General features: G+C 41.1%; 5 protein-coding genes and 1 long non-coding RNA gene across 11 annotated transcripts; 2 read left to right on the top strand and 4 right to left on the bottom strand.

The window, feature by feature from the left end:
- Positions 1-3,437: 3,437 nt before the first annotated feature.
- igf2bp1 (insulin-like growth factor 2 mRNA binding protein 1) lies at positions 3,438-55,747 on the bottom strand. Of its 2 annotated transcripts, none has more exons than XM_080904278.1 (15): positions 55,043-55,747; positions 53,845-53,905; positions 18,364-18,412; positions 16,651-16,702; positions 14,294-14,357; positions 13,130-13,423; positions 12,672-12,806; positions 12,434-12,556; positions 12,134-12,269; positions 11,777-11,893; positions 11,550-11,666; positions 11,280-11,354; positions 11,039-11,170; positions 10,811-10,924; positions 3,438-10,046 (listed from the first exon to the last, which is right to left on the bottom strand). In XM_080904278.1, the coding sequence occupies exons 1-15, from the start codon at positions 55,215-55,217 to the stop codon at positions 9,891-9,893; spliced, it is 1,800 nt and encodes a 599-aa protein (XP_080760404.1). In that variant the 5' UTR covers positions 55,218-55,747; the 3' UTR covers positions 3,438-9,890. The 2 variants fall into 2 exon arrangements, with proteins under 2 accessions (XP_080760404.1, XP_080760403.1); XM_080904277.1 differs by having other exon boundaries at positions 11,777-11,899; positions 55,043-55,742.
- On the top strand, positions 28,718-36,537 carry LOC308410717. 3 transcript variants are annotated; one of them, XR_013974230.1, is made up of 5 exons: positions 28,718-30,597; positions 30,719-31,328; positions 31,687-31,839; positions 32,206-32,296; positions 32,891-36,536. It is a non-coding gene; the product is annotated as an uncharacterized lncRNA (long non-coding RNA). The 3 variants fall into 3 exon arrangements; XR_013974231.1 differs by having other exon boundaries at positions 28,724-30,850; positions 31,265-31,328; positions 32,891-36,537; XR_013974232.1 differs by having other exon boundaries at positions 28,731-31,328; positions 32,891-36,537.
- A 10,015-nt stretch (positions 55,748-65,762) lies between the features above and the next one.
- Positions 65,763-79,041, bottom strand: LOC308411023 (uncharacterized protein). Of its 3 annotated transcripts, none has more exons than XM_080904718.1 (7): positions 78,801-79,041; positions 76,242-76,537; positions 75,901-76,147; positions 73,826-73,915; positions 71,034-71,240; positions 70,763-70,942; positions 65,763-67,399 (listed from the first exon to the last, which is right to left on the bottom strand). In XM_080904718.1, exons 1-7 carry the CDS (start codon positions 78,933-78,935, stop codon positions 67,232-67,234), a joined length of 1,323 nt encoding a protein of 440 aa, XP_080760844.1. In that variant the 5' UTR covers positions 78,936-79,041; the 3' UTR covers positions 65,763-67,231. The 3 variants fall into 3 exon arrangements, with proteins under 3 accessions (XP_080760844.1, XP_080760843.1, XP_080760845.1); XM_080904717.1 differs by having other exon boundaries at positions 70,763-70,945; XM_080904719.1 differs by lacking the exon at positions 73,826-73,915 and having other exon boundaries at positions 70,763-70,945; positions 78,801-79,038.
- Positions 79,042-79,970: 929 nt separating this feature from the next.
- Positions 79,971-97,780, bottom strand: rab11fip4a (RAB11 family interacting protein 4 (class II) a). Its single transcript, XM_080904814.1, has 15 exons — positions 97,408-97,780; positions 91,810-91,897; positions 91,269-91,357; positions 88,465-88,610; positions 88,194-88,355; positions 87,345-87,479; positions 86,424-86,459; positions 86,070-86,178; positions 85,633-85,736; positions 85,248-85,388; positions 84,479-84,560; positions 84,111-84,248; positions 83,835-83,981; positions 81,901-82,044; positions 79,971-81,820 (listed from the first exon to the last, which is right to left on the bottom strand). The coding sequence occupies exons 1-15, from the start codon at positions 97,558-97,560 to the stop codon at positions 81,704-81,706; spliced, it is 1,791 nt and encodes a 596-aa protein (XP_080760940.1). The 5' UTR covers positions 97,561-97,780; the 3' UTR covers positions 79,971-81,703.
- A 778-nt stretch (positions 97,781-98,558) lies between these two features.
- Positions 98,559-107,400, bottom strand: coil (coilin p80). The gene is made up of 8 exons (XM_080905060.1): positions 106,824-107,400; positions 105,946-106,265; positions 103,985-104,966; positions 103,799-103,888; positions 100,891-100,938; positions 100,686-100,755; positions 100,293-100,381; positions 98,559-98,932 (listed from the first exon to the last, which is right to left on the bottom strand). The coding sequence occupies exons 1-8, from the start codon at positions 106,848-106,850 to the stop codon at positions 98,885-98,887; spliced, it is 1,674 nt and encodes a 557-aa protein (XP_080761186.1). The 5' UTR covers positions 106,851-107,400; the 3' UTR covers positions 98,559-98,884.
- Positions 107,401-107,478: 78 nt separating this feature from the next.
- Positions 107,479-115,962, top strand: scpep1 (serine carboxypeptidase 1). Its single transcript, XM_080905187.1, has 13 exons — positions 107,479-107,615; positions 107,821-107,960; positions 109,125-109,214; positions 109,302-109,457; positions 109,594-109,668; positions 111,610-111,682; positions 111,860-111,897; positions 112,318-112,446; positions 113,149-113,233; positions 113,394-113,507; positions 113,623-113,760; positions 115,448-115,611; positions 115,721-115,962. Exons 1-13 carry the CDS (start codon positions 107,555-107,557, stop codon positions 115,781-115,783), a joined length of 1,326 nt encoding a protein of 441 aa, XP_080761313.1. The 5' UTR covers positions 107,479-107,554; the 3' UTR covers positions 115,784-115,962.
- Positions 115,963-128,496: the final 12,534 nt, after the last annotated feature.

A 128,496-nucleotide genomic window follows, 5' to 3' on the forward strand; every position in this document is an offset into this window, starting at 1 on the left:
AGAAGATGCAGCCGAGTAGTGAGGAAACAGAAGGAAAATTTTAATGTCATTGGTGCGATAAGTTGTGGTGAATAGCTAGCATGTTGAGCTTCACTCTCGACCAATTCTCCAAACTCATCGGGACATATTTCAGGTGTGATACACATGTATGAATGTTCTAGAATTGAGAAGAAACGTGACTGTCTGACAACTTTCTGGACACTGGACACCACGAGGCAGTTGTGTCCTTGCAATGAATTTGAATATGTCCTGATTTTTGTCCAATGTGTAGCAGTAAAGAATGCTTGTTTCATGTTTTCCTTTTTTCTTTGTAGATCTATAGTTTATCTGTTAAGCAATATAGTTTGTGTGTGATTTTTTTTGTTTTTGTTTCCTGGGCAGGGGGGTGTTGATAAAGCTCATTTAGCAGGAGTGTCTAAATAGTTCCAGTTTAAATCATGTTTCTTCATGTATTTTACTAAACCAGCAAACCTGGAGTAAGAACATTGAGCATGCTGAACAGACATTATTGAGGTGCTCACGGACACCCACACATTCGTTTCATCTCATTTGTTATCCAACAGAGGAACACATCCAACTCTGACTCAAGTATTGCCTTATCATTTTAGCTGGAGAAACACGCTTTTCCTAGAATCTCCCACTAGAGGGTGCCATTGTTTAACTCAAAATAGAATTTCACTGTTCAGCCGCTGCTCATCGTTGGTTTTCATGAGAACATTTGCCTGTTTAAAGGCATATAACAGGTGAGCCCTGCTGGTCTTTTTTTCTTCTTCTTTCTATTGTTCTATTTCAAGAAAGGCCAGCAACCCTGAAAGGTGTTGTGTCCACAAAAATAGAATAAAAAGGAGCTTGCAATTGACTTAAGAAGCTTGTTTCAGAAAAGTGCTCATTTCTTTTATAGCATCTACACTGCAAACATCGACTTTTAGTCTGTTCAGTAGTAGTGTTTAGTTTTAACTTTGTGTGATATTAAGATGGTATCCTTCAGTTCTTTATTCAGTTCAATTCTGCAACTGATTCGACTGTAATCACCTGATTTTGGTACTTGGCATTGCTATTATACATTTGTAATATAAATAATTGCTATATGAATAAAACCTGCAACTTTTAACCCCCAAATGATTTGCTTTTGTGGTGGGTAGTGCTATCAGCTGTGCAACTATTCATTTATTTATTTTTACAGAATCGTCCTCGACAGCTATTCAAAAAGTTATACAAAATGAAACGTCATAAAGAGTGTGACATTGTTTGATAAAATTATGCCCGCTAGTGGTTAAAGGCATAATAAACGGACCATTTGCATGTTTGGTTTTGCAGCAGTATAATGAATCCAGTGTTATAATTTGGCAGCATTTTAAAATCACAAGAAGAAGAAGAAGAAAAAGAAGTGTAAGGAAGGTCCTTCACTGCTGAAGGACACATGAGAGAGACTGAAGGCAAGAGAATGAGACGTGCAATTTAAAGTATTCAGATTGACTTGAAGAAGGTAGGACGAAAGACGACTGGACTACAGCAATAAAGCATCGAGTCTTACACGTAGGAAGTGATGTAAAGGTTTCGACTAGCAGTCGGACAGCTGGGAGAGCAGAGAGATGAGTGAATACAGAGCTTCCTTATTGACCTTATGCATAACCTTCATGTCTAGAAGAGTAAATTTGACATTTTTAGTTTAAACACCTTTAATATGTACACAGGAGGTCAGGTATAACAGTAAGTCTTTACAGATATTTAAATGTAGAAAATATTAAAATTAAACAAAGTTGTTGCACCTCATTCCTTTATCATTTGGTGAGGCTTGCAGCAGATTATTGAAACATGAGCAAACATGCATGCAGCTTGAAAAGGCAGCATGACCGTCTTTATTCTTCAGCACAGCCTGAACTCTCGTAGACGATCTTTGGTCTTGCTTTTAGTAGTTCTCCAGGGTTCTTGTAAGACGTTCTGAAGTTCTTCTTTGATTGCTGTCTGTTTTTTGTTTTGTTCACTGCCAAGACAATCCCACACTGCTTCAGTGATGGTGAGATCCGAACTCTGGGGAGGTCAGTGTGTCACTGATAGCGTTCCACTGTGTCTTTTTCAGCACAGCTATGCCTTCATTGCATTGACAGTAAGTTTGGGTTCATTATCATGCCGAAATTTAAAGGCAATCAGATGTTTTCAAGTGGATCAATATTTGTGCTCATAATTCCATCAATTATGACACGATCCCCACTCATGAGCATCTATAGACATCTGTTTTACATTTGTAGACACTGCTGTTCCCCTCTCCTTACCTCTGTGTGTTAAAGAGAATTTTAAACAAAAAATTCAGTTGGATTCATCGCTCTGATGTTCCCACTGATTTTCATTCCAGATTATGTGTAATAAGGCATACCTCAGCCTTTTGTGCCCATTTCCCTTCCTTAAAAGGTACTGTCAATTTTTAGGGTTATTTCATTAAAGGACGTAAAAATAATAATTTAGTCAAAAATACATTGTTGTTGAACGTAATTACATACCAAACTGAATCATTATCACAAACTTAATATCAATCCTAATCCAAAAATACATAGCTGCTTCCACAAACTCGTGCCCTCTGCATCAATACAGCAGAGACGGACACTGCTGCTATGACTAATTGTGTTTTATGTACATGGCTAGAAACCATGTACATATGTAGTACACAAGTCTACACCTCCAGACTCAATTTATGAAGGATCATAAATAATAATAAATCACATTATTTCAGCCATTCTAGCATTATTTTGTGGTAATTACCCAACATTGTAAAGACATTTGAAAATTTCAACTTTGATTTTTTTTCCAAAATAGTAGTAATAGCAGTAAAATACGTATATAATAAACATGTAAATATTGTAAACAAATAACTAAATGTAATAAAAGTTATTTATAAAGTTATTTACAACCTTATAAACAGTACACTTGCAGAATGACTAAAACTAGTCAACTGAATGAACAACAGGTTGTGAGGTCAAAGGTTCTCAAAGACACCGTTTACTGGGGAAACCTGCAGTCAGCTGAGACTGAAGAAGTCACTTGGAAGTCACTTTATTTTAGAAGTACCTAAAGATGCAACTTAAAATTGGTTCTTTGCCCATTTCTTATGCAGAGAAAATTTGGGTTAGGTGTCTTTTTTATACTTGAATAGTTCATAGGTTGGTGTTAAGTGGACTAGCAAACAAACCTCAATGTCCAATGAAAAAGCAAACAATTTTGAGAATGCCTTGAGAACTACAGCTGAAGACCACTTAAGAAAAAAAAAAAAAAAATCACAATGAAATATAAATTATATTTTTTAAATGGCTCAAGGCTTTTGCGCAGGTATGAACAGCTGTAAAAATCCTCAAAATCTCACCACATTAGACAAATCATTCATTGTCTTTGTATAATGTGTCAGATTTTGTGAAGGCCACACAAAAAGACAAAAAGCCAAGAAGGTCAGTTCTCTCGTCTTTTAATAACACATTCATATCTATGCTCTGTTTTGTTTACAAGGAGTTTAAAACAAGTGTTGATGACGACTAAAGGAATCAGGCAGGCAGAAGGTGAAAGTCCATATACTGTAAAGACCAACGGTGCCATCTGCTGGAAGGAGGGAAGACCTGACACTCCTGATGAGCAAGGAGTCGCCTCAGGCTGCGCAGTCAACAGTGAGATGGGTTTTTTTTATTAATTTGAGGTTAGGTCAAAATGTGATTATTCTAGATCCAGCTCAGTACAGAGGACCTCCCTCCTTCCAGCTACACCTACATTATCAGCTAAAACAACAGGTCCTTTTGCTTTTCATTGGAATTGAAAATAAATCATCAGTCGGCATAGAAGGTCCTTGCAGGGCACTAACTCATGTAGGCTTTTCACAGAGAGAAAGAAAATGCTAAATGCACCCAAACACAAGAGATTCAATCTGCTGTCATAAAGAAGAGAGAAAAATGTAAAGTCAACCAAAAGAATATTTTGAAGTTAAAGAAAGCTTAATGAAACAAACTACATAAAATGCAAATTGGATAAAGAAATCTCTTATGCTGGGTTGTTACAGAAGAAAATTAAAAATTGGTGGCAAGAGTTTCCATCTCCCAATTTCCTTAATATTCCATTTCAAATACAAGTCAGAATGCAGAAAGAAAACAAAATCATCTTTGGAAGAAGTACGTTTTTTTCCTTTAATAGACTATCCACTACAGTATATGGAGATGCCACTACCCAGTTATTTATTTACCTATATTTCTTTCAAATGACTTTTTTTGTTTGTTTTTTTTAGTTATTTTGTGTCCTTTTTCAAAAGTTTTTTTTACCATTTATCTATTTTTTCCTTTTCCTAAGAGGTAGATCAACAAAATAATTACATGGTTATAGGTGTTGTGCCCCTTGATTTGGGAGGTGAGCAGCAGGGCAGAGCCGAGGGAGGGTTACGAGTAATTTTAGTGTGTGGTCAGAGCGAGACGAGCAGAAGAACTGAAGTTTGTCTTAAGCTGTGATGTGAAGTAGGGTTAGTGAGTAGCATCGGTAGCTTTGAGCAGTTTAACTGAAACACCTTTCCCAGGTCAACAAGTTGACGCCCTGCTATGACTGGCTCACTTCCTCCCTACGCATGAAGAAAATCTTCATCCCGTCTGGCTCATGTCACCCTGCATCACAATGTGTCCATAGAGTGAGTGTGTGTGTGTGTGTGTTTTCTCTTTTTTATTCATGTATTTTTTATTTTATTTTATTATTTTTTTTGCATTTACTTTTACAGTCCCATCTCTAAGCTGAAGAGGCACAATTGCAAAAAGCTGAAAAATAAATTAATAAAGTCCAAGAATTGGGGGGGGGGGGGGTTGTACTAAAACACTGTCACTTTGTTGTCTGACTGCTCGCTCTTACTTTTTTCTTTGAACAAACCAACAAGAGACAATCTTCTAGCTGAGTTTGCTTGTGTTTTGAGGTAGCGTTCCTAGTTATGTGTCAAGAGGTTTGTTTGTTTGTTTGTTTGTTTGTTTGTTTGTGTTTCCTTCTTGGGAAAGGAGTCCCTCTGTCAGATTCTGTTTCTGAATTGTCAAAGCCCCATTCCTGCTGACGGACAGAGGGGTAAGAGGTGGGGAAGTGTTAGGGACACAACATGGAGGAGTTTGTGCTGTTTTAGAGCAAACTCTGCCCATCCTGGAGTCAGTATGTGTATGTGCGCGTGTGTGCGTGTGTGTGCGTCTTTTGTCTGTTTTTTGATCAGGTAAGATAAGTTTACTCAAGTCAGAATTTCCTTTCGGTCGGAAAGGGGCAATACCAGTCAGGATCTGTTTTGCCAGTTTACTGCGTGTGCTTCTCATCAGTGCTGACCATGTTCTAAAGCATGCCGGGTTTAAAGTACGACAGGCGTAACTCAAATAACTACGTGTGACACAGCCAAGACTCATCACCAGGAGCATTTTAGCTTCTTTCAGCTCACAGTTTTGCTTTTTTGGCCCACAGCATCAACTTTGTGATCGCGTAGCAACAAAAGCAAAATTCTGGCTCTGGTAAGTTGTGAAAATATGTGACTTTGGAACCAATATTAGGGCTGAATCTTTTATAGGTTACAAAATGACATCAGTGACTAATTCATACAAGCCACATGAGGTTTCACCATCTACTTGCTCAAGAGACGGGCAAAACAGCTAAACCTTCTCCCAGAAGTCATAACAAGAACAGGGACTGTTATGAATATTAGACTTATGAGAGGATGTTTTTGGATGCCCCAAATAACTGTTTGTCAGTAGGTTTGCCTTTCTTCTTGGAGCTCTATATCAAAGTGAAATGAAACCAATGGGGAAACGTTGTAGAAAATGGTCAGCCATAACAAGCACACAAGCAACAGGTAAACATGTCTGAAACACTGGTATGGTCCTTTAAACAATGTTAGAAACCGTGTCGGTTTTAACTCAAATGTTAGCGTGCTGGCAATGATACTGTTTTTATACCACGTGGCACCTCTCACTACCAAACTCTGTCCACTAGCTGATACAACTTATTGGCTCAATCACTCAAATTGCAATAAAAAAAAAACAGAACAGAGAGGAAAACCAGATGAAAATGAAGAAATAAATGATTTTTGTCTCTGTCTCCGGCTGCAATTTGTGTGAGCCATTCTTTCTACATTCTTACTTACAGAGCGGGCGTGGCGAGCGGCACGGGGGCGTGGCGAGCGGCACGGGCGCGCCTCAGTTTAAACTGTACTGTCGTCTCTCTATCGTAACGAGACAAGAAGGGTTCAGGTGAAACTTCACCTGAGTTCTAAAATACTTCAAGTCCTTCTCAGTGAGCTCATTTGCTTAACGTGGCTCTATACTGCATTTTGGACTCCGCCCCTTCCTGTTTGTTTGGCACAGTCACTGTGACATACTGAGCTACATGTTAGTACTTCGTCTCATTAAGTAGCTGTAGATTTCTGCATTAAAAAAAGCTAAACAATAAGATGAGGTGAAATTCAACTATTTTCCAATAAAGACTCAGAGTGTGGATTCTGGGAAAAATAAAGAAAAACGTTTTTGAACAGAAGCGAGCAAAACGAACACAATGGAGACCAGCGCAAGAGAGGGCAAGGGACCCTTACATTCCCGCCCACTCCAAAATCACTCTTCTACCAGAGGACAGAAGAGCAACGACAAAGCATGAAAACGTGGTGTGAAAGAGCAAGAAGGGAGAAAACTCTGACTCCTCACCATCCACTGTTTTTGTTTTTTTAGATTTGCATCAGATGTTCTCAGTTGTTTGCTGAAATATTTAATCGATTAGTGCAACAGTACGTCCCCAGATGTCACTTCCAAACAAAGCTTGCTGTACTAAATAAGAATGAAAAATAAAAAAAATGTCGTTCGAACCACTCCAAAAGCCCGCAGGCTGAGGGATGAATCCTGAATAGCATGTTGGTGGCTGTGAACGGAGCGCTGTGGTTTAGAAAGAGGTGGAAACTTAACAGAGTCGAGCTGTGACGTTAGCGCCTCTGGGCAAAAATACAAGCGCAGACGAGGTGGAATAGATTTTTCCCTGTTTGTTGATGAGCTGGTGGGGTAGCCGATTAAGCTTGTACCAAGCACAGGTAAGACATTAAAAAGACAGTTATTTGGCAGTGTCCTTCCGCAACTTGGCTAAGCGCAACCTTTCTGTCTGATGGTTCTTTCCCACTTTGATTTTTAAGGTTTTTTTCTCCAAAAGTACAAAAGGTTAGAGATCACATTTCGAACATGTTATGTACAGGTTAGAATATTATCCCAGCTGCGTTGCTGTAGCTCCCATCTTTTTCCTCTAAAAGATTTGTGGATTTTCTCCACTGGGTTCTCATCCTACTTTTATCTGCTTATTTTTTCCTCAACCACATCACCCAAACACATCCCCTGACTTTAAAAAAAGGAACATTTAAAACCAGCGAACACAGACGCGCCTGCATTCACACATACACACAACAAGCACACGTGTAGCCAACAGGGAGCATCTGAGGTGGCACGGTCAGTGCACAGGTAATAAATATTCACATTCAGAGAAGTCAGAGCTAGTTCCTGTGTGTAAGTAAAACACCTGACACAGTACAGCTACTCTGTAGGTGGACCGCTAATATTTAAAGTCCCAACCTCCAGGTGAGAAAGGTCGCATTTTCATATGCCAATATTGCAGGTCTGTAAAGCAGTCTCATAATGTTTGGCGCTTCGTGGCAATGTCGTCAAAATAAGACGAGGAGAGGAGGGTATTTCAGGGCACACGGCAGGCCAGAAGCCACAGGAACGGGGTATGACACAAAGGTTATCCGATTACCCCGGTGGCGAGCTTGGTCACCATGTGCACTTGAGGATCCTCTCTCGAGTTAAACATAACTCCCTTTTGGCCATTTCTCTGTTTCAGACTACAGAGGCTCCACTCACACGTCAGGAAGACCGAGCATGTTTCCCCCCAAAAGATGGAAAAATGGGACCCGTTTCTTCTCTACACCAGCAGACCGATCTCTCTCCACTTAGGAAAAAAGAAAACAGCATCTTTGTCATCCTGAACTCATTCAACCATCACACCAGAAAACACAAAAAAGGAAGAAAAAAAAAAACTACCAAAGCCATAACTCAATACCTAAAAAGAAAAAAAAAATAATTTTTCTTAAAAAAATAAAAAAATATTCAGGACTCTCAGCAATTTTTTTCCTATTATATAGAAGACCAGCAAGCAAAAAAAAGGAATACTGAGGTAACTTTACCCTGAGGTAGGTTTTTTCTTTTTCTTTTCTAATCTGTTCTAATCTTGGCGAGAGCGTCCAAGCATCGACCCCGCCCCTCATTATCATACGCAGGCAGGGTCTGGAGGCTCCGCCCACAGGCCTTCAGCAGACAGGGAGAGAGAACGAGGAAGCTGCTCCCTTCATAACGACATTACCATTGCTGAGCTCAAGGCAAGGAGCTTTGGAAGACTTTGCTTTTCGTGCTCGACCAAGATCAGCCTCGGACTGCCTTCATCACTGCAGACATTAAAGGCATTTTTATTTAAGAGAAAAAACGCAGGGATGGCTGAAGCACCCGACTCTCCGTCCGAGACTGACCTTGACTTTCTGCACAAACGTAATGAGCATAATGTCTGTCGCTGACACACTTACTCATACTTGTTAAGCAAAGCCGTCAATACATTCACACCAGGGGCCGGGCTAACTCACATATCATATATATATAATATATATAAAATATGCCGTTTGGGGTGCAGGTCGCTCGCCAGCGAGCACAGCTGCTGGCAGTTGTTTTTTTGTTTTTTTAATCTAACACGTGAGCTAAGCCGCTGCAATAGAACTGCAGGACCAGCTGCGACCTCCACTCCCGTTACTGTCTCTTGCCGCGCCTTCCGCCACATAGCTAAATATTGGAAGGGCATCTTCAGTGCCTCCCCAGCCCCGAGCCTTATTGTAGGCTAAATGATGCTACACAGTACAGGCAAGGGACTAAGAAAAATAGAGAAGACGTCCTCGTTTTTTTTTTTAAAGAGGAAAGGCAAGGCGGCCAGGCGCAGCTTTTTTTTTTTTTTTTTTTTTTACATTTACATGAAGATTATATATTTACAACCTCATATTTTCTCTTTTTTCCTTTTAATCTCTCTACTATCCTGAAAGGTTTTAAAAGAGCAGTGTTAACATCTGCGGCCCCTCTTCTACGCTCTCATTTGGCCAGTAGGTTAGGGGCGGGCGAGGCAGTGCCAGACCCCGCACCTATCCTCCTGTGCCACTACAGCAGTTCCCCTGTTCCTTCTCCCAGCTCCACCTCACTGCATTCTATTAATAATAGCTCTGAATAAAACATTTCTATACATATATCTCTATGTTAAAAAAAAACCACCTTTAAAATATAGGACTGACTGCAGATGGTTGGAGAGGTCTCTTGGAGGCGATAGGACAAGAAGGCACCTGCTAGTGTGCCTGGGAAACGCAGATCTGCTATAAATCGGAACCCACCATAGCGTTGCTTCATCCATACATGGAGAATAAAGTCGGCCATGTTGTTTCGACTTATCTGGGTGGGATCCCATAAAGTTAGAGCAGATGAGGAGCTGGCTGCAGCCATACCGAGGCACACTAGGAGGAAACTATACCCTCTCTCTCCATGTTCCTCCTTACCCTCATCCCACCATCCTCACTCAGTTTCTCTTCTGGCCTGGAATCTGATCTCTGTTCTGTTTCTTTTTTCTTAATCCTGTTTTTATTATTTGTTTCATCTTTTTGATTTCACTCGTCTTTGTTCTTTGTCTTTCTCTGTGATTATTGGGCGTACTCTCTCCCTCTTTATATCTCTCCCTGTCTCTCGCTGGGTCCGTGTGTCGCTCTCATGTATCCGTCCGTCTATCCGTTCGTGCATTTGTCTGTCTGTCCTTCTGTCAGGCAGGGGGCCCGCGGCATGTGAGAAGGGTGCGGGGACCCCTCACTTCCTGCGTGGCTGGTGGTCCTGAGTCAGTCCCTGCGTAGGTCTGCCCATCTCTGTGAAGCCCGGCGAGTGAGGGCCAGGGCCCATGCCAACTCCGCTTTTCTGTGTCTGTTTGACCTGGGTCAGAATGTCTCTGATCTTTCTCTGGGCCAGCTAGGAGACAGAGCAGAGTTGAGAAGATGAGCTGCATAAGTTACGCCTTTTTCCCCTGCTGCAGGGAGACAAAGTTAGCAACACATTAGATATAGCAGACAAAACTGCGACTTCAGAGTTTGGTCAATTTTAGGTTTTTAGAAGGCATCAAGAAAAAGTTCAAGTACACAAAAATGATATTTTAGACAATCAAGGATGACAAGAAGATGAACTTTCTGAGTATCAGCAGCATGAACATATGCACCATTAAAATGAATCAATGTTAGCACAGATACTTAACCTCATAAATGCAGGAAGACAATCACATGCCATTGGCTACTTATAAATGCTAACATCTTTTTGGTAGCTAAGCTAACATAGCTTAGCATAACGAGCATACAGTGCTGAATAAAATAAATATGACTAAGCCATGAATGTGTTATAATGTATGAGGTGTTAAATACGCAACAGGGCACTGAGTAACCATTAGCACCACCTAGATGTGAGTTCAAATTTCAACCAATCAGAGAGGTTTTTTCTTTTTTTTCCATCATTGCTAATTAGAAGTGGTCACTGAATTTGTCTCACACTCACACTTTTTGGATTATGAGAGTCAAAGAAAAATACCTGCAAACAAAAACTGAGACCTAATTATGTGTCAAAACAATTAAAATGACACATTACAAAGGTCATTGTAGCAGTAGTGATACTTCATAGTTCATAACCATAGAACAGTTTGTTGAGAACATGATATATGAGCACATTACAAAACAGTAAAGGTGTACCTGGCTAGCATAGAAATGCCCATTGATCTTGACGATGACCTGGTCGTTTTCATCAGGTGTCTGTTCTCTGGGAACCACCACCTCAGCTGCTGTCAGGTTTTGCAGCTCGTTCACCTGGAGACACGAGACTTGGTTAGTGCGGCAGCAACAGTCCTTACTTAAAGCACCCTGATGTGCAGAATATGTTACTACTGGAAGTACACCAACGTATACGGTTTTGTGGCTTACCGTCTTGCCTCCCTTTCCAATCACTCTTCCTGCAGCAGCAGCTGCCATCTTGATGTGAGTCTCAAGTTTGACTTCTTCCTTTGGCCCAAAGAAGTTCTCTTCCTTCAGTTTGCCATAGATTCTGCCCTGAGCCTGGAGGAGAGGGCAAACAAAAGAAGGTTAACACTTTTCAACAACCAGTTGTTCCACCAACCAGGGATATTATGTCAAACAAAAGAGGTAAATGACTATCAGTGATTACCTTAAACTGAGCCTCAGGGGGTCCTGTCACAATCACCATCCTCATTTTGGAGTCTGGAGATTCAGCTGGTGCGATCTGAAGGAGATACAAGAAATACATTATTCAAATCTCAGTGTTTGGTTTGAGAAGTGTAAATGCTCTGTAGTCCTCACCATCTAGCAGTATTTGGAAAAGGAAATATTAGTATTTTCAAAATACCTTTCTGCAGATGAAAACAAAGTATTTTTCCCCTGAAAAGTGTTTACAAGATGCATCTGTTTATCAACACACCTTAATGGAGGCTCCAGCAAAGCGGCTCAGCTGTTTGATGTGCTGTCCTTTCTTTCCAATGATTGCTCCCACCGCCTGTGCTGGGATGTAAACATGGACCGTCTCCTGTTCTGGAGCCTGAAAAAAAAAAACAAAGCCAAGAAAATCCCATTAAATAAATAGCAACAGTCTTTTAAAAAGAAAAAAGAAAGAAAACTATAATCAGCTGATCTCTCAGGTAATCTTACCCCAAAGCAGCCGTAGGGGGTGCCACCAACTGCATTTCCAGGTGGTGGTGGGGGCATATTGGAGGAAGAAGGGAAAAGGCCCAGAGCACCCAGGTTAAGGCCAGGGATCAGATGTGTCTGTTGCTGCAGAGAAGGACAGCGTAGGTAAGAAACCGCAATGACAGTTACAATAGGTGGGCTGGTTCTAGTGTTGAACCAACACAAAGAAAAAAAGCACATCTCTCGTACTTGTGCTGTACTACTGACATTATTTGAATACGATTCAAACAGCCTCGCCATCATATTGCTATCATAAGTTCACAGAGTTCAAAGTCCGTCGCTGGGCTCCCCTCCAGTTTTCTGTGAGCGTGCACTCACATTCATCGCTGCGATGTCGTTCTCGTAAGCCTCCCTGACCTTCTTCATGATCTCCACCTCAGCCTGACAGCAGGCTTCGATGGAGCCTTTAACTGTGATGGTTCTCTCTGGATTATACAGCGTCAGGTCCTGGAGACTGCACACAGAGACGGCACACGGCGAGGTGTTACTCACTGATGTGGCTCAACTAGAAATTTTATCCGCTCATGGGTGAGCTGCAGTGAGGCGTCTTTCTGTGCTTTAAATCAATAAATCATTCACCTCAGCTAATACACAACCACAAGTTGGTGTGTGTCTTACGGGGAAATGGTGATCTTGGTATCCGTGTCCTGCTCAATTTTCTTCAGGTTGCGTCCCTCTTTCCCAATCAGCCGCCCAACAAAGTTGTTGTGAGCCATGATCTTCAGAGGGACCTCATCAGCACTGCAAGTGGAACCCACTGTTATTTTCATGCTTGCTGCTATAGAGAACTCATCAGCTCCAGGATCAGTTTTACTGCATTAGGTTGTTACCGTGCTGGATCACTATGATAACTTACGTCTTAGTGTCTTTGGCCTCCTGGTGCATGATGTCCAGGATCATGCGACAGGCAGCTGAGCAGCCCTCAGGGGTAGAGTGAATGCTGATGGGCTTCTCAGCAGCACCCGCATTCTCCTTGCGGTGGACGTCAATCCTGCAGCAACAGAAAGAAATGCACACATGGAATTGTGTATGTCAATTCTGACACAGGGAAAAAAGCTCAAAAGCAGAGTTTTAAAATGTTAAAAAAAAGCATTTTTTTAACAAGAACCAGAGTGTCTCGATACAGTTATGAAAGCAGATTTTTCTTTCTAAGAGCAATAGATATCAAACTTTTAAATTTGAGCATTTAAAATCATACATTTAATCTGGAGTGTTTAGGAAAAGGTTTCATATCAGAATGCTCTCATCCATCCATCAAACTATCTTACAGATCATACATTAAGTGTGAAATAAACCCATCACGCTGTTACCCACTTGCTCTGTGTCTGCTTGGTGATGTTACGAATGGTGGCTCCTTCCTTGCCGATGATTGCGCCAACGTACTGTGTGGGCACCAGCAGTCTCAGAGGGATGTCGGCATGTGGAGGTTTGGAGGGCATCCCAGAATTTGGGGACCCACCGCGGGGTCCGCCCCGGGGCCCGTAGCCAGGTCGCCGGCCGTTATCAGGCCCCCGCTGGCCTCCCTCCAGTTCAGAGGTTTCATCGGGGATGTAGGAGACACGCAGGGCATTGTTTTCAAACTGGTATCCATTCAGCTTCTGGATGGCTCTGAGGACCCAGCACAGCAGCAGTAAGTCATATTTACTTTGATTATCGACACGGCACAGTTTTAAGAGGTCACCGCGACAAACATATATACACACACATATACATACATATATATATATATATATATATATATATATATATATATATATATATATATATATATATATATATATATATATATATACATATATATATACATATACATATATATATATATATATATATATATATATATATATATATATATATATATATATATATATATATATATATATATATACATACATATATATATATATATATATATATATATATATATATATATATATATATATATATATATATATATATATATATACATACATATATATATATATATATATATATATATATATATATATATATATATATATATATATATATATACATACATATATATATACATACATATATATATACATACATATATATATACATACATATATATATACATACATATATATATATATATATATATATATATATATATATATATATATATATATATATATATATATATATATATATATATATATATATATATACACACACACACACACATATATATATATATATATATATATATATATATATATATATATATATATATATATATATATATATATATATATATATATATATATACAATACATAATTAATTAGAGCATAACAACAGACTCTTTGCAGGTAGATTTTGCAACAAATGCTACACAAAGTCATGATTCAACTTTTCACACACACCTTAGCGGTTTGTTATACACAAAATGGACCAAAATTCAAAAGACTGTGGAAAGAACAAGAGATGGAAAAATATTAAGATGAGCAACTTACTGCCTGGCTTGTTCGCGGGTTGCATAGGTAACATTAACCACTGCGGTCTCACTATCTGTGTTGACTGAAAGAAAGAAAAGAGGAAGTCTGAATACATTGTAACTTGTTTCATTACCAGGTTAAACAGCATCCTCGCTGACTGACTGATGTGTGTGACACATTAGTGCACGTCTCTCAGAGCGTTCTAGAGTGCACGTGTGCTTTTGTCATCAAAAACTACTTTTTCATGTGTATTCAATGACATATTTATTCCTTTATCACTGGTGGACATGGGTGATTACAAGCTCCTAGGTCAACATGGATATTTATCATTGGCAGAACTATACTTTTTGCACTAGCCTAACTGCATTTAAACAGGTAAGTTTGGCCACTTACAGTGTGATTGCACAAAAAACATTACATAAAGGGGTGAAAACACACATGAATCAGTCATTTACAGTGGTCCTTCACTATATCGCGGGTTGCTTCAAACGTTCCTTTTTGCTAAAGCATATAGTTGGATCAGGTGACCCTGAATCCTCCCTTAGTTATGCTGCAACAGGTTTAGTATTAACACTATATGTTAATAGACCTCTCTGCACTGAATCACACTTGTTATTAATCTCTGGCTCTCTCTGGCCGCCCCTCCCTGAGCCTGGTTCTGCCGGAGGTTTCTTCCTGTTAAAAGGAAGTTTTTCCTTCCTACTGTCGCCAAAGCGCTTACTCAAAGGGGGCCATCTGATTGTTGGGTTTTTCTCATTATGCATTATTGTAGGGTCTACCTTACAATATAGGGCACCTTGAGACAACTGTTGTGGTGATTTGGTGCTGTATAATTAAATAAAACTGAACCGAATAGAACAAAGTATCCACTTCATGTACTAGCTCATGTAACACATAGAAAGAAAACCACCCCCTTAATCATCACGGTCATGCACCATCTCTGCTCATCTGACAGCTACAGGAAGGTTCTTTGTGTTTTGCTACTACATTTAAAAAGCACATCACAGAGAGTTACGGTTCTCTTTAAAAACAACTAAACACCAAAATGGTTTAGAAGACAGAAGCCTTTTTGTGTACTCTAACTGAATGACTCAATCCTAGATATGCTCTCTAAAGCATGAATATTGGCACCCGCAGTCATTTCTGAACTTTTGGAATAACTCGAGTATCTCATCTTAAATCGTGGAAATAACAAGCATCCAAAAAAAGTGTCTGCAGTGAGTACAGGTGTAACTGTGCATCACTAACACATAGGTTAATGTTTTCATAATATGGCTGTAACTATAAGGTACTGTAGGTGAAGATCAGAATATATGTTACCAGCAGCTAATGCAGAAAGAGTTGCTGTGCTTTTTCCATGCACCACATACTCTAAGGTTTATGGATCAATAGCATGCTGTCTGGTCCAGGCTCAAATTGAATCAGTGATTAATATCCACAGTTAGCCAGTCGGTTATATGATACTGCCAGCATTTTCTACTTCTGTCCCATGGAGTACCTCAACAGTGACATTCCTGCTAGATCTACTTGTTCTCACTAATGTTCAAGAACTGATATAATAATAATAATAATATATATATTGGTAGTGTGCTTGAGAATTCAAAAAGTGATGATGCAGGGGTTTAATCTGTGTGGAAAGTGTTAACTGGATTTCTACATCATCATCATTAAAAAAAGAAGCTTTTCTCTTTGCCCACTTTTTAAACAATTGAAGCAAAGACTTGATTAATTACAATAATCAAGAGATCATTAACAATAACCTACCACTTTGATCAAATCACTGGTTTTCACGCCACAACACTGAACGCTATCATGTAAAACGTGACAATCTGAATTAATCAAATATCTTTTGAGCATTGGATCATTGATAGGAACGCCCTGAGCTCTAGTAAAAATCTTTAAAAGATAATAGTAATTATTCATTTGAATAATTTATGGTGAAAATATAAAATAAATGGAACTGAACCAGTGGGTTTAAGATGAGGGCCAAGCGAAAGTATCTTGTGAATCCACGGTGCAGTTTTGAACACAGTCACCTTACATCATTGGTTGAGATTAGGAGCGACTGTAAAGTCTAAACTCTGATTTAACACCAGGTCAAAGAACTGTGCCAAATCAAACCTGCAAATACGCTGCAGAAACCTCTTTGCCAAAAGGTTTTTGGTGGTTCACTTTTCACCACAAACTTGCTCAGCTGAGCTGCAGTTACCAATGTGCTGCCACTAGGTGTCAGCAAAGCATTATGCTGTCCAACAATAGCGCAAAAGGAGAAGTTTAACTGCCAGATATTTTTATTTAATGACACATGTGGGAGATAAAAAACATAAGTAACAAGTACTAAAATAAAATGTGCTTCAAGTTTATTGAGATCTCACCTTGTTCACAGTTTTCTACGGTTCCACACTGGCCCAAGAGTCCATCCAGCACCTGATGGAGAGACGGAGAGAAGGGAACACTATAAAATCCCAGCACAAAACCATTTTAAGGAAATCCTAGACAATGTCATTCAATTCAAAACATCTTTTTGTTAGCACAAATGATTATTTCACAAACATATGTGTAGAGTAATATAAGACAGGCATTCACTTAAATAAGATATTTCATCATTTATGTGTTTGTTGACAGGTCTGCAAGCTCAGGAGCAAAAGACGCAATAAACGAAGAATAACACCACTCAGCTGGTCACTCTTTGACAACAAAATGACTTTGTTTTCATTTCTGTGAAAAATCAAGATAAATTTAGCAGAAAAAGATTGAGAGAGAAATAAAATGAGGCTGCTGGACAATCAGCTACAAATGTTAAACATGTAAATATAACCTGAGATCACACCAGTAATAACTGAGGAGATTTTAAAGGAAACGAGTCATCATGATTCCCCAACTCCACCCCAAAGACAGACGTTCACATATTTACACAAACTTAAAGCTCTAAATTTACCAGGATAAAGCTGAATTGTTTTTTTTCCCCTTTGAAATTTTTCAACTTAAATGTAACAGAAAACTATTAAACCCAACATACTTAATGAACTTTCATTATTTTACATTCATACATAGATGATGATGTCGTAAATGCCTGACCCCAAAAACTGTGATTCTAAGGTTAAATCATGCGCGCCTGTAAATTCTGGATGTTTATTAAGGTTGATTTCAAGCACGTTTCAGTCAACTTTGCATTGAGACGTTGCCCTCACGTGGACAAAGGCAGAAGTCTGGCTCGTATTCACGCACACATACGCACATGCACACATGGAGCCACTCCCACAGGCGCTCGCTTGCCAGAAGAGGCAGACGGGTGTGCCACGCCCTCACAAAAACAATGAAAGTGCACAGAGCTACACACCAAATGTAGGGAACAGTGATCCTTCCACTTTCCATTCTTCTGTAGTCAGTCATGTTTGATGAATCAACAGATTTAAAGCCTAACAGGGGAAGAAAAGTCTGTAGTTTTGCCCTAAAAGTGCCTTCTGCACTCTTCTTTCCATTCCATTTCTGTTTGCATTATATACACACATATATATGCTTCAAGTCTCTACCAGAGGTCTGGGAGCCTGAGGGTTCGGCACAGTATCTTAGCTGTTCCTACGACTGCGCTCTTCTGCACAGAGATCTTAGATGTTCTTCCTGGGCTCTCCAGGAGCCACTTGCCTAGCTCATCCTATTCATGTAGCATTCCAACAGTGCCCTATTTTTGTCTCTTTCCCACCGATTCCTTCTTGCTCCAGTAGCCCACTTCTCATCAGGGTCACCTGACACAGACATTGTTAATCCGGGCATGTCTGAGGTAGGCTTGGTTAGCATGGGGTTAGTCTAGCCTAGGAATCTTACTTCATACAGATGCCCCAGTCGGGACTCGAACCTACGACTCCTGTTTCAATTTTTTTTTTTTTTTGCCAGACAGACCTGGAAAACCCATCTTGGATGGGAGAGAAAGTAGTGGCCATTTTGCACACACTGTTTCCCTTTTACCTGGGCAACAGTTTACACATAAGCAAGCAACGTATTTGTAATGTGATGTGGCCATCTGAAGTGTCAGCCATAAAATTTGTACGTTATAACCTTAAAAAAAAATAAAGGAAATGGGAACTAACCTCCCACTGCAGGTGAGGTGGAATGTTTCTGATCTGGAGTTTCCTGGTTCTGTGGAGAGAAGAAGATTTAAGGAAATATTAACGCTTTGCAAACAGAAAGAAGCTTTTAAAAGTTTCAAGAGAATGAAATAATGCTTGTGTGTGTGTGTGTGTGTGTGTGTGTGTGTGTGTGTGTGTGTGTGTGTGTGTGTGTGTGTGTGTGTGTGTGTGAGAGAGAGAGAGAGAGAGAGAGAGACTCAGAGATACAAGAGAGTGACAGGAAGAAGCAGCTGCTGAATGAAGCCAGAACGTGTCCTGAGTGACAAACAGGTGATGAAAGCAAGATAGCCTTTGGTCCAACACTAAACCGAAACAGTGCACCAACCTTCTTTGCTATTATTAGTTCAGATGAAGACGTTTATATCACTTAGAAACAAGCCCTGTGAGCTACAGATCTAAAGATGCACATTTGCTGTTCTAGCAGCGAACAGTTAGGTTTCTCTACAACACTGTGGTGACCTACAACAGACTGGCGACCTGTCCAGGGTGTACCCTGCCTCCTGCCCTGCGACAGAGGGCATGGACCCTATTGCAAAAATGAGCCTAAACCAGCTGAGTGGTTAAGAAAATGGATGCAGGTGTGTACAGACTGACCGACAGTGTTCAGTTCACGACATCTGTGGCACCCAAAGTGGGGTAAAATGCACACACACACACACACACGCAGCTCTTAAATGAACCCAAGAACAGCGGAGAAACAAAGCCATTTCTAAGGCTGTGGGACTCCAGCGAACTATGATGACAGCTACTATCCACAAGTAGAGACAACTTGGAACAGTGGCGAACCTTCCCAGGAATAACAGACCAGCCAAAATGATTCCAAGTCTGCATCAATGTCTCATCCACACGTCAGTGGATGGAGCTTCACAATAAGACAAACCAAGTATTTTGAAACTACTGCCAACCATATTTTACAACAGTGGAAAATTAAACCAGAAGGAGACAGCATTGGTAAAACTAATTATGTGATTAAAGCAAGTTTGCAGCTAATTAACATGGCAATTTAACTGAAATACTAATTACAGTGAAGGTTTGAAATTCCATTCTGCAACAGTTTAGTTTTTCATCAATGACTCAATATTGACTCTGCCAAACTCACCTACATGCTATTTTCAAAACAAAGCTTTTTAAATCGTCTCTATCTGAACATGTCAGACTTGAGGTAGCCAGTTGGGAAATTCTCTGCATTTCTCATATAGATCTGTCCTATATCACCTCGACCTGAAGAGTAGCCACACCACCCACACACAATGAGAGAACCATAGTCCGACACATTTTCCCCTCGAATAAACCCATTTGTATCAGCTTTTTTAAAAATGTGTGAACAGATCTGGTTTTCCTGCCCACATCTCTTCTTTAACCAGTTCACCAGTGGATAGATTTCCACAGGCATGAACCTCTGTGATGGTTCCTCATTTTCATCCTTACTCAAGACTACTCTATCTGCTACATCTTTCACTTTTAATGAAGCCGTTTATATTAAAGAATCATGCTAGTGGCATCTTTTAATGTTAGAATGGTTATTTTATTTGGCTAAGTAACTCAAAAACCTTTAGCCAATCATTCTTCTATCTTTACCGTCTTTAAGAACCATGCACCCCACCCAACTGAGCATCAATAGCTTTAAACGGCCAACCCCCATACTAAACGCCAGCCTAACCCCCCAGGAGGCTGGAGCACAGATGAATAGCCTTTTGTACATATAGAATACCTGACATCCTCCATCCATACTCCATTCCCCCACCTCACCAAAAAAGAAAGAAAAAACCCTTTTGATCCTCGATGAGCGCTTGGCTATCAGCTACGTCACCATCTCCAGCCCAAATAAATACTTTTTTTTTTGGACAGACCTGTCCAAATGTTACATGTTTAAACACCACCGACTACACCAAAGTTCAACTTTATCAACACATTAGCCCCTCATTATCCTTCCCGTTGTCATTCCAACCCATCACCCCCACAGACAAATATATCCCAACCCCCCATCAGGCCACGGCCACTGAACCTGTTTGACCTCTGGCGTCACCACCTGCCAACCAACAGCCTACACCATTGGCTGAAACCATGGCAACAAGTTAAGAATGGGCGGGAAAAGAAGATGGATGGGTGGGCGGATGGACAGCACAACAAAATGCGTCACATTTACTTATGTGCTACATCGCTCATCTGTTATATCTTTTCAGTTTTAAGTATCACCTTTTTTACTTACATGTGGGTTTGCCTGCCTTTGACATATCTGTTCAGCTGCTTCACAAAATTAAGATGTTATTTTTATAATATATGTTTTGTCATTAGGCAAAGTAGTGAAAACAATAATGCTGAACTAGACTGTTGTTAGCTACAGATATATGCATTAAAAAAAACAAAGTAAAGGCAATTTTAAGTGCACAAGACTAATTTAAGTGTCAAACTGCACAGCTTAAAATAAACATAAATTAACAAAACAAGAAAGAAATCTGCTTTGAGACGTCCCGCCCCCCCGCCCCGAGTCCGCGTTGATGCGCAAAGATGGAAACCCATTGTCAATGCAGCTTGAAAATGCCCAAGGTTGAATATAAAACCTGAAGGTGATGAGGTTCCCTCAGCTGTGAAGGCATTAAATCCAAGCTCTGCTCCAGTCCCCAGCAGGACAATGGAGCAAAGAGAAAGACAAGAAGAAAGGAAAGAAGCCAAAAAAAAAAATGAAAAGTGAGGTCCTCAAGGAGGTGGTGGAGGAGAGGAGAGAGGAAAAGGTCTTTGCTCTAGAGGGGGGGGGGGTCAAAGGCCGAGGGTCAGAGCTCTTCAGATTAGCCTCCAATACCACAGTGAGGCAGGTCTGTGGGTGTAAACGTGACGTCCTACACTTTCACAGCAAAAAGTACAACAGGAACTCAATAACAATCCCGTTCTTGGATCCTTCTATGTCCCCCAAATGTCATCGTGTCCACCATCAAGGCAGCTATACACAAAATAGTTCCAACGCCTGTTCAGATCTTCACTGATGATGTGAGAAGTATGCTGCTGGTTACAAGGCTACAAAGGGCAAACTAGTCGTCACAAAAGTATCTTTACTACTGCTTTACTCACTAACTAGATTGGGACCTTCTTACCTTTCTGAACTCTTAACTGGCGTCCTGCTAATAGATCGTTACAGTCAGTTGATCAGATACTTCTGGTACCAAGAAGCAGACGACAGCAGAGGAGACTGGGCCTTCTCCCTCTTCGAACTAGGACCTCGCCAACATTTCACATCTCTAAAACCACATTTTTAGTCTCTGACGTATACATGTAGTATTTCTAGCATTACACTCATACTTCATGAGACACATGAAAATGTTTTAAGAGGCAAACGTTACTTAAACAAAAATGCATTTTTGTAATAATTCAGTCTACTTTTAGTTTGTTTTGCTTAGGGAGACGCTTGTGCCACAATGAAACATTCATTCATAGTTATAGTTTAATCGACAAATTTGGAAATGGGTATTTCAAAATTTCCATTTCAGAATATACAGGTTTGGTTTTTTTTATTTTACTTTTAATTTTAGCGTTAGATTTATCTTGCTGTTAGAAGTCAAAGGACAGTGTTCACCCAGCACTGTAGACCATGAGTTAACCACGAATAACTTTGACTGTTTTACCCTCTATGAATAAGGCAAAGCATTTCCTGTTAACATCAGAAATCATCCAAGTGGTTTTAGTTATGCTTAATGAACTTTAGAGACGCTGTGTGTAATGGCACTGCAAGCAGCAGTGTTTCCTTTCATTTCATTTATGAAAGAAAGAGGCTCAGAGCTGAAAAATCAATGAAAACTGTCCCCAGCAGTCGAGTAGCACAAAACGCACATACATGTAATAACACACACAATCTAACATGGCAGCATTCAAAGCCACAAAGTGTAAAGTCACCCACAGTCAGGGCTGTGATGTGTGCATGCATGTGTTTCAACAGTGTTTTACTGCTCCCAGTGGGACTTTTCAGTGACACAAAAACATGTTTGACAGGTTTCACTGCCAACTCTTCCAGCAGAGCAAATAAAACCCAGATGACAAATGCTACTATTTTTACTTACTGAATAAGCATTTATATTAATGAGACATATTTGGAGAGTCTTAAGTGTAAAAAGAAAGGATACATGGTCAAAGACAGAAGATTTTCAGCATGTGGGTTCAGAATGGTTTCTTGTCAAATCAAATCAAACAAAGTTTGGTTAAAGTCTGCAGATAACAAACCTTAGAATGAGTCCAATAAATATTAAGATGATGCAGCTGGACTGACCTCAGTCAAACAAATACTCCCAGTAATAGGAAAACTAAATGCATACAAATGGTGCCAATTACTCTACAAGTGCTCATCAATACATCTCAAAGTCTTTTATCTGCATTTTTATTATTGAGCATTAACTGCTTTCTGCAGAGTGACCTCACCTACAATCACTCTACTAAACCACTAAACCACAAATGAGCCGAACAGGCTCAATAAACAAATCAAAAGACGCGAGTATGGCTTAAAGAAGCTTCTAGCAAGCTATGAGCCCCTTTGTCCCACTGTCGCACTTTGGCAACAGTGGGAAGGAAAAACTCCCTTTTAACAGGAAGAAACCTGTTAAAAGAAGAAACCTCCAGCAGAGAGGTCTGTTAACACATAATGAGTGAGAAAGGTGACTGCATTAACACCTGTGGCCACACAGGCCACAAGTTTGACTTCACCACAAGAAATTTCCTAAACACTTTTCAATTGCAGCTCACAAACAACTTTAAATGTCTGTCATCTGGATGAGACATCAAACAGCCACAGTTCTCTTCTCTAGCACTAACACAACATACATTTTTAGGTTTAACAGCAGCCAACAATTCCACTTTTTCTTTTTGGGAATTTCCAAATGGAGATCGCAAGTGCCAAAAGTTCCCCTAAAAGAAATGCTTCTGAATCTTTCTATTCGCCATTTTAATTCACATTTTTAAAAATTGAAACCTTAAAACTCATGCATTCATGTATTTAATTTCAAGTCTAACTTAAAATGATAATCAAAAATCTTACAATTTCAAAAGTGTTAAAGGAAATGAATGTGAGAAATAGTCAGAAACGAAAACCTGGAAAATTATTATGGTTTAAAATAAAAACAGCTAAATTATACAAACTGGAACATCTTTGCACTTTATTTAGCCAATAACGACACTCACTGCTTTGTTTGTACCTTTCATTATTAGCGACCGCGGTGGCTAACTTTCACAGAACTGAACATTTATTTTTTTGTGGGTCTAAACAAGCGCGACTCTTTTTCCAGACAGAGATATGCTGTAATTAAGCTAACTAGCTGTAGCCTTATTGTACAAAATAAATCTCTTTAATATGTGACTGAATTTATTTTTTGGCTAGGTGTGTAACCACTGATTGGCAAAGCCCATGAACACAATTTGAGACCATTGTGTAGAGAGAAGTCATTACCTGCTTCCATTACAAAACCCTTACAACACTCAAATATCCCCTAGCAAGAAGCAAAGCTGGTTGCTGGCACAAGGGCACAGAAGTGCAGGGGGTTAATATTTTATAAGAGCTATCTGGCCGGCTTAAAATCGTGGATGAATATTTTATCGCTAACAGTGAGGAGTGAGAGGATGATGGCGACCAAACACCATGGCCCAATCTGCCCACCAACGTTGTCGACGGCCAAAGACCCATCGTCCAGTCCCACCTGTACATCCATCAGTTAGATGGAGACCATCCTTTCTCTGCCCGGTTACCCTTCAAAGACAGTGCTCCTCAAAGCGCTGAGCTGGCAGGTTAAATAGACGCGGAATGACCATCGATGGTCAGGTGAGATAAAGAAAAGGTGGATCGGCCTTTGAATTTAAAAATCTGGTTCATCATAAATTCACTTAAACACAATAACCTCACAGACTGCAATGAGAAAACAGTCACAGTGGGCTATTTTCAGTCTTTATTAAGCAAACAAGTGGTGCTTCCTTTTGAAGAGCCTTCATATTTTTCCAGAACTTTTCGAGCGATATGCCAAAGCCAGTAGAATGAAAATCTGCTCTCCGGTAAATCTCGTTTGCCTCACTGTGGGTGTGGAAAACCAGGCCCAGGTGTGTCTCATCCTTTTCTTCCATACGTATTCCCACTCCTTTCTACATCTCTGTATGTTTCCTCCTTCCTCCATGCCCTGGAGTTTTCCCCAGGGCTGCAGGCCGGAGTGACAGTTTCAGTAGAAGTAACTTTAGATGCATGAAAGCTTTAAATAGACAGTACAAACCTGAGGAGGAAGGAGGAAACTGAGCAAGAGGTGGTGGGAATAGGGGAGAGGGAGGAAAAGAACGGGTGGGTGGGGGGTGGTGCAATGTAAGGAGAATAAAGCCGTAGCCTGTCCGTGCTAGATAGAAGAGACAAGTGAAGCATATCAGTCAGTGGAAAGGATCGTCACCTACCAGCTGGAAATATGTGTTAATGCACAGGTGTGGAAAAGAACTGTAAAAGAAAAGAAGGGAACATCTCCTAAAGAGTAAATCCACGTGGAATTACAGAAGGCAGAAAACCGCATGCTCTCAATGGGTTCATGATGTCTGGCAATTTAACGGTGTGTAAACAATAAGTTAGTTACTGATTTTGTTTTCCAAATAAGTAAGCAAACCCACGATGAGTACCACTCCCCATCTTCAGCATATTTGGAAGCTGAATCCAGTCTGTTACATCTGTGAACTTCTCTTCTCTAAAATACCAAGTCAGCATTTTTTTCTAATAAATAAAAAACAAACAATATTGTGCAAAATTAAACACAGACCTGGAGAACTGTCCAGGTCTGAGAACATAACTGTCACCATTTCTGGATTTGCCTGGATTTATAGGGGAAAAGCTGTTTCCCTCACCGACAGCACTCTCATTGGTCCATCAACACCCAGTTCCACAACTTAAATCTAAGTCCAGCGCGAGCTTTGTGGAGGAAGCCGACGGTGCAACAGCTACATGCGAAGGTGCACAATATGTGTGTGTTACTCGTAAATATCCCCGACTTATAATAACAGAGTTATTAACTTTGGTTAATTAATATGCAAAAACTTTGCTGAAAACTGAAAATAACCTTTAACCAAAAAAAACCCCAAAACATTTATTTCTTACTTTTATTTCTTTATTCCCTTTTACACTTTTCACATACTCATGAGACAAGAACAGAATAAAAGAGAGAAAACTGAAAAACAACTGATTCACTGCCTGTGAGAACTTTGAATTTAACGTGTTGGCGAGAGAGGCCTCCGTTTGGGAATTCCTTTAGGTTAAAAAGGGGGGAGGGTGTAGCAGTAGGCTACGGGTCAAAGTTCAGGCTCTGTTCGCCACTTTGACCCCGCCCGCTGCTCGTGCGGTAGGTCTCCATTTTGGAGAGGCGAGGGTCTCCATTTTGAGAAGTTGAATTGCGCCTCGCTGTTTAGGTGGGCCGTTTGTATTTGAGGTCTATAGGCACAGCTTCCATCTCAGGGTTAGGCCTGTGACATTGTTACCGTGGACAAACTTACCAAATCAGACTTTTTAAATTATTTAATATTCAACGTGTGCCGTTTATATAGGTGTGATTCAGCCTCTGTGAAAACGAGTTAGCCCGTTACGCTTAAAATAATCCCTGCGTTTAACATTCGTCTAAACCTTGGTTTTGTATTTAAAATTATATTATTAATAATAATCACATGAGCTGTTGGCGTTTCAGCACCTCCACCAGCTCTCCCCTCTGCGCCTCCGCCCCTCCTCCTCTTCTCGCCATTTTGTGTTCCTATAGCCGTGTCATATAACCATTGTACCAGGCGGAGGAACTGCGGCCCCACAGCCAAGCAGTGGCGTTAACCTATAGTAGGAAATGCAGTCTGCGCAGTGATACAGGCGGGATCAGGGAGTAACCTCGCGTGTTACACTGTTGCACAGTTTATCAGAAAGCGGTCACCTATTGATAAACGGGAGACGAGGCCGGAGACGGAGGTGCTCCTCATGTTCAGATTGTAAGGTCACATGTCTGTGCGCCATTCCTGCTGATTGTAATAAAGTCTCCACGGATAACCCGCGACGTGGAGACAAAACACACGTTGGCGTTGTTGTCGAGTTAGAGAGCTTTACGGTCCGCCCTGAAATGGTATCCAGCATAAACACAGGTGTTAGAAAGCCAGGTTTGCGGCTTCAATAGAAAAGCATATTCCTTCCTTGTATTCCCCCCTCACACACAAACAATACTATAGACTACATACATGTGAGAACCAGTCATCGGCCATGTTGACCAGGCAACGCCCATTTACTACAATGAATGTGCAGTCACATGACAGCGGAGAGCACATACAGCACATGAGAGGAGGAGGGCGAGGAGCCCACATACGCCATTACATGAACATGGGATCATGCAGGCGATGTGTTGGGTTGTGGGCTTCTTCATACGTCTGTTTTATCTCTCAGCTACCACCATAACAGTTGATTCAGTCCTGTTATAAGCTGTACAGTTGAGTAATATTTAAAACACGGCTGTGGTGTGAGTACGGTTCACCCCTTTAACACATCCCTCCGCGAGGTGCCTTACTCTCAGTCTCCGCATACTGTCGGAGATAAGTCCGCCACGAAATGTTTACGGGAACTAATATGCAGGCCGGGAGTGCGTGCAGGCACCGATTTCGTCTTAATCACCTGAACATAGGGATTCACTGTGAGCGCGCGCGAACGCTCTGCTTCCCCTCCACGCGCAGCCTGTGTAGTGGGGAACGCGCATGTCCATTCACAAAGTGCTTAAAAACTACTCTGAAGTTACTCCAGCGGCGCGAGGGAGGAGGGGGCTAACAGCCTTCTATAGAATGTGTGCCACGAGTGCTCGCGGCTGATATAGCGGACACGTTTGGGGGTTGTTGTTCGGGTTTGTGTGGCCGCGAGGATTGGAGAAACAAAAAGTGTCGGATTCTGTTTGCTTTTTGCAGCCGACAGCAACGATTAAACTCCAACCTGAGTAAAGGTTGTAGAGGGTTTTTTTAAGGTCCCGAATGAACGCTTCGAGTTTAACACTTAAAAGAACGAGCCGCTGTATGACCGCATCTCTACATTTTTTTATTTTTTCGTAGCTCAACCGACAAAGTTGTGATGCGGCTGAAAACAGATTAATGTCACGTAGAGCCACGTTCTCGGGTTTAATTTGAACACGAGGAACAACTCAATAATATGACAATATTAAATTACTGTAACATGGCGAGTTTTCTCTGTTACTGTAGGGTCTTTACAATATAAAGCGCCTTGAGGTGACTGTAGTTGTGATATATGAGTGAACCGCCATGTTAACCTGATAACGGCAGGCTGTTGCTCATAACATGTATTTTAATGACAGGAGACGGTCGGGAAAATATTGAAAGATTTGAACAATAGTTCTTGGACCAATTAAAGACATTTAACTCCAACAAAAATCTTGGTTAAAGAATCAAGAAGAATGTTACCATCTAAATCCAATTACTACATTTTTCTGATTTTTGGTAGCTTTATTTCTTGAAAAAAAGTAACAGGCAAATATTTTTACTGTTTCCAGTTTCTTTACGTTTTATAACAAATGTGTTGCAAAACAGTCAGAAGGAAAAAGGAATAATTAAGATTCCCTGCAGACAAGAGAACAAAATGAGAGTAAAGGCCTGCCTATTTTTCACCTGCAAACAGCAAACAAACAGTTTTAATGTCAACTCACAAACTGGTTTTAAGTACAGTTTTTTTGTTCATGTTGGATCCCCTCACCTCTACAAAATAAACAACATGAGCTGATGATGTTACAAAGAAAGCCAAGTTTACATTATTTTAAAGGAAAAAAATAAAAGGTCTAAAACTAGGGCACACTTCTGTGAACCAGAGATAACAAATACCAAAATCGAATATTAGAATTTAAGGATTCACTTTGCTCTTCACATATTTATTTTAACTTGTCAAATGTTTATGATTTAAAAATAATAATAATAATAATAATAATAATAATAATAATAATAATTGAGCAATATTTAAGGTGGAATTTCAGGGAAAGCTGAAAATGGGACGCATGAATATGAAGGGAAAAAAATTAATACTTTGAGGAAAAATTGTGTTATAATCTTTTAGAAGAGTAGGTCTTAGTATTTTATAAACAGACAGATTCTTTCTTCATAACATGTCTCTCAACAAAAATACAGAGTCCAGCCCATTCATCCTGTCACAGTCAGCAGGGAACTAAAGAAAAAAGCCATCAGCTGATTTTTAACATTGCAGCTTTCTATACTGTGGAAACATACAGTCAAACATTGTGCAGAAAAAACGAGTGAAAGCGACACATGATTGTTTGATTTGTTACACTGGTTTCAGCTGTGAAGGTAAAGCACTGTTGAGCGAGAGCTTCGGGATTCGGTTTTTTTTCAACAGCATTAATCTTCTGTCATAAAATAATGAAACGAGAGTGCGTCTGCGCATTTAGGAACTTCAACAAGCTTCCAGATTTTACTCTCTCCACAGACTTTTATCGAGTCATTTGTGCAGCTGTGTCTGGGTAAGAACACAGAGCTTTTTCTTACTGTTCATTAAAGAATATTTGTCAGGACAATAATTCTGGTCCAGAACTGGAAGACTTCAAACACATAAAACACAAACACTCCACATATTCATTCCTTAAAGGCAACACAGCCATCATATGTCCAGAAAACGGACTCTTCTTATGTTAATATTTTAGAGACAGAAACAACAAGTTACCAAGTTTTGCATTTTTGTAAGGATTTATTTCGTGGACAGCAAACAGAAAGTGGACGAGGGCCCAGCTTCTGCCTCTCCCCGCTTCAAAAACAAAATGGGGGAGAAGGAGTAAGAAGGGAGGGGAGTTCCTGCTTTGTCTTGAGAGAGAGACAGCGAGTGAGAGAGAGAGAGTGATGTCAGCCTCTGCTTTGTTTTGAATCTGTGAGGAACAGGGTGGGGCCAAGAGTAGCCTATAGAAAAGCAGCAAGAAAAGGGGCCCGTCTGCTCACCGCCCACACACACACACAGACACTTTTTTTTTTTAATTTAAAAAAAAAATTGTGTATGTTATATACATATATATATTATATACACTAACACGAACTACACACTTCTCCTGTCTCACCGCCTTGGATTTCCTTCCTTGAGTTTCCAGCTTTGAACAGCAGAGGCCCGAGTGAGTCATCGAGCTCCTCACTGCTGTTCAGACCTCAGTGAAACAAGTTTCTATAGCATAGCCAGCAAAACACTGACAACGTGGAGTTGAGTTCATATTGAGATGAGAATTTTAGGTCTGTGGTCACTGCAATGAGCAGTTCAGGGAGAAAAAAGGAGAAAACTAATCAAGAATATCAACATAAATATATTACAACTGCAAACTGTACTGCAATAAACATAGTAATGACAAAACACATCGTTATCATACTTTCACAGGAATAAAATCCCTGGTTTTGCGTCCCCACACTGTTAACATTTGCATGCAGCACGGCTCACCCAGACGTGACTGTGGTGCTCAGCAGATTGTGTCTGACAAACATGACAGCAGTAAGAGTTCAGAGTGCAAACAAATCTTTCAAACTGTTTTCCCACAACATCAAAGCTCAGTCCTTAGACTCAACTTTATTTTTTAAACGTGACAGATAATTAACAACACTTTACATGTACTGAATTTAAATATTTAAATATTACCAAAGCTTTCAATTTAACTCCCTTGTTGTTTTAATAAAAATAATAATAATCATTATTATTATTATTATAACAAATAATAATAACACATAACAACATTATAATAACTGTTTTTAATGATATTTTGTTTTGAATTTTTGTTTTATCACAATTTTTAAGCCAAGTAAAGTTTAATATGAAAATAAAAGAGAAACTCTTCACCCAGTTTTAACAAAATAACCTCTCCCTTTGTGTGCAAATATTATCCAGGCTCAGATGTGTAATTAAGTTTCTCGTGTACAAACTAAGTCATGCTTCATAAATCCAGCTGTAAAACAGTAAAGTGTAAACAGAGCTTCAGCGAGCACAGTGGGAAAAAGGAAAAATTGCTGCACACACAATGTTTTGCAGAGTGACACCTAATCGTCACTATGAAACACTTTTTAAAATATTATTGTGAAACATGAGGGGAGCTTTCATTCCAACTTTATTTAAACCACTTGTCTTCATGTTGTATTTCATACAAACCTTATCTGGTAGCAAACAGCTACACTGAAAAAAAGGGACTGGCCATCTCTTGGATTTATGTAAGCATCTTGCATGCATTTAACACAATTGCCTCATGTTTTAAAGTTAAATGTAACTATATAGTGTAAAAACTACATGATATGCAGAAAGGGTGTATTAAATTGTTCATATCATGTTCAGGTGACGTAAGTCAATAAGATAGCAACGTTAAATCTCGTGAAACCACGCGTGATTTCATCTCGCGGGCTTTGGATCGTGGTTTAAAAAAGGCATCCATCTCAGTCAAGTCGAGCAGCCAACTCTACGTTTTTGGTATGTCTTGATTTTTTGAATTCATTTTTACCATAATTCAGCCAAATGTAGTTAAACGTCTAGAGTGTCGCCATGTAACATGCTAAAAAAGAGCCGTTAGCTTATTTGCTGTTTTATCTGTTGTCAAAGAATTGGCGCTTTTTCATTTGAATTTGTCTTTGGCACAAGAGCCGTAATATCACATTAAACCTAATTACGAGGCACTCATAACATAATTTGGTTTTCTGTGTGAATAGATTTGTCAACTGACTCTTCAGTTACATTGTGTATTTACTGCACCGTGGTGTTAGTGAGATTTTGGACATTGAACAGCTTTAGCTAATATCATCAGCGGCATTATGCTAGCTTACATCCCTACCCCTCCTGCCCTCACCTGCTGTCCTTTTGTTTTTGTTTTTTTTGCTGCACATTGAGAGATGACCTCTATTCTGCATTTCACCAGGAGTCAGCTGATGGATTGTGGGTTCAAGGTGTTATGGTAAGAAAGTATATTCTATTTTCGTTTCTGTAACTTAATTATAATAGGTTTTTTATAATTATTAGGTGCATGCATACTCACCCTATTAATACAACCGAGAGATCCAAAATCTGCCATACGTTTAACTTATACCTGTATGTATTGCCAGAAAGGTGATTACTGGACTCGCATTAATGCACACTTGAACTGAAATGAGGTTGTAACTTGTGGGTTCTTGGGTTGCAAATCAGAAACAAACATCTTTGGATTTTTTTTAATCCCATAAGATCTGGAAACACAGTTTTTATTCAACAAAACATTACTGATTAACCAAGCACAGTGCCTGCTGTTATTTCAAAATAATTTTATGTCATTTCAGATAAAATGCAGCATTCCAGTGCATCCCAACCATGCCTTTACAGTCAAGGTTTCTGACGGAGCTGAGTTTTTCTCTGACAGTCTGCTGAAAGTGTTTGCAAAGTGATCGGGGGAACAGGGCACAAAGCTAAAGGATGTAGCTGCCATAATGACAGTAAGAACTTTAAAATTCTTTAACTACAAAGTGTATATGTATTGCATTAGGTCAGTAAAAGATTTTTATGCTACATCCATTGAAACAGTCAACTATTACCTGTGAGTAATGATTCCACTAAAAGGATGCCATAATTTTCGTCATGCATTTACTGGCCCACTGAGAAAAAATTATCTTTTTTTAAAAATAAATGTTCTGGAAACTATATATCCATAAAGTTGATGTCAAACAGGAACTTTTGATATTGCTTTGTAGATGCTGGTGTTGCATGTTGACTGGTTTAAAAAGTCAAGAGTTTTTGTCTGGGATCATTTTCTTCTGTGCTACTGAAAAGTTCACAAATCTCTGTTTTCTTTGTTATAATAGTCAAGGATGACATTAATGCTCGGAGTCCCTCATCAAAGTGCTCCGCATCTGTGTGAAAGACAATTGCAACATCTTGGTGCAGGAGTTCATGGTGAGTGTTTTATGAGTAGATTGTGGCTTTGCAACATTTAAAAATGCATTTAGTTATCCACTTGATCCTCATTGGACTGGTTAGGACCAGTAGTCCTCTTTAATAATTTGAAGTTCACATGAGGCCTGGTAGTGAACTCGGCCGCCGGCCCTTGAGGCCCCATCCCCACCCCTGTATTAGGGGTCACATCAGTGTGAAAAAACTTTAAATTTGTCATTCTAATGAACAAAGGAAAATCCCACCAATATTTATATTAGCTTTTGTTTGAAAAAATGACCAACTGACCAACAGCTAACCAAATTGTGGGGCTGAAAGTCTAAATTCTAACATCTTCTGAGTGACATAACCTGGATTTCTGATGGGCCAGTGTCTTTCTAACAAAAACTAATGTAAAGCATTTGAAATTATTATGTTTTTCACCCTCTCTTAGAAACTCTGTTAGACCATGAATGGCAGCATGGCAGGCCACTCTTTGGCTATAGCTATTTACTATGTTGCTTGCATTGGTTTAAATTACTCTAACATTAGAACTGGTAGATTCAAAAGAGATGAGTTTAAAAAGGAATCTTAAAGAAATGTTTTGTGTTTAACCAGGACTTGACTGAGGCCACTGCACAGATTGAGAAAACCACAATGAACATCTGTCTCCAGAGGATGCGGCAGGCAATGACTTTTCTGATGTTGTTCTTCAAGATCTGGATAACGTGACCTTTGCAGTAGCCATGCTGTTTGGACCTTTTTTATTCCTTCAACATGAGTTACCCATCACAACTCTGCTACACTTTTGAGGTGATTCAATGGGTGGTAATGGAGTTGGATGCAACTCAGCTCTCAAGAAAAGCTCACAACTAAGACAAAACTGCTCCTGCAACGAAGCTCACTGTTATGCATGTGAGGTGACCAGCTCTAGGTGAGAGGACATTTAAATCTCACACTTGTTCTGCTGCATTTTTGAAGCTCAATTCCAGGAACGGATCGCAGGGTTCATTTTTATATACTCTGCAACTGCCATGAGGACGAGCCGTTTTTTGTTGTTGTTTGTTTTTCCTTTTGCTCTGTACAAGTTCTGTTTGTCTGTTTGGCAGCATTTTTAAATTTCTCTTTGTATTTTTTCTTTCTTTTACTAGTGAAGAGATGTAGCGTGAACAGTTATACAGTCTAAATATCCCATATGGGTCGTGTGAAATGGTATTTTCAGTTTCATTCAGTTGAAGTAAAGAACGTTGAATATTTCTAAGTGTGCTGTTTTGAACCAAGATGTCACAGTATGATCAGTGCTGTAATTTTTGACAGTCACTGTATCAATGTTATTTTTGCGTCTCTTGAATAAAGGTTTTGACCTGCAAGTGCTAATTTCTTTAGTTATTGGGGTAAAATGGGTAGTGTTAATAGGAAGGTGTTTGCCAATTCAGTAACCTAATTTAATGTTAATGGAAACTAACATTACCTCAAATTGTTTAGTCATAATTGTTGTTTAACTGAATCTTGACGTTAGAGGCCTTAAATAGAATGTTTTGTATTGTTCTTTCCCAACATTTTTCAAAAGAAACAGTCCAATTTCTTTGCTGTGATTGATTCCAGAGAACACGGAAGAACTGACATTATTTAACTGTTGATTTATATAGATTCAGTAGAGGAGTAATGTCAGTTTAATTCTTTACCTACTGTCAATGCAGTGAAATTAGACATTTTGTTTTGAAAGGTTACTGGTGGATGCCAGCAACCATCTTGGAAGAGAACAATACAATCTGTTATAAGGCCTCCATTTGAAAATTGTGTATTTGATACTAGAATATAATAGCAAAATGTAATTTGAAGATAACATGTAGTATTTAAGTGACCAAGTAGTATTGGGTAAAAGTTATTGAATCGTGTTGGGATAACGTGAGAAAATTGTGAAGGATTAAAATATTCCAAGAGCTCAAATTACTTCATCAAAACATGTTTAAGTCACATTTTATCAACACAAATTGCACAAGTTTATTGAACATGAATAAATTGTGTTAATTTAACTCAATTGTTTAAGTTGCTGCCAAAGCAAAACATCTGTGTGCAACAAATGTCCACCATTGAATTAAGTAAATCCAACAACATATTTTTTTCAGTGTACATCAGATTTAAGTGAATGAAAAGGATTTGTAAAAATACAAATTCATGCTGCAAATGTAACAAAACCCAGCTGCATTAATTAGGCAGTGTACTCAAAAATAAAATAAAATAAGAAAAGCAACATGTGAGATTTTTAAAACAATTTTAAAATGAATAAATATGCAGGAAAATACTAATGAAATAACTAACACAAATTAGAAAATGCATACACATCTTCTATAACATTATCACAGATTTCTTTCATTTAAAAATAATTTTAAGAGGAAAAAAACAAACAAACGTTTTTTCTCGTCTTAAAATGAAAGCCAGTCCAGTCAAGAACAAAGACATGAAGATGGTAAACATTCATCATCATAACACTGTAAAGTTTATGGCAGGAGCCTGGCAGTGGCTGTCGTCACATCACTTAGTCTGAGTCTGCCAGCCGTTTCCCTGCTAACTCATTACCAACACAATGAAGATCATCTCTCATACACCTCGCCTGAGACTCCCTAAGCTTTACCATCACATGCTGCTGAAATGCAGAGCCAATAAATACGCTCTCGTAGTGCCCATGAACATGGCAACTCTCCATCACCCTGACAGAAGAACTGAGGCCTGCTTGATTTAGTTTCAGAATAACAGACGACACTGTGCAGCGACTCTGACCTGTGCAGACCCCTCAAACTCTCACAGTATCTTCTCGAAGGTTCTCACCCAACATCACAGCATACAACCGTGGCACCTCCTTCCACATACACACATGCCTCAGCACCACGTGAGCTAGTGCAGTGGATGTGATATGGCACACCCCCAGACTTGCACACACCCACTTCAGTGAAGGGAGGAGGGAGAGAGGCATAGCACACTTTTATTGCTGGGGGAGGGGTTTCCTCTTTCTTTCTCTATCAGTCCTTCTTCTTCCCTCTGCAGCTCATGTGTGTGCGAGTGTGCATATGCATGTGCGCGGCCACACCGCATGCCTGTCTGTCAGACATGTGACCAGCAGGCATAGCTTCTATTTTAACTCTGAGAACGGCAGATTGAAAGGAGAAAGAAGAGCAAAGTTGACAGAAAGCAATCAAAATCTATAATGTGGCTCAGGAAAAAGCTTTATGTATTTCAGTTCATTTAACGTTCATTCAGAGGCAATGCATTTAAAACTGAACTAACATTTATACTCAAGTTCCCACAAAGTGATGTCCAGAAACCCTCAGGGTTAAGAGTTCACCCAGATTTATGTGTCCACAGCAGGGATCAAGCCACAGGATGATTCGATAAATCACAGTGTTGACACATCAAAAGCGAGATGATCACAAATCCCCACAGTCATCCTTTGGACAATGAAGCCTGGACTACTACTACTACTAAATCCCTCTTCCCCTGACTGTCAGCCACGAGTTGCTGCTGCAGTTTGGAGCAATACTGCAGAAAACACTAGTGGATTTGACCAAATGTTGGCTTCTCCGAGTTCCTAAGCCCAGTGGTCCCCAACCCCCGGGCCTCGGACCGGCACTGGGCCGCGAGAGTTGAGGCTCAGGTGTGAAATGTATGGTTTTCAGGGTTTTTATCGGTTTTCAGCGTTATTTTGTTATCGTTATGATAACTGTGATAGTGATATTTTATTCCTTTTGCAGTCATTTATTCCTGTTTGTGGCAGGGACAAATGTCATAGTAACAGTGTGTCAAGCACAAAAGGTTTTCAGCTCTTCATCATGTCTTTAACCATTTATTTATGCACATTATTGGCCAAAAGATTGGTTAGTGTCATCCCATTTGATGATATTAGTCAACAAAAAAGTTGCTGATACAGAATTTCTGCACTGATGCTGATTGGTGGATACCTAGGATAAATTTATAGGTCGTAAACCTCGACACAGAATCACGATTTACACACACAAAAATAAAAAAATAAAAAAAATTAAAAAACCAATCCTTCTCCCAAGGACAATGGCTTTTGCTTTTGCCTGCTCTTTATTCCTTTCACTCTGAATGCGATGAACCCAGCACTCGTGCAGATTCTCAGCAGTGGAAACTCAAGTCGCAGACAGACAGACATAGTGAAGCCATGTTGGACACAGTCAGTGAGTCACATTAAAAGGTTGCTAGTTTAGCTCAGTGGGTAACATATGTCGCATTGATAGACAGAGTAGGCCCAGGTTCGAGTCCCACCCACCCCTTTGCTGCACATCTTCCCTCCCCCTCTCTGTTTTCCTGTCTATCCACACTGTCTCTATCCAATAAAGGCTAAAAGGCAAAAAAAAAAAAAAAAACCTTAAAAAAACAAAACAAAACACTGAAATTTAAAAACCATTGTTCTGAGTCTAAATATAGACCGAGCAGCCCGTCAACGCATTTTGCTGATCAAAGGCAAAAGAGTTGCCTGCAACGCATTTATGTGGCACGAACATTCATCCGAAGAGAGCATTTCAAGAACTTTTGCAAATTATGCTCAATTTCACACAGAAATTAATCAAGTGAAGAAGCAGAAAGAGTGAAACGTTTTAACATCTTACAACATTCCAGGAATTAGTCAAATTGCATGGCCCCTGACAAGCAAACACTTAGTGACAGTGGAGAAGAAGAACTATGGGCAGAAATCTGTGCCATCAGAAACTGAATTTGAAAAAGTTAAATTTGAATTTTAATGGCTCGGATTGAATCTGAATTGTAACTTGAATAAATGCTTTTAAAAACTGAATATGAATTAGCCTAATTTGAAATTCAATTTATTGGTTTGAAAATGAATTTATTTGCTTTGAAACTGTATTTTATCCTTTAAAAGTTTAGCTCTCGAATAATCTCAGATTCACTTCACACCATTCAGTTTCAGTTCTACAATTCAGTTTTTTGGGACTTACACCCGGTTCCGGTTCAAGAGTAATGAGCGCAGATTAATAGAACTACGTTTTACTAGCGGACCGAAAGTGTTACTGACGGGAATCTACAGCATCTTGAGCTGAATTAAGACTTCAGAAGTCATTCGTCATGTCGAATGACCAGCGGATAAACTCTCAGGTTGGTAATAAATGTATTACATGTACATGTATTACTGTAGCTGCCTCCACCAGTGTGTGAATGTGAGAGTGAATGAATAGTGGCATTGTAAAGCACTTTGGGTGCCTTGAAAAGTGCTATATAAATCCAATCCATTATAAGAACAAGCGGCACGTTAACAAATGATAGCCGTACGGTAACTTTTATGCTTCTTGTAGCTGTTAGCTAAAGACGCCAATTTAGCCTAGTTTGCCCTGAATTCAGCTTTGACAAACAAATATGATCGACTGCCCAAACCTTTGTATTTTAGCTTTATTTATGTCTTACACAGCATCCCAACTCTTTAGCTAACTTAATAACTTTAGCTAAAGTGAATAGTTAGTCTAATTCATTAGTGCAGCATTACTGGATCACCTCTGAAGTGATATGATATACAACTATCACTGAAACAGCAAACTTTGTAAATAAACAAACAACACTTCTCATTCTCTAAACGTTTGGCCACAGCTGTAGATTACACTATCAGTGCTTGTTCACTCTTGACAATAATTACATTTCTTTTTTTTCCCTCTCTTTTATTTTTTTCTTATCTGTGTGAGCACCTGTGTGTACACCTGTGAGCATGAGCGCGCTTGTATTTAAAAGGTTCCTTCATGTAATGATCTGCTAGAGGGTGTGGGGGAGCCACAGCCCCGTCCTCCAGGGCATGAAGCAGGTATGGAGGAGATCAAAACTCCAGACATCCAGAGGCCCTCAGAACACAAGAGACCAAGATGTTAAAAGATGTCCCCAGAGAGGTGGCGTCTGATACCCAACCTGACATATGGACACAGACATACAGGCACACACAGATACAGACATCCATTCCCACCCTCATGCTCTCATATGCAATTACTCCACACTCAACCAACGTGGAGACAGACATAGAGAGACACTGTACACACGATCACACTCCCCAAGCGTACTCTAAGAACTGGGTCTAGGTACCCTTGCCCCCGGAGGGGGAAACTGCACCCAGACCCAGGGGGTGTTACCCTTTTCCCTGGGGTGGGGAGAAGCAGACCGCCTCGACTCCGCAGCAGCAGGGAGGCCCCACACTCCAGACCCCAGACAATAATTACATTTCTAAATTCTCTTTGTGCATTTACAGGTAAACAATATCTAATATTTTATCTAAATGACTGCTTTGTCTTTGAAAAGGTGAAGAGCCTGCGGCCGGTGATGGTCCAGTTCTACTTTAAGTACATCCTTACGGTGGCTCACAGGACAAGGTTACATTCCTGTCCTGCCAGAAGAGAAGAGAAACTTCAGAGTCTTCATGCAGTTCAACCACACCTGTCATATTCGAGGGCCGGTGTCATGCAACTTTTCCATGCGTCCCTGGTGCAACACACCTGAATACAATTAGTAGGTCATTAGCAAGAGTATAGCACTTGACTGCATGCTGAGGTGGCAACCCCTAACCCTACTCAAGTAAATTTAAGTAAATGTATGTATTTGGAAACATATACTTCTAAAATACTTTTATTGCACCATGTTCATTCACTCATGAGCTGCTGTAACATGAATCAAATGGCTGAAAACTATTCACTTTAGCTAACTTAATAACTTTAGCTAAAGAGTTGGGATGCTGTGTAAGACATAAATAAAGCTAAAATACAAAGGTTTGGACACCGTTTTGCATGTTTCCCTACTGTAGGGGTCTCTGCAAGCATACAGGGCTCTGACAGGGTACAAGATGACAACTTTGCAATTCTACTAGAAACAGTCGATCATATTTGTTTGTCAAAGCTGAATTCAGGGCAAACTAGGCTAAATTGGCGTCTTTAGCTAACAGCTACAAGAAGCATAAAAGTTACCGTACGGCTATCATTTGTTAACGTGACGCTTGTTCTTATAATGGATTGGATTTATATAGCACTTTTCAAGGCACCCAAAGTGCTTTACAATGCCACTATTCATTCACTCTCACATTCACACACTGGTGGAGGCAGCTACAGTAATACATGTACATGTAATACATTTATTACCAACCTGAGAGTTTATCCGCTGGTCATTCGACATGACGAATGACTTCTGAAGTCTTAATTCAGCTCAAGATGCTGTAGATTCCCGTCAGTAACACTTTCGGTCCGCTAGTAAAACGTAGTTCTATTAATCTGCGCTCATTACTCTTGAACCGGAACCGGGTGTAAGTCCCAAAAAACTGAATTGTAGAACTGAAACTGAATGGTGTGAAGTGAATCTGAGATTATTCGAGAGCTAAACTTTTAAAAGGATAAAATACAGTTTCAAAGCAAATAAATTCATTTTCAAACCAATAAATTGAATTTCAAATTAGGCTAATTCATATTCAGTTTTTAAAAGCATTTATTCAAGTTACAATTCAGATTCAATCCGAGCCATTAAAATTCAAATTTTACTTTTTCAAATTCAGTTTCTGATGGCACAGATTTCTGCCCATAAAAAACTCCCTTTTAACAGGAAAAGGCCCCTCTCAGAACGAGGCACAGGACAGGACACCCACTTACTGCGGCTGGTTGGTGGCAAGAGGAAATACAAGAAAGTGGAGTGCAGAAAAAACACTTTCAAATTAATGTTCAATTTTAAAAAGTTAAGAATCCTTAAATTAGTTACAGATGAAGGGGGAGACCAATGGGAGCTCAGTGCTTCCGTGGTGCTCAGTGGGTGAGCAGGCAGCTATACTGCACATGGCTGGAGTTGTTCAAGTACGACCTGTGGCCCTTTGCTGCCTGTATTCCACATCTTCACTGCTCTACTATCAAATAAAGGCCAAAATGTCCAAAGAATATTTAAAAAGAAGAAGAAGGAGAGGAAAAAAAAAAAAAAAACAGAGCAGACCACACATCAAGTTTAGTCTTCTATCAAAGGTTGAAAAAAAAAAAAATAGAAAACCCAAAATCACATAATTCCTGAATTATGGAGCTCACGAGTTTCATTATGGAAAAGTGGTGTAAATGTTCTGATTGGTTCCCCCACCGACACCACCAAGGGAAACCCCATCACTACAAGACACTGAGAAGTGTTTAACACTTCGCAACAATCTTATTAAATTAATAATCAGAGGACTGGGGACAAATGCGTGTATTTGTCCCAGTCCTCTGATTATTAATCAGTAGATCTTCACTTTCTTGACATTTTAAATTCTCATTTTAATATTTATACACTGAATTTCTTGAGGGTCTGCAGACACAAGACTCTAAACTACTCACTCTCATGTGTGTTCTTACAGATATGTTTATTAAATAGGCAAGGCCCATTTTACATAATGATTATTTGACATGCCGCTACTAGTACTACTAGCCCGTGAAAACAGCAGTGAAATGTCTTCTGTGACCTCTTAATGACAACTCTGTTCAGCTGCATTATGGGAATTGCAGGATCTAACAGATGTATTGCTTAAATGATGAATTGTGGAAATTGTGATACTTAAAAGAAAATCTGCAATTTAACTGAATGTTTTATATCATTAGCATGTTTTTTAAAAATTAGTTTCTACATCACTATTTTGCTTTCCAAAACACTGTGGCTGCAAACTTTTCTAGACAAATTAGACTAAAAATAAATGAAATTAAACCCTTTCAGCATGAGCAGGGTTCCAATTAAAACACACCAGGTCTAATTTACTGTTTCAGTCTTTCTAATACAGTTATTTGCATCACATAGGAAAGGCTATCATATCATTCAAAATAGTACCGGTATACAGTGGGGCAAAAAAGTATTTAGTCAGCCACCGATTGTGCAAGTTCCCCCACTTAAAATGATGACAGAGGTCAGTAATTTGCACCAGAGGTACACTTCAACTGTGAGAGACAGAATGTGGGAAAAAAAAATCCATGAATCCACATGGTAGGATTTGTAAAGAATTTATTCGTAAATCAGGGTGGAAAATAAGTATTTGGTCACCTCAAACAAGGAAAATCTCTGGCTCTCACAGACCTGTAACGTCTTCTGTAAGAAGCTTTTCTGTCCCCCACTCGTTACCTGTATGAATGGCACCTGTTTGAACTCATCATCTGTATAAAAGACACCTGTCCACAGCCTCAAACAGTCAGACTCCAAACTCCGCCATGGCCAAGACCAAAGAGCTTTCGAAGGACACCAGGAAAAGTATTGTAGACCTGCACCAGACTGGGAAGAGTGAATCTACAATAGGCAAGCAGCTTGGTGTGAAAAAAATCAACTGTGGGAGCAATCATCAGAAAATGAACTTTTTGGTATAAACTCAACTCGTCGTGTTTGGAGGAAGAAGAACACCGAGTTGCATCCCAAGAACACCATACCTACTGTGAAGCATGGGGGTGGAAACATCATGCTATGGGGCTGTTTTTCTGCCAAGGGGACAGGACGACTGATCCGTGTTAAGGACAGAATGAATGGGGCCATGTATCGTGAGATTTTGAGCCAAAACCTCCTTCCATCAGTGAGAACTTTGAAGATGAAACGAGGCTGGGTCTTCCGACATGACAATGATCCAAAACACACCGCCCGGGCAACAAAGGAGTGGCTCCGTAAGAAGCATTTGAAAGTCCTGGAGTGGCCTAGCCAGTCTCCAGACCTCAACCCCATAGAAAATCTGTGGCGGGAGTTGAAAGTCCGTGTTGCTCGGCGACAGCCCCAAAACATCACTGCTCTCGAGAAGATCTGCATGGAGGAATGGGCCAAAATACCAGCTACTGTGTGTGCAAACCTGGTAAAGACCTATAGTAAACGTTTGACCTCTGTTATTGCCAACAAAGGTTATGTTACAAAGTATTGAGTTGTATTTTTGTTATTGACCAAATACTTATTTTCCACCCTGATTTACGAATAAATTCTTTACAAATCCTACCATGTGGATTCATGGATTTTTTTTTTCACATTCTGTCTCTCACAGTTGAAGTGTACCTCTGGTGCAAATTACTGACCTCTGTCATCATTTTAGGTGGGGGAACTTGCACAATCGGTGGCTGACTAAATACTTTTTTGCCCCACTGTACATTTTTTCATGATATAAAAGTGTGATAGTGATATTGCTGCTATAGCAACAGCGTGCTTTTATGCTCCCTAGTGCAGATCAGCGAGAAAAGCCTGGGCATGTCTGAAAGCTTCATGTCAGCCACTGACGATTTAGTACCTAAAAGGGAGCTACTTCAAACACCTCCCAGGAAGCACTGCATTTTGCAAAATGTGTAGGAAAACTGATCCTAAAGATGGAAGCAACAAGCACGTTTCATCAGAGGCAGAAACACATTAAAGTACAACCCGGCTACAAAGGAGGAGATGCTAGTAGGTGGTGATGTACGACCCAAATGTAAATAAATGACTCCACCGAGCGCTGCTGGAGCACTTGCTAGTTACACTGAACGTGATGGTTCTCTTATGTTGTGTCACTGGATATAATGCTGTGTTGTGATAATGTTTGAGACTATTTGCCCAATTCTAAAGAAATAAAATGCCCCCTACAAAAAAAGCAAAAGATAAAGACAAATTGCATCAAGGCTGATGCCTCCTGTCCACAAACGTGTGTCCTGTCGGACAAAAATTTCAAGAATTCAGATCTAGCGGGCAACGGCGTTGGGCCCCAGCTCCCTCGGCTCCATCTGACAGACACGCACGCAAACACAGACACGTTTTCATCCCCTTCAGGAACGGGGGTTTTGTCGCCTGTTGGTGAGGAGCTCAAGTTTGTAAAAGGCCATAAAAAGCTATTAAAAATTCATTAACTTAAAAAAATTAATAAGTTAAGGAAATAGTAAGAAAGATTCAGTTTGATTCAGATTAGGTCACCATTCTCAACACCTCATTTTACAGCAGCTGGGTAATTGTTTAAAATTTTTACTTGAAGGAGGGGTTTGTTTTTTTTAAGTTTAGTTTTTTTCCTCGTAGAGGTTTGATGTACGTATTCTATAAAACTAAAAGCATCCAAACTGTGCTGTAAAGTTATGGATTTCTACTCGTTGGTTTACGTAAAATCCACTTTGGTCGGGAGATTAAGTGAAGCTTTGTGCTCTTTGTCTGACTGTTTATACAAGAGGCCTGTTGTTCTCGGAAAACAGAAGCGGAAGTGGAGGAGCTGAAGGAAAATGTCTGCAATCAATGCAGTTCAGTTTCCTTGCATAAGCACGAAGGAAGACCTCCATTTCTGACCTGTTAGAAATACATGAAAGTGTCATTCGCCTTTGCAGATAACTGATCTCATGCTACGGCTCCCCTTGAAATCACAGTTCCTATTTAAAATGAATGTGGCTCCGATTGTTTTATGCAAAAAATTATAAAATTAAACCAGTTTTTGTATTTAAATGTTATAAATCAATTCCAACGTGTAGGATTTTTTGCAATTTTACAGCATTTTTGAACTGTGTTCTCTGTGGTGTTGTATTTTTATTTGTGTAACTGTCTGCTGTCAGGGTTAATGCTGACTGAGCTTTGTAACACCCTGAAATGATTGGGGTGAAAACACCAGCTCAAAATACATGACAGTGACTTACATCCTGTAAAACATTATTTTAGTGCTTCCACATTCAACCAAAAGCTGAGAAACACCAAGAAACACAGATTACCACTTGATGTATAGAACAAATGCTTTAGCAACCTGGCTAGCCAATATTTGCAGGGAAGCTTCTGCTTTGCTAAAGAAACGCGTTATCTGTAATAAAAGCATGTTTGGTTAGCACTGGTTTTGTGGCTTGTTTTTACTAGTTGGTAAAGTTTTAGCTTAGCTTTAGCTTTTCAGCCTAAGCAGTCAGCTTCTAAATATATATATGTCATATAAGAAATAAAAATGAAAAAAGGTTAAAAAACACATTGACAATATTGTCAGTCAATAACGGGCCATAGTACAATTTAAGCAATTCTTTACAGTGCTGTAAAAATCCTTTAAAGAGAATAAATACAACATTTTTAACAACTACAGACTAGATGTACCAATCTTGTGGCAGAATTGCATTCTCTCTATTTAACTTGACTTTTCTGTTTTAGTTTTCAGTTTGATTTTATTGCAGACAATTATTTCTAAATCTTTGTGAAATGGTTTAAATAGTTTACTCTTTTCTTCCTTTATTTTATAAATAGAGCACAATTGTAATCATATGCAATATACAGCACTAACATATTGGAGGAATAATAGGTGCAGTTCATACAACTTCAGTACCCGTTCGACCAAAGTGTGGGCTTAAATGTGCACGTTTTAGTTTTTTAGAAAAACTGAAAAAAGCAAGTGACTAAGAATGGGGGGGAAAAAAAATCTGTCCTATTTAATGGCATTACTGTGTGCAAGTGAGGCAGGACTCAGGTACATGCACGCACGCACACACACACACACACACACACACACACACACACACACACACACACGTAAACATGAGGGGCCCCATCCACCATGCACACCCGACCCCTGGCCCCAACAACCCTCCTCCCTTTCCTACTTTCGTTGTCTTCTTTTCTTGATCACTCCTTCTTCCCCCCACCCCTTGAATGTGTGTGCACCAACTAATGTAGGGAGAGGACAGATGGTTTGAACCAGACAGAAGAAACAATCAGAAAGATGGGGTGGAGGGGGTAGGTGGGGGTCTTCTTAAAGAGACAGATCTCATTTACCCCTTCACCTACATTACACGCGTGCCTCCACTGTCCTCATCCCTTCATTTTTACACCCTCTCCTCACCTTATTTTGGCTTGGACCTTTGTAATTACATTCTACATTAATATTGTTCTTTAAGTTTTAATGTCTTTTCTCTCTTTTATAGACTTAGAAATGAAGAACCAGTGGTTAGCTAAGTTTCTTTGTTTTTGCCTTTCAAAATAAGAAAGTAGAGGAAAATGCATTCTTACATCTTTAAATTTCACTTAAGCTCACATGTAACCATTTCTATTGCCCAGGCTGCTCAGATAACACTGCTAATGCTGCTTCTTTCCTTTTGTTACATTTGGATTTAGAAACAAACAGCAAAAATCTGACAATGCTCCACAGAAGATTTTAAGCAGTCATGGGCCAGGAAACAGACCAGTTCATATCACAGACTTGTGCCTGTAGAAATTAACCTTTTAATAGTTGGATCAGTACAGTTTGTTTTTACAGAGTAAAATATTTGAAATCGAAATACTTTGCACAAAACACCATTTCTACATGTATGCTGACAGAAATAATAACTAAACGGGATAAAACCATTAAATAGTTCCGGCAACACAAACACCCATTTGAAACAAAGCTTTCACACAGATAGGAAGACTCAGCATGAATATATACGACACCAGTTTGGTCCAAAAATGTAGACCAAGTGAAACCAGTTACTGCAAGAACTCAAATATCACAGTCATATCACACACTGCAAAATGATTTTACGTTGTCTGATTGGATCATTTATGCACTAATTCAAGTTAAAATAAAGCACATTTTTATTCATGGTTAGCTTTCATAATAAGTGGTTAGATTTTCACAAAAACAAAAACAGATCAGTTTAATTCCATTACTTTATAGGAAACTGACTTCACTGTAGTTCCTATTATTTCAATGCAGTGAGCAAAACCTAAACTTAATGAGCATCACCAAAACATTTTTACCTGAAAGAAAAACAAAGAGCAGCTCTTTGTGTGCTTCTGTGCGACTACAGTGACCCTCAATGACTAAATACCTTCATTAATGTTTTGCTATTCTCACTGCAAAACTAATGAAATACAGAACACAGCCGAAAATAAACTTCCACAATACACCCAGTCTGGATGCTGGAATACTTTTCATAGAAGAGTACAGACTGCACTAGACGCACACAACAGCAGCTCTGTGAAATTACATCCGACTTAATCAGCAAACGGAAAATTGTTTATACTGCAAGCTTCCATTTGAGTAAGACGGCAAATTACTAGTAGTAGTATAGTGGTAGGAATTGTAGTACTGATGTACGTTAAGACTGTTGCTGCCAAGCGGAATGTTTTGTTTTTGTTTTTTTAACTGTAGCTTCAATAATTTGCATTTCAGGAGCAGATTGTCTCTATTGCAGGAAAAAATGAATTACACAAGTATGTGGGACATTATCTCCCTGCAGTAGAACAGAAGTATAAAACTGCTTTCACGTAGCTGCAGTTGAGTTGAGGAATCTGTTCATGCCGTCTCAAAATTATCCACAGCTATTCTTTTAGTTTGAATGCACGGTTTACCTCTCAGTGCATCAACCACTGCAGAGCAGCAGCCTGTCTAATCAGATTACAACTGAGCTATCCCTCAAAACTGTTTGTCCAACATCCCCGAGCAATGCAGTTCAGCTGACATCAAAATTTAAACCACATTCATCCTCCTTCCTGTGACTCTCTCTGGATCCTTTTGGTTTGTCTGTCTGCTCCTCGTTCCCTTACCCGGTCTCAGCTCTTGTGCAGACGGGGCTGAAATGGTTCGGGGATCACGGCAAAAAACAAGAGGGCGAAACGAGCACACTGTACCAGAGAGTAACCAAAACAGCACAATGAGACCATGAACACGCTGAGCAGAGAGCGAGCAGAGAGAGCAGAGAGCGAGGATAAAGTATAAAGTCAGAGCATGCATGTGGGTGAGCGAGGCACAGTGCTGCTACCAGACGATTGGTCGCACCCCTCTTGCTCCCTCCGCCCACTTGTCCCCTCCTCCTTTGCCAGCCATGAGAGAGGAGGAAATAAAACCATAGCTCGCCTCTCTCCTTCAGCTCTGTGTACTGCTGTGTGAAAGTGCTAGCCACACACATCCAGCTCCTCACATGCATGATCGTTTGGGTGCATTTAAAGCTGCGGCACACTTTACATGGGGGAAAAGGCACACAGCTTCAGCAAGGGAAATTACACAGAGGTGAAAAACAGAGCAAAGATTTACACACACTGCATACATTTCATAGCTAAGAAAAAACAAAGAAATCTGCTAAAAAACTTGAATGTTTCGATAGCATAGTGTTCACTGATAAACAAGATCTTTATTCCAACAAAGCTTTGTCAGCAGATATTCAGGCATCTGATATTTTAAACACTGCTTTTTATGAACAGAGTTTAACTGTGGTACAAAACCTACAGCCTCATCACGTATACAGGATTTTCTGGGCTTACCGGTAGTTTACAAACTCATAACACACATTTTTGGATGCTAATGGAGTTATAAAATGTCACTAATTGATTCCTTCTCTGTACTCCATTCACTGCCCATACAATTTTGTTACAATCATGTAGAAAATATAACATTTGCATTCATGTACCTTATTGATCCAAATGCTGGACAAACCATTCGTTTATTTAAGGAGAAGAGAATACTGGCTGGTTTAGCAAATTTACCTACGAGGCTACAAATGACCAGAGATTAAACACTGTGGAGGAAACTGGTAAACTTGGGCCATCCAGACATTCTGAATAATTTTGGGAGAATAAAATTGAGATGTTTTACACAGTCATCACCTCTCGATGGGGAAAGGCCTGCTTAAGATTTATTCAGACTACTGGAAATACAACTTGTTAAATTTAGGAACTGCTTAAATAGAACCTGTCTGGCAGGTGAAGTAGGCTAAGAAATGTCAAAAAGTGTCCTGTTACTTCTGGCATAAAACCAATACAGCACTTCATACAAACGTAACAGTCAAACATGGTGGTGGAAGCATGAAGACTATGACTGTTTTGCTGCTTTCAGGAGCTGGATGACTTGTAGTAATTGATGGAACCATGAATTCTGCTCTCTATCAGAAAATCCTAAAGGAGAACATCCAGAAGTCAGATTGTGCACAGAAGCTCAAATCCGCTTCAGTTATGCAGCAGAGCAGTGATCTGCAACATACCAAAAATTCCAGCTTTGGCGAAAGCTTTTTCACACCACTACATGTTAGCTTCACCAAGAGATTCAAACTTTAGAAGCAGGTGGGACAAAGTCTGAGGCCATGGTTCTGAGCCAGAAAAGGATAGATTGTGCGCTCTGGGTTCAGAACAACTTGCTTCCTCGAGGTCGAGCTTGGGTATCTCAGGGTCGTGTTCATGAGTGGGGAAAGAGTAAGACAGAAAATTGATGGACAGACTGGTGTCTGCAGGAGAGGCTGTACCAGTCTGTTGTGGTGAAGACACCAGCGTCATGGAGAAACTGTGGATTATGGCCACAGGCTGTGGGTAGTCACCAAGATAATGCATACAATGGCAAAAATTAACTTCCTCCAAGGGAAGTCCAGATTCATCCTAATGAGCCCACAACGCTCACTGGACTGGTCGTGTTGCACGCAAACGGTGACGTCACCATAGCTCCATAACATTTATACCAGTGCTGAGGGCATGAGTACTAGTCCTGCAGTATTTTCCAAACAGATGTCAACACTCAGACAAAAAAGTTTTTCCACAGAAAATCGCCTCTTTTCAAACTGTTGCAACATTTCCCCCTAAAATGATGGTCACATGATCAACCACTCATGTCTTCAAAAAAACTGAGGACTGCACAACCAGCCAACATGATGCCAAAATGCAGCGAGCACTACCGGATGTGACATCACTTTTAGCGTGCAGCAAAACTTGAGTGAAATGGGCCCATTAGAGATTGTTATGAGTGCTGTCACTTGGGAGGGGCTCATAGTAGAGCGATTGCTCATCCACAGCAGAAAGAGCCAGTTAAGGTAGTTCAGGCATCTAATTACGGTGGCTTGAACGTTAGATGTCTGGGGCAGACTCAGGACATTCTGACTTTGGTCTTAACATCTCCCCAGAAGACCTGACACAGTGGCCAGGGAGGGGGACGTTTAAACGTTACAAGCCAGGGAGTTTGGGATTCACTAATGCGATGAAGACAACATCACCTAATGATGCACAAACTTTGACAGACCTCTTAGACTCGTCAGAAGTAGAAGGGCAGTTTTGATCATGGAAACTGTTTTGTCCACCTCAGAGAAAAAAAACAACAACTCAAGTGGGAAAGTGTTAAGATTTTTTTTTGTTTGTTTGTTTGTTTTTTGGGTTGGGGGGGGGTCAAATCTAAAACCACTTCCTCGTCTTCTGACTTGGACACTGCATGCTAAACAGTGCCCCATTAAACCAGATAGCAGGTTTATTACAAAAGCATTTACAGCCAAGCTTGTTGTGGAGATGATTTTATATACGTCAAACTCAATTACAAGAATGGACAAACAAATGGTGCCTAAAATATCTAGAATATAGCTGTTGCATCCATTAAAGGGAAAAAAAGTGGGGGGACACAACATGTACAGTAACTTCACTCAGCTGCTAAAAAGAAAAAAAAGCCAATACAAACTGTGTAACACCATTACAGAAAGGGAGGAAATGACATTTAGCTTTTGAAGCCACTTTCATAAGAAAAATGGAAGGATATCAGTATTTCAGAGGATGTTCCCAGCCATTTAACTGCTAACACTGTGATGTTATTTGGACGTGATCTATCAGTCAGTCTATGAGTCGCAGGAATCTTTTTCTCTTTTAGAGGTTTTCAGTGAAAATTAATAATTATATTATTTAAAAAAAAGATTCCTAAACAGTGAAACAATGACAGCAGATATGCTGGCATGCTTCACGTGCAGCAGTATTTTCAGGATTCCATGCATTTTTTTCCTTTTGAAGGAAATGCAAACAGGAAGCTGTAACACATGAAGACTAATGCATGAAGAAAGTAGAACAGGTTGCAGCCTCCAATGCAATTTCTCCTGTTTTGAAAGGAGCCAACATCATCATTTCCTTTTTGGATACAAATGGAAAAATGAGTCGAGACTCAAAGGAGACTGGAATTAATTCCCACAATTATGAAATTACAAAATTTTGGTGTGCTGTGCATAATAGCCTCATGTCGCGGTGAAGGCGGGGTGCAAATCCTAGCACACTGAACGCTAAAGATAACATTTTGGTGCCAAAGGTCACAGCATACCAGAATCAGACACTAAACCCTGCCTCTAGAAGCAAGGACATACAAAGATACTACAAAGTGGGAATAATAATTATTATTATAATGGTTTTTAGCCACACACTAATTATGGGTGAATTATGTTTATTCAAAATTCCAACTTTTTTTCTTTTTGCTTTGTTTGTTGTTTATAGTTTTAGTGCAAGGAAGAAAAAGTCTTCAGTGGAAAATAAATAAATAATCGATCTGTTTTAAAGTACAATTGTTTGCATAATACTGACCCAACAACTAAGTATTGGCCAATGGCGTCTGTAAATACCATTATATTTCCTGATGTCAGACAGCGGGGCTAATACCAGTTGATACTGATATTCTGCAAGTTGCCCGTGCGAATGTTTAGAGGGAGTGTAATAAAAAATGTGAACTTTGCAGGAATGCACCTAAAATCAAAGGCTAATTTTAATATTTTGTTTGACTACATCTCTTGTAGAATCAGTGTAAGACAATTATTACAAGACTTCAAAGACTTTAAAAAACGCAAAAGAAACACAATAAATAAGCTAGCCTATAATCTGTAGCAGCTCTCGTTTTACCTGTGACATCCAACAAGACTTTTTTTTTTTAAGTGCCAGGTTGCTGCAACAGAATTTTGCAGAGCATGGGTAACAGATGGAAAAAAACACACACACACACCTACCCATGCCATTTATATTTCAACTGGGTTTAACGGGATTTTTGGTGGGCGTCACCACTGATTTTCTTCACGCCAACAGCAAGCGTTCTATACATTTCCCCTCTCCAAAGAGGGAGGCTTGTTCTCTCTGAGAACCCACACACACACAAAAACTCCCCTCCCTTCTCTCCCCTCTCCTCTTCCTGTAGCTATTACAACCCCAGCTTTCCACCTTGCCAAACCCTCTGCAGCCTTACACAGTAACCAAACAGCTCTCTCTGAAACTTATAACTCGTCCATCTTTAACGTCCATACATACAAACGCAAAAGGTACCGTTCAAAACACGGTCAGAGGTCAGGACAGGCAGGGCCAGCGCCCCCTGCACTGAGACTTGTGCAATATAAAGAAGGAATTGAACCTTCATTCTTTTAGTTAAGGGACTGACACCCCCACCCCACCTCCTTCAAATAGCCCAAAGGGCTTGTTCCTTCAGAACAGCCGCCACTCCCACACAAACACACACACACCCTCCTTGAGGTTCAGAAGCAACTGCAGGAGAGCAGTTTTAAGACGTTTAAACGTATGTACTCTGGCAACTTTCTTTTAAACACGTGTAGAAACGCGAGCACCCCCGAAACCTTTTACTTCCACGTTAGAATCACAATAAATGAGAAACATTCAAAACAAGCAGCTTATTGAGTGAAAGTAGATAAAAATAAAATATATGCTGGAATCTATTATTTTGAGTGTTTTTGCCCAAATGCGCACGTCGCCAGAAAACGCCTGATTCGTTGCCCCACAGTCTTTGTTTGACAACTGGAGGATTTTAAACATTTACAAAATAATTTCGTAAAATCAGCGTTTGCTCAAACAGCTCGCACACGCTTGTATGCTGGAGATGAGCAGATGTTTTGCATAAATATTTAAACGCGATCATTTTGCGACATAATTTGGATAATTTAGCTCTGGCTGACGGACTACACGAACAGCCATTTTAAGAAAGGGCTTCCACAAATTTCACAGTTTTCCGTCATGTTAATATTTTTCTAATTTTTTAAAATTTACTTAAATTTAAAAGAAAAGCACACACACACACTGGAACACGTGATGTAGGCCACGGGGCGACCCGGGCGCTGACGAGACCCAAAGTGACACACTGTGGAAAAAAAAGAATAAGGAGCAATCTGTACAGTGGCTGCTTCATTCAAGGCTTCGCCATTTTGCCCTCCATGCCTGACGTGGTGCAACTCCTCTTTGCGTGGACGCACCACGTGTTGTGAAACCACGAAGGGCCACAAGCTCGTCCCACGGTACCCCCGCACCCACCCACTCACAAATCACCTTTATTATGGCTCTTTAAGGTGATCACAGTCAAGATCTGGGACTCTTCACGCACCCGCTAAGACACCTGAAGGCATTACAGCCATGTTAGCTCCGTGTGTAAGGCGAGTTTGGCAATAAGTGACCACACTCGGCCCCACTCATCCACACAAAGACCACGCTGCTGGGATGTGTGTGCCACAGCCATGTTGCAACGTTTTTACTCTGCTTTCGTGGCGCAGGGCGGGCGCCCCAAAAGCCAGCTCAGTTTGAAATATTCGGCCTTTTTCATACAAAATCCCACGAAGAGTGATTACGCCAAATCGTAGCATTTATTAAAAGGCAACAAGTGTGGAAATGGGGTGGAATCTTCTACATTTCCTGGCCATTTTGGCTCATGGTGAATACGCACACACATATACATACGCACACATGTGGCCAAATGGCGGAACATGGAGAACTGTGCTCAACTCGTATCTGTGCCAAAGGTTACGGGCATAAATGATGGGCTATAAGAGAATTGCATAGTGCTGTTTGAATGAAGCAGGTCAAATGAGCACAATGGACACCAGTTAGAGCTACTACTGAACCGCAGAAATTTCATTGACACTCACCCAATTACAAAGAAGCCACAGGTACACTATCAGGCTGCCACATAAATGTGTCCGAGTTGGCGTGAAGCAAAAGGTATTTAAATGTGAAATATTCACACCCAGCACCTATTCTGGGTTAAAACGAGCATTATATATTTAAAAGAAATACTACAATTACTAAACAGCACAGCTGTGTTTTAATTGGAAAGACGTGTTATTAATTTAACTAAAAAAATAAAATAACAGCTCCATTAAATCACAATTTCCTCGTCAAATACATTCTAAAAGAAACCTATAAACGAAATAAAATAATCAACACACCGCATTTCCGTCACAACTCACAGCATCATTAAAAACTGATTTGTTTTCAGAGTGTGAACGTTAAACCGAAGAGTTTTAATAAAAGCAAAAAGCGAATATTATCCATGCACACGTTAAAGCACTGAAAGGTTGTCCAACACGTGAAACCACACCACTATACATTTATAAAATACATATGTGCCAGTGCATTTTTAAAATCGTGTTAAAGAAATTGTGTAGTGGCTGTAGTGTAAGGAAAGAGTAATTACATAAAAGGCTGGGCCTAGAGCATATAGTAAACCACAGGACGTGCTCACATCAACACTGCGACTTTACGAAGAACCTATATCTACGTGCTTGTTGAGCTCACTCTAAAAACACAGCAGCATTTTAAAAGGACGAGTAAAAATCCAACCACACTGCACAGAACGGCAGGCACCTAGCTAAAGCTGTCACAGTTCAGCTCCACAGCAATGGCCGACAAAGTTGAGGGTCCACGCTACACTGCCACACCAACAAACACAGCCAAGCTAGCCACTGCTAGCCTCACAATGGCTTCTAACGTCAAGTGGGCGCAAGGGCCGAAATCTGTGTCCCACTAATAGCAAATCATTCAGTGAAGTCGTTGTTTTCACTTATTACCCCATGAGAGAAAGACCCACATAAGGTGATGCAACACATGAAAGGTTTTTTCCCCTTTTCTTTTTGAGAAAGGAGGGGGAGGGGTGATACAAGTGCTCAATGTACCTTTGCTTCTTGGGGACGGAGTGTTCGACCTCAATACGTTTCCCATGAAGTTCCACTTTACCTGAAAAAAGGAAAACTGGTTCAGAACAAAGTGTGGCTAAATGCTAACTGTGTACTAGCTGCAAAGGCCTACGAAGGGAATCTACTGTATTCAGGGAACACAGTGTGGGTTGCCTTGCGGTTCACTTATTTCCAATTAAACCTGGTGATCTTCCAAGCACTCGTGAAAAGTACTAAGAAGCAGTTATGTTGAAAGTGCTCAAAACATGCCCTAAAGTCGGGGAGCAAGTGAATAGTGTACATCACGTCACTTTCCGTCTGCTTGAATCCCTCAGAAATGCCAAGCGATAACTATACGTTTATCAGTTTAACTCTGAGTGGCAGTTAAAAGGTTTCAAGCCCACATGGTTGTAGTGTGAGAGGGTTGTTTGGAGAGTTTGGTGAGGGTTCAGGAAGGATCAGAGGGAGCTGACTGGCATGGCGACCTTGCCTCCTCACGTTACATGTGTAGGGAACCATGAGAAATGGGCCACAGAGCTGTCGCCACGCAGGAAAGCGAGCTGTACCATAGCAGGGTAGGTTTGTGTAAATTCTGGGTTGGTCTGAGGCCAGGTTTGGTAAGGGCTAATTTATTTGTTTCTGCCTTTGTCATAGTGGACTCCCGGCTTAAAGGGGGAGGGGAAGCAGCAAGGCTTCATCCTATATCACAAGAGAGTAGGCTACTCTATCCAGTGCTCAGGGGTGCAAGATATTAAAACGCCTACCAGAAGCACGCATTAGCTTGAAATGCACGTGTCATAATTAGCACAGTACTGTTAGAATCTCCTTTGATAAATTACAACGATATCAAGGAAAGCTTCACCAATGGCTGTGTTTTACAGTATAGCTTTACACTACGTGCGCCCCCCCCCCCTCCTGCAAAAGTTGAATGGCTCCCGTGGGTGTGTAGCTTTCCACACACTAATATTCCTTATTCTAACACCAATAAAATAATTTCAGGAATTTATGTATTTATTTAATCTCGCGTGGAGCCTCGGGAGGCGAACGGATAATAAAACTGGGATACACCGCTGAAGGTGAGCATGCAACCGGGGCTGTGCGCCGGCGTCTACGGCTTCCCTATATATAGAATGAATGAAATTAAAGGTGGAAATAAGAGAAGGCTTTTTTTGGTGACTTGTAGTCCACCTTAACTCACCAGAAAATGTCTCGATAGCCTTCATGGCCCAGTGATCGTCCGGACAATCCACAAACGCATAGCCGGTTTTCATTAGAAACTGTCCGGTGTATGGGATCTTGTGTTCGTCAAAGGTTTTTCCTAAGTCCTCGGCAGTCACGCTTTCGCCTAGATTCCCAATGTATAGCTTGTGCATTGTGGAAATTGTTTTCCCGAGCCCAAAAAAAGAAAACAAAAAACAAAGCCCAGAATAACTAAAGATTGGAGCCAGCAAAAAGTTTCTGCTGAATGTGCTAATAGCGCAACAAGATATTGTCACACTTGCCACTCAAACAGAAAGTGTAAATCACGCTAGAGGACAAAAGTACGAAATAAATTTGAATTCACGATGACAAATTCAAATAAAAAAAATTTAAAAAAAAAAGTAGAATCAGGTGGTAACGTTGAATATTGCTGTAAATCCAGTTGAATAAGTGGAGCAGGAGAAGAAATGAAACCCCCTGACTTGCAGCCGGCCCCAACAGACGAATAAAGCAGCAGCCTATAGCCTCTATCGCGCTGTGGAGGAGGTGGGTTGGACTGGGTCTGATGATGGGTCTATGGCAGAAGAGTGGGAAAAACTATGGCGGGATCAGATCGGGAGAAATGTTTTCCTCTCTCTCTCCGCCTCTCTCTCTAGTTTTCTATCCTTCCCTCTTTCGGCGATCCGCCTGCTGCCGGCAGAGGGGTGACGCCGCCCCTCGTCGACTCCAATTCACGTTTTTTTTTGTGTGAGAGAGGAAACCACGTGGTGTAGTTGGAGTAGGTAAGCAAGGCGGAAGGGAGGGGGCATCCCCCTCTCATCCCAGGGTTTTCACCAGATGAGCGCGTGTGCGTATGTGCGCCTTCATGGTAACAGAAGCCGAGACTCCCAATTCCGTGCTGTACAGTAGTGGACAACAGTACAGTTTGCGTGTTTTCCTGAGCGGTGGGGAGTATGCATCACGATGTACATGTAGACACCCGCGCTTAATACGGGCGAATATGGAGAATTGCAGCTAAAAGCTGATAGCGGACAGCGTGTGAGCGTCTACTTTGTTGGTATTTATTTTGTTGGGGGGTATTTCCTCCACCCTTCAGTCTAGTGGAAGGCCTCGGTGGCCATAGCCGTTTTACATTTAAATAACAAGGCACCGCCCGCTCATTCTACTGCGTAGCACCCCCACCCCTGTTGTTGCTGTTCCCGCCCTCTGGATGGGTATGATTTGTGCTAAAGTTAAAGAAGTTGTCTTCGTGACGTTACATAAATGACCTATGGTGAACCCATGGTGGCTGTCAAACAGCGGGACGGGGCCTCCATTTTGTTTTAGGGGCCACAAGTGTGCTGTAGTAAGATGGTAGGAAACCCATGTCCTCGTTTTCATACGTCGTCGCCAGGGTCCTTTTCCCCACCAACTGGAACAATGTGTCAGCTATGGCGTCGATGCATTACAACCAGGCACACTCTCGTAGTTCGTCTCGCTTTAAACACTTTACTGTGTGTTGTAGTTTCCCTGTGAGGTCATGGCTCCCAACAGGCGATACCCAGAGTTAAAGTACAGCGGGAACATGGCGCGCTAGCCTCTTCTCCAGCAATTTCTGCACATTTCTCGGTGTGAGGCGCACACAGGAAGTAATACCATGGCGAAGTCGCTCGCTACGCTTCACACGCACACTGCGCGCCCCTCTGGGTGGATGTCTCCTCAAAATGGAGGCAGTGCGTGATGCAGGCCTGCCTCTCCCCCACTCACTCATCACGCTGGAGTTTGGCTGTGGATATCGGCTCCCTTCTCTCCAGGTTGTGCCAGTCTCGTCTCATGGTTTTCTAATTTTGACGGGCTTGGTCTTGGCTTTTAAAGGGCCCCCTTTTCTCTGTGCACGAGGTTTGGACTTTTTAGCCATACTGCACACGCCCGGGGGGATACGTGGCACTCTGGTGAAGCTTGCTTTGGTTAGAAAATGGCTTCCACTCACAAAATGGATTCAAACCCTCAAAGAGAAATGGAGCTCTCGCCAGTAACTGTTGAATCATCAGGAGTGGGTTTTTTTGTTTGTTTTTTTACAGGGGGAGACATTAAATCTGAAAAGCACATCACATATTTCCCTTTTTTTTTTTTTTTAAACTAGGCCTACTGGCTGTATTTTGTAACAATATATTTAATCAGTGTCCACTTTTTCCTCAGTGTCGTTTGACATTTAGTTTAGTACAGCGATGGTTAAAAACATCTGTACTTACATATTCCTTTCAGAACAAATTTGTTACCAGTTTTAATTCAAAGTCAGATTAAGTCCACAACTGTTTGTCTCAATCACAGACAGACATCAGTCACAACAAGCATTTATTGGAGTTTAGCTGCATTTAAAAACAAATGTTAAAGTGCTCAGTGTGCCATAGTGCCTTAGTTCACCTTAACTCAGCAGGAAACGTCACAATAGCCTTGGTGGGGTTTTGTCCTGAGATGGATAAGGCACAAAGGACACCTCCACCCAACCCCCACATGTCCATTAAAGCCTCAGCTGTGATTAAGACCAGGAACTAAAACCTGGCCTTCCATACGTGCCTGTTTAAGATTCAAACATAATCTCGTGTTTTTGTTGTGTAGCGTTAAAACGCACACCTTTATGCTTTATGGACATTTTTTTTAAAAACAGAATTGTTTGTTTGGCTGACGAGGTGAACGTTGTTTTTATGAAGTCAAACCTCTAAAATCCAAATTTTCATTGTATCAGAGTTAAAATGTTAAACGATACTTTTTTTTAGTGTGTGTGGGGTTGTTACACTGTCTAGATACTCTCAGCCGTCTCAGAGCGTATGTCCCCTGTATTCAGTTTTCCATGAAAACTATAATAGTGTCCTCCTGTGCTTACCTGGAGCTGAAGCATCTAAATGAAAATGCAGAGTAATTAAGTTGATGAACTTCACTGCTAACCACCAGATTCCTCCTACAAATCAACAAATGCCTTCCTTTGTTCTCTGAAACTTTCTAAAAACTGTATCACAAGATCCTGTCTGCAGTTACTCTTCTGTGTGTGTGTGTGTGTGTGTGTGTGTGTGTGTGTGTGTGTGTGTGTGTGTGTGTGTGTGTGTTGGAGGCAGAAGGGTTGATGGGCGGAGGTCAGATGCAATAGAGGAACTGCAGGAGGAGGGGAACAGGCTGAGGAAATGTGAATGAGTAAATCTCTCATTTATTTCCTGCCACACTTGTAATGTGAGATCACTGCATTGCAGGTGATACAGTCGTTCTTTAAAATCACCCGGATGGACAAATGATGATGTTTGATTTTTGGAACTAACTTTGTGAAGACACATTTCAGAAACGGCCACATTCCAGTGGAAGTTCAGTTAGCTGCTGTGTATCCCTGATCGTCAGGAGCCGGCAAAAGACGAATTCCAGTCAGAGCTGAACCATCGCAGGAACCTCGTTCCACTTTGAACTGAAAGTTTAGATCTCTAATTACATTAATTGCAACCCTTTAAGTGTGAGGTGACAATAGGAATTATTGTAATCTGCTCGCTGTTAAAAATCAAAACCATCAGTGTGTGTGTCTATAAAAGCCCACTCTGTGCCACTGAGCTACAGGGGGAAACCTGTGCATCAGTCAGCTAAACAATCCCAGCCTAACAAATGTGCACGGGCCTAAAAGCTGCAGGTAAAGTGTTTGTTAGAGATGCAGGAAGACGTTGTTGTCTCAGTGTTTTCATGAAGCCTGAGGAGCAACCAGAGCAGCCCTTTAATGAGTGTTTTTACGTATGATGCTGTCGGAATAAGGCAAGCTGCAAAATCCCCAACGTGAAGTTTTCATTCATCACTTAAAAAAACAAAATACACAATCACTGTTCTGAGAGGCTGCGAGGGCATTTATGCCCAAAACGTTCAAGAAGAAAAGTCGGACCTCTCGCCTGCTTTGTGCCCGTTTTAGGCCCAGTGCTCCTCCTTGCAGAGCCTGCAGGTAGGAAACGTCTCGTTTCAGCATCTTTGTGGAGAAAACAAAAAGACAAACAACAGTCCTCATTACTGTAATGATGAGTTTGCTCAGGCAGGAAAAGAGGAGACCTTGTTCAAAATCAAATAATGAGGTCTGAGCTTTTATTTATTTATTTATTTGCCTTTTTTCAGAAATGAGCAACAGAGTTTGACCGCAGATTCCAGTTTTCTCTACAAAGTCAGCTAAATATGCTCTTCGTAAAGCTCGGGCCCTCTGCTTGCCAATTTCCAAATATCAGATACGTAACATTTTTGCTATTAAATGTAAAGCGAGCACTCTTTCATTCACACTGTATAATAGTCATTCGGTTTCTGTCACGTTTGAAGAGTTTCAGTTAGGCTTCTTCCACCACTTCCTTCTTAGTGCCCTCTCTCTCTCTCTCTGGGTTAGCACAGAGCAAACATGCATGTCAGTCATGTGTCACAGCTCTTCCTGTCTGCAGTTCAAAACACATCTCTGCAGATGATCTCCATGCTATCTGCTGCACACGCACAGTCGATAGAGGATGTGCTGCTGCTGGATTAATGAGATCCACCATCAGTGTGCACAGCCTGCACGTTAGTCCTGTTCATCTCAGCATTTCTCCCCATTGCTTCTTCCCCGTGTTGCCTTTTCATAATTATGACCTCAGACTTACTTTCCAGCTGCTCTGACCTCTGGCCTCGTTGCTGCTGGCTGATTGGGACTATTACAGTGTAGTCATGTGACCTGCTGGACAGCGAAGAGTCTTAATATGTAAATGTGGAAGTACCAGCATTCACACTCTGCACTGTTTGTGTGTATTATCTGCTTCACGTGCTTAAACAGCACAGATTTCTTCAGTGTAGTGAAAGCGATACAGATGTGAACCAAGAGGCAGTTGTTTCATTACAGATGTGCCTCCACCACCTGCCAACACCTCTGTAATCTGGTCCAGAAACAAATGTTGGCTCCTTTAAATATTTGTTTCTGACAGATCTATTCTGGTTCGATGGCTTTATAATATCAGAAAATTCGAAATGAGAAAATGAAACAAGCATTCAGATGTTGGACGTTTAATATGAACCTCCAGAGTAACTAAAGTACACTTTTTTAAATCCTTAGCACTAAAGTTGAGTACATAGTTACTTTCCACTGCTTCTATGAAGACCTGCTCTGGTCTTTTCTTTTTCCGCAGCAGCCTCAGAAGCGATCAGACAAAAAGGATATTTTGAAAGGACGCGATGACGACTGGGCACCCATCATGACCGAAAGCTCCTCATCGGCTGCTAAATGGACCTGGAGGAAACATCCTTCTGCCAGTATTGTTTCCTTCAGGTTTTACCACAAGCACTGGGGGAGAAAAGAGACAAACAAATCAGCTGTATATATTTCTACCATCTTTGCTATGTTGGTTTTTTCTGTTTTACAAAAACAGTAGGTAGAAATGTAAGTAATGAAAAGTACTCAAGCAGACTAGAGTCTGCACGTTTTTAAAAAGATGTTCGATGAAACGTGACAGGAATGTGAAAAAGGCTTCAGGGGAACTCATGGAAAATGTATAAAATGTGCAACATTTTCAGTGGGAAAGAAGGAGAACGTGCCATTTATAACCTCATCACTTCTTGTTTTCATTTGATCATTTTTAAGTAAGAAAAATGACCGCAGGAACATTTTTACTTCCTTAGTATTGCTGTAGATTTGGTACATATGTGACTCCTCTGTGTGCAGTCACACAAACAAAAAGTAAAAGTTGTTGAAAGCTTCAAATAAAACACAAAGGAGGAAACTGTCCCGAATGTCCCCTCGTGTTTTGAAGAGATCCCCGTGGAACTGTGGAAAAAACAGTTTGACGTTTTTTCTGTCATCGACTTATTTAAGAATGTTTCACGTCTTAGATCTGGAAGAAAATTCACGTTTTGATTGTCTGCTTTGTTTTCACAGTATCATTCAGTGGTGAAGGCCTCGTCCATGTTTTGAAATCTAACTATTTAAATTTTTGCTGTATCTGTGGATTTACCTAATTTAAAAAAAATCTACAAGATTTTGTACATTTTTCATATTTAAAAAAGCTGTTTTCCCTTCCCCTCCGCTCCCAGCAGAGTGGAGTTGTCAAACCACATTCCTGGAGGAACAAGGACATTTGTTTAGCTTTTTATTGTATTTTCTCTTTACTCACTGGTCAGTGTAAAAAGGTTGGAGAACAGGTCTTATTGGAAAGATACGACAATAAAACGGTCAAAGAAAAACTACCAACTCGAGCTTATTGCAACCAAGTAAAAGTTCCACAAAAAAGTTGGGAAAACTTTATACTCATGTTGAAAAAAATGAGCCTGAATACACGTTTTCATTTACTAACTAGTATTTGGAAAAAGGATACATTTGAAGCGTTTTGGTCAATATTTACTCCACAAACCCTTTTTTAATGTGTGTGTGTGTCATACAGGTCATTTATAGTTCAGTCTCAGGATTCATTGCTATGATTTGTAGCGTGGCGTTGCTGTCAATCTCATGCTTATGGTTTTTGTCAAACATGGCAGACTTGATTGTGAAAAAAACTAAATGTTTTTATCTGCTCAAATTGTGGAAAAAACTTGAAAATTAATATTTCAATATTCAGTGATACTGAAATAATATTTTGAAATTCTCACAATAGCAGGCTGTCAGTGTTTGCTTCCGTTTTTGGAGGTCAAATGTTAACTTTCAAACATGTTTAGGATTTTAAAACCAAATGAGACATCGTATGACACAAGGCTTCACTTCCTGTGCCGACATGGAAACAGGATGTGCTGTCTGCCACTAAGAGAAGCATCATCATCGGGATGATGACAAATCCTTTGTGTTCGAGTGAAATCCTGTTTCTTCGTTTCAAGGAAAAACAAACGCACGTATAATTATGTGGTAATATGCAACTGATTTTATAGAGGGCTGCAAACAAGCTGTGAAGGACATAAACATGTATGCGTGCATGCAAACGTATGCAAGTGTATTTGAAACTTTACGGAAACAATAACTGAAGTTGTTCTGTATTTGTCAAAGCAAGATTGGCAGCAAACACTGTATAATCTGTGCACAGGGGACTGAATACAGACTGTTTCGTTGTGGAATGAATGAAAAGTACAGACCTGTGCGTGCACACCAAAGCTGAAATACATCTGCACCGTGTGTATGTCTCACTGATGTCTGATGATGAAACTGTGGTAAAGTTTTTCTTGTTACCCGGTGGCTTTTTCCTGGGAAGTGTTCAGCTGCTATAAGCGATGTGAAGTATTGTATTTGTACAACCGAGCAGAGTGAGCTTTACAGAGCTGCAGAGTCAAACAGAAAGTTTCCACACAGCAGCCGGGAAAAGATTGTACAGAGAAATCAAACCCCAAAGTTAATGCAACTTAACTAACTTCGTTAAAGCTGGCCGTGTGAATTCATGAGTAAACAGGATGTCGCCTGAGAGCACCTCACTGAAGCCTTTTCCACGTTTCTTGGGACAAAAACTCGAAAACGACTTTCTACGTGAAATGAGATGAAAGCATTGATCACGAATCACAGCTCCGTGTGAATTATCACGATCAAAAGCATCGTTTGTGTCCAAAACAGATGCAGCTCCAATCAACTAACTGCCACTGGTCAAATACAAAAAGACATTTAAATGGCTGGTTGGATTTTAGTTAATGTGAAATAGGTTAAACAGAGGGGGGATCCGGATCCTAGATCTAACAGTCATTATGGTCGGACAGGATTGGATGACCGAATTAAAAGAAGAAGAAGAAGCAGAAGGGAATTTAACTGTTTGTGTATCGGACTCACCGGCTACGACCTCGATCAGAATAATAGTCTCTCACGCGGTGGACAACGAGAAGACCCGGGGACGAGACCTTTGAGCAAGCACGCAAAATGGAGTGAGGGGGGGGGGTCTACTCTGAAGAACCCGCTGATTTGAAGAAACAAAACGGCCGAAAACGAGGCGGTATAACGTAATAAGAACAATTTCATGAGCGGAAATGGGCGGTTTTATTGAGCTGTAAACTCCTTGCAGTGGGCTATTGTTTGGAAATGTTGTGTTTACAATTAGCATGAAGTGGCATCAAGATTTAGAAGTCAGAAGTAAAAGCAGCACAAGGATGTAGGCGGAACTATGTACTCTCTAAAACTGTTATTCTTAAGTCAACTTCCTTTTTATCCGTACAAATCCTTTAGACAAGAATCATCCCGCCTCATATGCTGTACGAACATTTTATTTTATTTTTTAAATCTCACACTGCCGCATTTAAATCTTGGCAATGAAGCCTAAAATGACATAAGCTTTGTGTTCTGCTTGTGATTGGAGGTTGCAAAGTAAAACAGCCCACAGTAAATTTGCTGCATGCGGCTTCTGTCCTCTTCTCCGACCCATTACCGCCACCAAGCGGCTGACTCAGGTCGCTGCACTGTGTCGTTAGGCCTGAAAGAGGAAGTCGAGGCCTTCAGCCGGGAGGCCTGTCGAGACGCAACAGTCTCAACCAAGTAACGCAGAAACGTAATCATTTGCCTGAAATAAAGTACTTAAAAAACTTTTTTTCTTCATAAAAAATATTTAAATAATGGATTTCGACTTTTTCATTTTTCTAAACGGCTCTTTTCGGCGGTCATATTTCTTCGTTATTAAATGGATAACTTATAGAAAATATTATCTAGATTATTATCACGCATTAAATAATATTATTTTATAAAATTTATACAATTTAATTTGTAACAACCCACTCATATTCAACGCATATTTCGATTTTGTATTAAACAAACAAAGAAAAACACGTTTTTGAGTCGTTTAACGCACCAACACAGCTGCTAATATTACACGCCCTGGTTCGTGCATCATTGGTTGTCGGGGTCAGGTATGGCACACCGGTCTGTAGGTGAGTCAGCGAAAAGGGGACAATTTGGATCCGTTTAAACACGGGAGTCAGATCCACCGAGGCCCGCACACGCTGAAAAATCCGAGCCTGGTCATCGAAACGGCGAACGATTTTTCAACAGTGACCAGCGTCCATATGGAGCAAACGCTCCATCCACTGACGAGTGGAAATTAATTCACTGCCAGCCGCGCCGGAGTGACGCGCGGCAGGAAAGTTCACAGGCTACCGGAGGTCCGACAAGGACGCGCGACCGGCTCATTCACTTCTCCATCAGATGGAATACAATGCGCGTTCCCGGCATGTGCACGCAGTCTTATACACTATATGGACAGATCAGACTTAACGTGACGACACCTGCAGACTTTAGACTGACATAATAAACCAAATCATTCCCCTCTTTATAAATATTTCATCTCTTACTGTAAGGCTTCCCGGTTTTCCGATTGATCACGTTAATGATTGTGATTATTCGATTAAAAGATGTCGCTGCAGTGTAAACGCCCACGTCCTTGTTGTACAACTTTAGCCTACTTTCACGACCAAGGCATTTAATCACTCTCCATTTAAATAATCTGCCTTCCCCCCTTTGTTTTTAGAATTCAGTATATTAAAAAAAAATACAAATTCCTCCAAGTAACGTAACGTCCTTCCATCCCAGTACAGCGGTCTCTTATCACGTGGCTTCAGTCCTGACTGACTGGAACCTTTAAGATATAATACATGCTAACGTTAGAGAGACAGTTTTTACCCACAAAAAGCTAAATGCAAACATCCTAAAGTGCCCATTACTTCATATGGGGCAAACCTGAGGTTTGAAGCACCTTACCATTCAACGATTTTCTTTTCTTATACTTATCAGACTAACATTCAAGCTGCACTGTGCCGCTTGTTTTCACATTCATCTGGGCAGACAAGGTTATCACCTGGATGTATTTGACATCAAATCCTAGTATGAATTTGGACAAGAATGACTTGGAGTATTGAACTGTTATATGAAAATTCATAGATTTAGCATAAGGACTTTCTGGCAAAGTCAAAAAGTCTTTGTGGGGAAAACCTTTGTGGCTTAACTGTTAAACTACAGACACTTACCTGAAGACCATTTGTCATGTGACCATGTCCATGCAGAAGACCAGGCATCTTCATCTGATTAGCCATTCATTCAAAAAGTTCACTTTTATTTGAATTAAAATATAAATCAGTGCTTTGGGTGCATTTCAGACAGTGATGTGATGAGCAAACAGATGTGAGAAAGAGCTACACATTTGTTTGCCTTGCTCTCCTTTTCTCCCCCAAAATTCAGAAAATAAACTTGCCAAATCCATAAACCCATCATTTAAAGTTTATGGAGGTCACAGAACGAGAGAAATGAAATGCTGTTTTTCCACAGAGGTCTTTAGAAATATAACAAGTCCTCTGCTGGGCATTACAAAGAGCACAGGTTTAACCTCTGAATATTTCAAACATAAAAATCCACCTAAATGCTACATAATCGTTTAAATTAACCCGCATCTTGCAAATATACACACCCCTGCATAGGTCACTAAGAAAACACAGCAGACTGGACTGATGTTAAACAGCAGCATATTACAACTACCTCATTTACATCACAGGTCCGATTCCTCGGGTCCCATTTTGCTCATGTGTGGACTATGATGACAAGGATGAAAACTTACTTATTCTGCAATTGTAGCTGCATCACAGTCTTCAGCAGGGGTTGGCTTTTCTGTCACACAGAATTTAATACTTTCCAAAACTTCAGGCAACTTTTAGACTCTGTAAAGTTGAGCGTGATCTCTCAACAGCTGCTGTTGAGCAAAGCAGAAATTCTACTTCCAAGTCAAATATTTACATCTATGTCCTCTCTGTGAGAAGAGCAGCACTGATGGTGATAATAATAAAACATTTTATTTGTATAGCACTTTTCTAAATACTCAAAGACACTTTACAAGGATAGAGAAAGCAACAATGAAAACATATGAATAAAAATAGAAACAACTTTAAAAAGAGAAAATACAATGTCAGTAGAACTGTGGGTATTTCAATGAACACCATGTTAGCGAGAGATATTCTAACAGAACTACATACTGGAGCCAGTCTTTCACTGTCAGATTGGACTAAATTCTTATCAACTTGGCCAGAAGTGATTGGCTGCTTACTGAAATCTAGGCTTTAACTAAACCCTGGGAGTAGTGAGTCAGGTGGTGTCTTGTGTGTGTTTGATTTTTCCCTACAGGAGCTGGAGGTGTGTGGGAGCCAGGCCCGGTGCGACCGCTAAGTCACTGGTGATGGCGTGAGCGAGTGGTGGTGGGAGGGGGTGGCAATGTCACATCTTTACAGCAGACACAGCTCTCGGTAGAGGGGTGGAAGTGAGACCGTGATAATTATACAGCACTTCTTCAAATGCTTCAAAGTGAAAGGAACAAACCTGGTAACAGTCAGTTTGGAACAAAAGGGATGGAGGCTCGCTGTTATCTTCTAGATTTGATTCCCAGCCAACATATTATTAAAACTACAATAACCACAAACCACCAGTTTAGAAAAACGTGAGCTTTCAGTTGTGTGTTAAAAGAACAGCGCCCCGACTGTCCTTGTTCGGTGGCTTCAGTCTCCACAGCACACCTGAGCTGAGCGGGCAGGAACAGGGAGACATGGGTTTTTTGCAGAAATGTTTCTTTTGTGGTCCTTGCTGAGAGAACGGAATTCATTACACCTCCTAACGCACAATATACACAATGTTCGTTCTGGAGCTCGTCCGAGGGGCGGGTGAAAAAAAAAATACAAAGAAACTGTTCATGTTCCCTCCGTCCTTACTTTTTCCAGAAACCTCATTGGACGAAAAAATAAAATAAAATGATGTTATGTTTAAAAAACTTTAACAATTATTTTTACAACTTGGCGCCAGGAATCCATTATCATTCATGGGTTTGGAACACACTCTTAATAAAAATAGGCTTCATTTAACATACGGAAAAGGTGGTGGGAGACACTACTCATAATGGGAAGGATAAATATTTCATAACTAGGGTGATAGAGGAGGACGAGGGAGATAAATTCTTAGTGAGGACAGATTAGGAGACAGACATTTTAACTTATATCCAGTACATGGCATAGATCATACATGAGGGTCAAGGCAACACATCGTTTTAAACCTAACTACTCAGTAATCAATCTCAACTAGTTCTCAACGGTGCCCTCCCCCAATCCCAAACAACGTTCCAGAGGAGGACTGAAGGAAAAGGCAGGCGTCCGGCAGTCGTCCGTCCTTGACGCTGGATCTGAGAGGGTCGGGGTGGAGAAGGAGGGTGTGTGGTCATAGATGTGACGCGAACAGGGAGGTGTTGGTTCCCCAGGTGTCTCATTGGTTGTAGAGGGAGCGCTGTTCCCAGGGCATGGCCTGGATGGTGCGTGGCACGGGGGAGGGCTTGAGTGTGGGCGCTCCGTTCGGATGAAGGGAGTGGCCGATGGGGTTGATGGTGGTGAGGGGTCGCTGGGGGGGCAGAGAGAAAGTGTCCTGGTGCTTCGGCTGGAGAGGGAGGTGGAGAGACAAAGAATTGTGTCACTGGTGCAGAAAAAGAGTCGGTGGATGAAATAAAACGACAGTCATGAATAATGCAGTGGATGTACGAGGAGAAGGCAAAAGGAAAGAAGTCACAGCGATGCATGAACGGTGGAAAAAGCCACTGCAAGGGCACAAAACACAAAAAGCAATGGCGGTGCAAAAGCTGCAACACAACACCTGACTGCTGTGATATAGATCCTCCCTTCTTACTCAAGTGGAATTAAACCATCAGGGCACAGTAACTCGTATCGAGAGTTAACTCCATTTTTGACTTGCTGTGGGAATGTGCACGAGTGGACGCGCTACACAGAAGGAAACGGGCAATGTTTCCTGATTTAATGACGAGAGCTTCGTTTTTGGTCGACAGTGTTTCTTGTTTTCGTTAGTTTCCACACTGACTTTGTTTATTTTAGTTTACCATTGAAAAATCTTTGGTTATTTCACTGCTTTACTTCATGAACACTCTTACAGGTGGTTCTAGAACAAGAGCCCGTGTTAAATAAACTTCACAGTCAGTCCTGTTGATGTTATTGTTTTTATAAACAGCATGTTGAAACACTCGACCACTCTATGAAAGACTAAGCCTGGACAGTCTAATACAGGGGTCTGCAACCTTTAACACCCAAAGAGCCACTTGGACCCTGTTTCCACGCAAAAGAAAACACGGGGAGCCGCAAATACTTTTTGACATCTAAATTAAAGATAACACTGTATATATTGTTTTTTACTTTCATGCTTTGTGTGAACAACTAAGGTGTGTTGCTTAAATCCATGAAGTGCTACAGAGAAAATTACATTTTATTTATGTAATTAACACATTTTGAACTCTTAAAGAAATATAACAAAAGGAAAGACACCCAGCTGAACTAAAATGATCCATGTAGCAAACAAAAACTGTTGTGAGCCGCCACCCTTATATCGCCTTTGGGCTTTTGGAGCCTTGGCCTGGCTTTTAAAAAAATAATTGGAAAAAAAGCACTATGCTGCTAAAAAAATAGATATTTGCAAAATTCTGCCTAAATATGTATTTTACCTGGTTAATGTGTGTGGCGGGGCGTGGTCTGCAGCGCCGCTGCAGGGGAGGAGGACACACCTGAGCGGCACCTGCAATCACTGCCGTGATATGTTTACAACGGGACTTCTGTTCCTGAACCTCTGCGCACAGCGTCTGCAAATCAGGGCTGTACGAAGTCACTTTCATCTTTACGCAGGACTGTAAGCTGTCGTCTGTGAGGCGTGAGCGGTGTTTGTTTTTAACATAGTTCACGGTGGAGAACAGCTGCTGATATAATGTGGATCCGAAGATCCATAACTGGCCTACCCGGGGTTGAAAGTCTCGATAAATGCACGGCGTTTCGGCGGGTATACCGGCTTCCGCGAGTGTGACGCTTATTTTGAGCGATGAAAAAATAATAGAATATAATTTTATTTTCATATTTCAAAATCACAATAATCTTCCAATTTAGAACTACAAGTTAAAAAAGAACTAACATAAATAAAATACACTTCAGCTAAATACTTTTCCCAAACCACGTGGAGCCGCACTATAAGCACTAAAGAGCCGCAGGTTGCCGACCCCTGGTCTAATAAAATAATGGCACCAAAGTGGAAGAAGAAGGCTGTGGGTTCAAATCCTACAGTCTTCAGCAGGTTTTCTCATTTCTTTAGATAATATGACAAATTATAGCAGCATAAATATATTTTAAATACTCCAATCTTATTTGTATGCCTTGTTTAGAAGAACTAGGCATTTATTCTTTTAATCATAAACTACTCCAAAGAAGGAAAACCTTTACATTTGAAAGGTTTTCTACACAAAGACTTAACAAAACTGTTTTTACACTGATTTTTCTGCCTTTCATTCACAGGTCCTGACCGTCTGACCCGGAACATGTTCCTCCAGGGTTTTTAGAAGTGTTTGCAACAGATCTATGTTGCAGATGTCCAACTTTTTTAAACTTAGTTTTGGACTGCTGTATGAACATGGATGTCATAAATATGTTTCAGTATGTGATGGTGTAAAGCCTAAAATACAACATGGAAACGTGCAACACAAGCTCACAGGGTGACTGGTGTGAAAGAGCAGAAGGCACAGCTCCAGGTTACTAATGTTAGAGAGCCTCATACCGCCAGTGAAGGTCCACAGGTCACAGCCCACGACAAAGGATCACCTTAGCAGCCACATTTTAGCCTGTTTTCTTTGCTGGCTGACTAATTGAAAAATGAAATTTCTACCATAATTGGAGGCCGTTAGTAATAAACATCCTTCTTACGGAATGTCAGTATTTGATTCAATACAATGATTAAGGTTTAAATTAAAGCCAGGAGTGCTGCTCAGATGGGCTTATCAGCTGACAGGACATGGAAGAAGATCAGCACTAAACTGGCTTTATTGTTTACAACCAAGCAATGACTGAAGCCCTTTACTCCTGTATTGTTACAGCATTACTGTAAAGACCAAGTTAACACTAACATGTAGTATAATAATACACTAGAGTCAGTGAATCACTGCCTGTGTACGTGAGGTTACAGACTGTGAAACTACCTGGATTCTTTTAATAATTTTCCTTAAATTAGAAAGCTTAGAGTTTTACATCCTAACCTAAGTTACAAGTGACCACGCTGAGCAGAGGGTCAGCTAAAGGTCAGCTCTGAATCACACCCTGTACAGCTATGAAGGGGGAAGCTATTCACACACACCCAAATCATTTTTGTACCATGCTGTAAAACTTGTTCATTTCATTTCTGAAGTTGAGCGTTCTGACACGGGACTCAACCATCGTTGGCACGATGAGAACTTCTTCCTGTTACCCAGTAATAAACTCTAAAAGCCTACAGTTGTTCTCTTCGGACAGCGCTTTAAGATCCAGCGTGGGTCACGGATTCGCCGCTACAGAACTTTCCCAGTGTGAGCACTTCACAGAGAGTGGACACTGAAGGAGAGCATCTTGAAGTCTGGCTCAGTGGTAGCTTTGCGCAGTTCTGCTTACACAGCTGAAAATGACACGTACAGTTAACCGACACTAATTTGGCGTTGTGCAGACAGACGGTCCGCTTCACTTTGCAAAGAGGAAGCCACGAACTTGCCACCTTTATCATAACAGAAACTCATTTCTGTCTCTTATAGATGAAACTGTTTCCCAATAGCAACAGAAAATGTTTCTCTGCGACTTTGTCAAGAGTGAGAAAGACCTGTGAGGAGAAGCTCCTGGTAGAGAGAGTATTATAGCACTAGTCTCTCTCTCCTGGTGTTATTAGGTAAGATAGAGGAAAGGCAGCTAGCCAGCAGAAAGCAAACAGCGAGTGTGTGGCGGTGCTCTCTCATACCATGGGGTTGGCGCTCAGCCTAGTGTATCCTGAGCTCATCTCCTTTACCTCAGGCACCAGGGGCTGAAGAAGGGAGTAGGAGGAGGACGGGGTAGCACTGGACGAGGAGACGTGTTTATTGGAGGACGAGCTCCTCATGTTCTGCTGGCTGGCCTGAGAGGACACTGAGCTGGGGCGGCCCTGCTGAGACACAAAGAAAGCTCGACGTAAACGCCGACAACAACAGAGCTACGAAGAAACAATCGCTCACCAGAGCTCCTCCTGACATTACCTGGTGGGGGTCAGGAACAGACTGACTAGCCACGCCCCCACCCTGCCCTCCTTGGGACATTGGTGAGACGCAGTGAGAGGGGAGAGGTTCCGGCTGGCCATGTCCACCATGCGGTTGCATCATAGAGTTAGCATTATTCTGCTGCTGTTGCTGTTGTTGCTGCTGGCGACGAGGTGTAGCTGAGAAGTTGGAGCGACGACCGCCGGACTGGATGGAAGCAAGGGTAGGAGGGAAAGACACAGGAAAGGGTGATTGTACCTGTCGTTAGACACGCTGTTAAACAGAAGAGGTGACAGATGAATGTGATGTTACTGTCGAGGTTGGTCTCAAACCTCTTGTGCTGTTCAGACCTGATTCTTCCACATCTATCTCACACCTTTCACTGCCCTGTCTAAACCTATTAATATGATGAAGATGAAGTGGTAAAGTTACACACACACCCACGCACGCACAAACATATACACGCGCGCACACACACGCACACATTCAAACAGAAATTCAGTATTTCTATTAAGGTTGCCGCTCCTAAAACGGGACAGTCGACTCCAATCTCGTCTCTGTCATTTAATCACGGAAGACACCGTCGTCTCATCGTGCCGTCCTCCAACCCCGACAGCGTCAGGATTTCTGCTGACATTAGTTTAAACCTAACATGCTCTCTGACGGTTTCCCTGAGCAGCACATAAATCCCTCTCACCCATACCTTTGCCTCCTCACACCTCTAACAAAACGAGCTATTTTATGGGAATTTGTGGTTGGTTGATTTTTTTGTCTGTTTTACAACCTTCTCATCTTTGTGGATATCTCTCATATTTACTTTTGTCTACTGTTATACAGAGCAGTGACATGGAAGTGAAAACAAATGCGAACGTATGAGACTCGGGCAGTATTAAAGAATGTTTGAGTATTTAGAAATACAAACACTAATGTGTTTTTAATAATGTAGCATTGGGATTCTGTATTGTGCTGCCATGGCAACAGTAAGTACAAACAAAGTAACTGTTGCACTGAATTTAGCCCAGCTGATAAAGGTGAGCCAGTCAGGAACAAAGCTGCGTGACTTCAGCCCGCTGACGTCTGCTGCTCCAGCAGCTGTCTTCAGCTTTAACAGCCAGATGTTTCCTGAGCTGCTGATTTTCTAATCAGTAACAGAAATTTAAATCGACATGACTGAGCTTGTCTGAAAGCTTAATGTAGCCTGTGCTAAATTACAGTTTGGGCTACATACTAAATATTCAAAATGCGGCCTTCCACAGCAGGAAAACCACACGTATAATCAATACATTACAAGCTGCAAAGCACTAGAGATCACTGCACTGATAGGGCGTTTTCACAAACTCTCAGATTTAGTCCATTTAAACCAAAGTCTGGACAGTGTTTGACTTTGATGCTATTTATTTGTGCAAAAAGACAGTTATAATTCCAGGCGTGGACCTTTGGAGTAGCTGGTCTCAGCCCTGTTCCATCAAACTCTAGAACAGTTACCTTGATGGTTAAAACATGATCCGACCTCAACCCAACTACTAGTTATGGTAGTTGGATGCAACAGGTGTCCAGTACACTTTTGCCCATTAAGTAAATTAGGAGCTATCCACTAGTCCACAATTCAACACCAACTTCCTGTTTTTACTTGTGTCTGCACAGACCTCAGACATATCTGGCAGGCTGAACATCCTGATGTGGTTTGTAGTGACACATTTTGGCTCGCCTGCTGTTTTCTGTGTATGAAAAGAAACCAAACCGTGGGAAAACGCTACAAGTACACAAACATATCAACTGATTCAGACCAAAGTAAATAAACCACAGGTCTGAGAACAGCAAAATTAGAAGTTGTTTAAAATAATAATTTAGCTCATGGCCTCTTTTGGTATCAATATATTTTTTTTTGTTTCCTTAATTTGCTTCTTTCTTTTCTGCAGTTTCCAGGACTGATACCGGCTGATGCTTGTTAAAATCTGCTGATACGTCACTGCATCCCTACAAGCAATGCACACTTCAAGCAGAGATGCTGCTCAATATTCACCATTCATCAAACAGCTGTGCAAAGCTGGGGTAGACTTGTGGATGTGTTAGCTCTCCCTGGCAGGGTTTGCACTGGATCTCATTTTTGCTGGTTTGTTTTGTTTTTTTAAAGAAGATGACTGCAGTAGTCTTTACTGTTCCACACTTGTGCTGTTTTTTCAGTTACCTCTGATCTCACAGCTCCACAAAAAAGTCAAAAGGTTTGCTAAGTAAACTGACGTCAACTCTACTTAAATATGGTCAAAGAAGTATTGTTACACACCTGCACGCCAAAATAAGTGGAAAAAAAGTAGAACCCATAAGGCTGTGCCTGCTGGTCACCGTCTCTACTTTTGATTGGATTGAGACGTGTCCCATGACTAAGGTTTAGTTTGAGAGTTCGAACATTGATGCTAGTACTAGCTGAAGTTATCCACTTTGGCCACCTTGCACTCCATCTCAAATATCAGCAGTCAAGTGTTAGGAAAAAAAAAAGACTCAAATATTTCTGTTAAGAGATTTTAGATGTTATAGTCAACAGCAAGCTCCAAATATGGAATCCAAAAGTGTAGAGTATACATTCTGTGAAGACAGCGCCAGGAAAAAAGATCCGATCTAAAAAGAACATTGTGATGGTTTTTTACTAAAGAGCCGCGCGTACATCAGAAGCAGGCTGCATCAGGAATTTGATCTAAAATCTAAAATGCCCGTATGCGCTGGTTCTCCCTGAAACTGCCGATTCTGCCTCACACGCCACATTCACACACATGCTCACTCACGCTCACACCAACCTGGTTTTTGGCCGCGGCGCTGCAGCGGTGCTGGGCCAGGTCCAGCATGGTTCGGTAGCTCTTAAAGCAGGACGGGCAGTTGAATCGGTTCTTATGAACCAGCCCCATGCACACACAGACACACACAGACACACACATATAAGTTTGTATTACTGTACTTGTTAGGAAAATCAGCTGAAATGTATTCATTCTCTGTCATCTGAGCCCTGAGCCTTTCCCTAATCTCAGCCTAACCCTAGTCTAACCCTAGTGCCGCGGCACACTTCCACTACAGGAAGACTGGATAAACATTCTCCCAAGCAGGTCAGTGGAGAGAGGAAGGAAAACACAGTACAAACTACACTGTATTACATGCACACACACTTCAGTGTAGAAAAAGTCCTAGCCATACACATCAACATCCATACATGCCAGTGTTCCCACTAATATACATATACATACATATATTATTATATATATATTATTGACCCCCACATCTGTTCCAGCAAAATCAAGGAAACGTCTTTACAAGAAAAAACATAACACATTTTCTGAAAAATTAAAGTCTTCATTACTCTTCACTTCAAATATTCACCCAATGCAAAACTGGTGTGACACAACAGATAAAGCGTCAGTAGCTTTAAATGAGTGCATCGCTAATGTTAAAGGTTAACCGCTGTAACATGAGTGAAGAACAACATAACATACGTTTTGTTTGATTAGACAATAAGTGTGTTTTTGTCTGTTCAGGAGCATGTCTATCGAGCTCTAGAGCTACTTGAACGTAAGGGGAGTAAGGGGTAAAAAAAATGATATAAATAATCTTTCATATTGTTCTTTATGTTTTATTAAAAAAGATGCTAGCTCTGTTAGCAAAGTGTAAGCTACAGCATACCAAAGCTTCAAGTCAGGATCTCCCTGCTGCTGCTTCATCATTTGAGTCTTTTAATCGATGACGTGAGGCACGACACTAAGTTGCAAGATTACTCTTTAAGAGGTTAGCTAATGAGTGCGATGTTATTCCACAAACTAGTTACTGGGAACAGTTGGTTTACTAATGTGTATTTTATGTGCATAGTAAAGCTGGGAGTTTGTAACAGAGGACCCAGCAGATACAATAAGGTTGGCTTACATGGAGCTCACATTACATCAGTGCATTGAGCTAGCAGGGTCTGGCTTTTTCACTCTTATGCAGGTAAACTTACTTTATGACCAACTAAAAGCTAAGCTGTAATAACTGTTAGTTTCTCTGATGATGGTATAGCATTTTATCATGAATGTGATCACACAGAACAGCTTTGTATTGATGTGCAGTGTCCCTTATAGCAGTGGTCCCCAACCCCTGGGCCATGGACCGGTACCGGTCCATAATTCGTTTGGTACCATGAGTTGAGGATCGAGTGGGAAATGTATGGTTTTCAGGGTGTTTTACCGTTTTTATCGTTATTTTGTTATAGTTTTTATCGTTAACTCGGTTCCCTGGGTCTTTTCCCGTGTGTTATGAATAAATCTTCTTCTTTTTTGGTACTGGTTTTATTTTGTTGTATTCATCCACGACACCTTAAAGGCCGGTTCGTGAAAATATTGTCAGACATAAACGGGTCTGTGGTCCAAAAAAGGTTGGGGACCGCTGCCTTATAGTTAAGAGGACAAATGGACCCAAAATGCACAACTCCCACAACACATCAACACAAGGGTCAAAGGGTCAATTTGTAACCAGTCTGTGTATTCATTAATTCATGCTAGGAAAAAAGAGAAAGCAGACTTCCCTTTAATGATATTCTATATTGCTCTACTTGTGTAATTACTTTACCACTGAAAATAATCCCTAACGAACTACATTTCCTCCTGTGAGTAAAGTTTAACAACTACGATACCCAGGTGTTTCAGGAAAACACTGAGCCTTTTTCTTTTAGATCACGCTGTAGAATAGACACACTCATCAGTGGGATGTGTTTTTGTAGCAAAACAAGTCACATTTAAACGCAGCTGCATTTTACATTTCTTTCAAATACAACACAAAAAACGGCTTCGAGAGAACTACAGTGTTAGTCACATCAGTTAAGCCCACGCTATCATCAGAAACACAGACCTACCTGGTTGGACACAGCAGCACTGCAGCGATGCTGAGCCAGCTCTAACATGGTTCTGTAGCTCTTGCAGCAGGAGGGACAGTCAAAGCGGTTGGGCCCATCGTCGTGGATCCTCTGATGGTTACGGAGGTACCGGGCCAGGCGAAAGGCCTTCCCACACAGGTCGCACATGTAGCGCTTCTGACCGTGGATTCGCATGTGGTTGCGCAAGGACATGTAGTTGGTGTAGGGCTTACTGCAAAAGTCGCACCTGGGTTTTGGAGTTGAAAATGGCGTGAACATTAGTAACAAGGAAAGGAGTAGAATGTTTCATGCATTTACGCAAACAAGCCTCACGTCCCAACCTGAAGTCTCCGGTCTTGTGGGTGAGTTTGTGGTTCAGCAGGGAGCTAGCGTGTTTGTAGGCGCAGCTGCACAGGTCGCAGACGTACGGCCTCTCGTCTGATTCCATGTCGTCTGACACTGTTGTTGCTGGTGGCGGCGCCGGTGCTGGTGCTTGGGACTCCATAGAGAGCCTGGAGCTGGAGAGCGACGCTGAGGAAAGGCTGGAGCTGGAGAGCGATGCTGAGGAGAGGCTGGAGGTGGAGAGGGCTGCTGAGGATGAAGGAAGCTGATCGCACCAGCTGATCGTTGAACTTGGCTGTGACGGTAACGTTAAAGGAAATGTTAACACTAACTACATTCATACATTAAAGAAGAATGAGCAAAAATTCCTCAACAGCAACGCAAAAGACTCATCGATAAGTGCAAACGCTTGATTGCAGTCACTGCTACCAAGGCGCAACCACTGACTGTGAATTACTTTCTTATACAGGGCGAGGTTTTCTTCCCTTAAATGAATTCATCATGCAAAAAATTCAATCATAACACTTGTTCATAGCACTGGATAGTCTTGATATTTAATTCATCATTGACCTCCTCTCTCTTTCTGACCACTTGAAACACCTGACAAACCTGCACATGCAGCTGCCTGGTGTGATATGTGGATATCTGGGATGATAGACAGTTCTGAGACAAAGCTTTACACAAGAAAATTGCTAGAACACAATTCCAGCCAATCAGAGCCCAGATCTGACATAGCTTCAGTACCTAGTGGGAACATCTAAACACTTCAAATAAAGGGTACAGCCCTTCTTAAATATTTATTACTATGTATTAAACTTAAGCAACATTTAATTATATTTGCATTAAATGACAGCTAACGACTCTTATTATGTATTTAATACATATAATTTTACTCTTTCACGCATACGTATCTTCACATAAGTTCAATCAGTATGTTGAGAGTAAATTCTGAAAAACTACTGCAGTACCACATGTAGAACTACACTGTGGGCCTAGAAACACTAGAACCAAACACACACAGATTCTGTGGAGACACTAACAACTCAAAATCCTCAGGTCATTCATTAGACTGACACCAAGCATAGAGCAGAATGGAGTAATTAGATAAATCAACGCTTGTGATGCTTTGACAGTTCAAACACAGGCCTAATATCAGCCTCTAATGTGTATCCCCAAATAAGATGTCATCTATCAATGGGACTCTCTGTTTATCTGTTGTGCCACATCAAGTTTTCCTTGCCCCCTGCCACAAAGGGGGTAATTAAAGAAAAAAGAAAAAACCCGCACACATTACAGCAGCAAAATGATGATTTTAATGCTCAGTATCACTATGACCATTCTTACAGCTAGTGCATCCCAAAAAAATTCACTACGTTAGTTGTAAGAGTCTGAGATGAACACCAGAACTGTCTGCTTGTGTGACAACTTGTTTTTTCACCCCCAGAGTGACTAAAACATCAGGACAAACAGAAATGTAAACATTAAACTTCCATATTTGGCACTACATGTTTGAGATGCTACGTGACAACACACCAGCAAGCGTTTTATTGTTTTTACATATCAACTCCTAAGGAGCTTCTGTGGAAGAGTATACACTGTGAGACAAATATCATGCTGGTGTGTCCACTTTACACTGTTGGACACTAAGGGAGAGAGGGGAAGGAATACAGAGTGACACACCGCAGAACGACTTCCACAAGTCACAAATCACAACAGATGCCTTGGACCTAAAAGCTACGGGACGCTATGGGAGCTACAGTGAACTCAACGGTTCATACCCCGCAGGCCGTCCCACAGACTATTATGTTTCGATTCTAAAGATTAAAGTGTGGTTGTGGTCGCTGATAATCTGTCGGAGACTGAATGAAGTGCAGTCCTCCGCGGGGCGTCTTCCGCTCCCGTTTCCTGCGAGGTAGCCAGCCGTGTTTACTTTGCGCTGCTCGCTAATATTGTAGGCCTGATACATGTAAAACTGGTTCCACTGCCCAGAAATGCACGCTTGTTTTGGTCTTACACCAAAGACAGATTAACGTGTAGAAGTCTACACATTTAAACTGTTTTTCCAGTCTTGTCGTAATGTGCAAAGACTGCTGCTGGCTAAGCGTACTCTGCTTTGACTGAGACAGTGTTGTGAGAAGTTAGCTTAACCGCGGTGCTTAGCTGCTCCATCATTATTTTCCTAGCAGGTAGTCACTTGGTGTTTCTCTTTCCATGACAGCATGCGTGGACATAAACGTCCAATTTCGCCAAACAGTTTGTGGAGTTGTAACAGAAACGAAATTCAAAAGGAACGAGTTATTAGCTACTTAGCTCTGCAGCTATGAGTCAAACTAGGCCGGAAACCGCTCAGCATGACGTTAGCCGAATGCTAACGAAGTTGCTCTGTGACACAGCCTGCAGCTTCAGCTCACCCACAGACACTCAACCAAAACCCACGTGTAACAGAGAGGCTGCTCTAAATGCTTAGCTGTAAAATTGTCGCTCCACTAGTTATTTGGTGCAGCTATTTCTACCCATGGTCGCTAGCTAACAGTGATGGCAGCTGCTGGCTTTCTTACTCCGGAGTCGTTGGGGTCCTTTTTCCAGAACAATTGAGAGCAGTGGCCGAAAGACTCTGTCGATGTAACATAGTTCACCCCGTTTCTATCTTGGAAGTCTCCATGTGTGCTGCTGGTATTTGTCCGAGCGTACATCGTCGGTTTTCAGATTTTCGACTATGTTTTATTTTTTTAAGCTGAAAAGAAACAGGGCCGCTTTGTCGGGATCTTCTTCCGAAAAGAAAAATATTGTTTCTGTGAAATGAGCGTTTTGGCGGCGGGTATATTGAAGCGTATGGAGCATTACTGCCGCCTCCTGGACCGGAGTATGACAGCGAAATGAACGCATAGACGCTAAATTTCAACCAAAGCTTCATATTTTCTTTGCAATGGTTTTAAGACTAAGCGAGCAGTTTATTTACACATCGGATGCTGACGAAAATCTTTACCATAATGCAGTGTGTGTAATTTTTTGAGAACGAAATGACCCAACAGCTGCCAAAACAATATCAACTTTTTGAGGACTTGTTTTATAATTACATGAGAAATACTTTTTAAGTGTTTCTTTGAATCTTTTTGAGTAATAAACATGACAGTATTTCATTTAACGTAATTAACTTATTTACTAAAACTAACAAAGCCACACTAAATTTTACCTTTGTATGTAAATGGTCCAAGTTACAGGCCTACAAGTAATTTCCAGTAATTTTGATCCCTCATAGTTTAAATAGGAAAACAGAACCCATTTAATATGTATACAATTTTTTAAGGGATTCTGCTATTGAAACTCCAACATAAATAAGACCAAATGATATTAATGCCCAAACTTGTTCAGAATAAATCCTGTTATTTAGATATGGTGACTTAGTTGCAGCTTTCACAGAGCTTAAATATGCTTACATGTGACCAGTTCCTGTATGTAAAAATGAGTGCTAAAAAGAAAAAGAATACCCAAAAGGAATCAAATTTCAACGCTGTAACGTGGGGACAAACCCCCAGTTAATAATTCACATGACTTCATTAAATATATTAAAGTGACTGTATGTATGTCCCAACTGAGGTTGGACAGAATTCCTATCATTCTGTGTACAACATGACATCACACCTGCATTAACATATTTGTTACTTTGTACCCAGTAACAAGACAAGAAGACTACGAATAAGCAACCAGGACCAACTTTGTGGTGCTAAGCGAATGGATTTTATTTACACATCTAGTCACCCATTGCTCCATGTGTGGTACAAAAATAAAAGAAATCAATGTGAACATGTGAATTTTGACAGAACAAGAATGTTTACACCCTATTTTAAAATCATTGTTCCAGGTATATAAACTTTGCCTACGAAACAAGTGTGTTACTATATCACGTGCTATGTGCTTTCATAGTTGGGCTACAGTGCAGAACCTGATTTTAAAGGTGCCCCACAGAGTTTTCTTGTAATCTATATTCAATGCAAAGAACATCATTAGTTCACACTGTTAAAATCCTCGAGCTTCACCACATGTGTCACATGTATTCATTTCCTTGCAAAGCTAAATACAATTTCCTGAACCTGAATATTTTCATATTTGGTGAGAAAATTTGGAATAAGCTCAGATCAGAACAGCACGACACGATCTGGACTTGCAGTTTTTATGATGTGCGCACATTTCTACACATTTATTAATAAATGCATGTTACAGTTCTGGATTCATAGATACACATGCTAATTTGGCTAATATACAAGTACATGTAAGCCATCCAGCTCTGCAGTATGATGCTCTTCATCTACTAGATTATTTGTGGAAAACAAATGATTTGGCACATAATTCTGTTCATTGGCACCTTTAAATATCTCTATAGTGAAAAGTCTTCAGAAAGCAAAGGCTTCATGTAGTTAGTGACATTAACATTTGGAACTACTACTGAAAACCGATATAAAAGCATATGGTTCAATGTAAACATTCGGCTGTGTTCAAACAGCTAAATTAAAGGGTTAGAAACGCAATCAAATGATCACAAGAACTGAAAAGTTGAGTGTCACCAGAAAGGCTTACATCAGTGTTCATGTACTGTGTAGCTATCTACAATCTCTACAGAACAACTCGTTTCTGATTTTACTACAGAAACGGTTCACCTTCCCATTTTATTTGCTTCACTTCTTAAATCTGTTTTCCACTTGGTGCCTGTGAGTCAAAGACAGTTGTCCAAATTACATAACATACAGGAAAGATGCTTTTCTTTTATGTACTTTCAAACATACAGTGATAAACATCGGTGGATAAGATTAAAATGGCAAAGTTGCTCTACAGTGATTCCTTATAAAGAGGAGTTTACTTCGGGTGGATGTGGAGACCAGCTGCTGTGGTAATGTACATACATTTGTGTGCAAGTGTCAAACATTCAGAATGTTAGCTGCAATGTAAAGTTGTAATCCTTAACTTTTTAGTGACATCAGATTCTGATTGTACCCAAACCAAAAACTGCCCATTTATTGCATTATCAGTAATTTGTGGTAACATCCACACATTAAAATGTGTTACCAGATTCAAAGTGGTCACACATTAAAGGGATTAAATATCCAGGGTTAGTGTCACCTTCCAAGTAAAAGCAATGATACCCAAAGAGTTGATGCTGAAATGCAGGAAAGCTTTAATGTGAACTGTTTGCTGCAGTTCAGCAGGAAAAAATATTTATGTCCACCAACAGAACATTTCCTGCATTTTGTACTGCAGCTTAAGATTTACATCTCACAGGGGGGACCAAACGTGCACAATATCTGTGAAAAAAAACATCACTGAGTGAACAATGCGAATGTGTTTGTCTGTAGCGTAAGCAGCTCCATCAGCTTCAGCCAGGACAGGAATGTTATGGATTACAACTTTACGGACTAAAGGTAACGGTAGATCAGCACAGCTTCACTAATACAAATGTGCATTGTGTTTAATTCTTGATCTCCAGGATGGAAGGATTGTGGTCGAGAATGGCCAAAATGATTTTGTCCATGTACTGCCTCAGACGCAGGTTGATCTCCTCCTGCTCCTTCAAAGCATCCACAAGCTGAGCGAGAAGAGGAATGCATTACAAGCGCAGTTATATCAAGAATAACCATTTCATCCAACCAGCAGTAACAGACCAACCTCATCTCTGGAAGCGTTGTCAATCTCAGCTGCCAGGCACTGGGCCTTGGTTTGACAGGAGAACAGGTTCTTGGCCTCGTACAAGCTCAGACTGAGAATCTGAGCGTTCAGGTCGTCGTTTTGATCGCGCAGCTTGTGGTTCTCCTACAGACACAAAGGACCCGGTCCTGACTCGATGTGTGTGTGAATTTGAGAAAGCAGTGAGCTTGAAAAATCTCACAAATATAACCGAGCCATATCCATTACATGTGATTAGGATTGCCTGCCTTTGACTGTGGGTGTATGTCTCACTCTCCCTCCAAACATCACATACACTTGGGTTTCTCTTCAATTTTTCTGAGTTGAAAGGAAGATTTTTACTTCATGAAAATATTGTTTTAATGATTTAATCAAGTATGAAACCACCGCTGGCCAATGCCAGTTTGGCAAAACTGGGTATTAACAGGGAAATGCAGGGTAGCCCAAATGAATGGTCATTACCAGTGATGGGAATAATGGCGTTAAAAGTAACGGTGTTACTTTTTTCAGTAACTATTTTTCAACACAGACTGTTGAAGCTGTCTTCAGCTTACTGGGAGATATGGGGGGGGGGGGGGGGGGCGCGAAACAATCACACAGGTACTGCTGATTGGCTGAGAAAGAATAGAGCAGTCATGGTTAAACCAATCACATGACCAATTCAAGATGACATAGCAAATCCCAGTTAGTGTGTAGTGTAGTGGATAGTTTTGCTGTGTGTGTCAGAACAATGAGTTGCTGCCATAAAGCCACCAAAGGCAGATAACAGTATAAACGCTGTCTCCAGGTAGAAAACAGGACGAGTGATACACCTGTTGTCAGGCCTGCAGGTATCAGGCCTGTGATGTTCTCCTTTATCTCATGGTGGACAGAAATTATTTTTGCACAAATAGTTTGTGTGGCATCTAGATTGATGTAGAACACCTGATTGTTCTGTAAATAGTTTGAAATGGTTAATTTTTTTTTAGGTAAATAGCTGCATACAACTTTGTGGTTTGCAAAACTTGTGCATAGATTTGTAAAGTTTACAATGTATATTTGCATTTCAAATTATGAAAATGATTCGTTTGTGGTTGCTACAGTAAAAAATGCAACTTTTTTTCTACTCTGTTTTTTGTCTGATTTCGGATCAATTGTGCTAATGCAGTATTTCAAAATGAAAAAACAAACAAACTGTAAATTCAGACATGTGAGGTTGTGCTGAAAAGAACGATACCAAACAAGGCGAGGTAAACACTTTTTAAAGCGGTAAAATCAAAAGTAGTCAAAAACAGCCACCCCAGAGGGTTAACCATAACGCAATAGTTACTTTTCCTAGTAATTAGTTACTTTTATAATATTGTAACTAAGTTACTAGTTACTTCTTCAAAAAAGTAACTACAACTAATTACTTTTTCAAAGTAACTTGCCCAACACTGGAGATTACCCTGTGACTGTTGGGAAGAGAAAAACAGACAAGGACACAACAGAGAGCATTTCTGACCTGACAAAGCGCCTTTGGGCTTGCTGTGGACTTTACAACTAAAGACTAATATTTGGCTTCTCTGCAGCTCAACATAAACATAAAAGTTTGAAACCGAAATTGATGTGAGAGCAGTTACGAAATGGAGCGCACGTTACAGGTGGTCAGAATGGGACTTTTACACAGCAAAGTAAAGTTAGCAGGACTGAGCGATCCATCAGTGTATCAACACAGGTTTGGGAGTTCTACTTCAGTATGCTACTTCCCAATACACATTAACGGGGCTCAAGCAGCTCCTTGTTTGGATATATGCATGTTTCAAGAATTTATTTTTTGTGTGGATTAAATAGAAATAAATGAAATGACACAAATCTGACCATTGTGGAATTAAAAGTAGAAGAGAAAGTCTTTTCTGCAATGAGGAAGAACAAGGATGAGTGTGTTCTGTGTGGACCTGTTTCAGTCTCTTCACTTCATGTTCCATTTCCATCTCCCTGGTTTTGGCGTTGAACTCAGACAGCCCCTTGCCTTTCCCAGGATGTTCCATCTCCAGTTTAAACAACTGCAGATACTCGAGCTCCCGACGGAGATCATCAATCAGCTGCAGACAAAACAGTCGGTCAAACAACTCTAACATGTTCCACATTAACCTTTTCTTATCTTACCTGGTGACTACAGTGGGAAATGAAGTTATTTTCATAGAAATGATTGCCTGGGAGGAGTGTCTCACCTCCTGCATGGACTCTTTTTCCTTCTGAAACTCGTGGCGGTTTTGCCAGAGCTTGTCCATTATCTTCCTGTACAGGTCCATCTCATCTTTCAGCCTCAAACTAGTGTCCTCCAGTTTGTCTGTCACCCTCTGCTTCTCCTGCAAAATACACAAGTCAGGAAACAGTGGCTGAGAAAAAGAAACACTCATGTTTTTATGATATATGTAGGAAAATTCGCAACATTTGAGATATGGAAACCTAGCAGCAACCAAGATGAGTACAGACAAACTAAAAGAAAAAAGCTTGTCAAGGTGAAACTACTCATGAAGTTTATATAAAATAATAAAAGGATTACATCATGATAACACAGGAAGATACTTCAGCATACCTGATCCATTTTTTCAGTCTGAGACTTGAGTCTGCACACATTCAACTTCATCTCTGTATTCTCTTCTTCTAACTGCTGTAACCTTAGGGTGAACAAACGCAAACAGCTTTAGTTTGGTATCACAGGTACCCCAGTGAACTTTAACCTCCTAAGACCTGAACTCTTTCATGGCATGCATTTTCAATTTCTCTTTGCTATTTGGGCTGATTGAGACCTGATGAATATAAAAAGAATTACCTGTTTTGTATTGTTTTTTTACCAGATTTTTGTTTCTGAGAAAAATGAGATCCAAAAATGAGGACATTTGTTTTAAATGTTGATAGAAGTGGCAGTATAATGTCCCTGTAAGCGGATATTAGGCCCTTGTAGAGCACAAGGGCTCTACAAGGGCCTGACAACCCAAAATGTGATGTCCACATATATGGACGCCAGGCCCTAGGAGGTTAAAAGACATGAGTAAGGCTTGGTGTTTTTAAAGTGCCAGAACGCTGACCGTCTTTGATCAGCACAGCAGCTTGTAAATTTGCGCTGCACATTTCCTTATTTCCTGTCTTAATAGCAGGCAACGGCAGGGTAACAAGGCTAACAGCAGTTTCATTTCATGAGACCTACAGCCAATCAGTGTCTGTGGTAGTTTATGGTTACAGAATGCCTGCCTTAACAGCAGATGTGTAGTTGATCTTGTATCAGAGCCAAATCTAGCACCAGCTTGTTTAGGAGTTGGATTATGGGGGAAACTTCCCTTCAGGTAAATTGCTGGTTAGTTTACCTGTTACAGAGCAGCTCTATCTCTGTGTTTCTATCTCTCTCCATCTTGGTGTAAGCCTCCCGGTGTTTCTTCACCTCTTCTTTGAGACTCTCTGCAGACTTTGTCTCTGCATCCTTCACCTGCTCCTCTAGCTCATGAACCCTTGGAAGCAAAAACACAGAGGTCATTCAGACTGGTACAGACTAGTCAGCTAGAACCAAAATGCTGCACAGGTTTATATAAGATCTATGGACTAATTCACATCACATATATCTCATATCTGCACCACTTGTAAAGAATGATCAAACAGGTGCAATTAATGTTATTTGTATGAAAATAAACACCACGCCTTTTTGTACAGGAACCAAACCCAGCCAAAGCACCCACTCAGCTCAAGTATTCTTACCTGTGCACAAGGTGGGTGTTGTCATGCTTGAGTTTAGACTTGAGGTCATTGTTGGCCAGACTGTCACTTTCCAGTTCGGTCACCTTTTTCTCCAGGTAGCTGACCTGAGTGACACATCACACAGGTAAGGCCTAAAGGTTAAAGAGCATCTTCTTCATTTGCATACAGACATTCCCAGTATGCCTCTACACAGCTCGTTGTTAACAGGAGATTAATCGCCCGTTTTAAATTGATCCATCCTCCTACACACCAACACTATTTTCCCCACCTCACAGACTTCAATTTATTTCAGCATTGTTTTTATTTTTCATTAGCTAAAACGAGGCTGCTGCTTCACCAGTTAGACTCTTAGTTTGTGACAGTAGTCCTTGTTCTGCTCTGGAGATGTGCTATGAGCTAGAGGATCATCCAGCAGGTGAAGATTATTATGTGTTTACTTTCTCTGTGATGTCAAGGTCACAGGAGTCGATACTGTCTGTGAACAGATCCTCTGTGCTGCTGCCCTGACTGGACCCAAACACGCTGTGATTGGCCTGGAACAGCTGACTGCAGGGAGAGAGAAAACACCCGAGAAACAGGAGACATCATATTTACACTGCATAAACATGTAAATCCCGTATATGCTTTGCATTAGTGTCTACTACCACCATGTTCTTCAGTGGCTGCATTTTTTATATTGTAACGAGAAAGATGCCAAAACTAAGCAACAGTTTATGATATCTACAGTGCACAGATGATTTAGAGCAGCAAGAATTTAAAAAGGCGCTTTGTAAGAACGTCAGGTCACTCACCGTCCAAATGCCGTGCTGGAAATCTTCCTGTTAGGACTGAAAAAACAGGAGAGGAACCGAGTCACACATACTGACAGTAACACAGGCTTCAACTATCCATTTTAATAATCCAAAAGCCTTTGCTACAACTCTATTTGCTGGTAGTAAAATTAGTGCAATGACACCTCTGCTTTCATTCACACAGTGGTTTCAAACAATGTTCTTCTGTGGTTGCCATACGATACAGTTTTAACCACAGTCAGTGTTCTTGTTTCAGCTGTATTGCTGTTCGCACACAAGACACAAAAACTCACAACCAGTCATCCCGCCACATTGGGATACAGTTGCTATAGCAACAACTCGAGCTCACCCTTTGATGTGGATGCAGCATCTGATGCCAAGAATGAATAAGAGGGGATTTAGCTGGATGGCTAAGACAGCTAATCCAAGCTTTGTGACATTAGGGCGATGCTGAGGCAGCAAGAGTCATTACCATTACCAATAGCTCCAAAAAAATAGATAACTGTACGAATGTGCTATACTGACTGGTAAATTAAAGCTTGATCTTTTAGGCTAAGCTCTCTCCTCCCTGCCTGCATTAGCACTGATGCTACACCATCAGTCTTACGAACAAGACTGCAGCGTACTTGAAACATCTCTATCTAATCCCAGAGGGTCGAATCCACCGTTTTCTCACTGAAAATGAAGGCCTCATACTCGGAAGTGCTTCCCTGTCTTGAAAGGGTAATCAGGTGTTCCACGGTTAGCATGGTAGCCACGTTGGTCCTCTTGGACCCGGGGCTCAAGGCTGAGTAGTGTGATACCCCAATGATGAACACACACCATTTTTTCTTTTTTAAAAATCTGAAATTCATTCAGTCTTAGGATGAAGACAGTTCCAGGTCACTCCCAGAAATGAACATCAGTGAATGTGTGCTCCACCTGTTGGCCTTGAGGTTTCTCAGTCGAGCCTCCAAGTCATTGAGTAGATTCACTTTCTTGCAGCACTGCGAACAGTAGATGTCCAGCAGCTCACTGTTATACAGCTGCCGCATCTTTTGAGGGGTGTGGCCAGCACTGGAATTATAAAGAATGAATTGATTAATGTCCACATATATAATCAAATATAAATAAGCATGTCTGAAAAAGTGAAAGTCAGCTTCTTGCTGTTAGCTATAGATATTTGCAATGTCTGCAGAGCACATTGGCATGCGTCAATGAAATATCTTCCAGTCTCTACTTCATAGGTGTCAAACTGTGGCCCGCGGGCCAAATTTGGCCCGCAGCCTAATTACATTTGGCCCGTGAAGCCATACCAAAAATACTATCAGAGCTGGCCTACTGGTATTATACAGCTAATATATATATTGTTTAGTATTAAGCTTTGCTTGTTCCATATTCAGTTTTTCAGCAAAACGTGTTTGAGTCCATAAGAAAAGATTCATTCTTAAATCTGGAGGAATAAATATATTTCAATAAATATTAACGTTAGCCCGCGACTTTGTTCCAGTTTTGAACTTTGGCCCACTGTGTATTTGAGTTTGACACCCCTGCTCTACTTTTTCAAGCCATGGTTCAGAAAACTTGCAGTACTGTCTAAAACAATGCACTGCATTCAAATCAAACAGGCCCATTGTTAACAGCCCTGTGCTTTTCTCTTTAGGACAAGCAAACAGCCAAAAAGTCTGATTTGTCTTTTTCTGCATGAAAACTGGGTCTTAAGATATGTTTGTATGTAATTCTGCGTGTGCATACGATTAAGGGAGTGCTTCCTTCTCATCAGACACCAACCTGGAGGGAAGCGAGGATCCAAGATCTGAGAAACCATTTGTTCGTGTTTCTTCTTCAGGGCAAGGGCTGCTGGGAGTAAAATCTACATCCTCCCCTTCACCGTAGTCTTCAAACTGCTCCTCTCTAGAGATGACGGGCGCAGACGCTGAGCCAATCAGGCGGCTAGGGTTGCATTCCAAAACAAAACAATTAAAGGGGAAAAAAACAAACCCACAATCAAAAGAAATTCTAAGTCTTCCTAAAGTCCCAACTCAGACTGGTTATGACTGACCTGCGTTGCCGTGTTGGGTGAAGCGAGTCAGAGCTGTTGCCATTTTCAGTGCTGCTGTCCATGTCGCACTCGCCATCAGCACACGTGCTTTCCTGGTAGGACCGTGTACACATGATAATTGGAGGACCAAGCTTTGCCTCACCATTCTGAACATACAAGAAAAATTATGTGAATTAGGATTAAAAATCGAACTTTACAGGACTTCAGAAATAGAAGTAACAGTCACATTAGACACTTCAACACAAGGCATCGCTTCAACAGGACAAATTGAATTATAAGTTAACTTTACATTTTTTTTTTCAATTTCAAAGCAGAAACCCTTGAGTTCAAAATCACATCATCACACAGAGATGTTTACTAAAATCACATGTAAACAGTTATTCAAAGAACAGCTAAAATCATGCATGAGATACAAGTCCGATACAGTGCCTAGTCACTGATTACACTGAACAACGGATCATCAGCATCTTAATATATAGTTCTTAGAAATATACATTTCAAATAAAAAATGCGAAGATTATAATCTTGCTTACAAGGAAACTGTCATGAACCACTGTGTGTGTAAAAACACAAAAGGTGAAGAGGGGCGATGAAAACAGCTGGGGAACAAAACACAGCTGAGAATAATCAGGTAATAAGAGAGGCAGGAAAACTGAACCTTTCAAAGTAAAGGCAGGAAGTAGCTAAAGGAAGAAAACAGGCCAAAATACACACACAATAAAGTAACGAAAGGGAAAGACAACTAGATATAAGACACGAGGAGCCAAAATAAGCTCAGGGTCACCAGTAACTAAAAATTAAGGCAAAAATGACAAGACTTAAATTACAAAGGAATTAACAGCAACAACACAAACAGAAAACTAAATACTATCAATAAAAGAAACCTAATACAAAGATGACCTCAAACTAGAAAGAATCCCACTGCATTTAGACGAATCCAGCAATAAGATCCAGGAATGTCAGCCTACATTTATTAAAAGGCTATTTAGAGAAATCAGTCTTGCCTTCCTGTGCTTATTTTAGCAGATTTAATCAAACAATGAAGTTTTAAGGGTTAAACCACAGTTTAAATAGAAATTTAAAAATGTTTCTGCTTGTAATCTACTGTTGTTTCAATACCCCATCACATACTAACTGTATGAGACGTACAAACTCAAAGAATTTCAGATGTTTAAGTTTGATCTCAAGATATTTAAGATGACTTTAATTGTCCAAACATTGGATATTACTAACAATATCCAATGTTTGGACCTTTGTGATTAGCATTAAGGTTAGCTTTAGGTGTGAGCCAAACATTTTCCCCAGAAATCACTAAAGCAAAGAGGGGAGTTTAAATCAGCGACACAAAGCGACGGCTTTAAGAGAGAAACAGCAGTACAGCTGGTATTCTGACCTGCTCTCATGATTTGAACAGAATATGATGAAGTTGTATTTGAGGTAGTGTCTTGGGCTGATTTATCATGTGGGAGTTAGCGTGCCCCAGATAGTATATTATTAATAAATCATGCTGCTGTCTGGCTTAACCCCACTGTAGTACCATGACAAGGTCACACCCAAGCGCTCTTTCACACACACAAAGTCAAGTTTCTCATCATTACCAGTAAAAGCAGTGGCTCCATACTCTGTTCTTACTTAGGATTCTGCTGGATTGTGGATGTTCACATATAAAGACACAAGACAGACATAATATGGCATCTGAGGGACTGCTACCCACCTTTCACTCATTAATTAAACACATTTTTGTCTGTGATGAAGGGGTGTGGGAGCATATGTATATATATTTATATATATATACACACAAAATAACATAATATATCCCAATTCATCCACACACAGAAACGCCACATAAAATGAAAAACAACTTTAAGCTTTGTGCCAGTCTGTGTGCTTTTCCTTTATTGGACTAATCTTCTCTTTCAAAAAGTTAGAAATCAGTTAGTCTGACACATTCGTGCAACTTACCAAATAAGTGTGGACACCATCTCACTCATCTCCAATACAAAGTCACAAATCACACTAATGAGTGTGTACGTGTGAATGCATCTGCTGTGGTGGAGCTAAAAACAAAAATCTACTGTATTCCCAATGCCTGAAGGCTCAGTGTCCTCAGAGCTTAGACACAAATAAATACGACTGCAGCTCCAGCAGTAATGTAGAAAGCACAGCGAAGCTTTAGCTGGGACAAAACCACACCTCGGCTCTCTCGCTCTCTCTTGCTCTCTCTCGCTCTCCGTCTCGCTCTTGTCTCGCTCTTGTCTCGCTCATCCTCTTGTTGCTAAGCAACGATCCAGTTAGGCTAATCTCTATGAGGGACATAATCAGCCACGCACAGCAACATACATTTCACACAGTAAATTTATGATACAAAAATAATTGAGATATATTTAAGGTAGTACACATGCTAGGAACCAGCAGCATCTTCAGAGCTGTATGGAAGCCCAGCAGTACAGGTTTATATAAAAAAAATTGTTTCTGAAAAGTCAGTCACTATATCATATTTTTGACACTTAAACTCTGGTGTTTAGGTAAGAAATCAGTGCCTCGTGATTTTCATTTATTATGAATATAAATCTAAACCTTGAGAAACACTGTTCTAAATGAACAGTTATCGATGATCTTAGCTTCACTGCTGAATTATTGCTGTTTCACTCCATGTAAACAATGTCCACTTTCACTCTGACATCTGAGTTTACAAAAACTTTAAAAAGTGTCTTTAAAATAATTTGCAGAATTAACGGAGACGTTTCAGGGTGTGTTTTCACATCATGCCACAGAATTATGTGCACCATTGAAGATCCATTCACCTGGTATATATAGCCATTGTCTGTGACAGATGGCTGGCTGGAGGCATGGCTGCGAGGACCCACGGTCATCTTCATTATTTCTTCACAACCTAGGAGGACAAGTGTGGGGAGGAAAGTAAATAATAAGAGGGGAAATAACATAAGCAGATGTTTCCTCTGTAATAAAACCAGTAAGAATATTTGTTGTAATTTGAGCTACGTGAATAAAGTGGTATCATCTTCAATGTTTACATGTTTCATTTTATAATATCCAAACTCTTTTTGTCATTTTCAAGGTAAAATGGGCCATGTAGCATTAGAAGAAGAGTATGGAGCAGATTGTTTCCATTCTGACAGTTACATGAAAGTGCTGACAACACTATGATGTCTGTATAAACAACACAAGTGTGAGGTCAGCAGATGTTTGTCTTAGCTTAGCAAGAAAACTAAATAGTAGAAAACAGTTTACCGAGCTTTAACTAAATGTGACAAGGTTACAAAGTTACAAAGCTCACACATCTTCTCATGACAGAGAGCAGGACAATCAAAGTCCATGTCTCACCTTTGATAGCAAACACTCCGTGGCAAAAGTCTTTGAAGTTGATTTTCCCATGAGCGTTAGGATCCAGGTACCTTGTCAACTTCTTCACCTGCAAGACACAAAAGTAAAGTCAGCCTTTTCTAAAGGAAACCCGCTTTAATAAAAACACAGAAGGTAACTCGTACCCTTGTTAACTGACATCAGCAAAAATCTTAAAGGTGTGCATAGAAAAATATTAGACGATTCACACAAGTACATCAACCACGTTTTACTGTTAGAGGCGTCTGAAGAGACACCAGGGTCCAGGTTCACAAAGACTGCCTGTAACTACGGATTACATAAACCAAACAGCCGACTTCACAAAGAACTCCAGATTTATCCTACTTTTCTGGAAAAAGTGGCAGACTGAATAAAAAGTATCGAGTCCCTGTTTTCCCCTCCAGAAGATGCCAGCCACGGTAAAGTAGGAAACATCCTATTGCATAAAATTAATAATAAACTGCACAGCTATTACTGATGTCCTTAGATTAGGGCTGTTTTTTTTTTTATCTTCATACATCAAAATGGAACTTAAAACACTTTTTTTCTATTTATTTGTATCTACATTACTGAAAAAAATAAAAAATATAAAAATTTTATGAAAATAATTGAAAATCTATGTTGTAAAGGAAAAATTTCCTGGAAAAAAGAAATTATCTGGGATGTTTATCCTCATATGCAACAATGAGTACTCTGACAGTACTACTACTACTACCCTGATATAGACTGTCAGATGTCAGAGTGGCCCCTTGGAGGCTCAAATGGAGTGAGACAACTCTGACAACTAAAATCTAAAATGTGACAAATTTGTAGTTTTATTTGTAAAAGTAAAGAAGCTTTTAGGATCGCTGTTCTGTTGACACAAAGATGAAATAAGTCAAAAGAGGATTATAGCTCCGGGTCTGGAAAGTGGTGGAACTACTCTGTGACACAGGCTTTGATCTTGTTCTCAGCTTTCTCAGTGAGGATAAAAAAGATTAAAATAACCAGTTAAGAGCTGAGGGTATACTGTGGGACAAGTTGTGTTATGTCAGCATCTATAGAAGCACAAACGGACACGTCCTGGAGTTCAGTGTCACGTTATCACAGAGGATTAAATGTAAACGTCAGCAGCTGTCTACCTGGTTTGACTTCAAAAACCTGAAGACTCTTTAATGTCACACGAGCAGAAACCAGACACTACAAACCTCTTACAGCATTAGAATTCACGAGAGGCTCTCTTGGGTCCTCATTTTCAACTTTAATCCAAAAGACAAAAAAGGTCCATCCAATGCCAACAAAACTCAATGCATGTATATAATAAAACCATGACAACAGTATTTTGTACAAAACCAGAAAGTAGCGCCACTGTGGATCTGACACTCACAGGACGGTTAGACAGGAGAGAGCTTCAGGAACAAATACTCAAAACAGAAATACAGACTGCAGCCAACAGAGCACACTAGAAATGCAGCCCACTAACTTACTTTGGCATCTTTAAATTACGGTTAAAACTCTTTTTTTTTTCTTTTTTTTTAAATTAGGTGTTTTTTCTATGTAGCATCAGAAATGTGAGGAAAGTTAGATCGAGACCACAAACCTGACACAATTATCAATAATTTAATTTTACCTCAGGGTAACGAGACTGCTGCAAGCTCAAACTAATAACAAGAACAAAGGAAGACAACGAGAGGCTACTGGGGAACCAAGTCCACACAAATATAGCACCTCATTGTACTTATACAGGTACCTCGATCTGTCACTAGGTACAGAGGGGCGCTGCTACTAGGGGCGCTTTTAGCTTCGCTTCCTGTACCTTACAAAGATAAGTTTTCATTCGTGTACCTTCATACAGTACTACAGGGTACATTAAAATAGTGCAAACGTGCAAAATATAAAAAAGTAAGAGAGATGAAAATGGAAATATACAGCTCAGAGTGCTGAAACATTTCATATCATGTTTTTACAAAGACTATAAAATGTAGTATTGTATTCAATGGCTAAAGAAAAGTACAAGAAGCTAATAAACTAAAAGGATTCATATTACGTTTATGGATGCTGCTTTTAATTTCCCCAAATAAAAGCTCTGAGTGGAGTGCTCTTTGCCAGCCAGCTCTCATATCTCAGATTTTGTGTTTCACAAACATTTAACAACACAGTACATCAGCGGTAGACCTTTCCAATTGGTCTGAAAATAGTTTTTACCATACAGTGAGAAGATAATTCTGCCAAAGGGGAAAACAACAATGATTCAGTGTCAGGCTTTCAGCCAGGAAACGTATTAGACCCAGTGACTGCGACAAGAGGGATTCTGTGCTAATAAATGTCGCACTTGTTTCACATAGTGGTGTCCATCTACTTAACATGAAATGTGCAACGCTTCAGAGAACAGTGAGAGGAGGGAAGAAAGTAACGTCTAAATATAGAATAGAGAGCTCACCAGATCCCAGTTGGCCGTGTCCACATTAAAGTGATGAATAGTTTAGTCTGCCATGTTGAGTGGACATAGATGAAAAGATATCAGGTGTTTTCGTATGTATAAAAAGAAATCAACAGCAATGAAGTATTGGTGGCCTATGTATTAAAATGAGCATGTTTTTCACATATTGCATTGAAAAGAATAAACCAATCGTTTTGGGTCATGCTGAATAAAACATGAAGTTCATTTTGTAAATTCTGATCATTCTAATTGTCAAAAAGAGGATAACTGGAGTATATTCAATTACATATCATTAACCAAAGCATGCATAATCTTACTAAGAGCGATCTCTCACTCATCACGTCTATTTTTCAAAGACCAAAGTGGCGATGACAGAAATGCTCATCTCTGTGCTGTTAGTGTCTCTGAGTGTTACTATAGGTACATTCTCCTTTATATTATCTATGGTCAGAAGCAGATCAATGAAAAAGCTACATTAGTGTTGCATGCACATACACTCACCAGCCACTTAGATACAGCTGTTCAAACTGAACATCAATGCAAATAATCTGATCAGATCGAACGGCAGCAGTTCAATGTGTTTAGACATGTGATAAAGACAGCCTGCTTAAGTCCTAATCGAGTACCACAATGGGAAAGCAATGTGATTTAAGTGATTCCAAACATACAGGGTTGTTTGTGCCAGATGGCCTGAGTCCTGCCAGCTAAGAACAGGAAAGTCTGGATACGGTTCACACAGACTCACCAAAACTGGACAGCAGAAGATCATAAGAATATTGCCTGGTCGAATCGTGACGTTCAGATTGTAGGCTCATAATTTTGTATAAACAACATGAAAGCATGGATCCATCCTGCACTGCCTTCAGGTTGGTATTGGTAGTTTAATAGTGTGGGAATATTTTCTTATGAGACTTTTGGCCCTTTAGTAGCAACTGAGCATAAATCCTACATTGTACCTGAGAGTTGTTGCTGATCATGTGCATTACTTTATGAGCAGCAGAATGCAACACAAGTCACAAATTTCAAACTGGTTTCTTGAACATGACAGGGAGTTTATTGCACTTAAATGGCCTACACCGTCACCAGATATCAGTCCAATAGAGCGTGGGATGGGGTGGAATAGGGGATCTGTAGCAACTGTGTGATATTATCATGTCAACATGGAGTTTCCTGCACCTTGATAATTCTATGCCATGCAGGATTACGGGAGTTCTGAAGGCAAAATGACATCCAACCCAGTAGTAACGAGGTATACCTAATAAAGAGGCATGCAGGTGTATGGTCGAAATGAGCACAATAGGATTTGTTTATTTTAGATGATAAAATATAAAAATGTACATCTTTAGCAGTAAATTTCTACACAAAACATACAGAAATATGTCTTCAAAAATATGATGAAATAATACAGGATGTGTGTATAACCCACGATCCACAGACGCTGCTGGAACAAACAGAAATGCAGAGCTGCTGGTGTTCTCCTGAGTTGTTTTGAGCAGCTGAGCAGATCATTTAATTACTTAATAATCAACCAATCCACTTGCGGAGATCTAGTGAAGCTCCCGTTCCCATGGAGACAAAGCACAGAGATGAGTGGAAGTGCACGAGGGGAGGAGCGACATGAGGAAGTAGCTTCATTTTAGCATGGCTGAGCTATTTTTAGTGATGTGTCCTGGGTTTTCAGCCGCTGTTGCACTTTAAAGAAAACTCCACAGTCACAAGCAGACATCACTCCACCTTTTCAAATATGTAAACTCAATCAGCAAAGGACTGGAAACACTTGCAGACTAAGCCCGCTTAAAGTCATCAGTTATTATTTATATAGCTTTCTTATTTATGTAAACCTGAACAACAACAAGCATATTTCTAAATAAATCGAAGATCTACTCTGTGTGTGTGTGTGTATATATATATATATATATATATATATATATATATATATATAGTTAGGTCCCTGGTTCGGGACTATAGCCCTGCTTGGGGTTATTATCATGGCACACAAAAATCATCATCCAATATGGAAAATTATATAATTCTGCTACAGAAAATATTAAATACTCTTTGATAAAATACTACATCACTTCACATATTTGGGGCTGTAATAAAATGTTACATAGCATCACATTTTTCATTAGCTGCTCCCTGACAGCTCAACGGGTCAGAAGCATGACAAAGATATGGTGCATCTCCAGGATCAACTCTGACCACTGAAGCAAGGCTCATCGATGGTTAATCACGGTAACTATGTGTGGAAATCTACGTGTGGCTCGGCCTTCTGGCATAATCCCCTTAAACACGCTCGTCCCAGGTGTGGACAAACTGTTTAGCTGCAGTGAAGGTTTCAGGGCGACATTTATCACAGTGTTTTAGGAACAACACAAACACGCTGATATCTGATCTTGCACACAGAATGTAAAGCCATTTCACTTTGTATGTTTCTTATCAAGGTTTAAATGACAAATGAAATTCTTCACTCCAGTCTAAACATTCAGACTGGAGAACAAAGCACTGCTCAGGATCCTGCATTTGCCCACTTTCTTCTATTAGTACAGTCAGTATCTAGGATAATATTACAATATTGTACAATACTATGTTTTTAAAATAGCCAAACATGTTTCTTATCCTGACAAAATCAGAGCACCTGTATTAAACAATGTATTTTATGATGCTGCAAAAATCAGATTTCAGAATTGTTTTCCCCCGCACTGACTTTATACAGCCACTGAGACTGATGTATTAGTTAACCCCTATTGGGGAGGGGGGATTACAGAAGACCTTCATCATTGATAAAAGTGTAGCTATAAGCAGTAAAGCTGCATTATTAGGCTTTCTAATTTTACAGAGGCTGTAATGCCCCCATTGTCGTCAGTCTTCAGCTTTCCTAATGTTGTGAGGCTGGAACAGTTTAAGTGAATGGGAAACGCAAGACAAAGCATGTCAGCCACCACCGAGGATGTCAAGTCTCCTGTAGCCTGTCCTATGTCATACCGCAGCAAATAAGCTGCTGGCACCTCTAACACACCTGTGACTGTTAATAAGCAGGACAGGTTGTCTGTTGTTAAAAGCTCCACGTATTACAGATTCACCATATTGGAAACATTATACGAATATGAATGCAGATGTGCTATTTGTCCTTTGTTACCCAGTCCCTTCCAGCCTCTCACCTCGTCTCCTTGACCGAATTGAAGACCGAGGTCCATCAAGTGCTCCACCCGGATGAAGCCGTCAGCATCCTCGTCACAGACGTCGAAAACCTCCTTGAGCCTCCTCAAAAACTGTAGGAGCTGTTCTTGTTCGGGAAAGGCACGTCCTTCCATTATACAGGCTTCGCGCTGCACACACACACAGCTTATATTCTGGTTTTCCTCAATCAAACGGACTGCAAGACACCGACTCCGACGGTCGCCATCACCATCCCAGCCTTCAGCTCCGCCGGACCGACTGGTACCGCTACTGTTATACAAGCAGCACGGCACGCTCAAGAGGCGCGAGGAGTGTCGGAAATACGCGACGACTTACGAGTTCGTCACGAGGCATTACGTCACAGGCCAGTTGCTAATTCATAATCCAGGTGTGCTGTCACTTTCCTCCCGCTTTTGACGACAATGTATAAAATGTATGGAAGCCCAGTTTGGCCAATAATAAAAGAACTATATGACACACAAGATTGAAATACTCAATCATACCATGTAAGACTATTTAGCCTACCACATGAAAACTAAGCAATAAGAATATTTAATTAACATTGGGAAACAAAAAAGTCGACTTAATTTAAACATAAAATTAGTATAAATAGTACAAATTAACATAAATGTTAGCTACTATAACTGAACTCTGAACTAACCACGTCGTAAAAAGAATTTTTAGTATATGACTGACTTCCAGAAAACTGAATAAGAAAACTTAAGAATTAATGTATTATTTGGAAACGGTAATATTTCAAGCGGACAAATACTGCTCAAAAAATTAAAGGAACACATAAATCACCGGTTGGATCTAGATGAATGAAATGTTCACCTTGAAAACCTTCACTGACGTACATTAGGTAATTTGTTGAGAACAAAATGACAACAGTCAGTGAAAACACAATAATCGTTTAAGTGCTGGATTTGAGGGAAAAAAGAAAATCACAACAGTTAAAGTTGAAAAGTGTGTGTTTTGTTAATTATCAGCATAATTACATTTTAGGTTAAACACTTTTTCAAAATCAATTCTCAGCAAGGTCTTTTTGTTACAAAATAAAACAGTCAGATAATGAATATGCAAAATATTATTTTGTGGATAACACACTAAAATTGTGCCCTGAGGATGTGGCTGAGGATGCAGTTTTTTTTATTGGAAAAAACAGTTTATACAAGACTTATCACAGTCACATCTCTGTACAAAAAATAAAACCATTACAGTGTGGCCCAGTGCTCAAAATCATTACTCACCCCTTCAGCTGATTTAAGCATAAAAACCATTTCATCTCTAAACCCAGTTTAAACAGAGCTGTTAAAAATGTGCTAACAGAGAAGCACAGATAAGAAAGTTTAAATGGACCAGAATCAAAACCATTGGATGTTTTAGCTTTTAAAAGATAAGTCCAGGTCATTAAAAAAAGAACTATGTGGGCGTATGAATTCACTATTTCTCTCAAACTTAAATGATGAGTCTTGGCTCCAGCAGAGACTCCCACTGTTCTGTCACCTATGAGAAGAAAGTGAACATGTTAATTTAAGGACTAGTCAAGTCAGATTTATTTATACAGCACAATTAAAAATAAGAGCTGTGCAGCTAAGAGAACAGAACAATGCAAGACAATAAATTCAATCGTGTCTACGATGATGTAGACCAGCGGGCAAGCACTGTGTCCGAGTCTGACAACACTGGAGCACCACAAGGGACTGTGCTCTCCGCTTTCCTATTCCCCTTCTACACCGCAGACTTCAGCCACGGCACAGAGACCTGCCATCTTCAGATGATGGTTGTAGGATGCTAGCTGGATGCATCAGTGGGGGCAAGGAGACAGAGTACTGGGCTGTGGAGCTGCAGAATCATCTGCAGCTCAACGTGACAAAGACCAAGGAAATGATTGTGGACTTGAGGAGGACCAGGAAACCAGCGACCCACGTTTCAATCCAGAGGGTCGAAAATAAAACTTGTAACCACATAATTTTCACAGGGATTAATAAAGTATTCTGATTTTGATCTATTCGGAGTGTAAAGGCTTTACAAAAACCGAAACAGCACTTACCCATTCAAAGGCTTAAAAACAAACAGTAAAACCTTAAAATCAATCTCAAACTGACTGGCAGCTAAGACGAGTGATATGTGGTCCTGTTAACTCATGAAAAAAGAGAAATGTCTAAAACAATCACACCTTATGGGGGGGGGGGGGGGGGGGGGGGGGGGGGGGAGATAATAATTTATTTATTAAATAATAAATAATAAAGTAACATGACCTAATGCATCGGTGTCAAACTCTGGCCCGTGGGCCAAATTTGGCCCGCAGCCTAATTACATTTGGCCCGTGAAGCCATACCAAATTACTATCAGAGCTGGCCTACTGGTATTATACAGCTAATATATATATTGTTTAGTATTAAGCTTTGCTTGTTCCATATTCAGTTTTTCAGCAAAACGTGTTTGAGTCCATAAGAAAAGATTCATTCTTATATCTGGAGGAATAAATATATTTCAATAAATATTAACGTTAGCCCGCGACTTTGTTCCAGTTTTGAATTTTGGCCCACTGTGTATTTGAGTTTGACACCCCTGACTAATGTATGTAATGTAAAAAGGTTGATAAAGGGGTCACACCCACAGAATTATCACCCTAATCAGCATCCATACATATATATTTAGCCTCTTATCTCATGGTTTTATTTTGCTCTTATCAGTGTCACATTCAGCAGCAGCAGATTGACTCAAGTAGCTCTGATAAATCTGCTGTGCACTTTGTGACCAGCTCCATTAAAAAACAGCAGATTTAAAGCACACCCACACTGGCTTTACTTTTACACTACCTGTGGCTTCAGAGGGTTATTAACAGCACATAAAGTCTTACCCAAGACCCTCTGGACACAGCATACTCCACCCTCTCGGAGCCATCTGGATTTTGATAGACTAGATCAAATTTTCCAGGTTCTCCGGAAGCTTTGGAAGAAGCAACAAGTTAGGAATAATTAGAAACAGAAATAAATTAGGAAGGTTAATTCTTAAATCTCTTAACTTCTTCTGAGAAAGTGTTCAGTTCTCTGAAAATGAAAAGGTTTTCGCTGTAACGTATTATATATCACTACCAGTGACATGACCAGTTTAATTAGGTGCTGACAATTCAAAGACATCAGGAGTCGTCTTTTAAATTTTGATATAATTACTTACATGATACATTATTTTTAAAAAGGCATGATTATACACAGTTATGATATTGTATGCCAGCGGTGAACTGATCTCCTACCTTGAGAGACATTAAGGAGTTCAAGTTCAATCTGTCTGTTGATTGGGTCAAAGCTCACAATCTTTCCCTCCTAATATAAACAGAACCATAGTTGGTCATAGAGTACGAATGACAGTTTATACCATATTAAATATTATTAAATAAGCTTTTATTAGTAACATCATTCCAAGGTTGTGATTAGGTCATCACAACTGACTGCCCTCACCTTGTATTCAGATACCTCTGGTGTGTAGTTTTCAGTTAGCTCCAGCAGCTGCATATAAACACATAGAATTAGGAAATGAATGCAATTCACTTTTTTATTCACACATTATTATTTATATAGCTTCAAATCACAACAGCAGTCGCTTTAAGGGGGCTTTACTCTGTAAGGCAGAGGCGCTACAATAACACAGAGGAAACAAAAGCACTCTGACAGCGCAACTCCCCTCGAAGAGCGAGGTCTGTAATACATCTGTGATGCTTTATGTTTTTATTACAATGCATCAGAGAGCAACTTAGTATCTTCCCCAAGGAAATTTGACATGAAGCAGCCAGCCATGTATTTATTTTATTTTATTACAATATGCCCTCATAATTATAATATTACCCTGCTTTTATAACAACACACTGATGTCTGACCTTTGACCTTTAAGCATTACATACTAAAATGATGTATTTTATTATCTTTAAAAATAGAATTGAAGCAGAAATGGCCGAAATCTTTGGTTTCAATAAGCTGAAAAAATGTGAGTGCGGCAGGGTGTGGTTTGTGGCTCAGCCGCAGGGGAGGGGTGGAGCAGCGGGTTCAGGGTGCCTGTCAGGGGAGTCTGACACACACCTGAGCTCCATCATCTAGCCATGGCTCCCGATAAAAGACGTGCTGAGACCTGAGGTGGGAGGTGTGTGTGCTACAAGCAACTGCAGGCAATTATGGGCAAAATAACCACTGGCAGGGCTCTAGACTAACTTTTTGCCATGGGTGCACCGGTGCGCACCTTTAAAAAGTTAGGCGCACTCAAATTTTTCAACCGCATCGCTTAACACCGCAGTTTTACATGTGCACTTTTTTGGGGGGGAAATTGCAGTCCATACTGACAACATTCATTTCTAAACTATTAACTAACAATCTTGTGCTTAAAGTGCTTTCTTTCCATCTTTTCTTATTACCCACAGCTACATCCACTTCTGTCAGGCCTAGGCTGCTCATTAGGGCTGGGTATCATCACTGATTTCTATAATCCATTCGATTCCGGTTCTCAAAGTCCTGATTCTATTCAATTTAGCCTCAGACAGTCAGAAATATTATAATTCTGATCATTTATCAGTACTGATACATGTGAGACTTCATCAGAATTGTGAACATCACAGCAGATGCCTTTGTGTGAAAGTAACTGAGAGAGAGAGAGCTGTGCATGAAGTGTGATTTTTTCGTGGTGGAAGCAAAACAGCAAAAGTCAGAGGGAATTCATGACGACATTGATCAAATGTGAAGCGTAGTTTGCTGCTTCTTTTGCTGCTGGCTCGGTGAAGTTTGGTTGGAGAGAGACAAAACCTGCAGCTCAGAATCAGCGCAAAAAGACGTAAACACAGAGCGGACCGGACGCATCAGGATTGTTGAGCTCCGACAACGTATCCGTCTACGGGCCGTCGGGTGAGAAAGCCGAGAAAGAGAAAGCTGATTCTGATGTGTCGGGTCAGGTCTGTGTTTACGTCTTTGTGTGGAATCCGTGTACCTGCTCTCATTTGCTGTTTGGTGGTTGTAGAAATAGTTTTGTGAGCTTTAATCTGAGAATCTGGCGTTTCTGGTAAAACACATTTATATTTAAAAGTCGATTCAGGATTTAATGAATCAATATCACTTTATTCAAGCTACTCACCTCCCACTTCCACCTGCACTTTCAACTGGACCACGGCCAATTTGAGAGGTCCCGCCCCTGACTATCTCTGATTGGTTTAGTCCACAATAGGGGCATAATGTGTGTCTGTTGTTGACCACACGGAGAGTTGCAGAGATTTTTTTTTTTTTTTTTTTGTTACCCGAACAGTTGGTCGCAGTGGTGCGACCAATTATTTTTTTAGTCGCACCACTGAAAAATTTGGTCGCACTCTGGAGCCCTGACTGGTGATCCAAAGTGGACAGGATAAACAATCCTCTGTTTCCAGGTGAACAATTAAAGGACTACCTATGAGAAAAGCTGAAAATTGGTGATTGACTTATGAGCTACTTAAATATATTAGTGGGTTACCTAGGCAACTGAAATACTCAAAGGTGACCTGCCATCAGCTTCAAAGACATGGGCAACAAACTAACTGCTTCCACTGTGGATGCAGTTTTAAACAACATAAAAAGCTGCTAATAATGGGTTCACAAAAATCTTTGTAAAACATGGTTCCTAATTCTTAGCGACTGCTACCCATAGTGGTTAGCTTCTGAACCACTGTAGCTAACGAGCTAGCCTCTAGCTAGGCAGGGCAAACTGCTGCTATTCAGTCACTTTTTTGACTTCTCTATAAAGAGTTGCAGAGGAGAAAAAAAATCCCAGAGGCTCACTAACAGTGTATTTGCTTAGAGAACACTGGATTTAAACATTACATAAAATACTGCACTGTAAGATAAACTCATGGCTTATGTCTGTGAAGCATTTTGATTTTTCACATAAGTTTACACCTGAACAGAAAATCTTTGATAACTGTCCCCCCGCCCCAAAGTTAAGCTAATTTTGAGTGTTCTACAGTATATTAGCTACAACAGTGTACTACAGCTGATAAGGATGTTGAAAAAACAAGGCACAGAAAAGCAAACTTGGAAGAGTTGACCTGATTTGTACAAATTGAAATGGCTTGCAGTGGACAGATGCAAGGTCATCGATGTCTACATCCTTGTGCATTAAAGAGGGAGTATGCTGTATTGTAAGAGGGCTGATCAGCCTGTTTCACTACCTCATCTACAGAAGGCAGAGGGTACAGCAGATTTAGACTTTTTTTTTCAAAATAAAAGTATGACATTATTCTCAAAATCATCAATAGTATTTTTTTTCTTAGTGTAGCCCTAAAACTCCTTCAGAACAACAGTACGAGGGCTGATAGCTTTCATTTTTAACCTGGAGATGACTGCAGCTTACAACACCCACCTTAAAGGCAATCCTCTGCCCCACCTGTGGAGGAGCAGCTAACAGGGGCATGGAGTTGTAGTCCTGCTTAGGTACACTCACAGCTTCCTTCTATAAATGGAGACAGAAAGTCAAGAATGCCTTTTAATTCATTTTACTTGAGAGCAGATATTACACTTAAATTTTAGGCTTCAGATGCAGACAAACCTGCAGGATCACTGACGTGTTGGTCAGTGAATCATTCTGGTAAGACGGCTCTGTGGCTCCATTATAGCTGGACCCAAAGCTGCTACTGTTCCCTCTGCTTGCTCCTCCTCTACCCCCACCCGTAACACTTGCTCCCTGACCACCGCCACATCTGGCTTTCCCTCTGCCGCGGCCTTGCCAAGGAGACTGAATACCTATGCCACCTCTGGGCTGCTGCAGCGGCCTTCGTATCACCAGCTGGATCTCGTCTTCACTGTCCGAGTTGGAACCCTTTGCTGCTGTATGAGGTGGCTCGGCTATGCTGGCGGTCTGTTCTGGATTATCGTTTGTAGGCTGCGGGGCTGAAGGAGCCTGACTTGATTCTGAGCTGGTAGCCATGGTTTTTAAAGGTTTGTTTCTGGGCTGGATTTTCACACTGGCAGCCTCATCAGGAGAAGACTCTGTTTCTGAAGAGGATGACGATGACAGTGGAGGTTTTTTGGGGGCAGGTTTTGTGTTTGATGGGACCTTGGAGGGAGCAGGAGTGGAGGTGGGTGTTTTTGTTGTTTTTTTGGGTACGACATCTTCATCACTGCTGCTACTACTGGAATCTGAAGAGGAGGCTTTTTGTGGTTTTGATGCTTGGAGCTTCTTGGTGCTTTTACTCAGCCGGCTGACAGCAGCTGGAATCTTCGGGAGATCAGCTGGTTTGGGAGAAGCAGGAGCACCTTTTTCCTTTGGCTTCTTTTTCTTCTTCTCTTTCTTCTCTGTGGGGTTTCCCTGTACATTCTCATTCTGGTCATCACTTGCCACTAGGTTGGCACCGTCTGTCATTCTGTCCTCGTTATTTTTCTTCCTCTTTTTCTTCTTCCATTCGACACTCACTCCATTTTCTTCTGGCACAGTGTCTTCTGTGGCTCGCCGTCTCTTTCTGCCGCTTTCACTTGCTGCATCTGGATGACTGCTGTATCCATTCAACTCATTCATCCAGCCCACCTTCACCCTGACACAAAAACAGAACACATCTTAAAGGAATAGTTGAACATTATACATTATACAATGGATTTATTATGTCAAATTTCCTTGACACAAATAAAAAGGTCAGTGGCACACTATCCAGGGTGTACCCTGCTTCTCACGGACGGACAGATGACCGAAATGAACGTCAAACCTGTTTACTTAGTTACTAGTTATCCAACCCTTACAGGGAAGTTGGAACCTTAAGACACACTCTTGATGACACAGGGCTAACACTGAGAAACAGCAGGCAACCACAAAAGCATATTTAAACCTACACATGATTTAGAATCAGCAGTCTGTCCAACATGCAGATCTCTGTGTTGTGAGAGGAAACCCACACAGATCTGAACCCCAGATGGCAGTGCAGAATACTGAAAAACTGACTGTTGTAAAGCATACAGCATTTAGTTTGTTGTAGCTTTTGAACTAACAAAATGAATACGTGTGAATTTAAATATTGTGTCGCTTATGTTAAGACTTAAACTTAACAAACTTGAGGTGTGTTGGTCATTTGAAGTATGTTACATTGGTGCATACTTCAAATTAGATTAGTACAGACTCAAGACTCTGGGGTGACAGGAGAATAAATGGTGCCACAAATTTTGGAAAATTAAGTCTACATGAAGTTTGTTTCAAATCCACACTTCACTCAATAGCCCTGTGCCAAATACGCGTATTTCATTTTTGCAAACAGAGCCTAAGAATAGATAACACTGAAAGGATGTTTTTAGTTGTATTTTATTAACGTTTTTCCCCTTTATGACGACAAAGTGTCTAAAAAATCATGATATACCGTGCCACGATCCAGGTTTTTGTTCATACCACCCAGAGCTAGGCAAGCAAGCAGCGTCCACATGGTACTGAGCTGAGTGTTTAGAGACATGTTGTAACTAAATAACTCGTATTAAATATGCCAGGATCTGTCAGCGCTTTGAAAGTTACAACTAACAAAGCACGCGCACCTGACGCTGTCGTTGTCCCGCACCACGTAGATGCTCTCCGTGTGCGGCAGGTAGCAGTCTTCTATGAACAGGCTGAGGATGCTCCCGCCGCTGAATTCAAACTTCTCCCTGATGACGCTCTCCAGGTCGGCCACCACGCGACACACGTTTAGGTCTACGAGCAGCCAGCACATGCGGCAACCGACGACAGCCGGCGGCGGGTAGTCAAAGTACAGGCGCAGTCGGATAAAGTTGTTACTGTGGGCAGCCATGACGGCTACAGCACCAAAACACACCGGCTGCTGTACTCCCTCTGCGAGCTCAAAGACGACACTTCCGCTCTTCAAAATAAGAGTGCAAACTCAAATGTATTTCATTTCCCTATTCAAAGAAAAGATTATTATAGTAATAATAACTCTGTAATGACAGCTATACTCACATCATATCAACTTATCACGTATTCGTTTGTAGTCTCAGACTTTTATTTTAAATTATCACTTTTCAACGGAAGTGAGGCGCACGTGTTTGGCGCTGTCAATACCCTCGTTTACAATATTGACCTCTGCCGGCGTGGAGGAAGTACTGAATTATTACAGAGCTCCATCGCAGCAATATTCACCAGAGGCTCTTGTCGTAACTTTAAACTAAGCTCAAACTGAACTGAAAAATGACTTGAATAAAAGCTTATCTTCATTCTTCTTGGGATTTTTTGTTAAAGTCCTTAAAACTGACTTTATGACTCATTCAAGCATTAAAAATGCACAGTTGAACCACTGGTCTGTCTGTCTACACATAATAGACAACTTATATCAGCATGGTTATCAGATTTTCCTTAAAAAACGAAAAAGAAAAACATTAGGACCAAAGAAAAAGTGGCAAGCCTAGATGCACTGTCTTACATCAGATGACCAGTTTCTGGAATCCATGTCTGCTAGAAATAGGAAAAATCCAGCAAGACCTGGAAAAATAAAAAAAGAGATATATTAAGACCTTGATCCATCTACTCTTGGCCAAAGTCGTGTCGGAAATGGTCTGAATGAAAAGGTCGCTGTAAACAGGCCATTCCTAAGGCTGCAGTATGTCATAGTACACAAAAACTGGATTGAAAATGAGGGGAAACAAGTCAAATCTAAAATGGTTCTAGCTATTATCAGCGTGTATGTCTCTGTAGGACACAGTAGGAGAGTCACTTTTATCCCAATACAGCAGTTCTGCACCTAAACTCTGAGCCTTTCCTGCCTCCTTGCCGTTTCTTTTATAACTGAACTGCTCACTTTGTCTGAACTGTGCGCATTTATATTGATGCTTTATGTCTGTCTTACGAGGTGCAGTGCTCTCTGTGCCTGTTTTAATTGTTAATTGCCCCTTGGGGATAAATTAAGTGTGTCTGGGATTTGAAATGAATGTTAGATCAAACTCATCGTCTTTTCTTCTTTTCTTTTGATGTTCATTGAGGTTTTTCAGAGTCCGTAGGTCACTTTACTCCCTTCAGTGCTCTGAGGTTATTCCAACTTTACTTTGTGACGCAATATTTAAAAAAACGTGTCGGTCAGCTGACCACGGGTTTGGTCATGTGATTTCTCGTTGCAGTTGAAATTATGCGGAGCCTTTACAGCTAGACACTTTAACGATGGGTTCCTTCCGAGTAGACTTTACTTTGTGTTTCTTACTCAGCGTTGTGCTGTCTAAAGGTAAGATATCCGCACTGTGGACGAGGCTCTTACAGACTTCTTCTCGGGGTTTTTTTTACCTCCCACTTTGACTTCAAAACGAAAGTAACGTTTTGATCGCTCATCACAGACTGGTTTATTGTTTCTGGTAGAATGACGATGTAACACTGTCACACTGTAACCGAACACCAAGTTAACAAAGTGGATGTGATTGAATTCTGCGCAGGGCTCCCCTCTGCTCTGCGGAGCAAAGAAGCCTGGAACTATGTGGAGGTGAGAGACGGGGCCCACATGTTTTGGTGGCTCTATTATGCTGACAGTGTACAAGCCCAGTACAAGGACCTGCCTCTGGTCATGTGGCTGCAGGTAGGACTTCATGATTTTTGTTTTCCACCTTAACTGGGCTTCCAGCGTTGTCAGCATTTCAATCAAACTCCCGATTCGTCCCATTTACGAACATTTTACGCGTGTTTAGTCGCTTAGTATCAGTCCCATTACGTTTAGACCAAATAAATTGTCAATGAGATTTTCTTTTTACACGAATAAATAAATAACCTATATAGCAATTTAAACTTTGAATTCCTAACTTTGCCTGCAACTTCCCCCACGACCTTATGCTGACAGCTTAAAAAGTTATTTTTCATTTAGGCAGTAGGCTGTCTACAGTCTGCACCTACAATACCTGCACTGTCTGTACGGTATCATATATTTTTGTAGTTCATTCAAGTTGAAGCATGCAAAAGTTTTTTTTGTACTGGACACAGAGAGTGATCCATCCCCAGACACTCAAGCGTTCAACTATTAGTTGGAGTAAGACTGGAAAGTGGGGGTCAGTCTTGTCTGTATGTTTCTGAGGGGGAACAAAAGTTCACAAGACTAATAATGCTTCAAGTATTTATGTCTTATTTAGTGATTCTCATCCCATATCAACTGTCTGTCTTGCCCGTTGTATGCAAATACTGATTGAATAAATAATAAAGTCCACAGGAAGCTAAGAAATCCCCTGAAGCTGTTTGCTGAGCATCATTAATCGCTTAACAATCAGGTCTGTGACAAATCGAGCACATGCATGGTTGCATTCTCAAACATGTGCAGCATCATGCTACCATTCCATCTTCCTGTACAGTGATGTCTGCAGGAAGTTGTGATGTTCAGAGATTGTGTCCCCGTCTGATCAAATGATCAGGCCTTTGGTTAAAAATGGAATGGGGCTCAGACTGAGAGGTGGTAAGAGTGAGTAATAGCAGTGTTGTTTTTATTCCTAACTACAAAAGAGGAACAATTATGGTCTAATTTTAAACTTTCCACTTTATGACCTTGTATTGCATTATTTTTCTGATCCCACCCCCTGCCACCGAAAACAAACAAACAGTAATAGAGACGTGTACGTTAATGGCTCATTTAATACGAATGTGGCTTGTGCTGAGTTAAATGGCAAATATAAGTGTGTGTGTGTGTGTGTGTGTGTGTGTGTGTGTGTGTGTGTGTGTGTGTGTGTGTGTGTGTGTGTGTGTGTGTGTGTTGTTTTAGGGTGGCCCAGGAGGATCTGGAACTGGCTTTGGCAACTTTGAGGAAATTGGACCCTTGAACAGAGATCTAGAGCCCAGAAAAACAAGCTGGGTAAAGATTTACTGTAACTGAAGAGTGCTTCAAAGAAAGTATGAATGAATAGATTAGCATGCTGACGTGTGTGTGTGTCACCTTTAGGTCCAGGCAGCCAATTTGTTATTTGTAGATAACCCTGTGGGCACTGGCTTTAGCTACACAGACAGGCCAGATGCCTATGCTACCAATGTGTCCACTGTAGCCTCAGACATGCTGGTGCTGCTCAAACACTTCTTCTCAGAAAAGCCTGAGTTCCAGGTATGTCCATTATTGCATTTTTTATTTTTATTTTTGCCTGTTTGTCAGAAAGATGGGCTCATCAAACGTTGTCTAAAGTGACTCCAAAACACATTAGTATTAAAGGACCTAAAGTGTACTGTTCTGTTCTTTTCAGAGCATCCCCTTCTACATTTTCTCTGAGTCATATGGAGGGAAGATGGCAGCTGCTATCTCCTTAGAGCTCAGCAAGGTGAGGTGACTTATTTTGGGATCTTTCTGTTGTTCTTTGCACAGCATTCAGTTCGGTGTGAGCTCCCTGCTATTGGAAAGTCCCAGTAATAAAGATGTCATGTGATAGAAAAGGGAAGTAGAGACAACGTGACGTTTAAAGAAAAAAAAGCCTGTTCTTCTGGAGAACTAAGCAATAACTTTTATTGTAGTTTGTTTTATTTTTTTAGCTGGTCACATATTTTTTTATATTTTATGAGAGAGAGATATTTAGAGCTGTTAATGATTTATATTCTGTTTAAAGCACATTGATTGAGTTAAGTAACATGAAATGTGCTTTATAAATATAGCTGACATTCGCAATGTTAAATTGATAGGTATGCTGTATGAAATCAGATGATGGCCATTTGTACCACCAGTCAAAAGTTTGGACACACCTTCTCATTTAATGGGTTTTCTTTATTTTCATGACTGTTTACATTGTAGATTCTCCCTGAAGGCATCAAAACTATGAATGAACACATATGGAATTATATAGTAAACAACTCAAAGGATGTTTTATATTTTAGATTCTTCCAAATATCCACCCTTCGCTTTGATTACTGCTTTGCACACTCTTTGCATTCTCTGGATGAGCTTCATGAGGTCGTCACTTATAATGGTTTTTCAACAGTCTTGAAGGAGTTCCCAGAGATCCTGAGCACTTGTTGGTTCTTTTGCCTTCACTCTGCGGTCCATCTCGTCCCAAACCATCTCCACTGGGTTTAGGTCAGGTGACTGTGGAGGCCAGGCCTCCATCACTCTCCTTTTTGATCAAACAGTCCTTACACAGCCTGGAGGTGTGTTTGGTGTCATTGTTGTTGAAGAATAAATGATGGTCCAATGAAACACAAACCTGATGAGATGGCATGCCGCTGCAGGATGCTGTGGTAGCCATGCTGGTTCAGTGTGCCTTCAATTTTGAACAAACCCCCAACTGTGTCACCAGCAAAGCACCCCCACACCATCACACCTCCTCCTCCATGCTTCACAGTAGGAACTTCCTTTCACCTTTTCTGCTTTGCACAAAGAAATGGTGGGTGGAACCAAAGATCTCCAATTTGGACTCATCAGACCAAAGCACAGATGTCCACTGGTCTAATGTCCATTCCTTGTGTTTCTCTGCCCAAAACAAATCTCTTCTGCTTGTTGCTTTTTCTTAGTCGTGGTTTCTTAGCAGCTATTTGACCATAAAGGCCGGATTCACACAGTGTCCTCTGAACAGTTGATGTAGAGATGTGTCTGCTACTGGAACTCTGTGTGACATTTATCTGAGCTCTAATCTGTTAACTTGAGATTTGTGAGGCTGGTGACTCGGATGAATTTATCCTGAGCAGCAGAGGTGACTCTTGGTCTTCCTTTCCTGGGGCGTCCTCATGTGAGCCAGTTTCATTAAGGCACTTGATGGTTTTGCGACTGCACTTGGGGACACATTCAAAGTTAGCAATGTTCTGGACTGACTGACCTTCAGTTCTTAAAGTAATGATGGGCTGTTTCTCTTTACTTAGCTGATTGGTTCTCGCACTAATATGAATTCTAGCAGTTATCAAATGGGACTGTCAGCTGTGTACTAACACGACTTCTGTCCAACACAGTCTCTCAGTCTCAACCCCAATAAGAAGGCACAAAATTCCACAAATGAACCCTGACACAGCACACCTGTGACGTGAAACCATTTCAGGTGACTACATCATGAAGCTCACTGAGAGAAGGCCAAGGGTTTGCAGCCCTGTCAACAAAGCAAAGGGGTGGTTACTTTGAAGAATCTGAAATATAAAACATATTTATTTATCAATATTTTTCTTTGTTACATCATTCCATGTATCTTGCTTCATATATTTGGTGTCGTCAGTATGTATCTACAATGTAGAAATTAGTAAAAAATAAATAAAACCATTCATTTGTGTCTCTCATCTTTTTATAGGCCATAACCCAAGGGACAGTCAAATGCAACTTTTCTGGTGTGGCACTTGGAGACTCATGGATTTCACCACTGGGTCAGTATCAGATATTAAGTATCAACACCATGTGCCAAGAAAGACTTCATTTTAACCATAGGATGAGAACAAATGGCAGGTTTTTGCTGTTGGCGTTAAAAACTGAGAATTCTTTTATGTAAAACTTCAAGCAAGGCTGAGTGAATTTCTGTTGATACACTTTTGTTTCATCCACAGACTCTGTTATGACATGGGGACCATATCTCTACACCACTGTAAGTAACACACCATAGACTGCATATATGAACCTGTCTTGATGTCACCAGTTGGTACAATCCTGCATTTTCACCATTGCGATCTTGGGGTTTTAAAACCGGATGTGATGAGTGAAACATGGATCTGACTGAAAAACGTTGCGAGCTCATTGGCTACCACTTATCATTGGGTTCTTTTTCCTTTAGCATAATCAGTTTATCCTCCTTTCTGTCTCTAATAGTGATCATAACTTACTAAATGAACTCCATTTTGCATTCACTATGACCTGAAATTAGCATCTAATCTCAACAGTGTCATCATTTACAAAAAATGATGACACTGTTGAGATTATGAAGCTACGATGATCTTTCATATACAGTGTATGTAACACAGAGTCTTTTTGTCCATTGTGTTGAGCTTCCATATGATTCTGTCTGCAGTCCCTCCTGGATGATTACGGCCTGGCAGATGTCAGTAAGGCAGCAGAGGCAGTGAAGCAAGCCGTGGAGCAGGGCCAGTTTCTTAAAGCGACTGAGCTGTGGTCTATGACGGAGTCTGCCGTAGAGCGGGTTTGTACAACACTACATAATTTGGAGAAAATGCTTGCTGGATATTTAATGCATTGTCTAATCTTAAATTGCTTTATGGAAGTGGTGTTCCATCGGGGCAATCAGGGCAAGCAGTGCTTGTCTAGTAAAATCTACCAACAGACATTAATTTAAACATACAAAAGAGAAAGCATCTCTCCTTTCATCTCAAACAACCTTGTCGTAAAACTTCTCACCTGTTTGCATTGTTCTTGAAGTTACTGCCATCTTGTGGCCATAGTTTGTTCATGGCTCTGGAAGCAGAATTAACTCTGCTTGACTCCATTCTTTGGAATCTGCATCGGCCAATGTTTTCATGGGCAAATCTGTGTCCCAATAAAAATGGCTTCAGCCTGTCAAGCTGAGAAGCCATGTTTGCCTATGTACATCATAAACTTCTGATGTACATATCTGACTGATAGTGGAAACTGATATGATCTCTTCAACAGTGTTATAAGATAGTGTGTGTATGGAATCGCTGTTGCTTTTAGCTTTTATTCTGTTATACATGCATAACCTGTTTAACTGAGCTGACTATTAGTACAACTATATATTAATATGGTCACCTTTGGCTAGGAGCATACACACTGAAGATATGTTATATTTTTGTGTAAATAAAATGTTAATAAAGTAGTTTTTGCCATATTTATGTATTGTTTTGTCTTATTTTTGGTTTTCCTTAAGAATACCAATGGAGTCAACTTCTACAACATCCTAACTCAGAGTTCAGATGAGAAGCTCACCTCTTCTGCAGGGCTGGACTTTATCAGTAAGACTCTGATCTAAATGATTCCATCTAGTTAGTAAACTAGACCACATGGGTTTGGTGATTTTAAAATAAACCTGTCCTACTTAAGTCTAAATGTAAAGTAAAAGTAAAAAAATTTTTTCGATGACTATCTACTGATGCTCTTCCTACTTTATACCAGGTCTGCAGAAACATCGTCACATTCGCCCCCTCCACAGCCAGTCCCTGAGTCAGCTGATGAATGGACCAATAAGGAAGAAGCTGGGTATCATTCCTGACAATGTCACATGGGGAGGTACGATTTCTTGAAGTGAAAGATCAAGGAACTGTTTGTCCTTTCATTTTAGATCCTTGAAAATACTAAACATCATAAAACCTTGTTCCCTCTCCTGTTTTTGCTGTGACCTCAGGTCAGGCTGATGAGGTCTTCACTAACATGGCAGGAGACTTTATGAAGCCAGTGGTGGACATAGTTGACCAGCTGCTGACTGCTGGAGTTAAAGTCACAGTCTACAATGGACAGCTTGATCTCATTGTGGACACTATGGGTTAGTTACTCAGTAAATCACGAAGATGGGTGACGCACCAAGTACAGGGAGGGCCATTTATATGGATACACCGTGATATTAAAGTCCTGTTTGTGGCACATTAGTATATGTGAGGGGGCAAACTCCTCAAGATGGGTGGTGACCATGGTGGTCATTTAGAAGTCGGCCATCTTGGATACAACTTTTGTTTTTTCAATAGGAAGAGGGCCATGTGACACATCAAACGTATTGGTAATGTCACAAGAAAAACAATGGTGTGCTTGGTTTCAACGTAACTTTATTCTTTCATGAGTTATTTACAAGTTTCTGACCACTTATAAAATGTGTTCAATGTGCTGCCCATTGTGTTGGATTGTCAATGCAACCCTCTTCTCCCACTCTTCACACACTGATAGCAACACGGCAGGAGAAATGCCAGCACAGGCATCCAGTATCCGTAGTTTCAGGTGCTGCACATCTCGTATTTTCACACCATAGACAATTGCCTTCAGGTGACCCCAAAGATAAAAGTCTAAGGGGGTCAGATCGGGAGACCTTGGGGGCCATTCAACTGGCCCACGACGACTAATCCACTTTCCAGAAAACTGTTCATCTAGGAATGCTCGGACCTGGCACCCATAATGTGGTGGTGCACCATCTTGCTGGAAAAACTCAGGGAACGTGCCAGCTTCAGTGGATAAAGAGGGAAAAATATCATCATGTAGCAATTTCAAATATCCAGTGGCCACTATCGTTGTACCCCATATACCACACCAAACCATCACTTTTGTTGTTCCAACAGTCTTGGAGGGATCCATCCAATGTGGGTTAGTGTCAGACCAATAGCGGTGGTTTTGTTTGTTAACTTCACCATTCACATAAAAGTTTGCCTCATCACTGAACAAAATCTTCAGCGTGAACTGAGGGTCCTGTTCCAATTTTTGTTTTGCCCATTCTGCAAATTCTGTGGCCGATCTGGGTCATCCTCGTTGAGATGCTGCAGTAGCTGGAGTTTGCAAGGGTGCCATTTGTGAGTAGCTAATATCCGCCGAAGGGATGTTCGACTAATGCCACTCTCCAGTGACATGCGGCGAGTGCTACGCTGTGGGCTCCTGCTGAATGAAGCTAGGACAGCCACTGATGTTTCTTCATTAGTGACAGTTTTCTTGCGTCCACATTTTGGCAAATCCAACACTGAACCAGTTTCACAAAACTTAGCAAGCAGTTTGCTAACTGTAGCATGGGAGATGGGTGGTCTCGTAGGGTGTCTTGCATTGAAATCGGCTGCAATGACCCGGTTACTGCGTTCACCAGATATCAACACAATTTCGATCCACTCCTAACCTTTCTGACATGTCAATGGCTGTGAACAAAGAAACTTGTAAATAACTCATGAAAGAATAAAGTTGCGTTGAAACCAAGCACACCATTGTTTTTCTTGTGACATTACCAATAAGTTTGATGTGTCACATGGCCCTCTTCCTATTGGAAAAAACAAAAGTTGTATCCAAGATGGCCGACTTCTAAATGGCCACCATGGTCACCACCCATATTCAGGAGTTTGCCCCCTCACATATACTAATGTGCCACAAACAGGACTTTAATATCACCAGACAAGTCCCATTTTATTATGGTGTATCTATATAAATGGCCCACCCTGTATATGTCCCTGTTGAGTCTAATCACCTGGATCTTTGTCTTCTCACAGGTCAGGAGCTGTGGGTGAAGCAGCTAAAGTGGGAGGGGATTCGTAATTTTAACGAGCTTAAGTGGACTCCCCTCGATGATCCTGCCACCCCGGGCGTTACTGGAGCTTTCTGCAAGACTTTTAAGAACTTTGCCTTTTATTGGATTCTCAAAGCTGGTCACATGGTAAGCTAGAATGAGTCAGTTGATGAAATGTAGATAAACAGAACCTCATTTCTTTTTATTAATATTAATATTTAACATAAAATGTCATCCTTTTTGTCTGTCCTCACAGATTCCTTCAGATCAGGGACCTATGGCCTTGCAGATGCTGAAGATGATCACCCAGCAGGCCTGAACACCTTTCTCTGATCCAAGCTGGAAGTGCACTGACAATCATAATGATCACATTATTTTTAAAAAATATATAAATTTCACTCCCTGCTAAACAAACTCCAAAGTGCAGTTGATTACAATACTGTGTAACATTTTAACCCAATAAAAAGCAATAAAGACACATTTGTTTCATAAAGGCTACTTTGTTGTCTTTATTTAAATGTTGTACAGAGTGTCAAATAACAGTTGTACAGTACAGAGTCCTGAGCCACCCCTCATTTTATGAAATGGGGAAACGGATGCAGTGATTTATTCCATCCATCCATCCATCTTCATCCGCTTTGTCCGGGGCCGGGTCGCGGGGGCAGCAGCCTAAGCAAAGAGGCCCAGACCTCCCTCTCCCCAGCCACCTCCTCCAGCTTATCCGGGGGAACACCAAGGCGTTCCCAGGCCAGCCGAGAGATATAATCTCTCCAGCGTGTCCTGGGTCTGCCCCGGGGCCTCCTCCCGGTGGGACATGCCTGGAACACCTCACCCAGGAGGCGCCCAGGGGGCATCCTTGTCAGATGCCCGAACCACCTCAGCTGGCTCCTTTCGATGTGGAGCGGCAGCTGCTCTACTCTGAGCCCCTCCCAGATGGCCGAACTTCTCACCCTATCTCTAAGGGAGAGGCCAGCCACCCTTCGGAGGAAGCTCATTTCTGCCGCTTGTATCCGCGATCTCGTTCTTTCGGTCACTACCCACAGCTCGTGGCCATAGGTGAGGGTAGGGACGTAGATCGACCGGTAAATTGAGAGCTTCGCTTTTACACTCAGCTCCCTCTTCACCACGACGGACCGGTGCAGCGTCCGCATTACTGCAGCTGCAGCCCCAATCCGTCTGTTGATCTCCGGCTCCCTTCTCCCATCACTCGCGAACAAGACCCCGAGATACTTGAACTCCTCCACTTGGGGCAGGAACTCATCCCCGACCCGGAGTGGGCACTCCACCCTTTTCCGGCTGAGAACCATGGCCTCAGATTTGGAGGTGCTGATCCTCATTCCCGCTGCTTCACACTCGGCTGCGAACCGTTCCAGTGAGAGCTGGAGGCCCTCACCCGATGGAGCCAACAGAACCACATCATCTGCAAAAATCAGAGATGAGATTCTGAGGCCACCAAAGCGAAAGCCCTCCGCCACTTGGCTGCGCCTAGAAATCCTGTCCATAAAAATTATGAACAGAACCGGAGACAAAGGGCAGCCCTGGCGAAGCCCATCACCCACCGGGAACGAGTCCGACTTATTGCCGGCAATGCGAACCAAGCTCTTGCAACGGTTGTATAGGGATCGAATGGCCCGTAGCAATGGGCCAGACACCCCATACTCCCGCAACACCTCCCACAGGACACCCCGAGGGACACGGTCGAATGCCTTCTCCAAGTCCACAAAACACATGTAGACTGGTTGGGCAAACTCCCATGCACCGTCAAGTATCCTGGAGAGGATAAAGAGCTGGTCCAGTGTTCCGCGACCAGGACGAAAACCGCATTGTTCCTCCTGTATCCGAGGTTCGACTAACGGACGAACTCTCCTTTCCAGCACCCTGGCATAGACTTTCCCAGGGAGGCTGAGGAGTGTGATCCCCCTGTAGTTGGAACACACCCTCCGGTCCCCTTTCTTAAAGATGGGGACCACCACCCCGGTCTGCCAGTCCACAGGTACTGCCCCTGATCTCCACGCAACATTGCAGAGGCGTGTCAACCAGGACAGCCCTACAACGTCCAGAGCCTTCAGGAACTCGGGGCGGACCTCATCAACACCAGGGGCTCTGCCACCAAGGAGTTGTTTAACTGCCTTAGTGACCTCGCCCCCGGAAATTGGCGGGTCATTCCCCTCATCCCCAGACTCTGCTTCCTCCTCGGAAGACGTGTCAGTGGGATTAAGGAGGTCCTCGAAGTATTCCTTCCACCGCCTGACAATTTTCTCAGTCGACGTCAGCAGCGCTCCGCCAGCACTATACACAGTGCAGGTAGAGCACCGCTTTCCCCTCCTGAGACGTCTGACGGTTTGCCAGAATCTCTTCGAGGCAGTCCGAAAGTCTTTTTCCATGGCCTCTCCGAACTCCTCCCACACCCGAGTTTTTGCTTCAGCCACTGCCCGAGCCGCATTCCGCTTGGCCTGTCGATACCTGTCGGCTGCCTCCAGAGTCCCACAGGCTAACCAAGCCCGATAGGACTCCTTCTTGATTTATTGAAAACGTGTAAACAAATGGAAATGCTGCATATAAAGCAAAAACAGTTTATTCTTCAACAGTCTGAACTCTGTTAGGTAAGCATTCATGAAAGTTCTTTAAGTACAGGGAGTGCAGAATTATTAGGCAAGTTGTATTTTTGAGGAATAATTTTATTATTGAACAACAACCATGTTCTCAATGAACCCAAAAAAACTCATTAATATCAAAGCTGAATGTTTTTGGAAGTAGTTTTTAGTTTGTTTTTAGTTTTAGCTATTTTAGGGGGATATCTGTGTGTGCAGGTGACTATTACTGTGCAGAATTATTAGGCAACTTAACAAAAAACAAATATATACCCATTTAAATTATTTATTTTTACCAGTGAAACCAATATAACATCTCCACATTCACAAATATACATTTCTGACATTCAAAAACTAAACAAAAACAAATCAGCGACCAATATAGCCACCTTTCTTTGCAAGGACACTCAAAAGCCTGCCATCCATGGATTCTGTCAGTGTTTTAATCTGTTCACCATCAACATTGCGTGCAGCAGCAACCACAGCCTCCCAGACACTGTTCAGAGAGGTGTACTGTTTTCCCTCCTTGTAAATCTCACATTTGATGATGGACCACAGGTTCTCAATGGGGTTCAGATCAGGTGAACAAGGAGGCCATGTCATTAGTTTTTCTTCTTTTATACCCTTTCTTGCCAGCCACGCTGTGGAGTACTTGGACGCGTGTGATGGAGCATTGTCCTGCATGAAAACCATGTTTTTCTTGAAGGATGCAGACTTCTTCCTGTACCACTGCTTGAAGAAGGTGTCTTCCAGAAACTGGCAGTAGGACTGGGAGTTGAGCTTGACTCCATCCTCAACCCGAAAAGGCCCCACAAGCTCATCTTTGATGATACCAGCCCAAACCAGTACTCCACCTCCACCTTGCTGGCGTCTGAGTGGGACTGGAGCTCTCTGCCCTTTACCAATCCAGCCACGGGCCCATCCATCTGGCCCATCAAGACTCACTCTCATTTCATCAGTCCATAAAACCTTAGAAAAACCAGTCTTGAGATATTTCTTGGCCCAGTCTTGACGTTTCAGCTTGTGTGTCTTGTTCAGTGGTGGTCGTCTTTCAGCCTTTCTTACCTTGGCCATGTCTCTGAGTATTGCACACCTTGTGCTTTTGGGCACTCCAGTGATGTTGCAGCTCTGAAATATGGCCAAACTGGTGGCAAGTGGCATCTTGGCAGCTGCACGCTTGACTTTTCTCAGTTCATGGGCCGTTATTTTGCGCCTTGGTTTTTCCACACGCTTCTTGCGACCCTGTTGACTATTTTGAATGAAACGCTTGATTGTTCGATGATCACGCTTCAGAAGCTTTGCAATTTTGAGACTGCTGCATCCCTCTGCAAGATATCTCACTATTTTTGACTTTTCTGAGCCTGTCAAGTCCTTCTTTTGACCCATTTTGCCAAAGGAAAGGACGTTGCCTAATAATTATGCACACCTGATATAGGGTGTTGATGTCATTAGACCACACCCCTTCTCATTACAGAGATGCACATCACCTAATATGCTTAATTGGTAGTAGGCTTTCGAGCCTATACAGCTTGGAGTAAGACAACATGCATGAAGAGGATGATGTGGACAAAATACTCATTTGCCTAATAATTCTGCACTCCCTGTAGAAGAAGAAAGACATCCTGAGGTGCTTCTTGGGATCTTAGCTGCCTTTTTTGTTAAGATGATCCCACACTGCTTCAGTAATGATGAGGATGTTGAGGATCCTTAAATTACAACCAAAACTTCCATCACTGAGCATAGTCAGAAGATCCGTTTACCCTTTGACATTTAAAACGAACTTTCCTTGACATTTGAGGAAACATACCATATGTAATCATCGTCTTCATGCAATAATGTTGTACTGTAAGAATCTCTCTATGTTTGCTCCGAAAGAATAACAACACAAAAATGAATATTGTATAGCCTTTACTTTTTGGCTGGTATTAAACACTGGCTTCACCATTGTCTAGGTGGGATGATAGACCTTAGCCACCTTGGCTCTGGGCCATGTTAGTACCAAAGCTTAGCGAACATGGTCGAAACTGTCAGGGTTTCTTTTTTCTCCACAAAACTTCATCACATAAAAGCAGAAACTAACATAATTCCCATTAGACACAGGGGTACTATGAGTTTGAGCGGTGGAGAAGCCAGGTGAAAGCGGAGACGGAGAAGCTCATCAGCTGAGTATTGGTAACGTCCAGCACTAGGTCGGTAGACCAATGACATAAAAATCCAGACCCACACGAGCAAGACGCAGATCCTGCTAGGCCACATCACGGACAGTCAGGTAAGCCAAACAGTCAGGTGTAAGGATCCGAGGGAGACAACGGCCAAAACAAACAGGCAGATGAACTAGAGCCAAAATACTCAGGCACTTGCAAAATTCGCTAGATCGCCAGTAGTGTCAGTAGAAAACAAGAAGGTTTAAACATTTTTAAGATGTTTAAACCAGAAGGGCTCCTGCGCTGTCATCGCTGTGGACCGGCTGTACGTGGACGGACAGCTCCACCGCGACCCCAACATCACTCCGTGGCTGTATTAACCTCACACCAGATAAGAATCAGCTACACCATTTCCCTATCCACTCACACTAACTTGCATTAACATCTGTTTAACTTACCAGTATCAAATCGCATCTTAAAGTGTGATTTCATAGCAGAATTAACACCGTCACTCTCCGTCAGTGATTTAATTGGAATGTTTACGTTTTGTTTCTGTTTTTTTTTTCTTCTCGTTTTTTTTCCTCTCTTTTCCCCCTCTTGGTTTTATGCTGCTCACCCCTGTCCTTGGTTTCTTTCTTTATTCCTTTCACTGCCTCGATCACCTGCTTCGACACTCATCCACAAACATCCTTTATTTCGACACATACGCACCATGCGCTCAACGGCAGCACATTTACATCAGTCAGACAGCGCACACAGTCGTTTAGGATACACACACTTAAGCCAAGCCTACTCATATTAGTAAATATGCAAACACATAGTCAGACTCAGGGAGCATCTCGCCACACATTTTTTCTCTCTCTCCTTCTCTTTATTTATGAACAAGTGACGTATTCTCTCCACCTGTCTAAGCGACGCACACAGCATACATCCCTAGTTATACACAAACATCTATGGGTACACTGAGGTTCATTACATGGAATATAAATGGAGCTGGCTCCAGAGTAAAGAGGTTAAAAATATTTAACCAACTCAAAAAACTACAGGCGGATGTTGTCCTATTACAAGAGACCCACAGACCTCTTAGAGGTTCGAATGAACTTAAAACACCTGAGTTTCCCAATGTGTTCTCAGCTTGTTATAATTCTAGACAAAGGGGAGTAGCAATTTTAATACATAAAAATATTAATTTCACAGTACTCGATACAGTTATAGATCCAGAGGGCAGATTCTTAATCATTAAACTATCTATACTTGATAAAAAGCTATGTATTGCAAGTGTATATGGTCCAAATGTTGATGATCCCTCATTCTTTCATGGTTTTTTCAGTGCACTCTCTGAACACTTAGATGGCACACTTGTTCTTGGAGGCGACCTCAACCTTGGACTAAATGAAGACATGGATAGGCTCAATACAGCAGGAACTCAGCGTAATTGGCAGTCCACAAATATAATCAAACAGTATATGAGCGACTTTGGTCTTTGCGATGCATGGCGCTCCCTTCACCCCACCAGTAAGGAATATACTTTTTTTCTCACTTGTCCATCACTCCTACTCTCGTCTGGGTTATTTTTTGGTCAGCAGCTCACTGCTGAGCGACATTTCAGACACTGAGATTCATCCTATAGCTGTCAGCGATCATGCTCCTGTATCTTTAACACTAATGCACAAGAATAATACTACGCCAAGAAAAAACTGGAGATTTAATATATCACTACTTAAAGATGAAGACTTTATTAAATATTTTAAAAAAGAGTGGACTTCATATTTGGACTATAATGACACTCCCGAAACATCAGCTTCTGTTCTATGGGAAGCAGGGAAAGCTGTGATGAGAGGTAAAATAATTTCTTTCTCATCACATAAAAAGAAAAAAGAAAACGAAAATATTCAGGAATTAGAAAAAAACATCAAATCACTAGAAGAAGCCTATGCGTCCCACCAAGATCAGGAAACATTGAACAAAATATGCAAAACAAAACTAGAATTAAATGAGATAATTGATTAAAAAAAACAGAATTCTTAGTACAAAGACTACGCCTACAAAATTATGAACATGGTAATAAATCCGGTCAATTTCTAGCAAACCAGCTAAAAATAAAGAAAGAAAAAACAACTATATGTGCTGTTCAACATCTGGGAACACAATATATGATCCGATACAAATAAACAACATTTTCAGGGATTTCTATAAAACGTTGTATTCACCACAAATAAACCCATCTAAAAAAGAAATTGATCAGTTTTTGGACAACATAACTCTTCCAAAATTATTGGACACTCAAGCAATGGCACTGGATTCACCACTGACACCAGGTGAACTCCAGGAAGCCCTGATAAGTTTGCCCAATAATAAGGCTCCAGGTCCAGACGGCTTTCCTGCAGAATTCTACAAAGAATTCTGGTCGATTCTGGCACCAGTTTTCGACAGAACGTTGTTGGAAATCAAAGAAAAGGGCAGACTTCCATCAAATATGAATTCTGCAAACATTAATCTCCTGCTAAAACCAGGCAAAGACCCTGTATATCCCTCAAGCTATCGTCCAATATCCCTTATAAATGTAGACCTTAAAATAATCTGCAAAGCTCTCTCAAAGAGACTGGAGAAAATAACCCCCCTCTTAATTCATCCTGACCAAACTGGTTTCATAAAAGGTAGGCACTCATCAACAAATACACGTAGATTACTTAATTTGATAGACTACTCTTACAGTAAAAACCTTGAAACTACAATATTCTCTTTAGACGCAGAAAAAGCATTTGACAGAGTTAACTGGAAATTTCTATTTGCAACATTACACAAATTTGGTTTTGGATCCTCTTTCATAAACTGGTTAAAAATATTATATAATTCCCCAACAGCTTGTGTCAGAACAAATGACCAGACATCCTCCAGCTTCTGTCTCTTGAGGGGCACCAGGCAGGGATGCCCACTCTCCCCTTCACTGTTTGCAATTTTTATTGAACCACTAGCAGCAGCAATTAGACAGAATTCAGTAATTAAGGGCATAAAATGCAAGAACGTGGAACATAAAATCAGCCTTTATGCGGATGATGTGTTACTCTTTCTCCAAAATTCACAAACCAATATCTCTGGGGTGATTGAATTGATAAACTCTTTTGCAAGAATATCAGATTACTCAATTAACTGGTCAAAATCTACAGTTCTAACGATTAATTGCTCCTTCCATAATTCCTCTTCTACACCACTGCAATCGGGAAATATAAAATATTTAGGTATTAATGTTTCTCCCAAGCTTGCAGATCTAACTAAATTAAACCATATCCCACTTTTAAAGAAGGTAGAAGGTGATCTGGCTAGGTGGAAATGTCTACCCATATCACTCATGGGAAGGGTTGCCGCTATAAAAATGACGGTCTTACCAAAAATAAATTATTTATTCTCAATGATCCCAACTAAACCGCCACAAGATTGGTTCAGATCTCTGGATTCATGTATGTCCAAATTCCTTTGGAAAAATAAACCCCCACGTATAAGCTTAAAAACACTACAAAAGACCAAGGATAAAGGAGGACTAGAACTGCCTAACTTTCAGCACTACTTCTTAGCCAACAGGCTTCAGTTTATCTCAGGATGGCTAAAACATACCCTCTTAGATGAACCTTGGCTAGATGTAGAACAAGCACTTTGCAATAATCTAGAGATCTCAGACCTACCATTTATCAGCTCAAACATCCAACGACATGAATGCTTTAAAAGCATCAACATCAGCTCTTCTCTGACAGCATGGTGGGAGTTTCTAAAATTGACGGCGTCTTCATTAATCCCATGCAAACGTACACCTATCTGGAACAACCCTGACATATTAAAAACAATAATATAATAAAGTTTTCAGATTGGAGTGGTAAAGGAATCAAATATTTAGAACATATACTAGAAGGAACAGAATTTATTTCATTTGACGGACTAGTTACACAATATGGGATCAACAAGAAAAGATTTTTAGAATATCAACAAATTAAATCCATAGTAAAAAAGAAATTTAAACCGGGTCAAGTTGAACTACAAACACCACCAAGTGTGGTTCAATTTCTTACTCTTAAAACCCCCAAATTACTATCCAAAATATACAGAATGCTTTCTAAAACAGATGAATCAATATCACTTCCTATTGCAAAATGGGAAGCGGATTTATCAGTTAACTTAGACCTAAACTTCTGGTCTCAGATTTGCTTAAAAACCTTTCATCTAATTAAAATAAATTCAAATTCAAATTTTTATATTTGTCACGTACACAGTCATACACAGTACGATATGTAGTGAAATGCTTGGACAACTGCTTGTGACCTAAGAAAACAAAAAAGGAAAAGGCTATGAATAAGAAAGGAAATAAATATGAAAAATTAAAAAGGGTAATTAGAAATCCCAGTCTTCAATTAATTCAATACAAAATATTACATAGAGTGCACTATACAGGTCATCGGATGTTCAAGATGGGCTTTACGTCTACCAACAACTGCTCACACTGCCAAACCAATTCACCGGACAATTATATCCACGCTCTTTGGTTCTGTCCACCAGTTCAGAAGTTTTGGCGCGAGATATGTGAAGACTTATCGAAGTGTCTGAAATGTAACATTCCAACTTCCCCCTTAGTGTGTTTGTTGGGCAGCTTAGATAATGTCACTACAGATAAGAATATCGCCCATATGGTTTTCACTGCCCTATGCATAGCCAAGAAAACAGTCCTCATGAACTGGAAAAATAAAAATAATCTTAATTCTAACCAATATAGAAATTATCTATTAGATTACATTAGTCTTGATACAGCCTCTGCCACCACATCAGATCAATTGCTCTGGGCTCCTTTGATCAGCTCCATCACCTGGTGGGGGTGGGGGGGGGGGGGGGGGGGTGTCATAGTTTGGTCCCGCCTTCACTGTTGTGATTGGTGTGGGGGTAGGGACAGGCTTAGGGCGTCGGGGGGTTCCCCGGAGGCATCTTCCTTGGGGGGCTCAACCCGGGGTAGTGGTCATGTCCGGTTAGGGGCTCTGTTGGCTCTCAGGTGACTGTTTCCTCACGGCTGCGTGCAGCGGGGCTAGGGGAGGGTCTGTGCTGACGGACGTGGGTTACTGACCTGGTAGCCTGGCTGCCTCTGGGTGGGTCCGGGATGGGCGTGAGGTTCTGGGGGCGCTCCGTCTCTGGCCGGGCCTCGGGGGCTTGGGTCCTGGTTGGTGTGTTGCCGGGGTTGTGGGCGGGTGGGTGCATGGGGGCCCAGCCCTGGAGCAGGGTGCCGCCGGTGCATCGAGCCACCTGGGGGGCTCTTCAACTGGTGGGGAAGATTGTCACATCTTGCAGGAGCTTTCCTCTCCTCAGGGGCTCTCTCTGCAGGAGGGGGAGATACAGGAGAGGTGGAGGAAGATCTCAGCCTGGGTGTTTATTGTCTTATGTAGTCTGGAAGATGAGTGGATGGTGGGGTGGGTGCAGTTTTCTCTGTGGTGGGGTTGGGTGGACTGTCCCGGGCTCTGTGGGGCCGGGAGGCGCTGCTGCGCTGGGCCCCGGTCTGGATGGGCCTGGGCCCCCTTTCCCTGGCGGGTCGCGGAGTATGGGAGTGCCTACTGGGGTCAGCCAGGGAGCTGGCCCCAGGGAGGGGTCACGTGCCCCTCCCTTCCTTCCCTCCCCATCTCCAGCTGCCTCCCTCTTCCCGCTCCACCACAACCACCCACACATGCAGGACCTTGGAGTAGGGGTAGGGATGGGTACCGGTGTCCGGTGCCATGATGGCACCGGTTCTGACATAAACGGTAGTAACCAGACCGAAAAGCAGCGCACATTTCGGTGCTTTATTTCGGTGCTTTTTTTTCCTGAGCTGTGATAAACTTCTAGCCAATCATTTTACGTTTCCGAGGATAGTAGGCGGGGCCGGGTACGTACGTTCTGTTAGAGCAGAGCTACAGATTAAAAATGTCCAAGGCGAAGCGGTCAAAAGTCTGGCTGTACTTCACAGCAAAATATGCAAACTCAGCAGCCTGCAACAAGTGTTTTAAGCTGATACTGTGATACTGTCAAAGGAGGTAACACCAAGAATCCGATTAAACAGCTGGCGACGCATAGCGTTTTTTTTAAAAGCCGAGAAATGCGCCGTATTTGATAGCTTGCTGCGAGACCTCACACCGTGCACGTCGGGTGGGTTGCCAGTTATCGGACCCGGAGCAACATCCCCCAAAAACCCGAAGAATAGAGTCCTGGCCCCTAGCCCTGCCAGTGTAGCAGAAATGATGACGGGTGATGATGGCAGCAGCAGCCGTTCTTCTCTGCATGAGTAGCTTCATGTTGTTCGTGTGTAATTTACGTTGAGTAGGCTAACCACGTTATTACATTAATGCATGTAAGGTGAACTAGCAAATATCATCATAGCTACATGCGGCTGTCTTCTTGTTTGATGGCAGATACTCCCTTCACCCTGGCCAAAAAGGCTAAAATGACTAAAGAAAAAGTGGGAAACAGTTAAACATGAGAGGTTTTTGGACAAAGTTTGTGTTTTTTCCATTGATTAAGCACTGCTTCCAGCCAAGAGTGATGCCATATATGCCCCATAGCTGCAGAAAAGGCTAACATTGTTATCTTTTTACAAAAAAAACCAGCTGAACATGAGAGGTTTTTGGACAAAGTTTGTGTTCTCCATTCTTTAAGCACCGGTTCGAGCACCGTTTAAGCACCGGCACCGTTTCAAAAGTACCGATTTGGCACCGGTATCGGATAAAACCTAAACGATACCCATCCCTAAGTAGGGGTATGTCACCAGGGTGCAGAGGAGGCTACCCCCCGTCCCCTTCTGGCTGCCTCTGCCTCAATTTTATCCCACAACTTAGACATTCACATTACTCACACTCTCATTACACATACATATAGGATCTTGGGGGTGGGCACGATACACGGAATCCAAAGTACCATCAGGGTGTACACCTCACCCCTGGCGTCGTTGCCCACCTCTCAATGTTAAATACACGTAGACATTGAGGGCCAGCAGGAGGGACCATGCGCTGCTCTCTGGCAGGTAGCTCCATGCCCTCCTGGGTTTTAAATGCATCAACACTACAATGAGCGGGTGGAAGGAGGTTTGGAGTCTTCTCTCACCCCCATTCTCTGCGACCTGCTGGAGCGGGGGGGCTAGGAGGAGGAGTTGGCCGTCCGACTGCGGTCTGGAGTGTGGTGCCTCCCTGCTGCTGCGGAGTCGGGGCGGTCTGCCTCCCCCCACCGCAGGGAAAAGGGTAACACCACCTGGGTCTGGATGCAGTTCCCCCCTCCAGGGGCAAGGGTACCTAGACCCGGTTCGTAGAGTACGCTTGGGGAGTGTGATCGTGTGTACAGCGTCTCTTTATGTCTGTCTCCACGTTGGTTGAGTGTGGAGTAAGTGCATATGAGAGCATGAGGGTGGGAATGGATGTTTGTATATGTGTGTGCCTGTATTTCTGTGTCTATATGTCAGGTTGGGTGTCAGGCGCCACCTCTCTGGGGACATCTCAGGCCCTCCAAGGTTTGGAGGGCCTGAGGTTTCTATCTCCCCCTACCACCACTTCCCCTGCCAGTGGCGGACTCCCTCAGACATCGGTGCATTGGTGGTTCTTTGTGTCCGGGGATGGGCGTCCAGGTACACACCGGCTCACTCCTTGGCGGCCGCTTATCGGGGCCTGGCTCGCTCGGGCCACTTCGGAGGTGGGGTGCCCCCGGCCTCTCGGCCTGGGGCTCGGTCACTCAGGCACGGCTGGCTGCCGGCGGAGCTCACGGGCGCGTCACTGCAACTCCCCCTGGCTTCTGCTCCGCGGCTGCTGAGTGAGCCCTCATCTGGGACTCTCCTCAGCTCTTTCTGGGACAGTGGCGCGGCTGCCCCTCTGTTGGTCTTCCTTGGTCTCTTGTGTTCTGGGGGCCTCTGGATGTCTGGAGTTTTGATCTCCTCCATACCTGCTTCATACCCTGGAGGACGGGGCTGTGCCCCCCCCACACCCTCTAGCAGATCATTACATGAAGGAACCTTTAAAAAAAAAAAAAACAAACGCGTCCATGCTCACAGGTGTACACACGGGTGATCACACCCACAAACTACACCCTTTTTGGCTCCTACCTCAAAGCACACTGTGTTCTGTTGAGCTTATGTGCTGCACAATAATGTTTAACATTTAGTATTTACTGTCATATTCCCATAATCATTGTGATGTTGTTTATTCTATTACTCTTGTTTTCTTCTGCTTGTTTTCTTTTTTCTTTCTCAGCAGGTGACCCAGGTGATTGATATATGCATTTTTTTTCTTCTTTTTTTTCTGCTCATTCTGTTG

Source organism: Rhamphochromis sp. 'chilingali', assembly GCF_963969265.1.
Source record: "Rhamphochromis sp. 'chilingali' genome assembly, chromosome: 15".
NCBI classification, from domain to species: Eukaryota; Metazoa; Chordata; class Actinopteri; order Cichliformes; family Cichlidae; genus Rhamphochromis; species Rhamphochromis sp. 'chilingali'.

Excerpts from the sequence above, each read along its gene's own strand:
- LOC308411023 (XM_080904717.1), bottom strand. The coding sequence starts at position 78,935 with ATGTACGCTCGGACAAATACCAGCAGCACACATGGAGACTTCCAAGAT. Across the intron at positions 76,148-76,241 it reads CACAAGACCGGAGACTTCAG|GTGCGACTTTTGCAGTAAGC; the intron begins GTTGGGACGTGA and ends TCCAAAACCCAG. Across the intron at positions 73,916-75,900 it reads GTGCTGCTGTGTCCAACCAG|AACCGATTCAACTGCCCGTC; the intron begins GTAGGTCTGTGT and ends CTGGTTCATAAG.
- scpep1 (XM_080905187.1), top strand. The coding sequence starts at position 107,555 with ATGGGTTCCTTCCGAGTAGACTTTACTTTGTGTTTCTTACTCAGCGTT. Across the intron at positions 109,458-109,593 it reads CAGAAAAGCCTGAGTTCCAG|AGCATCCCCTTCTACATTTT; the intron begins GTATGTCCATTA and ends TGTTCTTTTCAG. Across the intron at positions 112,447-113,148 it reads CGGAGTCTGCCGTAGAGCGG|AATACCAATGGAGTCAACTT; the intron begins GTTTGTACAACA and ends GTTTTCCTTAAG.
- coil (XM_080905060.1), bottom strand. The coding sequence starts at position 106,850 with ATGGATTCCAGAAACTGGTCATCTGAT. Across the intron at positions 100,939-103,798 it reads GGCAGAGGATTGCCTTTAAG|CTGCTGGAGCTAACTGAAAA; the intron begins GTGGGTGTTGTA and ends GTTTATATGCAG. Across the intron at positions 98,933-100,292 it reads CTGTGTCCAGAGGGTCTTGG|GTGACAGAACAGTGGGAGTC; the intron begins GTAAGACTTTAT and ends TTCTTCTCATAG.
- igf2bp1 (XM_080904277.1), bottom strand. The coding sequence starts at position 55,217 with ATGCACAAGCTATACATTGGGAATCTAGGCGAAAGCGTGACTGCCGAG. Across the intron at positions 12,557-12,671 it reads GAGGCCAAAGACACTAAGAC|TGCTGATGAGGTCCCTCTGA; the intron begins GTAAGTTATCAT and ends TTCCACTTGCAG. Across the intron at positions 10,047-10,810 it reads GGCATTTCTATGCTAGCCAG|CTGGCCCAGAGAAAGATCAG; the intron begins GTACACCTTTAC and ends TCTGTCTCCTAG.
- rab11fip4a (XM_080904814.1), bottom strand. The coding sequence starts at position 97,560 with ATGGAAGGACGTGCCTTTCCCGAACAAGAACAGCTCCTACAGTTTTTG. Across the intron at positions 88,611-91,268 it reads ACAATGGCTATATATACCAG|AATGGTGAGGCAAAGCTTGG; the intron begins GTGAATGGATCT and ends TTGTATGTTCAG. Across the intron at positions 85,389-85,632 it reads AACACCCACCTTGTGCACAG|GGTTCATGAGCTAGAGGAGC; the intron begins GTAAGAATACTT and ends TTTGCTTCCAAG.